Here is a 139,935-nt window from a genome sequence, read left to right as displayed (position 1 = left end):
CAACACAGGGACCCTTATAATAGGGGAACCTCCCTCAGGATCCCCTGTAATAGAGGGATCCCCACAGGGACCCCTGTAATGGGGGGACCTCTGTAAGAGGGAGAACATTTGTAATAGGGAGACCTGCCACAAGGACCCCTGTAATTGGGAGACCCCCACAGTGTCCCCTGTAATAGGGGTACCCTTGTAAGAGGGGGGCCGCTGTAATAGGGGAACCCCCCCACAAGGACCTCTGTAATAGTGGGACTGCCCACAGCGGCCCTCTGCCTAAAGGAACCCTCCCCCCCACAAACCTCCTCCCCCAGAAAAGAGACCCATTTCTGGAAGCTACAGTGCAGTCCTGACAGGTGCAGTGAGAAGAATTCCAGCTGTAACACTTACCCACATGTCCATTCCTCGAAAGAGAGCAGTGTCACCTGCATCTGATTCCCACAGATCCATTAGCATAAAGCCATTCATAGCTTTCTAGTAGTGGTCTGTAATTGACAGCTTCTACAAACCATCAGCAGCTTTGATTCATTCATCTCCCTTCACGGTTTAGTGGCCTAGGTGGTGAAACCCCAAGGTTTGTAATCATTGATCACAGCAAAGTGAGGTAAGTGCAGTGAAATCACATGCTAGAGTGATTGAATGCACTTAGTGCTTGGAATGCACTTACCGCTCTTTGATGTGGGAACCAGAGAATTACAGGAGGCCAGAGCATCGGGTGTCAGGTCTGCTAAATAGATGCAAATCGGTCATTATGATCTATTTGCATTTATTTACATCCTCCCGGCAGCACACATTGTGGGGGGGGGGGGGGGGGGGGGGGTGCATCGTGTTCAGATTGGCGCTTTCCCCCCCGAAGTCCAATTCTCCGTCTAATCGAGGAACGCATTCCAGGCATCCCAGGATGTAGAATCCCGCCCCATAAATTTTATTGTTTGTTTAGAGATGTGGATGAAGAAAGTCAAAGGACTGCTAATAAAACTTTTAACAAAAGAATAAATCTTTATTAAGCCAGAAGATAAGATTCCTTTTCCTTCTTTTTCTACTTGGGCATTCCCTCAGCCTCATTGATGAGGATGATTTGCTTACACTCCGGGGAGGTGGGTTCTGCGGTGGCTGAATAGTCCAATCCTGAATCTACAGACTGCCACAGGATTGGCACAGGTGATGCTTGGTGAGGTGGGCGGGTGGGAAGCTCTGGATTCTGCACTCTCCTTCCGCTGTTTACGCGTCGTCTCTGTGCCCCACCTTACGATGCCCGAGGTGATTGGCACCAGCACGGATGCTTTTTCTCCAGCTTGTGTGTTCTAAGGCAAGCGATTCCCACGTGTCGATGGGGATGTTGCATTTATTTAGGGAGGCTATCAGAGTGTCCTTGTAGCTTTTCCTATGCCCTCCTAGTGATTGTTGGCCATTCCGGAGCTCAGAGTAGAGAGCTTGTTTTGGGAGTCTTGTGTCGGGCATGCACATGCAGGTAATGTTGCCCACCCATTGCAGCTGGTCGAGTGTGACCAGTACCTCGATACTGGGGATATTGGCCTGGAAGAGAACATTCACATTGGTACGGCCTATCCTGCCAGTTGATTTGCAGGATTTTGAGGAGGCAGCATTGGTGAAACCTCTCCAAGGATTTGAGGTGTCTGTTGTATATTGTCCATGTTTCTGATGCATACAGGAGGGCGGGGACTACTGTTGCCCTGTTAGATTAACTATAATACAATACTCCTACAACCCAGCTGTACTTTTTACACATGTACACAGATTGGTGGCACGCTGGCACAGTGGTTAGCACTGCTGTCTCACAGTGCCAGGGACCTGGGTTCAATTCCGGCCTTGGGTGACTGTGTGGAGTTTGCAAATTCTCCCGTGTCTATGTGGATTTCCTCCAGGTGCTCCAGTTTCCTCCCATTGTCCAAAGATATGCAGGTTAGATGGATTGGCCATGCCAAAGTGCCTCTTAGTGTCCAGGGATGTACAGGTCAGGTTACTGGGATAGGGCAGGGGATTGGGCCTAGGTAGGGTGCTCTTTAAGAAGGTCGGTGCAGACTCAATGAGCCAAATGGCATCCTTCTGCACTGTAGGAATTCTATAGATCGATGGTTCTATTTATAACGTCGGCCAGCGTTGTCTACCTCATACGCTGCAGGAAAGGATGTCCCGAAGCATGGTACATTGGCGAGACCATGAATGCGACAACGAATGAACGGACATTGTGCGACAATCACCAGGCAGGAATGTTCCCTTCCAGTCGGGGAACACTTCAGTAGTCAAGGGCGTTCAGCCTCTGATCTCCGGGTAAGCGTTCTCCAAGGCGGCCTTCAGGACGCGCAACAACGCAGAATCACTGAGCAGAAGCTTATAGCCAAGTTCCGCACACATGAGTGCGGCCCCAACCGGGACCTGGGATTCATGTCGCATTACATTCATCCCCCACCATCTGGCCTGCAAAATCCTACCAACTGTCCTGGCTTGACACAATTCACACCTCTTTAACCTGGGGTTATCCCATCTCTGGATCTGTAAAGATTTAATCACCTGCTAATGCTCGCATTCCAAGCATTGTCTGGCATCTTTGAATCTGTCTATATATATGTTTCTGGAACATACCTCTTCAGTGCCTGGGCACTGTGCAGCCTGGAGTCAAACAGCTAAGACCATCTTTTTGTGTTCTGTGCCGGTATACATACCAGTCTTTGATTTTGATTAATAAACCCTTTGTTATTACTGGAAGCTTCCAGAGTGTTGCTCAAGCCACCACATTGGCAACATTGGTTCAATCTCAGCCTGCAGTACTTTGTGATTCGAGGGGGGAAGGAAGAAGCAATTAAAAAAAAGGTGAACAATAGTCAGGAATCAAATGTGACATCCAAATTTGAGTGAAAATGTGAATTATTCGTAAACCAGACCCGTTTGACCAATGGGCTGAAGACTGGAGTCAGTACATCGAAATGCTCCACTATTTCTTCACCGCGAATGAGATCACGGGGAAAACAAGCAGAAGGTGATACTTCAAACGTATCCCAACCGTATAATTTGATAAGGAACCTCGTGTCCCTGGACTCAAAGACCTTTGACCAGTTTGTCAAGTTGGTCAAGGACTATTGTTAACCCTGGCCCTCGATCATCCGCCAGCGATATTAATTCCTGAAGAGTCTGTCTCAGCCTTCATAGCAAGGCTTCGTCAGATCGCTGAGCACTGCAAGCTTGGGACCACGCTTAATGACATGCTGCGCAACTGTTTAGTTTGTGGAATCCATAACCTCAAGATCCAAAAGAAACTCTTGGCTGAGAATACAATTACGTTTCAAAAAGCAATTGAGATAGCTTTTACCATAAGACGTCGGAACAGAGGTAGGCCACTCGACCCATTGCATCTGCTCCGCCATTCAATGAGATCATGGCTGATCTGATATAATCTTCAACTCCACTTTCCACCTTACCCCATAACCTTTAATTCCCTTACTGATTAAAAATCTGTGTATCTCAGCCTTGAACATTCTTTTTTTTTTAATAAATATTTTATTGAAAATTTTTGGTCAACCAACACAGTACATTGTGCATCCTTTACACAACATTATAACAATACATATAACAATGACCTATTTTATATACACAAAAAACAAAAAATAAATAAATATTAAATAACAAAAATGAAAACTAGCCCTAATTGGCAACTGCCTTGTCACAAGCTACACCCCCCCCGCCCACCCCCCCCCCATCCCTCCCTCCCCCCCCCCCCAAAATCCTGGGCTGCTGCTGCTGCCTTCTTTTTTCCCCCCATCTATCTATCCGCAAGATATTCGACGAACGGTTGCCACCGCCTGGTGAACCCTTGAGCCGACCCCCTTAGGACGAACTTAATCCGCTCTAGCTTTATGAACCCCGCCATGTCATTTATCCAGGTCTCCACCCCCGGGGGCTTGGCTTCTTTCCACATTAACAATATCCTGCACCGGGCTACTAGGGACGCAAAGGCCAAAACATCGGCCTCTCTCGCCTCCTGCACTCCCGGCTCTTGTGCAATCCCAAATATAGCCAGCCCCCAGCTTGGTTCGACCCGGACTCCTACTACTTTTGAAAGCGCCTTTGTCACCCCCATCCAAAACCCCTGTAGTGCCGGGCATGACCAAAACATATGGGTATGATTCGCTGGGCTTCTCGAGCACCTCGCACACCTATCCTCCACCCCAAAAAATTTACTGATCCGTGTTCCAGTCATATGTGCCCTGTGTAATACCTTAAACTGAATCAGGCTTATCCTGGCACATGAGGGCGACGAGTTTACCCTGCTTAGGGCATCTGCCCACAGCACCTCCTCGATCCCCTCCCCTAGCTCTTCTTCCCATTTCCCTTTTGGTTCATCCACCATATTCTCCCCTTCGTCCCTCATTTCCCTATATATATCTGACACCTTACCATCCCCCACCCATTTCTTTGAGATCACTCTGTCCTGCACCTCTTGTGTCGGGAGCTGCGGAAATTCCCTCACCTGTTGCCTCGCAAAAGCCCTCAATTGCATATACCTGAATGCATTCCCTTGGGGCAACCCGTATTTCTCGGTCAGCGCTCCCAGACTCGCGAACTTCCCATCCACAAATAGATCTTTCAGATGCGTTATTCCTGCTCTTTGCCACATTCCATATCCTTCATCCATTCCCCCCGGGGCAAACCTATGGTTGTTTCTTATCGGGGACCCCCCCAATGCTCCAGTCTTTCCCCTATGTCGTCTCCACTGTCCCCAAATCTTCAGTGTAGCTACCACCACCGGGCTTGTGGTGTAGTTCCTCGGTGAGAACGGCAATGGGGCTGTCACCATAGCCTGCAGGCTAGTCCCCCTACAGGACGCCCTCTCTAATCTCTTCCACGCCGCTCCCTCCTCCTCTCCCATCCACTTACTCACCATTGAAATATTAGCGGCCCAATAGTACTCACTTAGGCTCGGTAGTGCCAGCCCCCCCTATCCCTACTGCGCTGTAAGAATCCCTTCCTCACTCTCGGAGTCTTCCCGGCCCAAACAAAACCCATGATGCTCTTTTCTATCCTTTTAAAAAAAGCCTTCGTGATCACCACCAGGAGGCACTGAAACACAAAGAGGAATCTCGGGAGGACCACCATCTTAACCGCCTGCACCCTCCCTGCCATTGACAGGGCTACCATGTCCCATCTCTTGAAATCATCCTCCATCTGTTCCACCAACCGCGTTAAATTTAGCCTGTGCAATGTGCCCCAATTCTTAGCTATCTGGATCCCCAGGTAACGAAAGTCTCTTGTTACCTTCCTCAACGGTAGGTCCTCTATTTCTCTACTCTGCTCCCCTGGATGCACCACAAACAGCTCACTCTTCCCCATGTTCAATTTATACCCTGAGAAATCCCCAAACTCCCCAAGTATCCGCATTATTTCTGGCATCCCCTCCGCCGGATCCGCCACATATAGTAGCAAATCATCCGCATACAAAGATACCCGGTGTTCTTCTCCTCCCCTAAGTATTCCCCTCCATCTCTTGGAACCCCTCAGCGCTATCGCCAGGGGCTCAATTGCCAGTGCAAACAGTAATGGGGACAGAGGACATCCCTGCCTTGTCCCTCTATGGAGCCGAAAATATGCCGATCCCCGTCCATTCGTGACCACACTCGCCACTGGGGCCCTGTACAATAGCTGCACCCATCTAACATACCCCTCTCCAAAACCAAATCTCCTCAACACCTCCCACAAATAATCCCATTCGACTCTATCGAATGCTTTCTCGGCATCCATCGCCACTACTATCTCCGTTTCACCCTCTGGTGGGGCCATCATCATTACCCCTAATAGCCTCCGTATATTCGTGTTCAGCTGTCTCCCCTTCACAAACCCAGTTTGGTCCTCGTGAACCATCCCCGGGACACATTCCTCTATTCTCATTGCCATTACCTTGGCCAGGACCTTGGCATCCACATTTAGGAGGGAAATTGGTCTGTAGGACCCGCATTGTAGCGGGTCCTTTTCCTTCTTTAAGAGAAGCGATATCGTTGCTTCAGACATAGTCGGGGGCAATTGTCCCCTTTCCTTTGCCTCATTAAAGGTCCTCGTCAGTACCGGGGCGAGCAAGTCCAAATATTTTCTGTAGAATTCAACTGGGAATCCGTCCGGTCCCGGGGCCTTTCCCGTCTGCATATTCCTAATTCCTTTCACCACTTCTTCTACCTCGATCTGTGCTCCCAGTCCCACCCTTTCCTGCTCTTTCACCTTGGGAATTTCCAGCCGATCCAAAAAGTCCATCCTTCTCTCCCTCCCATCCGGGGGTTGAGCTTCATATAATTTTTTATAAAATGTCTTGAACACTTCATTCACTCTCTCCGCTCCCCGCTCCATCTCTCCTTCCTCGTCCCTCACTCCCCCTATTTCCCTCGCTGCTCCCCTTTTCCTCAATTGGTGTGCCAGCAATCTGCTCGCCTTCTCCCCATATTCATACTGTACACCCTGCGCCTTCCTCCATTGTGCTTCTGCAGTGCCTGTAGTCAGCAAGTCAAATTCCACATGCAGCCTTTGCCTTTCCCTGTACAATCCCTCCTCCGGTGCTTCCGCATATTGTCTGTCCACCCTCAAAAGTTCTTGCAGCAACCGCTCCCGTTCCTTACTCTCCTGCTTCCCTTTATGTGCCCTTATTGATATCAGCTCCCCCCTAACCACCGCCTTCAACGCCTCCCAGACCACTCCCACCTGGACCTCCCCATTGTCATTGAGTTCCAAGTACTTTTCAATACATCCCCTCACCCTTAGACACACCCCCTCATCCGCCATTAGTCCCATGTCCATTCTCCAGGGTGGGCGCCCTCCTGCTTCCTCCCCTATCTCCAAGTCCACCCAGTGTGGGGCATGATCCGAAATGGCTATAGCCGTATATTCCGTTCCCCTCACCTTCGGGATCAGTGCCCTACCCAGCACAAAAAAGTCTATGCACGAATAGACTTTATGGACATAGGAGAAAAACGAGAACTCCTTACTCCTAGGTCTACTGAATCTCCACGAGTCCACACCTCCCATCTGCTCCATAAAATCTTTAAGCACCTTGGCTGCTGCCGGCCTCCTACCAGTCCTGGACTTCGACCTATCCAGCCCTGGTTCCAACACCGTGTTAAAGTCTCCCCCCATTATCAGCTTTCCCGTCTCTAGGTCCGGAATGCGTCCTAGCATTCGCCTCATAAAATTGGCATCATCCCAGTTCGGGGCATACACGTTTACCAAAACCACCATCTCTCCCTGTAGTTTACCACTCACCATCACGTATCTGCCCCCGTTATCCGCCACTATAGTCTTTGCCTCGAACATTACCCGCTTCCCCACTAATATAGCCACCCCCCTGTTTTTCGCATCCAGCCCCGAATGGAACACCTGCCCCACCCATCCTTTGCGCAGCCTAACCTGGTCTATCAGTTTCAGGTGCGTTTCCTGTAACATAACCACATCTGCTTTAAGTTTCTTAAGGTGTGCGAGTACCCGTGTCCTCTTTATCGGCCCGTTGAGCCCTCTCACGTTCCACGTGATCAGCCGAGTTGGGGGGCTTCCCACCCCCCCCCCCTTGCCGATTAGCCATCATCTTTTTCCAGCTTCTCACCCAGTTCCCACGCAGCTGTATCTCCCCCAGGCGGTGCCCCCCCGCCCATCCTCTCCCGTACCCACTCCCCCCTTTCCCCAGCAGCAGCAACCCAATAATTCCCCCCTCCCACCCCCCCCGCTAGACCCCCTGCTAGCGTAATTACTCCCCCCATGTTGCTCCCAGAAGTCAGCAAACTCTGGCTGACCTCGGCTTCCCCCCGTGACCACGGCTCGCACCGTGCGACGCCCCCTCCTTCCTGCTTCTCTATTCCCGCCATAATTATCATAGCGCGGGAACCAAGCCCGCGCTTCTCCCTTGGCCCCGCCCCCCATGACCAACGCCCCATCTCCTCTCCCTCCCCACCGCCCCCCATCACCACCTGTGGGAGAGAGAAAAGTTACCATACCGCAGGATTAGAACATAAAACCCCTCTTCGCCCCCCACATTCGCCCCACCACTTTGTCCAAACGTTCTTTTTAATAATCCACTCATTCCAGTTTTTCTTCTGCAATAAAAGTCCACGCTTCATCCACCGTCTCAAAGTAGTGGTGCCTCCCTTGATATGTGACCCACAGTCTTGCCGGTTGCAGCATTCCAAATTTTATCTTCCTTTTATGAAGCACCGCCTTGGCCCGATTAAAGCTCGCCCTCCTTCTCGCCACCTCCGCACTCCAGTCTTGATAAACGCGGATCACCGCGTTCTCCCATTTACTGCACGGAGTTCTCTTCGCCCATTTAAGGACCATTTCTCTATCTTTGAAACGGAAGAATCTCACCACTATGGCTCTGGGAGTTTCTCCTGCTCTCGATCCTCGCGCCATAACTCGGTACGCTCCCTCCACCTCCAACGGACCCGCCGGGGCCTCCGCTCCCATTAACGAGTGCAGCATCGTGCTCACATATGCCCCGACGTCCGCCCCCTCCACACCTTCAGGAAGACCAAGAATCCTCAGGTTGTTCCTCCTTGCGTTGTTTTCCAGTGCCTCCAACCTCTCCACACATCGTTTCTGATGTGCCTCCTGTATCTCCGTCTTCACCACCAGGCCCTGTATATCGTCCTCATTCTCGGCTGCCTTCGCCTTCACGACCCGAAGCTCCTGCTCCTGGGTCTTTTGTTCCTCCTTTAGCCCTTCGATCGCCTGTAGTATCGGGGCCAACAGTTCTTTCTTCATTTCCTTTTTTATCTCCTCCACGCAGCATTTCAAGAACTCTTGTTGTTCAGGGCCCCATATGAAACTGCCACCTTCCGACGCCATCTTGGTTTTAGCTTGCCTTCCTTGCCGCTGTTCCAAAGGATCCGCTGCAATCCGGCCACTTTCCTCTCCTTTTTCCATCCGTGTCCAGGGGGAATTCCCTTCTGGTTTACCGCACGGTGTTTTTTGCCGTTAAAATTGCCGTTGGGGCTCCTGTCAAGAGCCCAAAAGTCCGTTCCACCGGGAGCTGCCGAAACGTGCGACTTAGCTGGTCATCGCCGCACCCGGAAGTCGCCTTGAACATTCTTAACAACTGAACCTCTACAGCTCTCTGCAGTAAAGAATTCCATAGATTTGCTACCCTGTGAGAGAAGATCCTCTTCATCTTTGTCTTAAATGGTCGAGCTCTTACTCATTGATTATGCCCACTGGTCCCAGACTCACCTACAAGAAGAAACATCCTCTCAGCATCTATTATGTCAAGCCCCCTTAAAATTCTATATGTCTCAATTTTAAAAGAAATTTTGAGTACCCAATTATTTTTTTCTAATTTAGCTGCACATTTTAAGGTTGTGGGGGCGAGACTCACGCAGACATGGGGAGAATTTACAAATTCCACACGGACAGTGACCCGGGACCGGGATCGAACCTGGGACCTCGACGCCATGAGGCAGCAGTGCTAACCACTGCTTCTCCGTGCTGCTTTCTCCTATATGTCTCACTAAAGTCACTTCTCATTCTTCTAAACTCCAATGAGGACAGCCCCAGTCAACGTAACCTCTCCTCATCAGAAAATCCCTCCATTCTTGAGATCAATCTCATGAACCTTCTCTGGACTGCCTCCAATGCCAGTATCTTTCTAAGATAAGGGGACTAAAACTGGTCACAGTATTCCAGGTGTGGTCTAATTAGTGCCTTGTATAGTTTTAGCAAGATGTCCCTATTTTTATACTCCATTCCCTTTGAAATAAAGGCCACATTCCATTTGACTTCCCAATTACCTGCTGAACTTGCATAACATTTTGTGATTTATGCAAGAAGACCCCCAAATCCCACTGTGCTGCAGCTTTCTGAAGCCTTTCTCCACTTAAATAATATTCAACTCCTTTTTTATTCCCACTGAAGTGCATAACTTCACATTTTCACACATTATATTCCATCTGCCAAGTTTTTGCCCAGTCAGTTAACCTATATCCCTCTGTGGTCTCTCTATATCATCCTCACCATTTGCCTTCCCACCTATTTTTGTGTCAAGTGCAAACTTGGCAATAGTGCATTCATTTCTCTCGTCCAAGTCATGATTATATAATGTAAATAATTGTGGTCCCAGCACGGATCCTTGTGGCACTCTACTAGTTGCAGGTTGCCATCCTGAAAATGTGCCTGTGATCTAACTCTCTGTGTTCTATCAGTTAGCCAATCAGTTAGCGATGGAGTGCATCGGAAAAGGCACCACTGAGCTCCAAAGCACGGCCGAAGGGGAAGTCAATCAAGTATGGGGCGGTATTGCCGCGAGGTGCGTGACAGCATCAACAGGTGCAACAGAGGACCAGACGTGGTCCTTGGGACTGAACCAAAGAACAAGTCATTAATCTAGACAGAGGTGGACTTCTATTGATGTGAAGGGGGCCATCCGCAAGAGACCTATGTTTCTGCTGTAATCATAGAGGCCATATTCAAACAAGGCAGAGTGCGGCAATGCAAAGAAAACAGCAGCAGCCCACAATGCCACTGAACAAAGTGAAGTGGAACTCTGAGGGGGAGCATGCAATGTACCGCCTGAACATAGACCAGCTAAACATGACAGCCCCCATTGAAATTTTCCTACATGTGAATGCTAACCCGTGTGACGAATGGAGGATTTTAGGAAAATTGGATTATAAATGTATCGGGCAATTTAAGGGTTAAAAGCCTAGGGTTAGAATGTGTTTGACTGCAGTGGTTATGTTTTTTAAAAAAAGGATTCTGTTCTGCAGGTCCTGGGTGCTTTTAGGAGCCAGAAGGTGAAATTGACAGAGGAATGTGTTTTTCAATCTGGACTAATGCACTATGGTTTGACTGGAGACTGGGAGTTTATGTGTTTTCAGTCCCTGGAAAGTTAATTTGTTTTTCAGCTTGGGGAGATGATGTCAGAGCTGGGTGGAACTAAAGAGCGAGAGACATTTTGAAAAAGTTTTTGGAGAGAAGAGTTGCAGTCCGATCTGGCTACCACAGAGTCCACAAGTAAAGGGCGATTTTATTTCCCAGTGGGATCATTTAAAAAATATATGTATATTTAAAAGCCAAAGAGTCTTATATCAAGACAAGCTGAAACAACCCAGTTGAAGCATCAATTTGAAGATATTCAGCCAGAGTCTGCAGGGGTTCTAACTGGGGGCCAAATCTGTTCTGCACTATACCCTACTGGTCTACTCTATACCCTGCATATTTTAAATTGTACTTAGAACTGTTTGTTTATTTACTTGTTGTTTAACGGGGAATTGAGTACTAGTGATAATCTGTTCGTTTTGGGTGTGAAATTAAATAATTTAATATTGTATTCATAATAACGTTTTGTTTTAAAATACCAAAGCCCTATTTTTTTCATGCAATCAATATTGGCGTTTCAATCCAGTATCCCAGCCATTGTTGCGGTCTGGTTTGGGATTGTAATAACCTTTGAAAATGGAAGTGGACACTGGGGCCTCAGTAACAGTTGTGGGGGAGCAGATCTTCAAGTATATTTGTGACGGAGCCCAAACTTTAAATTTGGGCAGCACCACAGCCAAACTTTCCACTTACTCTGGGGAAATCTTGAAAATCCTTGGGACAATCAACACACCCGTGGCTTATAAAGAGCACGAGGCCCATCTTCCCCTGGTTGTTGTGGAAGGGCACAGAGCCAGCTGAATGGGGAGGTATTGGTTACAGAAAATCAAACTCAATTGACTGGAATTTTTTTAAATTTCCAAGTGTCCTTCAAGACGTTCTGTGAAGATACAAGCACGTATTCCACTGTGAGCTGGACTGGACCTGTAATGTTCTTGTCGGATGGCCTGATTTATATTACAAGAACACTTGCCTCTAAAGCTAGAAATGATTTCTTAACATTTACTGTTGGTCAAATATATACAAAACAACAGATGAATAACAGTATGAACATGCACAAGGAACCTCTCTCCTAGCTCCCCAGTCAGTCTGAGGTCACCTGACTCCAATATTCACTTATATACTAATGAGACTCCTAGTGGTCAGTCAGTGAATTACAACACAACCATGATATCATTACAGGACCAAAGGCGTGAAAGCCAAAATTTGTATCAACCAGATTCACCAACCCTGTTTTTTGAACCAGACCCGTCCCCTATGCCCTGCATGAAAATGTCAAAGCTGAGCTTTTGCGATTAGTTTTCGAAGTGGGTAGTCCCCCTAATACCGTCCTCAAGCCGGATCTATCCATGAGAATCTGTGGGGATTACAAATTAACCATAAATGCCTGGTGGATTGGTACCCTATCCCCAGGATCGAGGATATCTACACCAAGCTAGCGGGAGGCCTCACTTACTCTGAATTAGACCTCAGCCACACATTTGTATAATTGGAATTGGCCGAAGAGTCCCAGTTTTCCACGATAAATACCCACAAGGCCCTATTTCTGTACACGAGGCTCCCATTTGGCATAAAGTCAGCCTGTGCTATTTTCCAGCGTACGATGCAAACCTCCTTCAAGATATCCCCAAAGTAATGGTCTACCGCGACGATGCTTCAGTCACTGGGATTATTCCTGAAGAGCACGCCTGGAGGAGACGCCAAAAAGGTTTTGGGATGCGGGTGTCCGCCTCAAACATTAAAAATGAACATTCCAGGCCACGGAAGTGACGTATTTAGGATTCTATGGAAATGCAAGATCTACAGCCCCTTGAGGAGAAAGGCAAGGCTATCCCTGAGGTTCCAGCACCCAAGAATGAGCTCAAATCCTTCCTCGGCATGGCATATTATGGCAGGTTCATTCCGATTTTGCCAAACATTGGCACCATTACATGAGCTACTAAAGGAACATCAATAATGTCAAGGAGGGAGCCACAAGAAAAATGTTTCACTTGGTGAAGCAAATCTTACAATCCTCAAACCATTTTGTTCACTTCGACCCTGGAAAACTGTTCTCACATGTGATGTGTCTCTTGATGGGATTGGGGCAGCACTATCCCACAAGAAGGGGTAATAGTTCCGAGTGACCCATTGCCTTTGACTCATGGACCCTTTCAGAAACAAAGCAGAACTTTGCTCAAATCAAGAAAGAGGGTTTAGCGGTCATATACGGTGTACAGAAATTCCACCAATATGTGTACGGACAGCGATTCTTTATAATCACCAACCATAAGCCACTATTGGGCCTCTTGAGAGAGGACAAACCAATACCAGGGGTGAAACATTGGGTCTTGCTGCTTGCAGCCTACAACTACGTCTTCCAGCACAGACCTGGCATGCAGATTGCCAATGGGGATGCATTGAGTTCACTTCCCCTACCGAAAAGTGTGCCACCTCCACAATATCCCAGGAGATCATGTTGGTGTTGAACGTCTTGGACACCTGGCCACATTTGTAATTGGGCCCTGTGGGATCCGATATTGTCTCAAGTAAAACGGATGATGCAGACCGGGTGGCATCATGAGAAATGCGAGCATTTGAGGCCCTATTTAATCCGCCAAGATGAACTGACCTGTGAGGATGGTGTGATCCTGTGGGCCTATGAGCTGTTGTTTCACCACCAGCCACAGGACCTCTCTTTTAAAAAAAAAAAATTTAGAGTACCCCAAATTATTTTTTTTTCCAATTAAGGGGCAATTTAGCGTGGCCAATCCACCTAACCTGCACATCTTTGGATTGTGGGGGTGAAACGCACACAGACACGGGGAGAATGTGCAAATTCCACATGGACAGTGACCCGAGGCCTGGATTCGAACCCAGGTCCTCAGCACCGCAGTCCCAGTGCTAACCACTGCACCACATGCCACCCTAGAGGGGACCTCTCTTACAGGAGCTGCATAGTGCCACCCAGGCCAAACAAAGATAAAGATGCTGGCACACAGTTATATATGGTGACCAGGCATTGATAAAGCCATCGGAGAACTGCTACAGCAATGTCACCCCTGTCAGACTCAACAATCACTGCCTCCATCGGCCAGCCTCCACCCCTGGGAGTGGCTGGGTTGCCCATGGACCAGGGTCCAGGTTGACTACCTGGGCCTTTTCTTGGGCAGGATGTTTTTAGTTTTGGTGGATGCCCATGCCAAGTGGCCGCCTATGCAGGAGATGAGGACCACGACCCTGGCATCTGCGGTGGATGCCTTACAATGAATGTTCGCTATACACAGACTGCCAGAATCCATTTTATCCAATAACAAGATGACTTCCAAAATTTCATTCAAGCAGACGGCATTCGCCACACCAGGTCGACCCTGTACCACCCTCTGTCCGATGGGTTGGCCAAGAGAGCCATACAGACTTTTAAAAACGCCATGAGGAAACAATCAGACAGAATGCTGCGCCCTCGATGTGCTAATTTTCTGTTATCACACAACACAGCCCGCCACACCGGCATGCGGATCACGCCTGCCGAGTTGCTGATGAGCCGTCGCCTCAGAACTTGTTTGGATTTGATATTTCCTAACTTGGTGGAGAGGATGGAGGCACATCAGGCCTCCCTGAGAAGTCAGTGGGCTACACAAAGGGGTGACAGAGCATTCCAGGTGGGGGATCTGGTCTTAGTTTGAAACTTCGTCTCGGGCCCACTATGGTTAGACGGGCAGATTGTGTCCCAATCTGGGGCAGTGTCATAGGTGGTGAATGTAAATGGCAAAGCTTTCAAAAACCACAGACCATTTGAGGAGCCAGGGGCCAAGACTCCCCTTTCAGAGCAGATGAGTCCCACCTGTGTTCTTGACACTCCTGTGAATGCTCCTGAGCAGAAGGAGCTGAGAACTCCTGGGTTAACCCAGCCAGCTGTGCCATTGGGAGCCGGTGAGACCAGTTCCCATACCAAGTAGATGCTTTACCACTCATCTTAGTGTCGTCTGCAAACTTGGACACGTTGCCCTTGGTCCCCAACTCCAAATCATCTATGTAAATTGCAAACAATTGTGGGCCCAACACTGATCCCTGAGGGACACCACTAACTACTGATTGCCAACCAAGTCATTAACCCTTTCAAATCCAGAAACAGAAAATTAAACTTACTTAAAGCTATACCCTATTTCTAATACCCACAATTCAACTCCTGTGAATTTCTCAAAAACTTCCCCCAAATGCTTGTCAGACTGTGAACTACCTGGTCTCACTGGAACTCTGATATCCACATGAGGATTTCCAAACTCCACTCTCCAAAAATGAACTTGGATTCTTCCCCCAAACAAAACTTTCTTTCAGATGCCTTCACCAAGGATCCACCTCCAGGATTTCAATCTTTCCTTTTGCTATTCCTCTGCCTTGGATTCCGACTTGTATTCAAACGTCCACACGATCTCTCAGGTACTCAGCCACGCCAACAACACCAGTGCTTCACAGGCTGTACTAAGATATCACCAGGCTATTGATTTACCTCAGATGTCTGGCTTCTCACTTAGAATCCCTACAGTGCAGAATAAGGCCATTTAGCACATTGAGTCTGCACTGACCCTCCGAAGGAATTCTATACCCAGACCCTCTCCTCCACCCGATCACTGTGTCCCCGAGCATTAATCATGGCCAATCCACCTAACCTGCACATCTTTGGACTGTGGGAAGAAATCGGAGTACCTGGTGGAAACACTTGCAGACACATGGAGAACCTAGCTGACTTTAAATCTGGTTTTTCCATCTCTCTCTTTTACTTAGAACACTTTCTCCACTTCTTACTTGAATTCTCCCGAACTGGACATTGTTCAACTTCTGGGGCGAAATTCTCCCCCAACGGCGGGATGTCCGCCGACTGGCGCCAAAGCCGGCGCCAATCAGACGGGCATCGCGCCGGCCCAAAGGTGCGGAAGGCTCAGCATCTTTGGCGGCCTAGCCCCAACATTGAGGGGCTAGGCCGACGCCAGAGGGATTTACGCCCCGCCAGCTGGCGGAAATGGCGTTTGTTTCCCCGCCAGCTGGCGCGGAAATGCGGCGCATGCGCGGGAGCGTCAGCGGCCGCTGTCAGTTTCCCAGCGCATGCGCGGGAGCGCCAGCGGCCGCTGTCAGTTTCCCGCGCATGCGCAGTGGGGAGAGTCTCTTCCGCCTCCGCCATGGTGGAGGCCGTAGCGGAGGCGGAAGGGAAAGAGTGCCCCCACGGCACAGGCCCGCCTGCGGATCGGTGGGCCCCGATCGTGGGCCAGGCCACTGTGGGGGCACCCCCCGGGGTCAGATCGCCCCGCGCCCCCCCCAGGACCCCGGAGCCCGCCCACGCCGCCTGGTCCCGCCGGTAAATACCAGGTTTGATTTACGTCGGCGGGACAGGCAATTCCTGGGCGGGAGTTCGGCCCATCCGGGCCGGAGAATCCAGCGGGGGGTCCCGCCAGCCGGCGCGGCCGGATTCCCGCCCCGCCCAATCTCCGGGAGCGGAGACTTCGGCGGGGGCGGGGGCGGGATTCACGGCGGCCAACATCCATTCTCTGACCCGGCGGGGGGTCGGAGAATGGCGCCCCTTGTTCTTTATCCCTATAACTTTTTTTTTCTTTATAAATTTAGAGTACCCAATTTATTTTTCCAATTAAGGGGCAATTTAGCATGGCCAATCCACCTACCCTGCACATCTTTTGGGTTGCGGGAGTGAAACCCACGCAAACACGGGGAGAATATGCAAACTCCACATGGACAGTGACAGAATGAGCAAACTCCACACGGCCAGTGACCCAGAGCCAGGATCGAACCTGGGACCTCGGCACCGTGAGGCAGCAGTGCTAACCATTGCACCACCATGCTGCCCTTTATTCCTTTAACTTAACTGTCTTCCTGAGACATTCTTTTTGTCCCCACTCCCTGATTTTGGGGAATTTCTTTTATTCTTTTGGAAAGTCTGCTTTCTGCAGCTCCTTGCCCTGTCCAGCTTGTCCTGGCTCTCTTTTACAACTAACTCAAAATTCCTGTTCGAGGGTGGTCCCTGGTTTCTAAGCAATAGCTTAGTTTTAAACCCTGTTTGCTCTCACATTGGAAACATTCATTTCCATGCAGCTAAATCAAACATAAGAACTAGGAGCAGGAGTAGGCCATCTGGCCCCTCGAGCCTGCTCCGCCATTCAATGAGATCATGGCTGATCTTTTGTGGACTCAGCTCCACTTTCCGGACCGAACACCATAACCCTTAATCCCTTTATTCTTAAAAAAAACTATCTATCTTTATCTTAAAAACATTTACGGAAGGAGCCTCTACTGCTTCACTGGGCAAGGAATTCCATAGATTCACAACCCTTTGGGTGAAGAAGTTCCTCCTAAACTCAGTCCTAAATCTACTTCCCCTTATTTTGAGGCTACGCCCCCTAGTTCTGCTTTCACCCGCCAGTGGAAATAACCTGCCCGCATCTATCCTATCTATTCCCTTCATAATTTTATATGTTTCTATAAGATACCCCCTCATCCTTCTAAATTCCAACTAGTACAGTCCCAGTTTACTCAACCTCTCCTCGTAATCCAACCCCTTCAGCTCTGGGATTAACCTAGTGAATCTCCTCTGCACACCCTCCAGTGCCAGTACGTCCTTTCTCAACTAAGGAGTCCAAAACTGAACACAATACTCCAGGTGTGGCCTCACTAACACCTTATACAATTGCAGCATAACCTCTCTAGTCTTAAACTCCATCCCTCTAGCAATGAAGGACAAAATTCCATTTGCCTTCTTAATCACCTGTTGCACCTGTAAACCAACTTTTTGCGATTCATGCACTAGCACACCCAGGTCTCTGCACAGCAGCATGTTTTAATATTTTATCATTTAAATAACAATCCCTATTGCTGTTATTCCTACCAAAATGGATAACCTCACATTTGTCAACATTGTATTCCATCTGCCAGACTCTAGCCCATTCACTTAACCTATCCAAATCCCTCTGCAGACTTCCAGTATCCTCTGCACTTTTTGCTTTACCACTCATCTTAGTGTCGTCTGCAAACTTGGACACATTGCCTTGGTCCCCAACTCCAAATCATCTATGTAAATTGCAAACAATTGTGGGCCCAACACTGATCCCTGAGGGACACCACTAGCTACTGATTGCCAACCAAGTCATTAACCCTTTCAAATCCAGAAACAGAAAATTAAACTTACTTAAAGCTATACCCTATTTCTGATACCCACAAATACAAATATAGATTAGTTAAAACTATCTGTTTCCTGACTTTTTCTCTCAAAAAGTAAGATTAGAGGCAGCCTTGTTCTGTCCACCAGCCAGTCTGGTTAGGGGGTAACCAGTCATTGGAAACATTGACACCTGCTTGGTTAAACTGTCCTGAATGGAGATCCAAAAATCTGAAGATTACCCATTGTTCCATATGAATGTTACTGTTCTTTAAAGCATGAAACTAGCTAGCTCAGAAAGTTAATTTCTTGATAGCATTAACAATTGGGTTGTGCTCGGATGAGATAGCTTTTCTATGGTGCTCGCACTTGGTAGATGGACTGGACTGAAATAAGCCAAGCCAAAAAGAAGTACAACAAGACACCACTTGGAAGGACAACGGCTGCAGGTGCAGGGGAACATTATCGGCTCCAAATTCCCCTCCTGATCACACACCATTCTGACTTGGCCATATAACACAATGGGCGGAATTTTCTGATTTTCTTTCCCAAAAGGTTCACTGAGACAACTGGAGAGAATCCTGCCTTGGCAAGAAAAATCACCTTATATTCAACGACTTTCGTCGCCTGGAATTACTTCATCTCGACAATCCGGGGTGGAGCTCTTTTTAAAAGCCACCCTAGAATTTGTTCTAAATCCAATCGGGGAGGGGGAGGGAGGGGGCAGAGACAGTGGGGGAGATGGCAGCCTGTAAGACAGACTCACATTTCTAAAAGGGAGCCCTGACTAAGATGCTGGATGGGGTTGAGGTGGAGCAGAGGCACAACATCCTCCGACCTCATATGGCAGACTGCCAGCCAGCAAGGTCACCAATTCCGTCTGGGTGATAGTGGCAGCGATTGTGAGTGCCAGCTCACTGCATAAGAGGGTGGGGATCCAGTGCAGGAGGAAGATGAATGACCTTCTTTTTGCAGCCATGGTAAGCCACCCTTCTCATGTGTCCAACTGCACCCATTAACACATCCATCACACATGGTGATTCACTTCTAGCTACTTCAAGGGGTCCCAACACTCGTCCTGCCATACTCTTCCCCCGGCACCCTCCATTATTCCCTCCCCCCCCCCCCCCCCCCCCCCCCCCGCTCCTCCGGGAGGATCATCTCCTCCTCACATATCTGCTCCCACTCACCTATCATGCCAGACTTCATTGCCATTGAACCAGCACAAGTCCTGCCTACATTCTCCCCATCTGTCTCATTGCAGGACAAACTCGAGCACAATTGATGTGAATGGGCACAGTCGGCCTGTGTTATGCACGAGCTGAGGATCCTCACCTTGTTTGAGGAAAGAGCCATTGTGCTGCCAATGGAGGAGCAGGTGCTGAGGACGAGGTGGAGGCAAGAAGAGACGAAGTGACACCCCTCAACACATTCAGCCATGGCACCATCTTCATGTCAGGTCAGTTTCTTCAATCTTTATGTCCCTGCCGTGCACTAATACCATCTCGCTTCCGTTGCAGATCAATCAATGAACTAGCCTGGGCCATCCTCTAGCCCTCTCAAAACATAGACCTGAGCAGCTCCGAGGGAAACATCTCAGAGACGAGCCTTAAAGGGGTGTCACAGTTGTCTCCCACACCCTCCACCAGCACAAATACTTGCACCTTAGTGGGAATAACTAGTAGGCAGGCTGTTGAGGCACTCACTGGTGGCACCTCACAGCTGAAGGTCTACAGAAGGCAGAAGCAGGAACATCCCAAGGATGCGGCACTCAGAGGTATGCCAGAGACCAGGACTCTGCTAAGCCCCGGTTAGATGATATGCTCCTGGGTTCAATTGTCCCACAGCTGCTGGAACTGCAACAATAGGGGCAGGAATATCAGGAAGGGATGTCAGCATCCCTATTGGACTGGTAGGCCGACTGGAGGAATCCCATCGTCTTCTGTCCGAGGATATGGTGCCGTCACTCCAAGGCAATAAGGTCAACACTGCGAGAGTGGCTCCCACAGAGGCAACCTTGGCGCAGAACATGCACTCCATGTCAGGGAATGTCCACTCCATGGCTCAGGTCATGCACGCCATTGCCGAGGTTGCATGCTGCATGGTGTAGCCACTTGTGGGAATCCATGAGTGTCACCGCCAGAGGATAGCAGGGCTTCGCGATCTCACTCCAGCTATTCTTTATCCCATGGAGAAGCATATAGGGGAGAGGATTGTCACGTGCACAGCCCAGGGTCTTTCATCCAGGACACTTTGGAGTGTTCAAGCCACCTGACTCTCCCCTTCCTTGACACACCTCCAGCCCACACACTGAGGAGGGTAACACAACAGCACCCGTGCTGCCCGAAAGCAGGCTCGGACCCTCGCCAAGGGGGGATTCTTACCAAGGTCAACTCAGGCAACAGGGCGTGGTAGTCAGCAGGCCGCCTCATCCTCAGCTGTGGATCCTGAGGAGATGTTTAGATGTAGCAGCAGGGTGAGGAAGTCAAAGGAAGGTACAAAATCTAATAAGAAAGGCAAATACACCGTGGCTGCGTGGGTCTCACCCCCACAAGCCAAAATGATGTGCAGGGTAGGTGAATTGGCCACGCTAAATTTCCCCTTAATTGGAAAAAAAAATTGGATACTCTATAATTTTTTTAAAAAAATGTAGACCAAATGTTCTCCCTTGTGGGACAAACTAGAACAAGAGGTCACAGATATAGGTTGAGAGGTAGTAGATTTAAAATTGCGATGAGCCGACACTACTTCTCGCAGAGGGTGGTGAATTTGTGGAACTCACTTCCCATAGTGCGGTCGAGTCCGAATCGTTAAATGGTTTCAAGAGGGAGATAGCTATATTTCAACTAAAAAATGGGTTAAAGGGATATGGGGAACAGGTAGGGAGGTGGCTTCGAGACCAGGAAGAGATCAGTCATGATCTAGTTGAATGGTGGAGCAGGCTGGAAGGGCTGAATTGCCGACTTCTGCTCCTAATTCCTTTGTTCATATAGTCACAGCGTGGACACGGGTGAATTGAAGCACGAGTAGAGATTACTCACCAGTGTTAACACTATTTTATGTATTAAGTCACCTTGAAGTGCCTCCCTGCTCTAATTTCATTACGACATGCTCAGCCAACTCCCAGGCAATGCTGGCGCATCCTCCATCAGCTTTGGCAGGATGGCAGCTCAAAGGTTTCCCTCCCTTCCTCCCACTGTGACCATGCAGTCATACTGATGTGATCGTGATGATGCCCACCGCGCCCCACACCCACCACCATCGGCTGAAAGCTGATGAGAGTCGGTCCACCTGCTGAATAGGTGCTGTCGCACACCTGTGCCCCAAGCCTCAGAGGTGGCACTAGCAACTGGGATGTGTCTTTCAGTGGAGGTCATGTTGGAGTTATACAGAACATTGGTGAGGTCACAGCTGGAGTACAGTGTGCAGTTCTGGCCGCCGCATTATAGGAAGGATGTGATTGCACTGGAGGGGGTGGAGAGGCGTTTCACCAGGATGTTGCCTGGGATGGAATATTTAAATTATGAAGAGAGGTTGGATAGGCTTAGGTTGTTTTCGCTGGAGCAGAGAAGATTGAGGGGTGACCTGATCGAGGTGTACAAGATTATGAGGGGCGTGGACAGGGTGGATAGGGAGCAGCTGTTCCCCTTAGTTGAAGATTTGGTTCCGAGGGGACACAAGTTCAAGATGAGGTGGTGACGGTGTGGAATGCACTGCCTGGGAGGATGGTAGAGGCGAGTTGCCTCACGTCCTTTAAAAAGTACCTGGATGAGCACCTGGCATGTCTTAACATTCGAGGCTATGGGCCAAGTGCTGGCAAATGGGATTAGGATTGGCAGATCAGGTGCCTTTCATGCAGACTAGATGGGCCAAAGGGTCTTTTCTGAAGTGTATTTTTCTGTGAATCTGTCTCATTGCCAACAGATCACCTTGTTCAGTGGCAGGTCGTGCTCAGGTTTTTGTCTGGCAGGAGTCAGACATTTGCAGGAGATATGAGGGCATTGCTCTGTCCTCACTGCAATTCATCATCATTCTCCTGGATCCTTCGCGCCCCGCCCATTAAAGGAGCGAACATCACTGTGTCCTCCAGGCGGCAGGTTACAAGTGAGATTGTCCACACCCCACAGGGGGAACATATCTGGCAACACGTTCTGCAACTGATACCTTTTGTGCATGCTCCAAAAGGAGGAGAGGGCTTGTGCGCAGGCGCGGAGGGATCCGACATGCGCCTGCGCATTCGGTCCTGGTCGCCCACAACGCTGCGCAGGCGCAGTGAGCTGGAGCGGCGGTTAAGATGGCGGGCCCGCTGGCTGTGGCTGGTGATGTGGTGGTTGATGCGCTGCCCTATTTCGACCAAGGCTACGATGCTCCGGGTGTCCGAGAGGCGGTGAGTGCCGGAGCGGGACTGTAAACTGGCTCAACTCTTTAACTGGAGCTTGGGGACTGAGCAGAGCACTGGGGCAATTAGTTTAATGGAAGGTGCAAATCGGAATCAAGCCTTGGCCTTTACCCCAAGACTACATTCTCCAATATCCTTCCTTTACTAACTCATTTTTCCGAGGGACCATTGAGGACTGGAACATTCATCTACAAGAATCGCCATACCTCCCAAAGGATTCACTTGAGGGAAAATTTGTTGAACTTTAAAAGAAAAATGATTGACTGCACTCGATTGTGCAGCTCGTGTGAAACTTCCCCAGTGGAAGATTGGAGTTTAGTGTATGGATGTGTCTAATCCCGAGCAGACCCCATTCCTGCCCCCCCCCCCCCCCCCCCACAAACAGTTAAATCTTAAATGCAGGATAAACGCGGGTCTGGTAGCGTCTGTGGAGGGAGAAGCAAAACCTAAAACCATTATGGCACCGGTTCAGCCACTTAGCCCTGACTAGCTTCTGGAACAAATTGACAGTCTTGTGTGAAGTTTGCACTTTCTCATCGTGTCTGCGTGGGTTTCCTCCAGGTGCTCCGGTTTCCTCTCATGGTCCAAAGATGTGCAGGTTAGGTGGATTGACCGTGATAAAATTGTCCCCTTGGTGTCCAGGGATATGGTGGGATTAGGCAGGGAGTGGGCCATGGTAGGGTGCTCTTTCAGAAGGTTGGCTTGATGGGCCAAATGCCCTCCTGTGCTGTAAGAATTGACAGAATTCCATGGTCAGTCAGCATCTGTGGGGGTGGGGGAAAGTTGATGTTTTGCGTCGATGACCCTCCAACCTGGAACATTAACTTATTATTAACTCTTGTTTCACCCTATGTAGGTGACCTGGTGCTGAGTATTCCTCGTATTTACATAATGACTGCTGAAAGAAGTGTCAATGGTTTCTAAGCAGCAGGGATGAAATAGACATCCTGAATATGCAGTTGTAACATAGAATCAAACTTTATATCAATTGTTCCCAGTGTAAGAACTCCTTTTAACTTTGAGAAACTTGATTATGATGCTCTCTCAAATTGAATTTCACACTTTGAGAAATTCATCTTCCAGTTAATCTGACAGTACCATGAGTCTTTTCAAATGAAAATATCCATAGATCCAGTATCATGCTTTGTAAACTTCTTGCATCATGTGCATTTTTCCCCCACCAAAACTCTGATTGTGGCTATCCGTATTCACTAATCCATCTACAGTTGACAGTTCCACCTATCTGTTTATCCAGAAATGTTCTGATTTCTTTGAACTCTTTTTTTCTGTGAAGCTCCTTCTTCTGTGACATTGCTCACCATCTGGCTTTTGTTGATCATGCTGCTTTTTTTTTTTTTTTGCCCATACACTTCCCTCGGGATACAGGGCATCAGTTTTATTCTCTCGCAGTGTAATGATTCAATCATAATGCAACATAGGAAAATACCATATTGCCCCTTGAGCCTGCTTGATTTCCCTTTCGTGAAACCATGTGAACTTCGAAAATCATCATACAGTCAGACATTGTTTTTTTTTTTTTAAATTTAGAACACCCAATTATTTTTTCCAATTAAGGGGCAATTTGGCATGTCCTATCCACCTACCTTGCACATCTTTGGGTTTTGGGGGTGAAACCCACGCAGACACTAGGAAAATGTGCAAACTCCACACGGACAGTGACTCAGGGCTGTAGGCAGCAATGCTAACCACTGTTCCACCGTGCTGCCCCCAGTCAGACATTGTTAAGACTTAAGTAGATTCCAAAACTTTTCCTGGCTCTCTGGCTATTAGCCTGTAGCTTCTTGTTTTTTGTCTCCTCTCTTGAATAATTGTGTTACATTTGGTACTTTCAATCCCCTAGACTGAAAACAGGGAATTTTGGAAAATTGTAACCAGTCCATATACTGCCTCTGCAGCTACCTCTTTTAGTACTTTAGGATGGAGGCCATCAGGTCCCGGTGTTTTGTCAAATTTTATCTCTAGTTTCTCAATACCGTTTCCCTGATATTAATTACTTTAATTTCCTGGTTCTTATTAGCCCCTGATTTATTTCTGCGATGTAATTTTCACCTACTACTGTGAAAATAGACACACTATTTGTTCCATGTCTTTGCCATTTCCTCAATTCTCTATAATCTTTCCGGTGTTTGGCTCTGAGAGACCAATGCTTACTTTAGCTACATTTTAAAAAATACTTGTAAAAGGTCTTACAATCTGTCATTTATTTGTATCTTCCTTGTTTACTCTGGTGTTCTATTTTCTTCCTTTTGACCACTATTTGCTGTTTTCTAAGCCACTTCCAATTTTTACTTGCTACTATTCTTGGTATGATTATAAAGCTTCTCTTTTTAAAAAAAAAATATAAATTATTCAAATTTTTTTTCGGCCAAACAAAACAGTACAAAAATGTTTCCCTTTTACAACAATAAAACAATATAAATAATAGTGACCGTTTTTAACAAATAAATAAATAATATATAAACTAAATGGCAACTGCCATAACAAAATATTAACTCTCCCAAATAATAAAGTCAAACAAGCCAATATACATATCCAAGTAAAATATCCATACAAAAACACCCCTGAGGACCCCCCCTTCCCCCCCCCCCCCCCCTCCCCCCCTGGGTTGCTGCTGCTACTTTCCCAGTTCCTTTATCGTTCTGTGAGATAGTCAATGAACAGTTGCCACCGCCTGGTGAACCCTTGAGCCGAACCTCTTAGTGCGAACTTTATCTGTTCCAGTTTTATAAACCCTGCCATGTCGTTTATCCAGGCCTCCATGCCCGGGGGTTTATCTTCCTTCCACATTAACAATATCCTTCACCGGGCTACTAGGGACGCAAAGGCCAAAACATCAGCCTCTCTCGCCTCCTGCACTCCCGGCTCTTCTGCAACCCCGAATATAGCCAACCCCCAGCTTGGCTCGACCCGGACCCCCACCACCTTTTGAAAGCACATTTGCCACCCCCACCCAGAACCCCTGCAGTGCCGAGCATGACCAAAACATGTGGGTGTGGTTCGCTGGGCTTCTCGCACATCTCCCGCACCTATCCTCTACCCTGAAAAATTTACTGAGCCTTGCTCCGGTCATGTGCGCCCTGTGCAAGACCTTGAATTGTATCAGGCTAAGCCTGGCACACGAGGACGAAGAGTTTACCCTGCGTAGGGCATCTACCCACAGCCCCTCTTCGATCTCTTCCCCCAGCTCTTCCCATTTTCCCTTCAGCTCATCCACCATGATCTCCCCCTCGTCTCTCATTTCCCTGTATATATCTGACACCCTACCATCCCCCACCCATGTCCCCGAAATCACTCTATCCTGAATCTCCTGCGTCGGGAGCTGCGGAAATTCCCTCACCTGTTGCCTCACAAAAGCCCTCAATTGCATATACCGAAATGCATTCCCCTGGGGCAACCCGTATTTTTCCGTCAGCGCTCCCAGACTCTCAAACGTCCCGTCTAGGAACAGATCCCTCAGTTGCACAATCCCTGCTCTCTGCCATGTTCTAAATCCCCCATCTATTCTCCCCAGGACAAACCTATGATTATTCCTTATCGGGGACCGCACCGAGGCACCCGTCATTCCCTTATACCGTCTCCACTGCCCCAAATTTTCAGCGTTGCCACCACCACTGGACTTGTGTTGTATTTCTTCGGGGAGAACAGCAACGGCGCCGTCGCCAATGCTTGTAGGCTGGTTCCTTTACAGGACGCCATTTCCAGTCTCTTCCACGCCACTCGCTCCCCTTCTCCCATCCACTTACACACGATTGAGATATTGGCGGCCCAATAATAATCACTTAAGCTCGACAGTGCCTGTCCCCCCCACTATCCCTACTACGCTGCAAAAAACCCCTCCTCACTCTCGGGGTCTTCCCAGCTCACACAAAGCTCATAACACTCTTCTCAATTTTTTTGTAAAAAGCCCTCGTAACCATCACCGGGAGGCACTGGAACACAAAAAGAAATTGCGGACTACCATTTTGACCGCCTGCACCCTGCCCACCAGTGACAGGGATACCATGTCCCATCTCTTAAAATCCTTCTCCATCTGTTCCACCAATCGTGTTAAATTAAGCCAATGTAGGATTCCCCAGTTCCTGGCTATCTGGATCCCTAAGTACCGGAAATCTCTTGTTACCCTCCTCAGCGGTAAATCATCTATTCCCCTGCTCTGCTCCCCCGGTTGCACCACAAACAACTCACTCTCCCCCATATTCAATTTGTACCCCGAAAATTCCCCAAACTCCCTGAGTGTCCACATTATCTCAGGCATCCCCTCCACTGGGTCCGCAACATACAGCAATAGATCATCTGCATACAATGATACCCAGTGTTCTTCTCCTCCCCTGAGTACTCCCCTCCACTTCCTAGAGCCCCTCAGTGCTATGGCCAGCGGCTCAATTGCCAATGCAAACAGTAACGGAGACAGGGGACACCCCTGTCTTGTCCCTCTATAAAGACGGAAGTAGTCGGACCTCTGCCTGTTCGTGATCACACTTGCCACCTGGGCCCTATATAGCAGCTGTACCCATCCAATAAACCCCTCTCCAAAACCAAATCTCTTCAACATTTCCCATAGGTAGTCCCACTCCACTCTGTCAAATGCTTTCTCAGTGTCCATTGCCACCACTATCTCCGCCTCCCCCTCCGGCGGGGGCATCATCATCACCCCTAGCAGCCTCCGTATATTCGTGTTCAGCTGTCTCCCCTTAACGAACCCAGTTTGATCCTCGTGGACCACCCCCGGGACACAATCCTCTATCCTTGTCGCCATCACCTTGGCCAGGAGCTTAGCATCCACGTTCAGGAGGGAAATAGGCCTGTAAGACCCGCACTGCAGCGGGTCTTTGTCCTTCTTTAAGAGTAACGATATCGTCGCCCCCGACATAGTCGGGGGCAACTTCCCCCTTTCCCTGGCCTCATTAAAGGTTCTTGTCAAAAGCGGGGCCAGTAGGTCCATGTATCTCCTATAAAATTCCACCGGGAACCCATCCGGTCCCGGGGCCTTCCCCGCCTGCATGCTCCCAATCCCCTTTACCACCTTCTCCACCTAAATCCGTGCTCCCAGTCCCGCCCTCTCCTGCTCCTCCGCCTTCGGGAATTCCAGCCGATCTAGGAAATGCATCATTCCCTCCTTCCCTTCCGGGGGCTGAGCCTTATACAGCCTCTCGTAGAATGCCTTAAACACCCCGTTCACCCTCTCCGCTCCCCGTTCCATCTCACCTTCCTCATCCCTCACCCCACCTATCTCCCTCGCCGCTCCCCTCTTCCTCAGTTGTTGGGCCAGTAACCGGCTCGCCTTCTCTCCATACTCATACTGTACTCCCTGTGCCCTCCTCCACTGTGCTTCTGCCTTGCCCGTGGTCAGCAGGTCAAATTCCATATGTAGCCTTTGTCTTTCCTTGTACAGTCCCTCCTCCGGAGCCTCTGCATATTGCCTGTCTACCCTCAGAAGTTCTCTCAACGGTCGCTCCCTTTCTTTGCTCTCTTGCTTCCCTTTATGGGCCCTTATGGATATCAGTTCCCCTCTGACCACCGCCTTCAGCGCCTCCCAGACCACTCCCACCTGGACCTCTCCGTTATCATTAAGCTCCAGGTACCTTTTGATACACCCCCTCACCCTTAGACATACCCCCTCATCCGCCAACAACCCCATATCCAATCTCCAGAGTGGGTGCTGCTCCTTTTCCTCTCCTACCTCCAGATCTACCCAATGTGGAGCGTGGTCCGAAATGGCAATGGCCATGTACTCCGTCCCTGTCACCTTCAGAATCAGTGCCCTTCCCAGGACAAAAAAGTCTATCCGTGAATACACCTTGTGAACATGGGAGAAAAATTAAAACTCGTTACTCCTAGGCCTAATAAAGCTCCAGGGGTCTACTCCTGCCATCTGCTCCATGAAGTCCTTAAGCACTTTGGCCGCTGCCAGCCTCCTCCCGGTCTTAGACCTAGACCGCTCCAGCCCTGGATCAAGCACCGTATTGAAGTCTCCCCCCATTACCAGCTTTCCCGCCTCCAGGTCCGGGATACGCCCCAGCATACGCTTCATGAAGTTTACATCATCCCAGTTCGGGGTGTATACGTTCACCAGAACCACCGACTCCCCTTGCAATCTGCCACTCACCGTCACATATCTACCCCCACTGTCCGCCACTATGGTCTTTGCTTCAAACAGTACCCGTTTCCCCACTAAAATAGCCACCCCCCCTATTCTTTGCATCTAAGCCCGAATGGAACACCTGCCCCACCCATCCTTTACGGAGCCTAACCTGATCTGCCAGTTTCAGGTGTGTCTCCTGCAACATGACCACATCTGCCTTTAAGTTCTTTAGGTGTGCGAGTACCCGTGCCCTTTTAATCGGCCCATTCAGCCCTCTCACATTCCACGTGATCAACCGGGTTGGGGGGGCTCTTTACCCCCCCCCCCCCCCCCCCCCCCCCCCCATGTCGACTAACCATCCCCTTTTCTAACCCAGCTCCTCACCCGGTTCCCACGTACCCGTATATCCCACCGACTGCTCTCCCGTCCCGACCACCCCGCCCCATAACAGCTCCCCCTTCCCCTTAGCAGCAGCAACCCAGTTAACTCCCCACCCCCCTCCGCTAGATCCCTTTCTAGCATAGTTGCACCCCCCATGTTGCTCCCAGAAGTCCGCAAACTCTGGCTGACCTCAGCTTCCCCCGTTTGTCCTCGGCCCCTCATTGTGCGAAGCCCCCTCCTTCCTGCGTCCCCGTTCCCGCCACAATTACCATAGCGCGGGAGCAAAGCCTGCGTTTCCCACTCGGCCCCGCCCCTGATGGCGCAGTTCCCTTCTCCTTCCCCTTTCCTTCCCACCGACGCCCACAGTTCCCCATACTCCTTCCCCCCCCCCCGCCCCCCACGAGGGGAAAAGAGAAAAGTTACAAAATTGAAAAAATCCCCCCCCCCCCCCCCTTCCCCTTCCTCGTCCCACATAATCACCCCACCACTTTATTACAGAAGCTTTTTCTCTCGCCAGACTATTCCAGCTTCTCGTCCACAATGAATGTCCACGCCTCTTCTGCCGTCTCAAAGTAGTGGTGCTTCCCTTGGTATGTGACCCACAGTCTTGCCGGCTGCAACATTCCAAATTTAACTTTTTTGTGGAGCACCGCCTTGGCCCGGTTGAAACTTGCCCTCCCTCTCGCCACCTCCGCACTCCAATCCTGGTACACGCTGATCACCGCGTTCTCCCACCTGCAGCTCCGCGTTTTCTTCGCCCATCTTAGAACCATCTCTCTGTCATTGTAGCGGTGAAACCTCACCACTATGGCTCGAGGTATTTCTCCTGCCTTTGGTCTTCGCGCCAGAACTCGATAAGCTCCCTCCACCTCCAAAGGGCCCGTCGGGGTCTCCGATCCCATTAGCGAGTGAAGCATCGTGCTCACATATGCCCTGACGTCCGCCCCCTCTGTGCCTTCGGGAAGACCCAAGACTCTTAAATTCTTCCTCCTCGAGTTATTCTCCAGGGCTTCCAACCTCTCCACACACTTTGTGCTGTGCCTCGTGCGTCTCTGTCCTTCCCACCAGGCCCTGTATTTCATCCTCATTCTCCGCAGCCTTTGCCTTCACGACCCGAAGCTCCAACTCCTGGGTCCTCTGCGCCTCCTTTAGCCCTCTAATCGCCTGTAGCATCGGGGCCAACACCTCCTTCTTCAGCTCTTCCACACAGCGCCGCAGGAACTCTTTTGCTCCGGGCCCCATACCAAACAGCCACCTTCCAACGCCATCTTGCTTCGAGCTTCCCTTCCTTGCCGCTGCTCCAGTGGATCCACTGCAATCCGGCCGCTATCTCCTTTATCCATATTTATCCGGGGGGATTCCCTCCTATTTCACCGCACAATGATTTTGGCCGTTAAAAATTGCCGTTGGGGCTCCTAATAAGAGCCCAAAAGTCTGTTTCAACGGGAGGTGCCGAAACGTGCGAGTTAGCTGGTCATCGCCGCACCCGGAAGTCCCATTTATAAAGCTTCTTTAATCTAAAATTATCCTTAGCTGATCTAGTACACCAGGAATATGGATCTTTCTTGCTGAGTTTGTTTTTTCATGGAATGTATTCTTGTTGAACACTTTGAATTATTTCTTTAAATGTTTCCCTTTTGAATATTTCCTACTATGTATTTACCAACAAACCTTTCTGTCTAATCTGCTGATCAACTGAATTAATTTTTTTCTCCAGTCCTTTCAAATTTGTCTTTTAAAATATTTTCCAATTAAGGGGCAGTTTAGCGTGGCCATTCCACTTACCCTGCACACCTTTTAGGTTGTGGGGGTGAGACCCACGCAGACATGGGGAGAATGTGCAAACTCCACACAAACAGTGGGCTGGTATCGAACCTGGGTCCTCGGCACTAAGGCAGCAGGGCTAACCACTGCGATACATTCTGCTGATCAACCGTAACCAGCTCTCCCCTGATAACTGCAATTCGTGGTGTGTTTCAGTATGTCGCTTTTAAATTGAAAAAACAAATTTAGTGTCCAAATTATTTTTTTTCCAAATAAGTGGAAATTTAGCATGGCGAATTCACCTACCCTGCAATGTTGCTTTTAAACGTAATATCAGATTCAATGGTACTATGATCATTGTTTCCTAGTGTGGTTTCCTAGTGTGGTACTACAATCACTGTTTCCTAGTGTATTTTTTGCTCCGAGATTACTAATTAACCCTACGTCATTGCACGATATTAGATATAAAATAATTTTATTTTAGTTTGTTTCACAATGTATTGTTCCAGCAAATTGCCATGAAAACGTTCTATAAACTCAGCTTCCACACCAGCTTTACCAATTTAATTGTTCCTGTCTAATGAAAATTAAAGACTCTCAATTATTATATTGCCTTTGTCATGAGCTCCAGTAATTTCTTGTCCATGGTATAAATATTGTTGGGGACCTTGTTGTTTCTAATCCCTACCCATATTCATTTTGGTTCCTGATCTTTTGAGTCAAGATTCTTTTTCATGAATATCCTTATTTCATCCACTAAATCTTGCCTTCTCAATTTATGCTGCATTTAAACCTAATTCTTAGCTTGTCAAGTTTGGTCATTGCCATCTTAATTGCTTTTGTATCTCCCTCCTTTTGTCCTTTTAACAGTTGACATGGTTGGGCTCGATATTGCCTTTAGTTTTTAACTTTCCATAGAATCCCTACAGTGCAGAACTTGTCCAGCTCCTTCTTTCTATTTTAAAATCTTTCTCCAAGGTGCTTGGATTTTTCCTCCTGTGTATAGTGCTTCTTTGCACCTCTAGCTTTCAATGTTGCTCTCATTTCAATGGTGGTTTGTTATGTTGAACGTGAACGTTTGCTAATATACTAGTGTTTGTATTTCTCCACCTTCTCTGACCATCATTGGTCCTTTGTACAATCCTGTATTGTTCTTAAACTTCAAATGCTCTGCCCTGCCCCGCATTTGCCTCCTTCTCCCAGCATCTTTGCTGTGTAGAAATTAAACCTCATTTGTAGGTTTTGAGGTTTAGCCAGAGATATTCTGCGCTCCATTGACTCGTGTTGGATAAATTGAGTTTGAAAACTGGGACATCTTTGATGCCATGATCTGCCTTTCTAAAAATTGACATAATTGGATCAAAATGTCTTGATTTTTGTGGTCTTCTCTTCAGGAAACACAAAGTACAAGATAAAGGATGTGTTTTAAGTTTGTGTGATGTGAGAGTGGTATGTTGTAGGGATTTGTGCTGGGATTTCTTTTCAACTTGTATAAATGATTTATGCATCAGTCCAAAAGTTCCACCAAGGCTCGTCTCTCTTCCAACCTCTCTCATCGGGCAGTAGATACAAACCTCTGAGAACACACACCGATTCAAAAAGACTTCTTCCCTGCTGTTACTAGACTCTTGAATGACCCTCTTATGGACTGAACTAATCTCTCCACGCATCTTCTCTACTGAGTAACACTACACTCCATATGCTTCACCTGCTGTCTATGTTTACATTGTGTATCTCTCATACGTCCTATGTTTTTCAAGTGTGGAACGATCTGCCTGGACAGTGCGCAGAACAATATTTTACCTTGGTCCTCGGTACACGTGACAATAAATCTAAATCTATTCTACTAAATCCAAATTATGGAAATTCGGCGGATTACCATTCTAAATTGCTCCTCAGTGTCCGAAGATAGGTGAGGGTATGGGGTTATGGTGGTGGAGTGGGCCTAGGTAGAGTGCTCTTTCTGAGGGCCAGTGCAGACTTGATGGGACGAATGACCTCCTTCTGCATGTAGGATATGGATTCTATGAAAGTTCGCTATCAATACCAAATCGGGTGGTTTGGCAAGCAGACAGAATTTAGCAGAACACTGGGGGTCAGAAGCAGGTTAGTGGAATATTTATCCAACACGAGTCAATGGAGCGCAGAATATCTCTGGCTAAACCTCAACCTACAAAAGGGCAAACCAGCTAATAAGAAATTTGAAGTGCAAATAGGACCAAGTTGCATATACTGAATGGAACAGGCTTGTCATTCAAACACAAGTGGATTAACCATGTTTTGACAGCAGTATTAAATTTGGTTTTGACAGCGGTATTAAATTTATCTTTGAAATTTTAGAAACCAGAGAATGGGAAAAGTGACCTCCACAAAAGCAGTGTTCCCAATATTCACAATGTCTTTAACAATTTATTGATTTTTGTAGCATTGTTTTAATGTGAAATTCACTGGGATTGTTCTTTCTTTCGCACACCTAGTGCTGCACAAAGCAGGCTTTAATCAGTTCCCACAGCGCAATTTATTTTTCCTGGAAGAGGTGGTTAGCCTATCGGCAGAGTTTGCATCACTCCTCATCAAACATGGCTGACCAGGAGTTTCTTTACCGTCAGCCATTTTGCAGCATGACTCAATCTGTTTGACCGCGTTATGAATACTCATTCCTTGGCCATCAAGTCCTGGGGTGGGACTCAAACCCGAAGTTTCTGGCTCAGAGGCAGGAATGCTGCCCCATGCGCTACAATACCTCCATTCACAGTTTTTAAAAAAAAAGAGAAAACAATTCCGATACATATTACAAAAATCAATAAATCTTTAACAAAATTATGCCAATGCTGCCATATATATACAACTTTTTATATGCATTTATTTTTTAAAAAACCTTTGTTGCCACTTCACTTTAGTCATGTGTGTTAGTGTTTTACAGTTGAGGGAATCACTTCCTAGTTTAGTTGTGGCCACGTTTTTAAGATTAATTCAGTCTGACCCCAGTGCATTCAGGCCTCTTAAGATTGAGTTAGAAATTGAATGCACAGCAATTGAAAAAGAAACCAATTCAAATTTGAAATATAATTTCATGCAAATGTTGTAATGCTCAGAATCATAAATGGAATGATGTCTGATTACATTCTACATAAACTAAACCCAAATTGAATCATGTCCCCCTGTTTTTTTTACCTTTCCCAGATCTTGAATTTAGTATGGTGACAAATGTTTGTTTTCCAGAAGGTCTGGGGGTTCCTGAATGTTCTTAGCAGCTGCCATTGGGTAGAATATTTTTGACTCCCAGTTGCCTGCAATCCCATTCTGATCTGATGGTTTAAAATGCATTTGAGCAAGGATTAATTGAAGGCCGCTTAGTATTTGGGTTTTACTCACGTTTGTTCTTTTTCAGGCAGCTGCTCTGGTGGAGGAGGAGACCAGACGTTATCGACCCACAAAAAATTACCTGAGCTATTTGCCTACACCTGACTATTCAGCATTTGAAGTGAGTCTGTGAGACCTCTTTTAACTTTGATGTTTGTGACTCTAAATTGCCCTTTTAAAAAAAAAAAAATGTTTTTATTCAAGGTTTTTCAACAATTTTTACAAAACACTCCAAAAAGGAAAATAATACAAAGAAAACAGGACAATATGCCAACAAAACAACTTAATCCTCTAAACGATTAACAATTTAACACCCATCTCAAAGCAAAATGAGGCATGCGCCCCTAAGAACAAGAAAGCCCGTACAAAATTCCGGAAGCGCCGGGCATGCCCAAAACATCTGGGTGTGGTTTACTGGGCTCCTCGAACACCTCACACACCTGTCCTCTACCCCAAAAAACTTACTCATCCTCGCCCCTGTCATATGCGCCCTGTGCACCACTTTAAACTGGATCAGGCTGAGCCTGGTGCAAGATGAGGAGGAATTGACCCTGCCCAGGCCGTCAGCCCACAAGCCCTCATCCTACTCCTCCCACTTGCCCTTCAGCTCCTCCACCGAGGCCTCCTGCAGCTCCTGGTATATCTCCGATATCTTACCCTCCCCGACCCACACGCCCAAAACCACCCTGTCCTGTATCCTTCAGGCAGGCAGCAGCGGGAATTCCCCTACCTGCTTTCTCATGAATGCCCGAACCTGCATATACCTGAATGCATTTCCCGGAGGTAACCCAAATTTCTCCTCCAGCGCCCTCAGATTGGCAAAAGTCCCATCGATGAATAAATCCCCCATCCTTTTAATTTCCACCCGGTGCCAGCTTAGGAACCCACCATCTATCCTACCTGGAACAAACCTATGGTTGCCTCTCTTTTCCCCCCCCGACTGCGCTCCAAGAACAGCCTCGTAACCCTCGGGGTCTTATTTGCCCACACAAATCCCATAATCCAGTCGATACACTCGCCACCGGGGCCTGGTACAGCAATTTAACCCACCCTATGAACTCCTCCCCGAACCCAAATCTGCCTAACACCTCCCACAGGTACTCCCACTCCACCCGGTCAAAGGTCTTCGCCGCGCCGATTGCCGCTACCACTTCTGCTGCCCCCCCCCCGGAGGGCATCCTAATCACAATCAGGAGCCTCCGCACATTCGCAAACTCCGTCTGGTCCCCCGGAACACAATCCTCAATCCTGGTGGCCAAAATTGTTGCCAACAGCTTGGCATCCACATTGAGGAGCAAAATTGGCCTATTAAGAGCCACACTGCAGTGGGTCCTTATCCCGCTTGAGGATAAGTGAGATCAAAGCCTGCGACATCGTCGGGGGAAGGATTCCTTTTTCCTTCGCCTCATTAAAGGTTCTCAGCAACAATGGGCCCAACAGCTCCGAGAACTTCTTGTACAACTCAACTGGGAACCCATCCGGCCCCGGGGCCTTGCCCGCCTGCATACTCCCCAACCCCTTAACTAGCTCCTCCATCTCAATCGGGGCCCCCAAACCCTCTGCCTGCCCTTCCTCCACCCTTGGGAACCTCAGTTGGTCCAGGAATTGCCGCATCTCCCCCCCCCCCCCCCCCACCACCCCACACACACACACACACCCTCCGGGGGTTTTGACTTATACAACTTACCATAAAGGTCCCTAAAGACCCTGTTTATTTTAGCTGAACTCCGCACCGTGTTCCCCCCTCTATCTCTGACTCCCCCAATCTCCCTAGCCGCCTCCCTCCTCTGCAGCTGGTGCGCCAACATCTGACTCACCTTCTACCCATACTCATACACTGCTCCCTGTACCCTCCTCCACTGGGCCTCAGCTTTCCCTGTGGTCAGCAAGTCAAACTCTGGAGGCTCCGGCACTCCCTCATCAGCCCCTCTTCGGGGGATTCCGCGTATCTCCTATCCACCCTCAGTATCTCCCCCACCAATCTCTCCCTCTCCATCCTCTCCCTCTTCGCCCTGTGAGCCCTGATTGAAATGAGCTCTCCCCTGACCACTGCCTTCAGCGCTTCCCAGACCACACTCACCGACACCTCCCCATTATCATTGGCCTCCACATATCTTTGGGTGCACCCCCGAACCCGCCCACAAACCTCCTCGTCCACCAGCAGCCCCACATCCATTCGCCACAACGGGGGCTGGCCCCTCTCCTCCCCCAACTCGAGCTCCACCCAGTGCGGGGCCTGATCCGAAATCGTAATGGCCGAATACTCCACCCCCTCCACTTTCGGGATCAGTGCTCTGCTTACCACAAAAATTTTTATTCGCGAGTAGTTGTGCACATGAGCGAAGAAGGAAAACTCCATTGGCCTGGCATCCATAAACCCCCTCAGGACCTTGGCCGCTGCCGGCCTCTTACCCGACCTAGACCGATCTAGTGCCGGGTCCAGTAGTGTTGAAGTCCCTCCCCCCATTATCAGATTACCTGCCTCCAGATCCGGGATCTGACTCAACATCCGCTTCATGAATCCTGCACGTCCAAGTTTGGGGCATACACATTCACCAGCACCACCCGGGCCCCCTGCAACCTGCCACTCGCCATCACATATCGACCCCCTTTATCCATCACAATACCCACCGCCTCAAATGCCACCCGCTTACTCACCAGGATTGCGACCCCCCCTGTTATTCGCATCCAGCCCAGAGCGAAAAACCTGCCCCATCCATCCCTTCCTCAGCCTGGTCTGATCCGCGATCTTCAGGTGTGTCTCCTGTAACATGGCTACGTCTGCCTTTAGCCCCTTTTAAGTGTTCCACGTGATCAGCTGGATCGGGGGACTCTCTCTCTCTCTCTTTCCCCCCCCCCCCCGCCGCCGCCGCCGACTAGCCATCTCCTTTTTTAGGCCAGCCACGAGCCTGCGCCTCCAGCCCCCCAGGCAGAGGCTCCCCGCTGCGACTCTCCCTCTTACCTTCAACTCCCCCTCAGTCAGCACAGCAGCAACCCAGTTCTCTTTCTTTCCCCCCCCCCCCCCCCCCAAATCCCCCGGCCAAGCAACTGCTTAACCACCCTGCTCTCCCCATTGCACTCCCGTAAGTCAGCTGACTCCTGCTGACCCCAGCCGCTCCCGCCTCTGCCTCCGATCCCCCTATTGGATTCCCTCTCAAAGTCTCCAGCCCTCCCCCCACTAATGTGGGGGGCCAATGTCCCCCCCCCCCCATACACCAATGTGGACACCAAGCCAGTACTGACCCCCCCCCCCCCCCCCCCCCCCCCCCCCCCCCCATTTTCGTGGGGGAAAAGCCCGCGCTCCCTGCCTATTGTCCAAAAACACCTTGGTAAATGCTGCCCTCCCAAGTCAGTTATGATCCAGAATGGATCTTTTTGGTCAGAATGGATCGGGATTGGACTGGATGGTGCTTCTGCCAGTTGATGCATATGTTCCTTACTCCCCTGGACGATGGAGGATCGGAGCAAACAGGATTACAAGGCATGGTGGTTTGGGAGAATGACTAATAATCTCCCATGGTGCTGCTCTTCACTGTGATGTTGGTACTCCTGGGGATATAGGCAACATCTTTGGTCAGTACATAGATGAAATTGTCCAATAGTTGGCTTTAAGGTCTAAAACAAGCTACAATCTTTTGTTTTTTTTAGACAGGTGAAAAAAATATTATTTTTCTTTTGTGTCAAAGGAAATAAACATTATGATGCTCCCTGGTCAATGTTTACTCTACCTGTTATATTTTTCATGTTTGCAAAGGCACGCACTGGCCCAGGGGTGAGCTGACTGGTTTGACCCAGGTACCTATTGATCAAAGTTTCAGTTTCCTAGCATGAGGTTGGAGGTCTCCAACCTGTCTTTCACCAAACTACTTTGAGCCAACATGGCTTCCTGGAGTAATGCACCATCCGGAAGGAGAAGGCCATCAGCCATATTTGCCTGAAGGTGCAAGGCAAACTGCCGATGGCCAGCACTTAATGCAGGTCTCCCAGCAAGTTGAGACGCAGTTGGGAGGAAGCCATCAACAAAATAAAATTTAGATTGTGCTGAAGTGTAGCAGTCTTTTTCTAAAATGTAAAATTTTGCTCCTGGGTTGAACCAAAGCAGAGTTCAGTCAAGTGAACATTCGAAAAAGTCAGCTCGTTGCAACCAAGCAACTTAATTTCCATGCTCCCCATCTCCCAACAACCATGCGATGAACTGCAGGAGGCTGAAGAGCAGACTTTAAACAATAAATCCTAGTCAAACTCAAAGTAATTCTGAGAAGTTCTTGTCTGACATTGCAACTACCTTTGTATGCATTAATAGCAATGACCTTTTCAGAACTCGGCCAGCTCCCTTTTGAATATTTACAGTGAATCTCCCCTCACTGCGTGACCTGCCAACTTCTTCCAAATATCAGTGACTTTCAGGAAATGAAAAACCACCTGACATCTTATCTGCTTCTGTGCTTGCATAATTTATGTGCATGTCCCTTTGTTCTTAACTAATTCAAACAATCTCTCCACGTGACGGGGTTCATTATAATCTGGTCTCTCCTGAAGTCTACATTTCTGGACCAAAATGATGCAGTTCCCTGAGCTCATCATGTGTCAGTTTAATAAAAAAAAAAACTTCTGTTATTCTAATGGCCTTTCTCTGAATGTTTCCCATGTCTCCCACCATGTACTGAAATCATAACTAGAAACTGTTTTCTACATGGGGCATAACTTGTTCTTGTACAAGAATACTGTACCTTTCTTTATATTGGCTAAAATATTTGCCTCCTGTAGCATTGATTTTGGACCTTTTAGAAACTTGTGCCTTTTAAATAAAGATTTGCATTTATACAATGTCTTTCATAACTGTGTGGCATCCCAAAGAGCTTTAATGCTAATGAAGCACTTTTGAAATGTCACCGTTAGGAAATGTGGCAACAATTTTGCACACAGCAAACTCCAACAAACAGAAAATACTTGTTTATTTACAATACAAGTGGGTTGGATCAGATTTCAGCTTAATTTGATCCTGCCCCTGCTGTGAAGTAATTCCGTTCTCCACAATGGGTAATTTTTGTTAAGTAGGTTGCCAGGCAGTGAGTGATGCTGTGATTACACCGTATGGCTGAAGAAGGTACAAATCCTATGACTTGTGCTATGATGCAACAAAAGGGTGGTGAAGTTGACTTGAAGAACCTCAAACTAGTGTCCAGCAATTATAATTATAGTTGTCCTTGGTTTGTAAATTAAAAGAATTAGACACTAATCAGTGGATTAGTGACTGCTTTGGAATTTTATGCTGGTTTTTCCCTTTTTGGAAGAGATTTTTTTCATCGTTGCTGTGGTTGTGCTGGACTCTGCTGTTACTGATTGATTAAAGCCAGCAATCTACAGTACTGCATATTTGAATACAAAGGCACAGGTAGCGAGAACCAAGCAGCAAGCAACTTCAAAGGCCAGCACACCACAGCAATTTAACCAGCGGTTCCATAAGTTTCAAACACCACCTGACTCCCAAACCCTGTCCATCATCTAAAAGGCACGAGTCAAAAATGTGATGGAATAATCTCCACTTGCCTGGCTCAACATCCAGGGCAAAACAGCCCTCTTGATTGGCACCCCATCCTCAAACATGCACTGCCTATATCATTGGTGCATAGTGGCAGCATGTACAGCAGGAACTCACCAAAATGCCTTCTAAACCAGCCTCTACCACCTCAAAGGGCAAGGGCAGCAAACACATGTGACCACCACCACTTGCAAATTCCCTTCCAAGCTATCCTGACTTGGAACTATATCACTTCCTTTACTGTTGCTGGGTCAAAACCCTGGAACTCCTTCCCTAACAGCAATTTAAGTGTACCTACAACACTGGGCCTGCAACAGTTCAGTGGCTCACCACCACCTCAGGCGGTTAGGGATGGACGATAAATGCTTGTCTAGTCGGTGATGTCCACATGAAATGATTTTAAAAAAAGACTTGGTCATGAAGCACATTCCATTTTGGTTTACTCTTTAGTCGCCCCTCTGCTGTATAAGTGCATGTGCAATGTCAGAATGGTCTTCAGGCTCTCCCATAAGAGTGCAGGTATGCTGAACAACTGCTAATGCCTTGTGAACAATAACTTTTGGTGATATTGATTTGCAGGATAAATATTGGCCAGGACACTGCGGGTAGCTCCTACCTCTTTAAAATTACACCATGTGATCTTTTATGCTCCCCTGCGAGGAGGCACCCTTGATTTTAACAGCGGTTATTCTGATCATGCCACACTCCTTTGTTCCTGCATTGGAGTGTGAGTCTACATTTTCGTGCTCCAGTCTCTGGAGTAGCACTGTGCCACTTGGATCTCTTTCTGTCTCAACAGATATTAATTCAGAGCCCAGCGTACATGCACTTTTCTGGTACCAGCCCAACATTTAATGCCAAGTGTGGGGCCTTGTAATTGTTTTTTCTTCTTCTTGAGGGTTCTGACATCTTCTACATCTTTCTTCATCGGTAACTATAGAGTTAAAGATCAGTGCAGATGATGATGCAGTAATGCTATGATTAATTATCGTTATTCATGAAGGCCCCGCCTTCTCAACCTTGCTCCTCACCTGAGGTATGGTGATCCTCAGGTTAAATTACCACCAGTCAGCTCTTCTCCTCAAAGGAGAAAGCAGCCTATGGTCATCTGGGACTAGGGGACTTTAGCTAACTATCATTGCACAGTGTGGTGTGACCTGATTGCAGTGAGGAATTGTATTGACGCTGTCCACCAATGCTAATGTTGAAGCACACAGTATTACAATGGTATTTGACCCCAGCTCCGCCGAGACCCAAAGACCAGTTGAGGAAGGCGGCCATTTAAATTGGACATTTGCTTCAATTGTTGAGAATGTTGAGGCCACGGGGCTTCCTGTGACTGGGATGTGCTGAGCGACCATGTTCTCCTAGGCACTTTTAGTCCAAAAATAGACAGCTTACCCCCCCCCTTTCCTCCAACACCTCCATAAGAACGAGGCATGCCAGGCAAAAATCCTGAGGAGCTGAAAGGACAGCAGAACCAACAAAAGTCTGGGGAGGAAGATTGAAGTGACGTCGAACACGTGGGGCACCGAGAAATCTGTCGCATCCGAACAGGGTCTGCTGCCAGGACATATGCCGCCCTCCCCCATTAAACAAATGGATGGACCTCCTAACACAGGAACTCCATTGCACAGAGATGCCATCAAATTAGAAATGAAGGTGGTGGATGCGAGGCTCGGTCCCCTTTCAAGCAGTGCTGGAAAAGGCGGAGCGGCATCTGGAGACACAGAAGGTGACAATCAGGGAGCTGGAGAAGGCGGCAACCAACTGGATTGCCTCACTGGAGAAGCAGATGGCAAGGTTGGTGGTGATACCAGGAACGTCGAGGCGGAATTGAAGGCCAAGAGAACGGGTCGCGTGTGAAATCCTGTACATTGTGGGCCTACCGGAGGGCACCGAGGGCAGGCACCCCACAGAGTACATGGCCCAGATGCTGCGCAAGCTTGTTGGAAGGGACAGCTTTCCCCCACAGTGGACAGAGCCCACAGGTCACTCCGGCCAAAGCTGGGGAGCAGGCCTGGTCCGTCATTGTGAAATTGCACCTGTACCAAGACCGGGAAAAGATCCTGAATTTGGCAAGGCACATGGTCCTGTAAGTGGGAGGAAAACTCAATCCATACGTACCAGGACATTGGGGCAGACCTGGCCAAGGGTCGGGCGGAATTCAAGGTGGCCCTATATAAAAGCCTGGTGCAGTTTGGGATGCTGTACCCCGCCTCTGGGTGACTTTCAAGGGTATGGCACCGGCAGAAGCAGCCAAATTCATGCATAAACGTGGGCTGGGAAGGCAGTGAACCAGAACTCTTCGAAAAGAAGAAAGCAGTTTTAAACATCAGCTTTAGATCCGGCTGCACAGAGGCACAAGGCAGGGTTGCCCACTATTCCCACTGCTGTTTGCTCTGGCAAATGAGCCACTAGCAATCAACCTTGGTGCGCTGCTGGAGAGGCTTCCAAAGTGGGGGGGAGAGAGATCATGAGTTTCACTCTATGCGGATGAACTGCTCTTCTACATCTCTAACCCCTGGGCCAGCATGTAAGGGATAATGGAACACCTAAAGGAGTTTGGAGCCTTTTCCAGTTACAAACTTAACCTGAGCAAGGTCTACTCTGTAAACCCGCAGGGGAGGACAGAGCTGGAGGGACTGCTGTTTAAGCAAGCCCAGACCAAATCCCCCCCCCCCCCCCCCCCCCCCCCCCCCCGCCCCGCGTGACCAGATACTCAAGAGTCTAGTGGTACTAACCGCGCTCAGGACATGGTACCAGTTGTCAAGAGGAAGCAACCTGAGACACATTCAGGTCAAAAGTCTCCTCCGCAAGGAAGCAGCGATGTACCCCGAGACACCAGGATACTCGTTGGTAGAAGAACATCCGGACACGGGCGACCTCAGGAAGGGTATTAGTGCAGACTTGTACGAGCGACCGGTGGACGCGGTACGCTCCGTATTTGACGAGACGAGGAAAATGATGGGGGAGGAGGAACTAGGCATAGAGATAGGGGGTGGACTTTGGATCGTATCGTAGCACTGCACAGGATGAACTTCACCTCCACATGTGCCGGGCTGAGCCTAAAGCAGCTAAAGGTGGTGCACAGAGCGCACCTAACCAGAACTTGAACGAGTGGGTTCTTTCCGCAGGTGGAGGACAAATGCGGATGGTGCCAGGGAGACTCAGCCAACCACACTCGCATGTCCCAGACCTGTCGGGTACTGGACGACCTTCTTGGGGCCATGACCAGGGTTGTTGGAGTGAGGGTGGAGCCATGCCCAAAAGTGGTGGGGTATCAGATCAGCCAGAGGTCTTCATGGGGAGGAGGGCCGCCGTTCCTAGCCTTTGCCTCCCTGATCGCCCGCCGGAGAATCCTGCTCAGCTGGCGATCAGCAGCATCACCCAAAGCTGCAGACTGGCTGTCCAACCTGGCGGAATTTCTCAGTCTGGATAAAATATATTTTGCCATCCGCGAGTCAGAAGAAGGCTTCCACAGAATGTAGAAGCCATTCACCAACTTGTTTCAATACCTGTTCATAGCCAGCAATCAGTGGAGTAAGGGGAAGGGAAAGAGCGAGGGGAGGGGGGGGAGAGCGAAGGCAAACAAGAGAACGCAAGGGACTAAGCTGCAGGGGACTGGACAAAGGGCAAGCTGAAGCCCAAATTGAACTGTAAATAGACACTTGCAAATACGTGCTCTGGCCGTATTGGGGATTGTAACTTGTATGCCGACTAAAGGGGGCTCACGGCCCCATTTGGAGGGAAGACAGTTGCTTGTAAATAGATGCTGGTTTCGATTTCTCTTTCTAATTTTCCTTTTTGCCACGGTTTAGGACGCGGTTTTGTAATTCTAACTTCTAAATTGATATATATGAAAATCCAATAAAAACATTTCAAAAAACGTGAGGCCACATGACCTTAATGGCTTAGATACCTGTGATAACCAGGCTTGGAGTGATAAATGAAAGTCTCAGTACCCACCAGTATCCACAGTCTGTCCGATGCAAGTGAGGATATATAACGGTGGCAGAATCACTTGGTTGCTGAAAGGAGTTCATTTTGTGTGAAGAATTAGATTTCTGATAATTGCGTTTTTAGCAGTTGATAAAATTGGGCCAGTCCAGACACTAATGTGTTTCTTTTCACGGGATGTCATTTTCCCATGCCCCGCAGATGTAGAAAATGAGTAATTCTTCTATAGATTGTTCTTTGGTATTTTGCAAGGAACTCTATGACTTTCCAGATCTCCCATTTTTGGAATCTGATCTCTAGTAAAGTCAAGCATTCATTCCGCATGTCTTTTATACAAAATACATCATGCATTTTGATTTATAGCGCTGCAGTTATTGAATCTTGCTGCTGCCTAATGTCGGTAAAAATTGCAGCAAAGCCTTTGTCAGATTCAAAGAACCACCTATTCTCTACGTGGTTGATACCAGCAAGGTGCAGTTTATTGTCCATTTCCCAGTTGCTTTGAGAAAATAATGGTGGTTCTAAAATTCTCTGCAATTCTTTAATTTTCCAAGGTTATTAAACCATAATCAAACTATGATCCTAGCATCTTATAGTAGAGCTGGAGGTCATTCACTCCATTCTGCCTGCGCAGCAACTTTGAAAGAGTTATCTAATTTGTCCCACTCCTCCTTTTTCCCCCATAGCCCTGCAATCCCCCATAGCCTTTTCAAGTATATCTCATTTCCCCTTTGAAAGCACTTATGAATCTACTTCCATCACCCATTCAGGCCATGCAATCCAGACCCAGAAACCAGTGAGGGTAAAAGAAGTCTTGATTTCCCCCTAGTTACTGTCAAATGTTTTAATTCTGTGCATTAATGAAGCTAGCAAAACCCTGTGAGATTTAACTGTTGTGTTGCTATTTTATGGAGTTCAGTCTTCACAAAGGATATGTACAGCAGTGTAGCACAGTAACAGCTCTACGGGAAGTGTGTAACAGCTTCATTTAACCTTTTTAATCATGTATGATTCATTGATGCTGCACCACCGAAAAATGCAGTGCTTTAAAACGTTTGCCTTGGTTATAAACGTTTTAAAGGCTAATGGGTTTTTATTTAACTTATTTTATAGACCGAGATTATGAGGAATGAGTTTGAGCGACTGGCAGCTCGCCAACCAATGGAACTGCTCAGTATGAAAAGGTGAGGCTGCAGGTTTGCTCGGAAAATGTAAACTGGAAAATGACTGGTGGGTGAGCAACAGGCTTAAAAAAACAAGCAGCTTTTGTAATGAATGGCAAGGCTAACATTTACGAATAGTTTGTTGAAATTCATTCCCTTGGGATTGGAATTAATTGGAAGACTGTATACTTTATCTTACCCAGTCACACTGATGTGAATAGTTGGATGGAAGGGCACGTTGGAAGTTGGAGTGGAAGGAACCTTTTTGGCCCTGTGCCAGCACTGGCTCATTGAAAGAGCTATCGAATTAGGACCAAGTTACTATTGAATTGACTCTTTAAAAAAATTCTTTCCTGGGATGTAGGCATCACTGGCTAGGCCAACATTTATTACCCATCTCTAAGAAGGATAGTGGTGAGCCAATTCCTTGAACTGTTGAAGCCCATCTGGTGCACTCTGTGTTGGGAGTTACAAATTTTTGATCAGGCAACAGTGACGTAACGATCATCTCATTCCAGCTCATCTGTGTATGCCTTGGAGGAGAAACCTGCAGGTGGTGGTGGTCCCATGCATTTGCTGCCCTTAACCTAGGTGGTAGAGGCTGTGTTTTTGTAAGGTGCTGTGGAAGGCGGCTTCAGTTAACTTCAGTGCATCTCGTACGTGAGCGTACACAATTGCAGCTCTGCGCCAGTGTGGAAGGAATCAAGCCGGCTGCTTTGTCTGGTATGATGTCAAGCTTTCTAAGTGGTTTCGCACTCATCCAGGCAAGTAGAGCGTATTTCATCACATTCCTGACTTGTGCCTGTGAGATGGGGTAGAGGATTTGGAAAGTCAGACAGTGAGTTACTGACTGCAAAATTTCCCGACCTCACCTGCCTTTGGAGCCATAGTATTTACATGGCTGGTTCAATTAAGACTCCACCTTGGGGCGGCATGGTGGTGCAGTGATTAGCACTGCTGCCTCATGGCACTGAGGACCTGGGTTCGAATTTGCACATTCCTCCTGTGTCTGCTTGGGTCTCTCTCTCTCTCTCTCCCTCTCTCACTCACAAACCAACCCAAAGTTGGGCAGGTGGATTGGCCACATTAATTTGTCCCTTAATTGGGAACAAAAATGAATTAGTTACTTTGAATTTAAAAAAAGATTCAAGCACCCTTTCAGCCAGTGCCTGTCTTCATCCAGAGCATTAAAATAATCTAATTTCATCTGACTCTTACCAATTATTATGTGCCCACTGGTTACTGACCATTCTGTCAATGAAAGCTGTTTCTTTTTCTTTTTTTACATTTTCTTTTTTTAAAATATATTATTAAGAATTTTTAAACACAATTTTCAACCTTACAAACAACCCCCCCCCCCCCCCCCCCCCGTAACACAAAAGAAAGAAAGTTTGCGTAGCAAGACATGAACTTGGCAAGTCAATATGATACAGAACTTTGTACATTGGATTCCTCCCGTACATTTCAGTTTTCCGGATTCATGTATTTTCTTGCTCAAATGCCCCCCCAGAAAAACCCCCCTTCCCCCTCCTCCCCCCTGGGTTGCTGCTGCTGCTGTCCGACCTTCATCTAACGCTCCGCGAGATAGTCTAGGAACGGTTGCCCACAAGATAGTCCAGGAACGGGCAGCTGTCCCACATCCAACCGCCACAACGGGCGTTGGTCCCTCTCCTCCCCCGGCTCTAGCTCCACCCAATTCAGGGCGTGGTCTGAAATGGCTATGGCCGAATACTCCGTTCCCTCCACTTTCGGGATCACTGCCCTGCCCAGAACACACAAATCTATCCAGGAGTAGGCCTTATGTACGTGGGAGAAAAAAGAAAATTCTCTGGCCAAAGGCCTGGCAAATCTCCACAGATCTACTCTCCCCATCTGATCCATAAACCCCCTGGGCACCTTGGCCGCAGCCGGCCTCTTCACCGTCCTAGAGCTGGAACGATCTAATGCTGGGTGCAACACCGTGTTGAAATCCCCACCCATTATCAAGCTCCCTACCTCCAAGTCCGGAATACGCCCCAGCATCCGTTTCATGAATCCAGTGTCGTCCCAGTTCGGGGCGTATACATTTACCAATACTACCCCGTCACCTGCAACCTATCGCTCACCATCACGTATCGGCCTCCATTGTCCGCTACTATGTTCTTGGCCTCAAACGACACCCGCTTCCCCACCAGTGTTGCCACCCCTCTATTCTTCGCATCCAGCCCCGAATGGAACACCTGTCCTACCCATCCCTTCCTTAACCTGACCTGATCTGCCACCTTCAGATGCGTCTCCTGAAGCATGACCCGCTGCCTTCAGTCCCTTTAAGTGCGCGAACACTCGGGCCCTCTTATTCGGCCCATTTAGGCCTCTCACATTCCACGTGATCAGCCGGATTGGGGGGCTACCCACCCCTGCCGACTAGCCATCTCCTATCTTAGGCCAGTCCCGTGCCCGTGTCTCCCACACCCTCCAGTCCCCCAGACGGGGAACCCCCGCCCGGACCACCTCTTCCATTTTCAGTTCCCCCTCGGCCAGTGCAGCAGCAACCCTATTATCCCCCTCCCCGCTAGATCCGCATCTAGCTCTTTTGCTCCCCCCATACTACTTCCGTGAGTCAGCTGACTTCTGACCCCGGCTTCCCCCGGCTTCCCGTTGATCTCCCCCGTGTGGGAATCTCTCCTCCTCCTTACGCTCCTCCATCCCCACCTCCCTAGCGCGGGAAAAGGGAAAAGGCCCGTGATTTCCTGAGCCAACCCGACCCCCTGTGGCGCAGCTCCTGTTGCGGCCTTATCTCAGTTTCCCCCATCCCCGAGTCTTACCTCCCTCCAGCACCGACGCCCACATTCCCCACTATCTCATCAAAAGAAAAAAGAACTCTTTCCCCCATCCCCATCCATCATCCCACTCGCGAAACATTCTTTACCCATACTTACAACCCTATATACAGTCAACATCTCCCCCACAGCCCCTCAGTTCGAGTCCAATTTTTTGATTTGGATAAAGGTCCAAGCCTCTTCTGGCGTTTCGAAATAGTGGTGTCGGTCCTGATAAGTGACCCACAGTCGTGCAGGCTGCAGCATTCCGAATGTCACTCTTTTTTTTAATGCAGCACCGCCTTGGCCCGGTTGAAGCCCGCTCTCCTCTTTGCCTCCTCCGCACTCCAGTCCTTGTAGACTCTGATCACCGCATTCTCCCATCTACTGCTCCGCACTTTCTTGGCCCATCTCAGGACGAAGCGATAGAACCTTGCCACTATTGCCCTTGGCGGTTCGCCAGCCTTGGGTCTCCTCGCCAGGACCCGGTGAGCCCCTTCTAGCTCCAGGGGGCTCGGAGAGACCTCCGCACCCATCAGCGAATGGAGCATCGTGCTCACATACGCCCCAGCATCAGCCCCCTCCACTCCTTCAGGGAGACCCAGAATCCAGAGATTCTTCCTCCTCGATCTGTTCTCCAGGACCTCGAGTCTCTCGGCCCACCTCTTGTGCACCGCCACGTGCACCTCCATCTTTACCGCCAGGCCCAGGATCTCGTCCTCGTTCTCATTAGTTTTATCCCTCACCTCACTGAGCTCCACCGCCTGGGCCTTCTGGGTCTCCTTCAGCCCCTCGATCGCCAACAGTATTGGCGCCAGCCCCTCCTTTTTAAGCTCCTCCACGCAGCGCCTGAGGAACTCCTGCTGGTCCGGCCCCCATGCTGCTCGATCTCCGTCCTCCGCCATCTTGGTTTTTCCCCCACGTTTTTGACGCTACTCCAAAACCTCTTTCTCCGTCGCTCCAACGCTAATTCCCGCCATACGACGTAAGGGGGGACCTTACTTCACCTTCCCACGCGGGATTCAATCAAAAAATTTCCGTTGGGGCTTCTCCGGAGAGCACAAAAGTCCGTTAAAGCGGGAGCTGCCGAAATGTGTGGCTTAGCTCCGCATCGCCACAACCGGAAGTGCAATGAAAGCTGTTTCTATTATCTATTCTTGGTTTTAAATATCTAGTCTCCCTAAACTGCTTTTGTTTTAAGGAGAACAATCCTACCTTCTCTGGTCTCTTCACATAAAATCCTTCATCACTGGTACCAATTTGAGGAAGTCTTTCACTGCACCCTGTCCAGGGTCTTGTGGGTTGTAGTATCTTCCGTCCAATGCAACTTGCTTTCGCTGGATATTGAATTGTGCTGAAAATCCCAAGGATCAACCTTGGCCCTCATTCCTAATCGTTATACATGGCCTTTTGTTTTTTGTTTGGCAATTTGAGAACAGTATCCTGGTCAACTTTCATATCCTCTGCTGTTAAGTAACCAAGCTTGAACTTTCTTTTTAAGAATATATTTACGACTTCCAGGGATAGGGATGTGCTGTGTGGACACACAAATTTAACCCAAAATAGCCTGCTCAACCCAGGGAAAAAAAGCCCACCCTCCTCCAACATCACAACGAAAGAAACATGTAAAGCAACAGCAACCCGAGGAGAACGTAGAGGCAGTATAAGCCGGGAGAGAAAGACTGAGGCGATGGCAAACACGCGAGGCAACAAAGATCTGGCCACAACCAAATGGGATGGACCGCCAGAACATATGCCGGCTACCGTGGGATGAACCGAGGGAATTCTTTTTTTTTTTAAATGTTTTTAATTTGGAAGTACCCAATTCATTTTTTTTTCCCAATTAAGGGGCAATTTAGTATGGCCAATCCACCTACCCTGCACATCTTCGGGTTGTGGGGTGAGACCCACGCAGACATGGGGAAAATGTGAAAACTCCACATGGACATTGACCTGGGCTGGGATTGAATCAGGTACTCGGCGCCGAGCATCACTGCACCACCGTGCTGCTCTTGAAGGGAATTCCTAACACAAGATCTTCAGGACGCCATCAAACTTGAAATGATGGTGATGGTGAAAGTGCCAATAGTGGAGGTGCTGGTCACCTTTCAAGTAGCGATGGAAAAGATGGAGCAGCGTCTAGAGATGCAGGTGGGGGCGATCAGGGAACTGGAGAAAGTCGCGACCAACCAGCGTGATCGGATCGCCTCACTGGATACAGACATGGCAAGGTGACGACGCATGGGACACTAAGGGGATAGGTCGAGGACTAAGAAAATCGTTGCTCTGGCAAAACCTCTGCATTGTGGGCCTACTGGGGCACGTAGGCAGGATCTGTACAGCGTACGTGACCCAGTTTCTGGGCAAACTGGTTGGAGGGGAAAACTTCCCCAAACCCCCAGAAGTGGTCAGAGCCCACAGGTCACTCCGACCGGCCCAAGCCCGGGAGCAGTTGCGGGCCATCATTGTGAAACTGCACCGGTACCAAGACGGGACGAGATCCTGAACTGGGCAAGACATACAATGTCCTGTAAATGAGAGGGTCACTCCATCTGGGTGTACCAGGACATTGGGGCAGACCTGTCCCAGCACGAGGTGGAATTTAACAAAGCCAAGGCAGTCCTTTACAAAAACATAAGATCGATGTGCGGTTCGGAATGCTGTACACCGCCAAGCTCTGGGTGACTTTCCAGGGCAGGGAATAGTGTTTCACCGCACCGGCGGAAGCAGATGAATTTGTGCACCAGCATGGGCTGAGAAGTCAATAAAACCAGCAGTGAACCAGACATTTAATCACATCGCTCAACAAAAAAAAATGCAGAGACCATTTATGCAGGCTGAACCGCCTTGTCTTCAAATCTAACGTCTCAAAAAGGAGGGGGTGAGAGTAGTAGGACGCAGAAGGGGTGAGGAGGAGGAAAGGGAATTTAAGAGATCCACATCTGTTGGGGAGGTGTAGTCCCCACCCCTGGGTGGGACCTCACTGGAGGGTGAGCCAGCACAAGGAAGTACTAACGACGGGAGGGCCATGGCACAGCTCCCAGTGGGGGAAGAGAGTACTCTAGATGGAGGGAAAATAAGGGATGTAAACGAGGGAAAGGCTGGGGAGGGGGTAACTCATAGGGATGGTGAGAGGGAGGGGGGGGGGTGGAAACAGACCCAGGGGGAAAGCCAGTGGTGGGGGAAGGGGAGGGAAACTATGCTAGCTACGACAGATTGCACATGGCGGCAAGGAAGACCAAGGCACCGCAGGTGGCCACTTCCCTTTGTGCTCTCAAACAAAGGGAAACCCCAGTGTGTGGGGGCATATCCACATGGTGAGTACAGTGGCCACGGCCATCTTGGAAGACCCCTTAACAAAGGGAAACCCCGGAGTGCAGGGGCGCATCCACAAGGTAAGTATGGTGGATCCCGCAGCAAGGGTGGGGGCGGGGACCGGGTCAGGATACTCACCTGGAATGCCAGGGAACCTACCAGCCCAGTAAAAAGATGGGAGTGCCTTCGTCCATCTGGAATGTATGAAAGCTGACACCGTCTTCCTCCAGGAGACCCACCTGAGGGAGAAGGACCAACGTGGATGGGACAACGTACCATTCATGCTAGCTGGGGGTGGCCATACTGCTCAATAAGAGGACAACATTTATAATGACCAGAACGGTTACGGACCAAGGGGGACAGCACACCATGGTTAGTGCTTTTGTAGAAGGGGCACCAGTGGTCCTAATAAACGTGTGCGCTCCCAACTGGGACAATGCGGAATTCATGAAGGAAACCATGGCCAAAATCCACGACTGGGGTGGGGGGGACTTTAACTCTGTACAGGACCTACAGACAGGTCAAACCCGAAATCGGTAAAAAGGCAAACATGGCGAAGGAACTAGGCGTGTTCATGGAACAGATTGGGGCAGTGGAACCATGGAGGTTCACACACCCAGGAGAGAAGGAGTTCTCCTTCTCAGGGTACACAGGATATATACCAGGATGAAATGAAACAAAGCAGCTGGTGAGCTGCGAGCCAGAGGTAGTCCGGAGGACCAGGCGGGCTTTGTCATGGGTAGGCAGCTAACATCGAGCATGTTGGGTGCCTGCTGAACGTGATAATGACTCCACCTGGGGAGAGAACACCAGAAGTGATCATCTCCCTGGATGCAGAAAGGGCTTTCGACAGAGTTGAGTAAAGGGCCTTCGACAGAGTTGAGTAGAAGTACCTCCTAGAGGTACTGGAACAGTTTGGGTTGGGACCAGGGTTCATCTCCTGGGTGAAACTGCTGTACAGTGCCACACGGCTAGCGTATGGACAAACACCAGCTCTGAATACTTCCAGCTGCTCAGGCACGAGGCAGGTTTGCCCATTATCCCCACTGCTGTTTGCTCTGGCAATCGAGCCACTGGCAATCACCCTCCGAACGGCAATAGGGTGGAGAGTTATCCAATGGGGGGGGGGGGGGTCAGTGTATAGAGTTTCACTCTACAGAGATGATCTGCTCCTCTACATCTCAAACCCTGGGCCAGCATGGAAGGGATAATTAAACTCCTAAAGGAGTTAGGCGCCTTCTCAGATTACAAACTTAACCTAAGCAAAAGTGAGATCTTCCCTGTGAACCCGCAGGGGGGAGGGACAGAGCTGTCGGGACTGCCATTCAAACAAGCCCAGACCAAATTTGCTATCTGGAGATCCAAATAGCCCACGCCTGGACACCGGATCTACAAATGGAACCTGGCTGGTCTGGTGGAGGAAGTCAACAGGGACATGCAGAGGTGGGGCCAACTCTCACTCACCCCGTCAGAGAGAGTGCAGATGATCAAAATGAGCGTACTGCGCAGGTTCCTGTTCCTGCTGATCTACATACTCGAGGTCTTTTTCAACACGGTTGAAGAACTCGAGGATCCAAAAGAAGGTCCAACAAAGGAAAAGAAACGTGGGTGGCCTGGCCGTCCCAAACAGCCGCTTCAGCCATGGCACGAAAAGTGAGGCGATGGGTGAAGGAACCGGGAACAGAATGGTTGAAGATGGGGGAGAGTTCCTGCTTGGGGGAATATCCCTCCGAGCACTAGTCACAACTGAACTCTCATACCCCCAACCAGGTTCAATTCCTGGCTTGGGTCACTGTGCAGAGTCTGCACGTACTCCAGTCCCTGCCTGTGTGCATGTCTTTCGGTGCTGCGGTTTCCTCCCACAAGTCCCAAAAGACTTGCTTGTTGAGGTGAATTCAACATTCTGAATTCTCCCTCAGTGTACCTGAACAGTGCTGGAGTGTGGCGACTAGGGGATTTTCACAGTAACTTCATTGCGGATTTTCACAGTAACTTCATTGCAGTGTTAATGTAAGCCTACCTGTGACACTAATAAAGACACCAGTGGGTGTCTTCGGCCTAACCAAAATGTTCACCATAGCCCCCATCTGCAACAGCCACTGCTTTACTCCCTTCAAAAAGTGGAGATAGGAGGAGCGGACATTGACGGTTAGGGACATCTACACTGATAACCGAGTAGCTACCCTAGGGGAACTCCGAGGTTCCAATTGCCAAAAGGAAACTAGCTGTGACACCTGTCAAAAACTTCCTCTGTAAGGAAACAACAATGAACCCCCAGATGCCAGGACTGCTGGATGTGAGCAACTTGGGGAAGGCAAGCTATATGGGCTTCCCTACGAAGCTATACTCTGCACAACTGTTGGGAGAAGGTACTCTTCTCTCTCTCTCCTCCCCTCCCGACGAGACGGGGGAAAATGGGAGGAGGAACGAGTCATAGAAATAGGGGAAGGACTCTGGATCGAAGCACTACAGAGGGCAAACTCCACTTCCACATGCGCAGGGCTGAGCCTAACGTAGCTAAGGTGGTGCACAGAGCGGATCTGACCAGAACCCGAATAAGCAGGTTCTCTCCAGAGGTGGAGGACAAATGTGACCAGTGCCAGGGATGCGGGTACTGGATGAACTCAAATGTCCAGGAGGAATGAGGGTGGAGTCAAGTCCAAAAGTAGTGGTCTTCAGGATCTCCAACCAGCCAAAACTCTTCATGGGGCGGGCAACAAACGACCTAGCCGTTGCCTCCCTGATCACCCACCGGAAATCCTGCTCGGCTGATAATTGGCAGCACCACCCAAGGCTGCAGCCAAAGAGAAATGCTGGAAATTCTCAGCAGCTTTGGCAGCATCTGCAGGGAAAGAAAACGGCTAACGTTTCGAGTCCAGATGACTCTTTGTCAAAGTTAAGGCTGCAGATTGGCTGTCTGACCTGGCAGCATTTCTCAAACTAGAGAAAATAAAATGTGCCATCGAGGGTCGGAAGAGAACATCCACAGGACGTGGAAGGCGATCCACAGCAACAGCAGGAGGGAAAGTAATTGTACGTAAATATCTGCACTGATTTTAGCCTGGTTTTTGTTTTAAACCTCCTTTTACTTCTTGCTCATTTTGTTTTTTTCCCTCTGGTAGCATATGAGTTGTGAAATACAAAATGTGTGAACCCAATAAAAACACTTTAAAAATATGTATAATTTACATTGCTGCTGCTTCCCTGCAACACTGGTTGTGTAATTGTAGCCTGGAATCAGGAGTCCGTGGACTGAAGCAGAGTGAGTCTTCCTGAAGGAGGGAGTCTCACTCTGGAGTCAGATGAGACCTTCATAGCTGCTTTACGTTGTGCACCTCTACAAAATTGTTTTGGACTACCATCAAAACCTGGGGTGTGAATGCATCCTAGGAAGAGGAGCTACTTGGGTGAGAGAACACACATCAGTAAAACTAGCTCCCTGTGTCTTCAGGAAATGAGGGGGAAAATAAAAGACTGCTCTTCTGTTTAATTCATCTGCGTTTTGCTGTTTTCCAGGTATGAACTGCCTGCCCCATCCTCAGGACAGAAGAATGATATCACTGCATGGCAGGAATCTGTGAACAACTCCATGGCACAGCTAGAACATCAAGCAGTGAGAATTGAAAACCTGGAGCTGATGTCACAGCATGGTTCGAATGCATGGAAAGTCTATAATGAGTATGTGAGTTTGTTGGTTGTAAATAGCTTTTGCTCAAAGTTGTAGTACAATGACACGTCCTGTAGAAGGAGGGCCATTTGACTTCTGAAAGAACGTTCTAATTTGGCCAACTCCCTTAGCCATGCAGATTTTTCAGTATCTATCTGCTTCCCTCTTGATAACAATATTATTTGTTTCTTCCTTTCCACTCCAATTCAGAGAACACTGAACTAGTTCCATTAGTTCCCTCCTGTCTCTTTGAAATGGTCACTCTTGTCTGCTTGAGCCTGCACATGAGGAGTGCCAGCACTCCATATGATAGTGGGGGGCATGGCAACCATATCCTGCCCTTTCCTTGCCCAATAACTTTTATTTTATGTGAAGAGCACTGTGATCAAAAATAGAAGCTTGTTTTGCTTTTCTTTGCCCGCCCCCTACTCAATCTTGAGTATTATATTCTTGTAGTCCTGAATCTTGGCTAGCATCAGCTAAATTAACATAGATCAGGATGTCAACCTGACATTTTCTGGTCTGTGCTGCTTGGGGGATTCACAAGATGGTACATTTCACTTACTGTCTCTAAGCATTTTTTAAATGTAGTTCATAGCAGCTCAAATTAGACCAATTTTTAAAAACCAGTTTCAAGATTTAGGCATTGATGCCAAACCTGATATTTATTGTGGATGTTTGGTTGCCCTCGAAGCTGACCATAAAACCTAGGAGAGGAAGTAGGCTACTTGGCCCATCGAGTCTGCTCCACCATTCCATGAGATCATGGCTGGTCTGATTTAATCGTCAACTCCACTTTCCCGCCTTGATTCCCTTACTGATTTAAATGTCTGTTTTATCTCCGCCTTGAGTATAATGACTCAACCTCTACAGCTCTCCGCAGTAAAGAATTCCACAGATTCCGTACCCTCCTTTGAGAGAGAAAAAAAGTCGTCCTCATCTGTCTTAAATGGACGACCCCCAACTCTTTGATTATGCCCACTGGTCCTACAAGCCTCTCCTACAAGAGGAAACATCCTCTCAGCATCTTCCCTGTCAAACCCCCTGAGAGTCCTGTATTTCTTCATAAGATCACCTCTCATTCCTCTGAACACAAATGAGTACTGGTGCAATCTACTCAACCTCATAAGAAAATCCCTCTATTTCCAGGATCAACCTAGTGGTCTAATTAGTGCCTTGTATAGTTTTAGCAAGATGTCCCTATTTTTATACTCCATTCCATTTGAAATAAAGGCCAACATTCCACTCCATGCTGAACATGCATGCTCAGTTTCAACCAGGACTCCCAAATCCCTCTGTGCTGCAGTTTTCTGCAGCCTCTCACCTATATAAATAATATTCAACTCCTTTATTCTTCCTACCAAACTTCACATTTTCCTACGTTATATCCCATTTATCAAGTTTTTGCCCACTAACCTGTTTATAACCCTCTGTAGACTCTGTATCATCATCACCACTTGCCTTCCTACTATTTTTGTGTCATCTGCAAACTTGGCAATAGTGCATTCACTTCCTTGTCCAAGCCATTAATATATATTGTGAATAAACCAATCCCTGTGACACTCTAAGTTACAGGTTGCTATCCTGAAAATGCCCCTCTTATCCCAACTCTGACTTCTATCAGTTAGCCAATCTTCTATCCATGCTATTACACTGCCTCCCAACACCGTGATCTCTTATCTTGTTAAGTAGCCTTTTGTGTGGTATCTTGTACTTGGATTTCCAAAAAGTGTTTTGATACCACATGTACTGGTTCCCCTTCAGCTATCCTCCTTGTTACCTCAAAATAATTCTATAAATTTGTCAGATATGATTTCCCTTCATGAAGCAATGTTGACTCTGCTTGATTATATTATGCATTTCTAAATGCTCTGCTATTATATCCTTAAAAATTTACTCGTAACGATTTCCCAATGACAGCAGTTACGCTAACTGGCCTATAGTGATTTTTTAAAATCTCTTTTTAGAATAATGGTAAGAAGTCTTACAACACCAGGTTAAAGTCCAAAAGGTTTGTTTCGATGTCACTAGCTTTCGGAGGGCTGCTCCTTCCTCAGGTGAATGAAGGGGTATGTTCCAGAAACATATATATAGACAGATTCAAAGATGCCAGACAATTCTTGGAATATGAGCATTAGCAGGTGATTAAATCTTTACAGATCCAGAGATGGGTGATCCAGAGATCGCGCGACAATCACCAGGCAGGCATGTTCCCTTCCAGTCGGGGAGCACTTCAGCAGTCAAGGGCATTCAGCCTCTGATCTCTGGGTAAGCGTTCTCCAAGGCGGCCTTCAGGACGCGCGACAACGCAGAATCGCCGAGCAGAAACTTATAGCCAAGTTCTGCACACACGAGTGCGGCCTCAACCGGGACCTGGGATTCATGTCGCACTACATTCATCCCCACCATCTGGCCTGCAAAATCCTACCAACTGTCCTGGCTTGACACAATTCACACCTCTTTAACCTGGGGTTACCCCATCTCTGGATCTGTAAAGATTTAATCACCTGCTAATGCTCATATTCCAAGCATTGTCTGGCATCTTTGAATCTGTCTCTGTATATGTTTCTGGAACATACCTCTTCATTCACCTGAGGAAGGAGCAGCGCTCCGAAAGCTAGTGACATCGAAACATACCTGTTGAACTTTAACCTGGTGTTGTAAGACTTCTCAGTCCAACGCCGGCATCTCCACGTCTTGAATAATGGTTTTCCAATCATCTGGGACTTTTCCAGAATTAAAGGATTCTTGGAAGCTTACTACCAATGCATCCACTATCTCTCTAGCTACTTCCTGGGATGTAACCAATCACGTCCAGGGGACTTGTCGGCCTTTAGGTGGTTTTGAATCCTGCCTTGTGCCAAAGCATTCCATGTTGTGAAGGTACTCCACTGTGCTGTTGGGTAGGGAACTTCAAGTTTTTGATCCAGTAACTTCGAAGGAATGGCAATATAATTCCACGTCAGGATGGGATGTGAATTGGAGGGGAACTTGGAGGTGATGGTGTTCTCAGATACCTGCTGCTGCTGTCCCCACCGGTTGTAGCGGTTGCAGTATTGGAAGGTGATGTTGAGGAATCTTGTTGATCTTGCACACTGCTGCCACTGTACGCAGTGATGGAGAGGCCAAATGTTAACTGCGGCGGGTCGAGTGCCAGTTCAGCAGAATGCCTTGTCTTAGACAATGTTACTGGAACTGCAAGCAAGTGGAGAGTATTCCATCACACTCCTGACTTGTGCCTTGTAGGTGGTGGAAGAGATCTAGGGAGTCAGGAGATGAAATGAAATGAAATGAAAATCGCTTATTGTCACAAGTAGGCTTCAATGAAGTTACTGTGAAAAGCCCCTAGTCGCCACATTCCGGCGCCTGTTCGGGGAGGCTGGTACGGGAATTGAACCGTGCTGCTGGCCTGCTTGGTCTGCTTTAAAAGCCAACGATTTAGCCCTGTGCTAAATGAGCCAATTGCCACAGAATAGCCAACCTCTGACCTACTCTTTTGTAGTCACTGTATTGTGTATCTGATTTAGTTTGAATTTCTGGTAAAAAATGAACCCCAGAGGGGCAGCACGTGGCACAGTGGCTAGCACTGCTGCCCTACGGTGCTGAGGACCTGGGTTCAAATCCCGGCCCTGGGTCACTGTCCGTGTGGAGTTTGCACGTTCTTCCCATGGCTGCGTGGGTTTCACCCCCACAACCCAAAGATGTGCAAGTTAGGTGGATTGGCCACGCTAAAATTGCCCCTTAATTGGGAAAAAATAATGGACCCTGAATGTTGCTACAGCATTCAACAATTGTCGTGGAGAGATGATTCGACTCACTAAAGATGGTTATTAAGGGGAGGCAGTGGCTAGTGGTATTATCACTGGACTAATAATCCAGGGACCCAGGGAAACACTCTGGGGACCTGGGTTTGAATCCACCATGGCAGATGGTGAAATTTGAATTCAATAAAAGTCTGGAATTAAAAAGGTAAATTATAATCGTTCAACCAATCGTTCAACCATTGTCGATAGTTGCAAAATCCCATCTGGTTCACTAATGTCCTTTTAAGGAAGGAAATCTGTCATCCTTACCTGGCCTGGTCTACATGTGACTCCAGATCCACAGCAATGTGGTTGACTCTTAAATGTCCTCGAGGATGGGCAATAAATGCTGGCTCAGCGATGCCCACATCCCATGAATGAATTTTTAAAATCTGTACTTACATGGTGAGAATTTATCTTTGCAGTTATCATCCCAGACCAAGTCTTTCTGTATGTGGGCATAGAAAGTTTCATTATGGGCAATTACATTTCTGTATTACTTTGCAATCATCAGCAAGCATCCCCAATCTGGCCTTTATGCTGGGGGAATGGCAACTGATGCCACTGAAGATGGTTGGGCCGAGAATACTGTTCTGCAACTGAATTCTCACATACAATTCCAGTACCTCTGAATAAAATCATAATTGAATTCAAACATACAATTCCAGTATCTCTGAATAAAATCATAATTGAATTCAAAATGAATGTTGTTCCCACTTGTTAAAGTTGTTGCCATATGCAAAGTTTTTGATTTCCTTTGCATACTGATATGGTTGATGTCGTCTGAGAGCAGCAGTTTCATTACATTTGGTGGCACCAGTACCATGATTTCACACTTTAATTTTGATGGCATTGACTTTTGTGAAGGTTTTGCAATCTTGGTTATGAATGGTAATGCATTATATAATGTTGGATAGTGTGTTCAGCTATTCACATATCATTGGTACTAGATCACATTCAGCTATTTTTTTTTTTTTTTTTGTTTGCTGTTTGTTTCCAGGTCAGCTAAATCAGAAGTGTAACATTCCAAAAGCAAAGTACAATTTCAATTTTGCCTTATTAAGGATTAAAAATCCTCGGAACAGCATTGTAGAAATTGTGTAAATGTAGCGTTGAAAAGTGCGACAAGAGCTTCCATCTATAGAATTCCTACAGTGTGGAAGGAGAATTCAGAATGTCCAATTCACCTAACAAGCACGTCTTTCAGGACTTGTGGGGTATTACAATTGGTGTTCCCTCTGAGCTATGCGATCTCACCGCATTAATAACAACGGCTGTGCACAACCAAAGAGGTCCCTGCACTTAAAAGAAATCACCCACACATTTGGGTGAAATAATTACATGCAGCAAAGAGATGAATTTGTGGCTGGGGAATTGTCTTTGTCGTGGGGCCAAAGACTGGCTTGAGACCTAATATTTTGAGGCAATTACTTTTCACCCATTACAGGACAAATTAGTTGATCAAACAATTTTTCCCGAAGGATTTACATTTCTTTTCCCCTTTCCCTTCCTCCCTCAATATTAGCAATCTGGTACAGATGATTGAAAATGCTCAGAAGGAACTTCAGAGACTGAGGTGAGAATTCTGTGGGTTTTTTTTGTGTGGCTGGTTGTCGCTTGTGCGCACCTCCGGAGCTGCTGGCTTTCGCATGGGCATTGAAGGGCATGACGGGTGCGACATGTGTCTCTCAAATGCAAACACGTTCAACAGTTCAGAAACTTTTAATGCAAAATTTAAAACCTTCGGCCCCAAGTATGGATTTCTCACTTTTTAAACACCATTCCAATTTTTAATCACTACTTGTAATAAAGCTAAGGTAAAATGCTGAGGCTCACTGAGACTAAGTTGCATTTCTATACCTCCTTTCATGACCTCCAGATGTCCCGTAGAATTCTAGAGTGGTTCTAGCACAGAAGAAGGCATTCCACTGTCTATCCTAGCTCTCCAGAACAATTCAGTCTTATCCACATCCTTGTCTTTTTCTGCGTAGCCCAGTAAATCTTTCCTCGTCATCTGATTATTCAGTACCATTTTCCCTACAATTGAATCTGTTTCCAGCATACTCTTGTAGTGCATTCCAAATCCTAACCACTTGCTGTGTTTTTTTTTAAAAATGTTTCCTCGTGTCTCATATTCTATTTAGCTTAAGTCAATATCTTCTTGGTTCTTGACCCTTGTGCCATGGGAACAGTTTCTCTAGTCTATTTATAACCCTCCTGATTTTGAACAGGTCTCTCAAATCTATCCTCAGGAGCTTCTCTGCAAAGAAAACAGCCCCAGCTTCTCCATTCTACTCTCTTAGCACAATTCCTTATTCCCTCAAATCAATCTTTAAAATCTTTTCTGCACTCTCTCTCAAGCCTTCATATCCTTCCAAAAGTATTGGGGCTCTAATCTAATAAAGGCTGTTGCACCTCAAACTTGGTCAACTAGAATTAAAAACTCTCAAATTAGTGTACAACAATCTCCCAAAGTTACCCCAAAAGTATTAAAACACCACCATTAAGGGAACCGGAAGTAGAGAGTGCCAAAACTCTTGTTCCACAAAAGATATCAAAACTCAGCTTGGACCTAAATACCAACTATTAAGAGGTGAGGTGATCATACTCTCTCTTTAAGGATCGCGATATCCTCTCTGGGTCCCGGACCCAGGGCACGCCTTCTTAAGATGGTTATTCCTGCAGGTTGTCGCTTCTGAAGTCTTTGTCTCTCCTTTTGTACAGATCTTGCTCGTGCTTCCAGTCATGCACTCGCACTCACAGGACAGCATTAATCAATCAATGTCCTGGGTCACGAATGCTCGAAGAGTCATGATTCTATCGGGTCGTAATTCTCTTCGGAGCACGACACATGGGCCTCTTTAATTACTGTCTGCCCGCAGCATAGCAACACCCATTGTCCAACCAGCTCCTGTGCTCACTGTTGCTTATGCTGATACAGATTTAGCATTTATAACCATCAAGCTCTGCTGGTGTCTTTACGAATACCCATCAGACTACAAAGCAAAACCAGTGTTTTATAAAGGCTCACTGTAATTTACCTGTTTTTGCATTTTATGCCTCTAATGATAAAGGCCAGGATCCTGTATTAACCACATTCTCAACCAGCCTTGTCACATCCAACAATTTTGCACATGTACTCCCAGGTCTCTATCTCCTGCACGCTCTTTAGAATTGTTGCTTTCTTTATTTTGTTGCACCTCATCATTCTTCCTATAAAAATGAGTCACTTCATACTTCTTTTGCATTAAATTTCAAGTCACATATATATCCAGTCATTCCACCAGCCTATGTTCTTTTAAAATCTTTCAATATCCCCTTTTCAGTCCCTAATCAGCCCATTCCTCCTGTCTATAGAAGCCTTTTGGTTTTCCTCTTGTCAGCTGCCTGTCTCATACTCTTGATTTTCGCATTTCTCTTTCATTTTCTCCTGAATTTTTTATATTCAGCCTGGTTTTGACTTGTATTATCAATCTGGCATCTGTCGTATACACCCCCTTTCTCCTTCATCTTACACTTTTTGTTGAAGGAGCTTTTTTTTTTGTAATGTAGGAAATGAGCAGCGAGTTTTCACACTGCACTTCCAAATGGCAATGTGATAATGACCCAATAATCTGTTTCTGCAAAGTTCTTTTTTTTGTAAATTTAAAGTACCCAATTATTTTTTTTTCCAATTAATGGGCAATTTAGCATCGCCAATCCACCTAACCTGCACATCTTTGGGTTGTGAGGGTGAAACCCACGCAGACATGGGGAGAATGTGCAAACTCCACACGGACGGACAGTGACCCAGGGCCGGGATTCGAACCCGGGTCCTCAGCGCTGTAGTTCCAGTGCTAACCACTGCGCCACATGCCGCCCTGTTTCTGCAAAGTTGACAGGGATAAATATTGGCCAGGTAGTGAGGATAGCACCCCTGCTGCTCTTCAAAATAGTGCAATAGGATCTCTTCCATCCACCCGAATGGCCAGATAGGACTTTGATTTAATGTCTCATCCAGAAGACAGCATCTCCAACATTGCAGCCCTCCCGCAGTGGTGCACTGGAGTGTCCCCCTTGAGTGTTATGCTCAAATCCTGGAGTGGGTCTTGAATTCACAACCTTCTGACTAGGAAGTGTGAATACTGCTGAGTTGTGGCTGACCCTTTCACATTTTGATGGGATGAGAGTTTCCAGAAATCTGTCTGATTCTCAATATCCACGCATTCTGTGAAATTTTACCACCTGTTCCTTGATAAATGGTTGTGAAAATGCATAACCTTCAGGGTATTCAGCATACTGCTGTGCTCAATCTGCACTTAAGTCTTAGTCTCTGACATTGCTTGTAAGCATGGAATTGTGTTCATCTTTCTGTAGTGACAGAATAACCCAAACAAAAGTGGCAAAGATATCACAGATAATTGAGCTGAGCTGTGGAAGATGGCACCAAAAAGTTTATTTAAAACATTTTCAAAAACTCCTCATTCCTGAGTTTCATTTAGGTTTTGAATTTGAGCTTGGAAATGCATTGTGGTACTGTTTTCCCCCACGCATGCATGAAAGAAATGCAATGGAAAATATGTCTTTAAGTTTGGAGCAGCACAGTGGGTAGCACTGTGGCTTCACTGCGCCAGGGACCCAGGTTTGATTCCCAGTTTGGGTCACTGCCTGTGCAGAGTTTGCACGTTCTCCCTGTGTCTGTGTGGGTTTCCTCCGGGTGCTCTGGTTTCCTCCCACAAGTCCCGAAAGACGTACTATTAGGTAATTTGGACATTCTGAATTCTCCCTCAGTGTACCTGAACAGGTGCCGGAATGTGGCGACTAGGGGCTTTCCACAGTAACTCCATTGCAGTGTTAATGTATGCCTACTTGTGACAATAAAGATTATTATTATTAACCCATTTCTTGGTGTTGCTGATGTGACCCAAATTGAAATGTTTTTCCTTCCTAAAATCTATGATTACCAGTTATAGTGTGAATTTGAAGCACAGCCTGGTATTCCCCTATAGCTATTTGGCGATCAAATTGATTGAACTCTTTTTGACTTGCATCGCGTCACAGTGGAGAAGCCAAGTAAAAGACCAATTGTCCCTTCCCTCCAGATCAATTAACCTGTCTGTAAACCTCACAACCATGCTGACAGTCCTTTTGAAATTTTGTGGTATCTGGACAGATGTTGAGGAAAAGCTCTTCTATCTGCATGGTCATAGATCTTGAAAATAATGGCCAAGAAAAAAAATCACTAAAACCTTATCATTCCTTCATCTTTGCACATGATTTTTCTTCCAGGACTGAAGGTAATGAACATACTTGGGTACAATGTTGTATGTGACCTCCAGTATGTCACCCACGTGGCCATTGTTCACATTCAAGCACAGTTGCTGGGACCAGCAGACTGCTCACCATTGAGAATTCTCACAGGCCAGCCCCAGCTTGTCCTCTCCCTATGTTCATCCATGAATTTCCTGAGAGTCATTGAATCGTGTTACAATCCTGCTAGAGATCATTAATGTTTAAAGAAGAAATCTGAACACCCATCAATTAACTGACAAAACTACACCACAAGATTTTGTGAAACAAAGCAACCTTTTATTGAGTATCAATAATAATTAAAAGTAAGCACTATTAACTTAATGCTGTAGCTTTTAAAGACTTGCTATAAACTCAGTTTTACTTTTTACTTCGTTTCTTCCCCCCTGCCACAAGAATTCCTTTATCTTATGAAATCTTGGAGGTCATTCACTTTCCCTGGGATCAGCCCAAAAGGTATATCGCAGTTCTCCAGAGTTCACTGATTTCTCTTGAGCGTTCCAGCTATTCTCCAGGTCCATGGGTCCTTTCATTAGATTCTGGCAAAGAAACCCTCAATTTCCTTTTAAAACATTGATTCTGGATTCCACAGCTCCAGCACAGACCTCCCTGTGACGTCTGGGCTGTTTTAATATCAGAAAACATCTGTGATTTTGAGAGGTCCATTGCTATGGTTTCGAACTGCAACCAAGCTGATTACTTCCAGAATTACAACTGTAATATGGTTCACTGGCTTTCAGAGTACTGCTGTAGATTTCCTACTTTGGCTTCCAACTATACAGATCTATTAGGATACTGGTCCAGACCCCAACTTGTGTTAGGACACCGGACGAGAGCTCCAAACTAATTTTTATATGTGTAAAACTGAGGAAATGATACTTCACCCCAGGAGTAATGACTCTGGCCAATATGTATCTTTTATGCTAAAACAGACTTTAATTTAAATGCATAATTAACCACATTAACATCAAAGAAATAGCTTTACAATAAACGGTTTAATGAAAGCAAAAACCTGAACTTGCTATCTACCCCTGTCACTGATTCCAATTAAGCAATCCAATTCAGCTCAAATGTCACTTAGTTAACAAAACAGGTCACTTGCTTAGCTGTGTAGAGACTTTTGGAGAACAATCCTTTCAAGAGCAGATCAATACACTTCTGCTCAACCTAACTGCATTTGGCAAAACTGGTGTTCAATTTAAAACCCAGTAACCAACTGCAAAACTACAGAGAGACCTGTCTCCTCTCATTACTTTCATCTGTATCCCACCAATGACCTGCTTAGCTAGGACTAAATACAATCCCTCATTAAATTTATCTACTCCTCAGGGAATCTCCAGCAATATTACAATATCCCATTAACCCTTTATCTGTAATCAAGCAAATGGTTGGAATGAATGATTACCTCACCTTTTACAACTTAATTACAGCTTTAGTAGACAGACTGCCTGTATGTATTTTAAACAGCGTTTCTAATATTTACTACCACAAATATGAAATATAATATGACAGTTTCTACATTAATCACAAATTTATAATTTTTCCCCATGTCAACTTGTCTTTTATTGCATACCTGCTCCCATTCGCTGGTGGCGTCATTGGTAATCGATCTAGCATTTACCTTATTTCAGGCTAACTTTATCTCTTAACTTCTGCTACAAGCTAAATAAGACCAAAGCTGACAATTTTTTCGCTGCTTTCCAAACATAGTCTTGCCCACTGACTATACCCCAACTGAATTCCGAGAGAAGCTCCACAAAGAATCTCACTAAGATCCACCCTTCTCCATGAAGATATGACACACACCATCTGTTCCCAGGTAGAATGCAAATTGACTACTTCTTTTAAATTCCCGAGCTTTACTTCTGGGAAACTACATGAATAACTTGTATCTTTTACCGGAATAACTGCAGACATCATGTCTCCAGTTCTTTAGCTAAGCCTTTTATGACTCTCATCCTTTTATCTTGACTTTATTCAGTAAACACAAGTTACCTTTTTGAATTGTAATTATCCTAAGTCTGTGTTGTTTGTCAGCCTCTAGAAGTTTCCAGAGTATTTTTCCCACAATCTATATTTAAAATTCAATTTCTAAAACTTCCACCTTTCAAACAAATGAACCATGACTGGTATATGTAACGGTAGTGGTCAAGCATGAAAACTCTTTGATTCTTCCTTCATTCTCTGAGGAACATGATGTTTGTTTTATTTATGTTGTAAACCACCTGATTGTGTATACATCTGACATTCTGTTTGATGATTCAGGAAACAGATTCAAGACCTGAACTGGCTGAGGAAAAATGACCAGCTCGCTGCTGGCAGTAAACTACGAGAAATGGAATCCAAGTGAGTGAATTAACATCAAACTACGGAATTTGCTATATTGGTTGATTGGGCAATGAGGAGTGGATATTACATATTTGTTTTTCAGTTCAGAAGGTGTTAGCCAGCCAATAACCACATCAATCTGATTCCCTTTCAGATCTCTAGATGACTAACCTAATTTCACAACAAAAGGTTACAAGTGTGTGTACATCCTATTTTCAAATAGCAAATGGATATTTTGGCATTGACCGAGGCGATATACAATCTTTTAAAATCTGAAATTAAAAGAAGTATTGTTTTGGACTCCACGTTCTCTCCTCAGACATTTCCAAACCTGCTGAGTTTTCCCAGCACTTGATTTTTATTTGAGATCTCCAGCATGTGCAGTATTTTGCTTTTTATGCAAATCTGAAAATTGACCTGAAGAGACAGGGAGGTGGTGGGGTAGTGGTATTGTCACAGGTAGTAATCCAGAGACCGGATAGTGCCCTGGGGACCTGGGTTCAAATCCCACCATGGCACATGGGAAATTTTAATTCACTAAAAGAAAATCTAGAATTAAGTGTTATGATGACCATGAAAACATTGTCAATTGTCCCAAAAACCCATCTGGTTCTCGAGTGTCCTTTTTTTTGTTTTTTTTGTTGAGGAAATAAATCTGCCATTCTTTCCTGGTCTGGCCTATAATATGACTCCAGGTCCCCAGCATCGCCCTCTGAAATGGCCTAGCAAGCCACTCCGTTCAAAGCCAATTAGGGGTGGACAATGAAATGCTGGCCCAGCCAGCCACCCCTGAATGGATAAAAAGAAAAAGACATTACATCAAATTTTTGCAATGGGGTTTGCCATTTCTGTGGAATCAATCCTAAGAGCACAATTTTTTAAAAATCACTGCAAGGTTTGGTCTCCCAATCAGGGGCCTTTGTGTTCTTGGTTTCTGCACTGTATGCTGTTCGTCACTCAGAAGCCGGCAGCCCAGAATCCGGGGCTGGCCACCTGATGAGGATTGGTTTCTTGGTTTTCGAAAAGTAACATTTTGAGTGTTTGTGGAGAGTTTTTCTGCAGTATTCGTTAGCTTTCAGGGATAGAACAGTTCCAATGATACTCAAATAGGTTTTAAAATTTCACATCAGGGCACCAGTCCTTTTTTAGCTGGAGTCCGATAGACCAAGACCTTAAACGTGTAGATGGATATAAAATGTTAAATGTCACGAGTAAATTGCCAGGAAGCTAGAGCATCGGCCACGGTTGCTATTGGGAAGGTTCAGCATCGATTCCAAAAATGTTTCATCCATCCTAGAGTCTGATCATGTTGTCCAACCTCTAACCCTAGGCCATATATTCCCATGGACTAACAATCTGTTTCTTACTGCCCAGACTCCTCTGGTCTATTTGTGTTTATATTCCTCATTTGCTGAATTGTGTTGATCTGGAGGTTAGAAAAGACTAGATTTAGTACTGATTTTCTTGTTGGATAGAGAAACGGAGGTTTAGAGCAGTGAAGGTTAATGGGGAGACTAAGAGGGATGTTCAGCATTGAGGGGTTTGAAAGGAGTAAGGAGAAACAGTTTTACAGTGGAAGGAGGCTCAATCGCCAGATTTGACTGGATTTGTTTATTGTCACGTGTACCGAGCTACAGTGAAAAATATTTTTCTGCGAGCAGCTCAAACAGATCATTTAGTACATGAAGGGAAAAGAAAATACATAATAGGGCAACACTAGGTACACAATGTAAATACATAGACACCGAGCAAATTTGATTCCGAGGTGGATGAGTTTTTAAATGCAGCGAGTTATGATCTTAGACCATTAGACAGAGGAGCAGAATTAGGCCACTCGGCCCATCAAGTGTGCTCCGCTATTCAATCATGGCTGATATTTTTCTCTTCTCCCATTCTCCTTGCCTTCTCCCCATAACCCCTGATCCCCTTCTTAATCAAGAACCTATCTATCATTTTCTCAAAGACACTCTGACTTAGCCTCCACAGCCTTATGCGGCAATGCGTTCCATAGATTCACCACCCTCTGGCTGAAGAAATTCCTCCGCATCTCTGTTTTAAAGTACCGTTCCTTCAGTCTGAGGCTGTGCTCCCTGGGTCTAGTTTTTCCTACTCGTGGAAACATCCTCTCCACATCCACTCTATCTAGGCCTCTCCGTATCCTGTAAGTTTCCTCATCCTTCTAAACTCCAACGAATACAGACCCAGAGTCCTCAACCGTTCCTCATAGGCAGCGTGGTAGTGCTAGGCAGTGCGGCTAGCACAGTTGCTTCACAGCTCCAGAGTCCCTGGTTCGATTCCAGGCTTGGGTCACTGTGCGGAGTCTGCACGTTCTCACCGTGTCTGCGTGGGTTTCCTCCAGGTGCTCAAGTTTCCTCCCACAGTCCAAAGATGTGCAGGTTAGGTGGATTGGCCATGCTAAATTGCCCTTGATGTCCAGAAAAGGGTAAGTGGGTTACGGGGATAGGATGGAGGTATTGGCTTGGGTAGGGTGCTCTTTCCAAGAGCTGGTGCAGACTCGATGGGTCAAATGGCCTCCTTCTGCACTTTAAATTCTATGATTCTTAATGGAGACATTTTAAAGCAAGTCCAGCATTCATAACAGAACCTTTGGATATGGGAATTGGTCAGTGAGTTGAGGTAGAAGATCAGCTCTGATATTGAACATCAGCTCTGATACTGAACAATCGAGGGTCTGTATGTTCTACTCCTATTTCTATTTAATTTCTTTAAGTGTCAAAATCCTGTTTTTATTAACACTGGAAAATTAATGCAGAATTATAACCAGTGGCACTCGGGTGAAAAAGCTGAATCTTTAAGGCTAACCCTTTACTGACACATCAATCAGATGGTTCACAGCCAGTATCACAGTAACTGGGATAGTAACACTAATTAACTGTACAAGGTGCGAATGAACAGCGCGGGGTCCATCTGCATTTTGAGCAGGGACTCGCACAGCTGCTGTAAATTGACACACCATTGCACAGTGGATTAATTAAAAGTCAAGAGACATTAAATGCTTCCAGGCTCAATGGAAAAGGGAATGGAAGGGTAGGGTAGCTAGATCAAAATGAACTTGGAGGAGGAAAGAGCACAGTTAGGTTAAAAGAACGAGGGAGAGGAGAGTTAGATTAAACAACTGGGAGAATGGAGACGGCAAATATATAACCCGAGGGAGGGAAGAGAATATATAACCAGGGTACAGGAACATGTTTCTGGTTGTTTTAAAATACTAAGAAAACATTGGTGATGTTGTTCCTCATGTATGGACATTGTGTATCCGACTGCGACTTGGTACTGGATCTTCCTAACCATATAATCGCCCAATTTCAGCAATGAGCTGTGCAAGAGCCGAACATCAGAAGCTGGTGCCAGTAGTGTAGTTTTCATGAATATATAAGTGGTTTTAACTGTTCTCCAGATGCTTCTGGATTTACTGCCCATGTGATAAATATTCAAACCATCTCTGAACTGTGTGCTGAATATCAGCAGTTTTATAGACTTCAACAGGCGCTATCGGCCATCAGCAATATTTTAATTCTAGGAGTATATAACACATCGAATTTTAAATGACTCCAAAGGCCTGATTTTCATACTGGATCCAGATGTCTAGCCAACTTCAACTTTGTAGTGGTAATTCAATGTTTTATTTTTCTATACCCCTCCACTACATAGCCTTTATGATATGCTTATTATCCTTCATGGGTACAAATGCATTGCATGTTGCTTGAAAAAACAATAAAGTACTATATTCCAATGGAGAAGCAGAGAACTCTATGTTTTTCAACCAACACAGTACATTGTGCATCCTTTACACAATATTATAACAACACAAATAACAATGACCTATTTTATAAACAAAAAAAAAAATGAATAAATAATAAATAACAAAAATGAAAACTAGCCCTAATTGGCAACTGCCTTGTCACAAGTAACACTCTCCAAAGATATCATTTAACAGTCCAATATATAATTATCTGTAGCAACGACCTATACATACTATACAGTATATATTAACAACCCTGAGAGTCCTTCTGGTTCCTCCCCCCCCCCCCCCCCCCCCCCGGATCCTGGGCTGCTGCTGCTGCCTTCTTTTTCCCATTCCGTCTATCTTTCTGTGAGGTATTCGACGAACGGTTGCCACCGCCTGGTGAACCCTTGAGCCGACCCCCTTAGGACGAACTTAATCCGCTCTAGCTTTATAAACCCCGCCATGTCATTTATCCAGGTCTCCACCCCCGGGGGCTTGGCTTCTTTCCACATTAGCAATATCCTGCGCCGGGCTACTAGGGACGCAAAGGCCAAAACATCGGCCTCTCTCGCCTCCTGCACTCCCGGCTCTTGTGCAACCCCAAATATAGCCAACCCCCAGCTTGGTTCGACCCGGACTCCTACTACTTTTGAAAGCACCTTTGTCACCCCCATCCAAAACCTCTCTAGTGCCGGGCATGACCAAAACATAGGGGTATGATTCGCTGGGCTTCTCGAGCACCTCGCACACCTATCCTCCACCTCAAAAAATTTACTGAGCCGTGCTCCAGTCATATGTGCCCTGTGTAATACCTTAAACTGAATCAGGCTTAGCCTGGCACACGAGGACGACTAGTTTACCCTGCTTAGGGCATCTGCCCACAGCCCCTCCTCGATCTCCTCCCCCAGCTCTTCTTCCCATTTCCCTTTTTGTTCATCTACCATAGTCTCCCCTTCGTCCCTCATTTCCCTATATATATCTGACACCTTACCATCCCCCACCCATGTCTTTGAGATCACTCTGTCCTGCACCTCTTGTGTCGGGAGCTGCGGGAATTCCCTCACCTGTTGCCTCGCAAAAGCCCTCAGTTGCATATACCTGAATGCATTCCCTTGGGGCAACCCATATTTCTCGGTCAGCGCTCCCAGACTCGCGAACTTCCCATCTACAAACAGATCTTTCAGTTGCGTTATTCCTGCTCTTTGCCACATTCCATATCCCCCATCCATTCCCCCCGGGGCAAACCTGTGGTTGTTTCTTATCGGGGACCCCCCCAAGGCTCCAGTCTTTCCCCTATGCCGTCTCCACTGTCCCCAAATCTTCAGTGTAGCCACCACCACCGGGCTTGTGGTGTAGTTCCTCGGTGAGAACGGCAATGGGGCTGTCACCATAGCCTGTAGGCTAGTCCCCCTACAGGACGCCCTCTCTAATCTCTTCCACGCCGCTCCCTCCTCCTCTCCCATCCACTTACTCACCATTGAAATATTAGCGGCCCAATAATACTCACTTAGGCTCGGTAGTGCCAGCCCCCCCCTATCCCTGCTACGCTGTAAGAATCCCTTCCTCACTCTCGGGGTCTTCCCGGCCCACACAAAACCCATGATGCTCTTTTCAATCCTTTTAAAAAAAGCCTTCGTGATCACCACCGGGAGGCACTGAAACACAAAGAGGAATCTCGGGAGGACCACCACCTTAACCGCCTGCACCCTCCCTGCCATTGACAGGGATACCATATCCCATCTCTTGAAATCCTCCTCCATCTGTTCCACCAACCGCGTTAAAATTAACCTATGCAATGTGCCCCAATTCTTAGCTATCTGGATCCCCAGGTAACGAAAGTCCCTTGTTACCTTCCTCAACGGTAGGTCCTCTATTTCTCTACTCTGCTCCCCTGGATGCACCACAAACAACTCACTTTTCCCCATGTTCAATTTATACCCTGAAAAATCCCCAAACTCCCCAAGTATCCGCATTATTTCTGGCATCCCCTCCGCCGGGTCCGCCACGTATAGTAGCAAATCGTCCGCATACAAAGATACCCGGTGCTCTTCTCCTCCCCTAAGTACTCCCCTCCACTTCTTGGAACCCCTCAACGCTATCGCCAGGGGCTCAATCGCCAGTGCAAACAATAATGGGGACAGAGGGCATCCCTGCCTTGTCCCTCTATGGAGCCGAAAATATGCAGATCCCCGTCCATTCGTGACCACGCTCGCCACTGGGGCCCTATACAACAGCTGCACCCATCTAACATACCCCTCTCCAAAGCCAAATCTCCTCAACACCTCCCACAAATAATCCCACTCCACTCTATCAAATGCTTTCTCGGCATCCATCGCCACTACTATCTCCGTTTCTCCCTCTGGTGGGGCCATCATCATTACCCCTAACAACCTCCGTATATTCGTGTTCAGCTGTCTCCCCTTCACAAACCCAGTTTGGTCCTCGTGGACCACCCCCGGGACACATTCCTCTATTCTCATTGCCATTACCTTGGCCAGGACCTTGGCATCTACATTTAGGAGGGAAATAGGTCTATAGGACCCGCATTGTAGCGGGTCCTTTTCCTTCTTTAAGAGAAGCGATATCGTTGCTTCAGACATAGTCGGGGGCAGTTGTCCCCTTTCCTTTGCCTCATTAAAGGTCCTCGTCAGTACCGGGGCGAGCAAGTCCACATATTTTCTATAGAATTCGACTGGGAATCCATCCGGTCCCGGGGCCTTTCCCTCCTGCATGCTCCTAATTCCTTTCACCACTTCTTCTACCTCGATCTGTGCTCCCAGTCCCACTCTTTCCTGCTCTTCCACCTTGGGAAATTCCAGCCGATCCAAGAAGCCCATCATTCTCTCCCTCCCATCCGGGGGTTGAGCTTCATATAATTTTTTATAAAATGTCTTGAACACTCCATTCACTCTCTCCGCTCCCCGCTCCATCTCTCCTTCCTCATCCCTCACTCCCCCTATTTCCCTCGCTGCTCCCCTTTTCCTCAATTGGTGTGCCAGCAACCTGCTCGCCTTCTCCCCATATTCGTACTGTACACCCTGTGCCTTCCTCCATTGTGCCTCTGCAGTGCCTGTAGTCAGCAAGTCAAATTCTACATGTAGCCTTTGCCTTTCCCTGTACAGTCCCTCCTCCGGTGCTTCCGCATATTGTCTGTCCACCCTCAAAAGTTCTTGCAGCAACCGCTCCCGTTCCTTACTCTCCTGCTTCCCTTTATGTGCCCTTATTGATATCAGCTCCCCTCTAACCACCGCCTTCAATGCCTCCCAGACCACTCCCACCTGGACCTCCCCATTATCATTGAGTTCCAAGTACTTTTCAATGCACCCCCTCACCCTTAGACACACCCCCTCATCTGCCATTAGTCCCATGTCCATTCTCCAGGGTGGGCGCCCTCCTGTTTCCTCCCCTATCTCCAAGTCCACCCAGTGTGGAGCGTGATCCGAAATGGCTATAGCTGTATACTCCGTTCCCCTCACCTTCGGGATCAATGCCCTACCCAGCACAAAAAAGTCTATTCGCGAGTAGACTTTATGGACATAGGAGAAAAACGAGAACTCCTTACTCCTAGGTCTGCTAAATCTCCACGGGTCTACACCTCCCATCTGCTCCATAAAATCTTTAAGTACCTTGGCTGCTGCCGGCCTCCTTCCGGTCCTGGACTTCGACCTATCCAGCCCTGGTTCCAACGCCGTATTAAAATCTCCCCCCATTATCAGCTTTCCCATCTCTCGGTCCGGAATGCGTCCGAGCATCCGCCTCATAAAATTGGCATCATCCCAGTTCGGGGCATATACGTTTACCAAAACCACCGTCTCCCCCTGTAGTTTGCCACTCACCATCACGTATCTGCCCCCGTTATCCGCCACTATAGTCTTTGCCTCGAACATTACCCGCTTCCCCACTAATATAGCCACCCCCCCTGTTTTTCGCATCTAGCCCCGAATGGAACACCTGCCCCACCCATCCTTTGCGTAGCCTAACCTGGTCTATCAGTTTCAGGTGCGTTTCCTGTAACATAACCACATCTGCCTTAAGTTTCTTAAGGTGTGCGAGTACCCGTGCCCTCTATCGGCCCGTTCAGCCCTCTCACGTTCCACGTGATCAGCCGAGTTGGGGGGCTTCCTACCCCCACCCCACCCCTTGTCGATTAGCCATCACCTTTTTCCAGCTCCTCACCCGGTTCCCACGCAGCTGTATCTCCCCCAGGCGGTGCCCCCCCCGCCCATCCTCTCCCATACCAGCTCCCCCCTCTCCCCAGCAGCAGCAACCCAGTAATTCCCCCCCCCCCCCCCCCCCCCCCCGCTAGATCCCCCACTAGCGTAATTACTCCCCCCATGTTGCTCCCAGAAGTCAGCAAACTCTGGCTGACCTCGGCTTCCCCCCGTGACCTCGGCTCGCACCGTGCGACGCCCCCTCCTTCCTGCTTCTCTATTCCCGCCATGATTATCATAGCGCGGGAACCAAGCCCGTGCTTCTCCCTTGGCCCCGCCCCCAATGGCCAACGCCCCATCTCCTCCACCTCCCCTCCTCCCCCATCACCACCTGTGGGAGAGAGAAAAGTTACCACATCGCAGGATTAGTACATAAAACCCCTCTTTGCCCCCCACATTCGCCCCACCACTTTGTTCGAACGTTCTTTTTAATAACCCGCTCATTCCAGTTTTTCTTCCACAATAAAAGTCCACGCTTCATCCGCCGTCTCAAAGTAGTGGTGCCTCCCTCGATTATGTGACCCACAGTCTTGCCGGTTGCAGCATTCCAAATTTTATCTTTTTATAAAGCACCGCCTTGGCCCGATTAAAGCTCGCCCTCCTTCTCGCCACCTCCGCACTCCAGTCTTGATTAACGCGGATCACCGCGTTCTCCCATTTACTGCTCCGAGTTTTCTTCGCCCATCTAAGGACCATTTCTCTATCCTTAAAACGGAGGAATCTCACCACTATGGCTCTGGGAATTTCTCCTGCTCTCGGTCCTCGCGCCATCACTCGGTATGCTCCCTCCACCTCCAACGGACCCGCCGGGGCCTCCGCTCCCATTAACGAGTGCAGCATCGTGCTCACATATGCCCCGACGTCCGCTCCCTCCACACCTTCAGGAAGACCAAGAATCCTCAGGTTGTTCCTCCTTGCGTTGTTTTCCAGTGCCTCCAACCTTTCCACACATCGTTTCTGATGTGCCTCCTGCGTCTCCGTCTTCACCCTGTATATCGTCCTCATTCTCGGCTGCCTTTGCCTTCACGACCCGAAGCTCCTGCTCCTGGGCCTTTTGTTCCTCCTTTAGCCCTTCGATCGCCTGTAGTATCGGGGCCAACAGCTCTTTCTTCATTTCCTTTTTGAGCTCTTCCACACAGCATTTCAAGAACTCTTGTTGTTCAGGGCCCCATGTTAAACTGCCACCTTCCGACGCCATCTTGGTTTTTGCTTGCCTTCCTTGCCGCTTTTCTAAAGGATCCACTGCAATCTGGCCACTCTCTCCTCCTTTTTCCATCCGTATCCAGGGTGGATTCCCTTCTGGTTTACCGCACAGTGTTTTTAGCCGTCAAAATTGCCGTTGGGGCTCCTATCAAGAGCCCAAAAGTCCGTTTCACAGGGAGCTGCCGAAACGTGCGACTTAGCTGGTCATCGCCGCACCCGGAAGTTCCAGAGAACTCTATGTTAAGCAATACTTTGACAGAATCCTCCTGGACCTATGTAGACAAGTTTAAAGGCAGGGCAGGGAGTAAACATGGACATTAAGGCTCTGATAAGCTTTCAGCTCTGGCGACCTTTTAACTATTTCTCTCTCCACAGATGCTGCCAGACTGCTGAACTTTTCAGCATTTTCTAGTTTTATTATAGGTTGAGGTGTTGAGTTAGCATGCCAATGGGTTCCCACTTCCGAGTGATCTTGCAGGAGGCTGGTGATCAATGGCAGAGACTACCCACCTGGTAGTGATGGATAGCCATTGTTGGTCAATTAAGGGCCTAATGGGTGGAAGGCGGAGGGTTCTGCCAGGATCTTCCAAGCAAATTGTGGCTGAGTGTCGACCCTGGCAGCTCCATGGAAGCGACCTCTCCCAGCAGAAGTTACAAGTACATAACATAGGAGCAGGAGTAGATCATTCGGCTTGTTGAGCTTGCTGCGGCATTCAAGACGCCTTTCATTCCCACTCTCCATATCCATTGATCCGCCTAAGACAACAAGAATCTGCCTTAAATATATTCAACGATGGAGCATCCACAACTGTACTGCAACACGGGTGGCATGGCGGTGCAGTGGTTAGCACTGTTGCCTCTGGGCACTGAACCCAAGTTCGATCCTGGCCCCGGGTCACTGCCCATGTGGAGTTTGCACATTCGCGTGGGTCTCACCCTCTCAACCCAGAAATTTCTTCACTCGGCGGATTGAGAGAATTTGCTTCTCTACCCCAGAGTTTTTCCGATGTTCAGTCATTGCATATATTAATTCAAGACTAAGACGATCGAGTTTTGTACTCTAAATTAGAGTACCCAATTCATTTTTTCCAATTAAGGGACAATATAACGGGACAATTTAACGTGACCAATCACCTACTCTGCACATCTTTTGGTTGTGAGGGCGGAACCCACGCAAACACAGGGAGAATGTACAAACTCCACACGGACAGTGACACATAGCTAGGGTCGAACCTGAGACATTGGTGCTGTGAAAGTGTTAACCACTGCGCCACCATGCTGCCCAGACTCTAATATTATGATGACCGTAGAGACCAAACTATTTCAGAGAGGAATTTCTGACAGATGGGAGTAACAGAAGGGCTTGATTTCACACAAACTTTTACTACAACAAGCAAACTAAAATAAACATAATTTAAAACATTACTTAACAGGCAACTGATGAATTAAACTAAAGAAAAGATTCTTTTGCATTAACTAATTAACACAATTAAGATGCTGTGCACTACACGTCTAGTAGATGTGTAGCATTACAAAAATAAGTCTCAGTCACTCCCAGCTCACCAACAGGCTCACTTCTCCTTGCTGCTCCAGGTCAAACCTTCCAGTGTCCATTGCAAGTCCTACTCAGCTTGCCTCTTCCAGGTCCATCTTTCATCCGTAAAGCCTACCTTGGCGAGTCCTTGTTCCTTACATCTCCCAAATTAGTTTGTTCTGTTCCCTGCCTTACAACCAGAAAACAAATCCTCTCTAACATCTTGCTTGTTAGCTAACACAAAATGGCAGTTAGCTGCTTGCTTCTCCACACAACAGTCATTGTTCTTTCTCTCTCCAGGAGTCTCAAAGCAGCTGCTCACATCAATGTGTGGAAATTGACTTCAATAGGTTTCTTGCTTGAGTTTCTTTCCCATGGAATCCAAACTACAAAGGCACTTCTCCGAGCTGGGCTGCTTCCCGATTTCTCAGTTTTACTTTTGTGGGTGGCACGGTGGTTGGCACTGTTGCCTCACAGCTCCAGGGTCCTGGGTTCAATTCCGGCTTGGGGTAATTTACCCCTGTGTGGAGTTTGCACTTTCTCCCTGTGTCTGCATGGGTTTCCTCCGGGTGCTCTGGTTTCCTACCACAGTCCAAAGATGTGCAGGTTAGGTGGATTAGAACATAGAACGATACAGCGCAGTACAGGCCCTTCGGCCCACGATGTTGCACCGACATGGGAAGTCAAAAAACAAAAGCCATCTAACCTACACTATGCCATTATCATCCATATGTTTATCCAATAAACTTTTAAATGCCCTCAATGTTGGCGAGTTCACTACTGTTGCAGGTAGGGCATTCCACGGCCTCACCACTCTTTGTGTAAAGAACCTACCTCTGACCTCTGTCCTATATCTATTACCCCTCAGTTTAAGGCTATGTCCCCTCGTGCCAGCCATTTCCATCCGTGGGAGAAGGCTCTCGCTGTCCACCCTATCTAACCCCCTGATCATTTTGTATGCCTCTACTAAGTCTCCTCTTAACCTTCTTCTCTCTAACGAAAACAACCTCCAGTCCATCAGCCTTTCCTCATAAGATTTTCCCTCCATACCAGGCAACATCCTGGTAAATCTCCTCTGCACCCGTTCCAAAGCTTCCACGTCCTTCCTATAGTGAGGTGACCAGAACTGTACGCAATACTCCAAATGCGGCCGTACCAGAGTTTTGTACAGCTGCAACATGACCTCATGACTCCGGAACTTAATCCCTCTACCAATAAAGGCCAACACTCTATAGGCCTTCTTCACAACCCTATCAACCTGGGTGGCAACTTTCAGGGATCTATGTACATGGACACCGAGATCCCTCTGCTCATCCACACTTCCAAGAATTTTACCATTAGCCAAATATTCCGCATTCCTGTTATTCCTTCCAAAGTGAATCACCTCACACTTCTCTACATTAAACTCCATTTGCCCACCTCTCAGCCCAGCTCTGCAGCTTATCTATGTCCCTCTGTAACCTGCAACATCCTTCCGCATTGTCGACAACACCACCGACTTTAGTGTCGTCTGCAAATTTACTCACCCGCCCTTCTGCGCCCTCCTCTAGGGCGTTTATAAAAATGACAAACAGCATCGGCCCCAGAACAGATCCTTGTGGTACGCCACTTGTAACTGAACTCCATTCTGAACATTTCCCATCAACCACCACCCTCTGTCTTCTTTCAGCTAGCCAATTTCTGATCCACATCTCTAAATCACCCTCCATCCCCAGCCCCCGTATTTTCTGCAATAGCCTACCGTGGGGAACCTTATCAAACGCTTTGCTGAAATCCATATACACCACATCAACTGCTCTACCCTCATCTACCTGTTCAGTCACCTTCTCAAAGAACTCGATAAGGTTTGTGAGGCATGACCTACCCTTCACAAAGCCATGCTGACTATCCTTAATCATATTATTCCTATCTAGATGATTATAAATCTTGTCTCTTATAATCCCCTCCAAGACTTTACCCACAACAGATGTGAGGCTCACCGGTCTATAGTTGCCGGGGTTGTCTCTACTCCCATTCTTGAACAAAGGAACCACATTTGCTATCCTCCAGTCCTCTGGCACTATTCCTGTAACCAATGATGACATAAAAATCAAAGCCAAAGGCTCAGCAATCTCTTCCCTGGCTTCCCAGAGAATCCTAGGATAAATCCCATCAGGCCCCGGGGACTTATCTATTTTCAGCCTGTCCAGAATTGCCAACACCTCTTCCCTACGTACCTCAATGCCATCTATTCTAATAGCCTGGGTCTCAGCATTCTCCTCCACAACATTCTCTTTTTCCTGAGTGAATACTGACAAAATATTCATTTAGTATCTCGCCTATCTCTTTAGACTCCACACACAACTTCCCATCCCTGTCCTTGACTGGCCCTACTCTTACCCTAGTCATTCTTTTATTCCTGACGTACCTATAGAAAGCTTTTGGGTTTTCCTTGATCCTACCTGCCAAATACTTCTCATGTCCCCTCCTTGCTCGTCTTAGCTCTCTCTTTAGATCCTTCCTCGCTACCTTGTAACTATCAAGCGCCCCAACTGAAACTTCACACCTCATCTTCACATAGGCCTCCTTCTTCCTCTTAACAAGAGATTCCACTTCTTTGGTAAACCACGGTTCCCTCACTTGATGCCTTCCTCCCTGCCTGACCGGTACGTACTTATCAAGAACACGCAGTAGCTGTTCCTTGAACAAGCTCCACATATCCAGTGTGCCCAACACTTGCAGCCTACTTCTCCAACCTACCCCTCCCAAGTCATGTCTAATGGCATTATAATTGCCCTTCCCCCAGCTATAACTCTTGCCCTGCGGGGTATACTTATCCCTTTCTATCACTAACGTAAACGTCACCGAATTGTGGTCACTGTCCCCAAAGTGCTCTCCTACCTCCAAATCCAACACCTGGCCTGGTTCATTACCCAAAACCAAATCCAATGTGGCCTCGCCTCTTGTTGGCCTGCCAACATATTGTGGCAGGAAACCCTCCTGCACACATTGTACAAAAAAACGACCCATCTAATGTACTCGAACTATATCTTTTCCAGTCAATATTTGGAAAGTTAAAGTCTCCCATAATAACTACCCTGTTACTTTCGCTCTTATCCAGAATCATCTTCGCCATCCTTTCCTCTACATCCCTAGAACTATTTGGAGGCCTATAGAAAACTCCGAACAGGGTGACCTCTCCTTTCCTGTTTCTAACTTCAGCCCATACTACCTCGGAAGAAGAGTCCCCATCTAGCATCCTCTCCGCCACCGTAATACTGTTCTTGACTAGCAGCGCCACACCTCCCCCTCTTTTGCCTCCTTCTCTGAGCTTACTAAAACACCTAAACCCCGGAACCTGCAACAACCATTTCTGTCCCTGCTCTATCCATGTCTCCGAAATGGCCACAACATCGAAGTCCCAGGTACCAACCCATGCTGCCAGTTCCCCTACCTTATTTCGTATACTCCTGGCATTGAAGTAGACACACTTCAAACCACCTACCTGAACACTGGCCCCCTCCTGCGAAGTCAAATCTGTGCTCCTGACCTCTATACTCTCAATCTCCCGTACCCTAAAACTACAATCCAGGTTCCCATGCCCCTGCTGCATTAGTTTAGATTGGCCATTAGATTGGCCACATTAAATTGCCCATGGATTCAGATAATGGGTGTCATCAGGGGACAAATGTACTAGGTTTGAGCTTTCTGTAAATAAATGTAATTTAAAGCCAGTCTTAAATCTAGTTGGGTTGGTTACTGGGTTACAGGGATAGGATGGAGGCATGGGCTTAAGTAGGGTGCTCTTTCCAAGAGCTGGGTGCCGACTCGATGGATCGAATGGCCTCCTTCTGCACTGAAAATTCTATGATTCTTCATGGGGACATTTTAAAACAAGTCCAGCATTCATAACCGAACCTTGGGATATGGGGATCAGTCAGTGAGTTGAGGTAGAAGATCAGCTTTGATATTGAACATCAGCTCTGATATTGAACAATGGAGCAGGCTCGAGGGGCTATATGCCCTCCTTCTATTTCTATTTAATTTCTTGTCAAAAATCCTAATCCTGAAAATGATATGAAATTGGTTCATTTGGTTTTGCACATGCTGAAGAATGGATTCGGATAATGGGCGTCATCAGGTGACAAATGTACTAGGTTTGAGCTTTCTGTAAATAAATGTAATTTAAAGCCAGTCTTAAATCTAGTGCTAACAATAAATGTTCTCATTTTGGCCATTTGAGCAATTAACAGTGCTCTTCACTTTGCTGTTTCAGCTGGGTCGCGTTGGTCAGCAAGAACTATGAGATTGAGAGAGCAATTGTCCAGCTCGAAAGTGAAATAAACAAAATGAAACAAGCACAAGGGGATGAGAACAAAGAAAACATTCGGCAAGACTTCTGAGGATGCAAAAGAAATTACATACCCCGCCCTTTTGTTCCGAGAACATTGTCTCCATAAGTGGACTGCACTCCTGTTTGTATACTAGTTGCAATAATGCAGGCAGGCTTTTCTGTTTAAGAAAATGTCAGTGTTGTATTTATAGTTGCATATTTACAAATAAAATGGTTAAAGTTAAGTGTGCATATTATTTGTTTCTCCTTTGGGTTAAGTTTCTGGATGTTCAGTGGAGTTGGGATTTTCTTTGATCAACAAGGATCATCATCCTCTCACCCTGCATACATAAACCCCTCGACGAAGCATGATCAGCAATCTCTGTATAGCTTGTCCTCTTCCCCATAAGTACATCGAGCAACCCCAACACTTGCTGAGACATGAAGATCATTGATAACCAAGGGTCAGGGGACATTAGGACTAATAAGGTCCAGTGAGCTGTCCAGCGAGCCAATCATTCTGACAGATTAAAAGTATGCTCTATATACTTGTGAAGTCTATTCCCTATTGATAAACCCATCACCAATACAGTGGAGTTAGCTCAGTAAACTGCTGGGCATTTAGTGCCTCAAACTGCTGCTCGACACTTGTCACTTGACCAAATTGGAACTGCACCATGGACTCCTGTTCCTGCGGTGAGCTGTGATAAGCTTTCTGCACTGCATACAGATTCCTGACAAGCTAGATCTCTTGGGACCATCTGAGCCATTGCCTTCTTGAAGTTGAAGTCTTAGATCAACACTCTCTGCGTGGCAGGCTTTTAACCGGAGTATTGACGTTGGGAACGGTTTTTCTCTATGGAGTAATTGTTTATTGTCTCAGCTAAATCAACAGTTTGTTCCAGCCCAATTGCATGCCCTATTCAATCAAGGCCACTTGCAAGCTTTATTTTTATGAATTTAAGATCCTGCCTAAGCAAATTGTTTGTTTTCAGGTAATTTGATTGTCAATTATCTGGTGCACGTTGTAGAATGTTTCCTATCCTTACTGGCACTTTTACTGTGAGTTGGAGAACACTGCAGCTCATTGCTTAAAGCTTGTGACAGCATCAATCTGGCAATACATTCTAAATTGAAACACCAAGGAAAGAAGGGCCACAAAATGCAAAGCAGCACCAGTCGAAAAGAAGAAAAACTTGCCCTTTTTCTGACCCCAAAGACTCAAATCTCTTGAATTTTGTGCAGCTCTGATTTTATTTGCTCCATCGCTGGTGGCTATTTTGTCAGCTGTCTTGGTCCCAGCTTTTGTGTTTTATCCATAAACGTCTCTGCCTCGCCCTCCTTTTAAGATGATTTTTACAAACCTACCCTTCTGATGTTTTTCTGTCCTTTTTTTAAAAAAAAAAATGTTTATTAAGAATTTTTAAACAAAATTTTCAACCATACAAACAAACCCCCCCCCCCCCCCCCCCCGTAACAAAAAGAGAAGAAAAACTCGCATAGCAAGACATAAACATGGCAAATCAATATGATAACAGAACTTTGTACATTGGATTCCTCCCGTACATATCAGTTTTCCGGATCATTTATGCATCTTCTTGTTCAGATGACCCCCGGGAAAAAAAACCTTCCCTGTCCCTCCCTCTTCCCCCCCAGAAAGAGATGTCCCCACCCTGGGTTGCTGCTGCTGTCGACCGAACCCCATCTAACGCTCCGCGAGATAGTCTAAGAATGGTTGCCACCGCCTGGAGAACCCCTGCACAGACCCCCTCAGGGCAAACTTTATCCTCTCCAACTTGAGAAACCCTGCCATATCATTTATCCAGGCTTCCACACTGGGGGGCTTCGCATCTTTCCACACTAACAAGATCCTTTGCCGGGCTACCAGGGACGCAAAGGCCAGAATGCCGGCCTCTTTTGCCTCCTGCACTCCCGGCTCGTCCGCTACTCCAAATAGTGCTAGCCCCCAACTTGGCTTGACCTGGACTTTCAGCACCTTGGATATTGTTCTCGCAACTCCCCTCCAGAACCCATCCAGTGCCGGGCATAACCAAAACATATAGACGTGGTTCGCCGGGCTTCCTGAGCACCTCCCGCATCTGTCCTCCACCCCAAAGAAGCCTTGCCCCCGTCATATGCGCTCTGTGAACAACCTTAAATTGTATCAGGCTAAGCCTGGCACACGAGGAAGAGGAATTAATCCTACTTGGGGCATCAGCCCACAGACCCTCCTCAATCTCCTCCCCCAGCTTCTCTTCCCATTTACCCTTCAGCTCCTCTACCAAAGCTTCCCCCTCTTCTTTCATCTCCTGGTATATCGCTGACACCTTGCCCTCTCCGATCCATATGCCCGAAATCACCCTGTCTTGAATCCCCTGTGCCGAGAGCAGTGGGAATTCCCTCACCTGCCGCCTCACAAACGCCCTCACTTGCATGTACCTGAAGGCGTTTCCTGGGGGTAGTCCAAATTTCTCCTCCAGCGCCCCTAAGCTCGCAAACGTCCCATCGATGAACAGGTCCCCCATTCTTCTAATCCCTGCCCGATGCCAGCTCTGAAATCCCCCGTCCATCCTTCCTGGGACAAACCGATGGTTATCCCTGATCGGGGACCACATCGATGCTCCCATCACACCCCTGTGTCGGCTCCACTGGCCGCAGATCTTTAGCGTTGCCGCCACCACTGGACTCGTGGTGTACCTTGTCCGCGAGAGCGGCAGCGGTGCCGTCACCAGCGCCCCCAGGCTCGTTCCTTTGCAGGACGCCATCTCCAACCTCTTCCATGCCGCCCCCTCTCCCTCCATCACCCACTTACGGATCATCGTCACATTGGCTGCCCAGTAGTAGCCACCGAGATTCGGCAACGCCAGCCCTCCTCGATCTCTACTACGCTCTAGGAACCCCCTCCTTACCCTCGGAATCTTACTCGCCCACACAAAACCCATAATGCTCCTGCCTACCTTCTTAAAAAAGGCCTTGGTGATCACAATTGGAAGGCATTGGAATACAAAAAGAAACCTCGGGAGGACCACCATTTTAATTGACTGTACCCTGCCCGCTAACGAGAGTGGCAACCTGTCCCACCTTTTAAAGTCCTCCTCCATCTGCTCCACCAGCCGTGTCAAATTAAGTTTGTGCAGGACCCCCCAGCTCCTAGCTACCTGGATCCCCAAGTATTAGCAGCTCCTTTCCGCCCTCAACGGTAGGTCGTCTATCCCTCTTCGCTGATCCCCCGGATGCACCACAAAGAGCTCACTCTTCCCCACATTGAGCTTGTAGCCCAAGAAGTCCCCAAACTCCCTTAGGATCTGCATGACCGCCACCATCCCCTCCACTGGGTCCGCCACATACAGCAACAGGTCATCTGCATACAGCGACACTCAATGCTCCTCTCCCCCTCGGACCAGCCCCCTCCATTTCCTGCACTCCCTCAGTGCCATGGCCAAAGGTTCAATTGCTAATGCAGACGACAGGGGGCACCCCTGACTCATCCCTCGATACAGCCGGAAGTACTCCGACCTCTGCTGATTCGTAACTACACTTGCCACCGGGGCTCTATATAGGAGCTTGACCCAGCTAATGAACCCTCCCCCGAACCCAAACCTCCGCAACACTTCCCAGAGACACTCCCACTCTACTCGGTCAAAGGCCTTCTCCGCGTCCATGGCTGCCACTATCTCCGCTTCTCCCTCCACCGATGGCATCATAATCCCATTTAGGAGCCTCCGCACATTGGTATTTAGCTGCCTGCCCTTTACAAATCCCGCCTGGTCTTCGTGAATCACCCCCGGGACACAGTCCTCAATCCTCGTAGCCAACACCTTTGCCAGCAATTTAGCATCTACATTGAGGAGCGAGATCGGCCTATACGACCCGCATTGCAGTGGGTCCTTATCCCGCTTCAGGATCAAAGAGATTGTCGCCTCCGACATTGTCGGGGGCAGGGTCACCCCCCCCCTTGCCTCATTAAAAGTCCTTACCAGCAACGGGGTTAATAGGTCTACATACTTCCTATAGAACTCCACTGGGAACCCATCCGGTCCCGGGGCCTTCCCTGCCTGCATGCTCCCCAGTCCTTTAACCAGCTCCTCCTTGATGTTTTTCTGTCCTGATAACTGCAGCTCAGGGTCAATCCCCCTCTCCAACCGGCTCTGGGAAGCTGATGAATACATGACTGGAGAGTGATTATTCAGGAGGGAGGGACCACTTCGACGGGGGAAAGAGGGGAGCCAGATGAGTTGCATCTTGACCGGGGTGAGATCAGTATCTTCACAGCAACCCCCAACTAACTGGGGGAGAATAGGAAACTGAGACTAGCTTCCAGTCTGGAGAGAAGAGAAGGGAGAAGATTAGTATGGGGTTGGAAGACACAGGAAACAAAGGTTAGAAAATAGACAAAAAGGGAGTTTGGTGGTGCTAAATGTTGCAATGTAAGAAATCTAGGCGATAAGAAATGAGCTGAGATCACTGAGTATGATATAGCTATGGCCCTTCAAGTCTGCTCTGCCACTCGATAAGCTCACGGCTGACATGATCATGGCCCTAACTCCATTTCCCAGCTAGCCCCCTATAACTTGTAGATCAAAAATCTGTCTCACTCAGCCCTGAACATAGAGCCAGTGTTGACTCCTATTTTGGGAAGAAAAACCCAGAGATTAATGACCAGTTGTGAAGAAATTCCTCCTCGTCTTCTTTAAATAGAAATCCCTCAGTTTTGAACTGTGCTCCTGAGTGCTAGATTCCTCCAGGAAGGGAAACATCCTCTCACCATCTATCCCTGAGACATGGCTGAAAAAAGGGCAGGAATGGCAGCCCAACATTCATGGGTACAGGGTTTTTGGGTGAGATCGGGGAGGAGCATATTTGCAATATTGATTAAAGAAACAATTAATTATAGCTGTGAGGAGGGATCATATGGTAGGAGGATCATTAAATGAGACCACATCAGTTGAACTGCAGAACACAAAAGGGGCGGCATTGTAGCACAGTGGTTAGCATTGTTGCTTCACAGCTCCAGGGTCCCAGGTTTGATTCCCGGCTTGCGTCACTGTCTGCAGAGTCTGCATGTTCTTCCTGTGTCTGCGTGGGATTCCTCTGGGTGTCCAGTTTCCTCCCACAGTCCAAAGATGTGCAGGTTAGATGGATTTGCCATGCTTAATTGCCCTTAGTGTCCAAAACAAAGGTCAGGTGGGGTTACTGGGTTAGGGCATAGGGTGGAGGTATGGGCTTTCCAACGGCCGGTGCAGACTCGATGGGACGAATGGCCTGCACTGTAAATTTTATGATCACACTGCAAGTGTACACTAATCCCCTAAAGAGTCAGATGAACAAAAAAGACGAAGATATGTAGGCAAATCATTAAAGTGAAAAAACAATACAGCAGTAATGGTGGTGTATTTCAACCACGTTAATTCTATCCCAGTTAGCATTTGAGTGAAAGCTAGAGAGAGAGCAGAATTGTTAAAACTGGAGAAAAATTATGCGATATGTAGCAAAAGTTAGGGCATGTTCTGGACTCAGTTTTAAGGGAGTAAAGCTGGGCAGGGGGAATGGGTATCGGTTGGAGAGCATGTTAGTGGAAGTGATCTTAATTCGGTTAGATTTAACGTAGTTATGAAAAAGCACAAAAATAGTTCAGGGATATAACTTGTTAATTGGGAAAAAAGTTGGTTTTACTAAGCTGAAATGTGGACTGAAAACAACTACTTGAAGGTAAATCAGTGCCAGATCAGTGGGAGGCATTCAAGGAAGAGATAGTAAAGTTTCAGAACAAGATGTTCCCTGAAAGATAAAGGGTGGGGCTAACAAATCCAGAGTCCCTGTATGAAAGGACGAAAGGAACCGATAAAGAAAGGGACATGGATGACAGATGTCATGATGGGCGAGCAAAGCCCTGAATTTGTACAGACAAAATGAACTTTTAAATAAGACATGTTTTTAAAGTTCGATGTACAAGTTAAAGATGGTTGAGGATGTAAATTCTGCCGATGTAAATTCAGTGACTGCGTGGGTGCTACCAGGTCCTGAGAGAGATACAATGGGATGTCACACCCTTTCTCAGACCCGTTTCAAAGGAAGAAGCCATGCAAACGTAAACTGTCATCTCCTGTGGAGATAATGGAAGATGAATTACATCCTTTCTTTAAGTTAAAAATTTTAAGTAACCAATTCTTTTCCTCCAATTAAGAGGCAATTTAGCGTGGCCAATCAACCTATGCTGCACATCTTTGGGTTTAGTGGGGTGGCACAGTGGTTAGCACTGTTGCCTCATGGCGCCAAGGACCGGGTTCGATCCCGGCCCCGGGTCACTGTCCGAGTGGAGTTTGCACATTCTCCCTGTGTCTGCGTGGATCTCCCCCCCCCCCCACAACCCAAAGATGTGCAGGGTATGTGGATTGGCCAGGCTTTTTGCCCGTTAATTGGAAAAAAAATAATTTGGTACTTAAAAATAATGTTTATGTTTTGTGGGGGTGAGACCCACGCTGCCATGGGGAGAATGTCCAGCCCCTTAGTTTCAATGACCTACAGTTTGGTCAAAGAGGTAGGTTTTAGAAGTGTCTTAAAGCAGGATGGTAAGATAGCAAGGCGGAGAAGATGTGCAGGGAGAGAATTCCAGAACAAGGCACCTGAAGGCGCAGCCACCAATATTGTGGATTAATCTTGGACAAAGGTTCGGCACAACATCGTGGGCCGAAGGGCCTGTTCTGTGCTGTATGTTCTATGTTCTATATTCTATGTAATTGTAATTGGGAATGTACAAGAGGCCAGGATTAGAGGAGCGCAGATATCTCGCAGGTTTGTGAGTGATGTGTTGGGTGTTCTGGATCACAAAGAAGTTACCAACACTGGAAGTGGTACAACTCTATTTTATTATAAGGTTAACTATATTAACATACTTGAACTGTGGGTAAATGCAATACCAGCTTTAACTGTTGACTCTTGCCTAGTCCTAACCAGGTGATGCACTCAGCACATGGTGAATGTCTGTGTTGCAGGCTGTGAGCTCTGTGCTCCGAGCTGGTTGCTACTAGAATGAGCGGGAACTCTCCTGTCCCCTGTCTTTATAGTGTGTGTGCTCTCACTGGTGATTGGCTGCAGTGTTGTGTATGCTGATTGGTTCCACTACATGTCCATCAGTGTGTGTGTGTGTCTGCACCATGATATACTGGTGTATATTATGACAGTGGGGTTGGAGGTGATTACAAGGATAGGGAGGGGATAAGATTTTAAAAGCAAATGTTGCTTGACTGGCAGTCAATGTGGGTCAACCAGCACAGGGTGATTGTGGAGCAGGATTTGCAGTGAGTGGGCTGTATTGTTTAGGATAACCTTAGTTCATGGAGGGTAGAATGTGGGAGACAAGCCAGGAGTGCATTGGAATAGTCGAGTTTAGAAGCACTGAAGGCATGGACAAGGGTCCGGATTGAGCTGAGAGGGGAGCAGAGTTAAACAATGGTGTAAACAGACAATCTTACCTGATGACACGAATATAAATCCGGAAGCATACCTCAGGGTCAAATGTGACATTAAGTTTGTTCGACAGAGTAGATGCAGGAAGGGTGTTTCCTTTGGCTGGGGGCTATAGAACCAGGGTACACAGTCTCAGAAGAAGGAGTGGGCCAATTAAGACTGAGACGAGGAGGAACTTCCTCACTGAGAGTGTGGTGAATCTTTGGAATTCTGAGAGCTGTGGAGGCTCAGTCATTGAGCATGTCCACAACTGGGATCTACAGATTTCTACATATTAAAAACATCAAGGGATACCAGGGTAGCGCAGGAAAATGGTGCTGAAGTAAGAGATCAACCAGGATCTCATTGAATGGTGGAGTGGTCTTGAAAGGCTGAATGAGTGAATGCAGTTCCAATTTTTATGCTCTTACATTCTATGTTCTTCTGAACAGACAGGCTTATTAAACTCAGACTGTTGCCCAGGGGATAATGGAGTCAGTGGCTATGGAATGGAGTTTGGAGTGATTACTGCAAATCATGGCTTCAGTCTTCCCAAAATTTAATTGGAAGACATTTCTACTCATCAACAAATGGATGTCAAAAACCAGTATGATAATAAAATAAATCTGCTTCTTGTTCTGCCATTTTCTTTTTTGTAAGCAAGTAAATAAGTGCTACGCAAAACAAAACTGTTTGTCTTACTTAGCTTGTCTTTTTAAAGACCGCAGAATGTACCTTTGAAAGTTTACAAACGTTTATTAAACTGTGTCAAAATTTGCTAGTTTTTAAATGTTTAGAAACATTTTTAGAAGTATTTAAAAGTTTATAAAACCGAAAATGTAAAAATGTAATTAGAAGTATTTAAATATTTGTAGATGTTTACAAAAGGCTTTTTAAATTTAAATTTAAAAATTTATAAAAACTTTTGGTCATCTATCCTAATATCTCCATCTGCGACTGACTGTCAGGATTTCATTAATAAGGCTCAACTGGAGTACCTTGGACATTTATTAAGCTAAAGGCCCTGTATAAATATGTGTTGTGTGAGAAAAGATTTTTTTGAAAATATTTCAGGGCAATATTTTATCTTTCTGTGTAGATGTGCGTGTATGTTGTATACACATTTAATTAAGGCGGGGAAAGGGTACTAGACACAGCTTCTCTGGGAGGTTTAAGACATGAAAATGAGTGAAGGTGTTAAATGTATGCATTTGTCATAAAACTGCTTGACCATGGTTTCATAAGTAAATAGGCAAGGTTTAGAAATTTACATTAAGAGATACACAGGGACCTGTTTCTTTCAGCTGGTACATTTCAAAGGAGAGTAAGGAACTTTTACAACTTGCAAATGTTCCATAACTAAACAAGTGATGATTTTTACATTTTATTTGACCCGAAAGTGGGAGCCACAGGAAAGTCATGAAAGATTTTTATATTTTTGAAAGATCTTTATATTTTGGAAAAGTCAAGTTGAAAAGATGTTTTGAGGACAATGGAAGCACAGCTGAAATAGAGAAAGGATATTTAAGGAGAGATGCTGAGTTGATTAGCTGTGAGGAAGATCTCTTAGAAACAGCTCTGGGCTGAGAGAAGATGCAGTTTGAATCAGCCATCCAGTCAAGTCAGAAAAGTCTAGGGCTGTGAAAAGAAGTCTTATTCTGAAGATCTTGAATTTCCACAGCAGAGTAGAAGTGGGGTTGAGAGATTATGTGATATACCTTATTAACATAATAGCAGTTTGCCTCAAGCAATATTACTGGACTTTTTGCTCATGTATTTGCTTTGTTTGGCCCCTTGTTCTGCACTGTAACCAATCACTGTTTGTCGATGTACCATTTGTCAATGTTCTCCTGTTGATTATTCTTTTTGTCTACTATGTACATACTGTTTACCTTCCCTCATCCGCAGAAAAATACTTTTCACTGTACGTCGGTACATGTGACAATAAATCAATTCAAAAAAAATATATTGGAGAGTATTGTTTGGAAGGTGTTTAATTGCGGGTCTGACTAAATGTGGAGTATTTTGTGGGGGGGGGGGGGGGCGGGGGATATATTCTAGGACTATTTTTAAACTTGTGTGCTTAAACTTGCTTTTCTTCATGTTAATAAATCTTTTACTTTCAACTTTAAAAATTCCAAAAGTGTTAATCTTGCTGCTGGGATAAGTGTGTTTTCTTATTTTTAGAATATAAAAAAGGTATAGCCTGTAAGACAAGTTTCCCTCTGGGATTGTGGTTGCTCAGCAATTAACATTTGCTGTGCTCGTAACAATTGTCATTATATTCAAGGCAACGAATGTCTTGAAGGATAAACATACTTAAGGGTACTGGAATGCAGTTTGAGGTTAAATTTTGATAGCTGCATGGATGGACATGCAGGCTTTCCTGTCAATTGCCACAGGAGAACATTTTTAATCTTCATGTGGAAAGCTAAAAGAATGTGCAACATACATGGCAAACCCCAACCCCCCCCCCCGAAATGAATTTTCTGTATTTGTTGGAGCAATTGTATTCCATTAGTATCTCTATGTTTGTTGTCTGTTTATTTGAATAATTTTAACCAACGCTGACAATGTGGGAATTTGCACTTTGTAAGACTGTTGATGAAAAGCTAAACTTGATTTAAATCACAAGAACCTGTGTTATGGGCCAGGGTTTAAAGAGCCCCAAAGTGTATCATGGAGTTCACCTGCCCCACAACTTTTAATAGATTGTGGTATGGGGAACACAGAGCCCACTCTACAGGTGTGGTACAGCAGAAATGGAAAAGTATATTTTTAAGCAAAACAATGTTTATTCTATGAACTCAAGTTAACCTTTTAAAAACATACAGTGACATCTTAGCAACCATTAATTCAAATACACCCCTCAAAGAATACAACACTAAGTAATCCTTACTTTCCTTTTAACATCCATAAGACTTAAAGAAAACTTTTAACAGAAGCACATCAGGTGTAAATTCACTACTGAGAACAGTTATCCCTCTGGATTCATAAATGATCAAGAGATAGTCTTGTTATGGGTCAGGAATTAGAGAACCCCAGAGTGTATCATGAAGTTCACCTGACCCACAACTTTTAATAGATTGTGGTATGGGGAGCACACGGCCCACTCTACAAGGGTGGTACTTCAGAAAGGGAAACATTTTTTTTTAAAGCAAAACAATGTTTATTCTCTGAACTCAAGTTAACCTTTTTAAAACAAACAGTGAATATCTTAGCAACCAGTAAATCAAATACACCCCCAAAGAATACAACACTAAGTAATCTGTATGCTGTTCTTTTAACACGCAGAAGTCTTAACAAACCTTTAAACATAAGCACATTAGAGTTTACAGTCACGACTAAAAACATTTATAATTCTTCTGAATTCACCAAAGGATTAAGAGATAGTCCTTCATGGCAGAGAGCTCAACAATACAGCTGCTTTGGCTGACTTCAGCTGCAACACACACTGAAAAAACGAAACCAAAAAGACAGCACACCCAAGCTTTTCTCAAAGTGAAACTAAAAAGCAGAACCAGAGTTCAGCTTCACCCACACTCTGAAATCACTGCAGTAACATGAGCAGCCAAACATTGCTTAAAGCGACATTCTCATGACACCTCCCACCAAGAAAAAAAAAAACCATCAACTTCAAGATGGTTTCATTTTTCACCTTTTCGCCATCCTTTAAGAAATGCACACAGTAAATATACTTAATCATTTCAGAAAAACAACACACGCAAACAGATATAATAATATAATCGATTTTTTTTCTCGTTCTTCTTCCTCCAACTGAAATCCTTCTCGATTGACAGTCTCTTTGAACAAGAAGGTCTCTGCACGATCCGTCCATTTCTCTATGCCTCGGCATTTCTCTTTAAACTCAGATACTTTAGTTCAATCTGGTCACAGAGTCCCTTGCAATTCTCCAACACAGGGCATTGGTTATCACAGCTTTCAGGCAGTCAAATGCGTGTTGAAACTCCACTTTCCATTGAAATTTTTGACGTTTCTTCAGCAAGTCCATCAGTGGAGCAATAACGCGACAAAACGTTTGCACAAATGATCGATCAAATCCACTCATGCCAAGAAATCGAATTATTTCCCGTCGTGTCGAGGGTATCGGAAACTCCTCAAGGAAAGTGACTTGGGCTTTTCCAAATTCACTTTTGGCTAGGTTTATCACCAAACCCGCCTCCTGAAGTCGATCGAATAACTCCATCAGATGTTTCAAATGTTCTGTCCATGTCTGGCTGAAAATGACCAGATCGTCGATGTATAGCGCACAATTGGGTAATCCTGAAACAACTTTGTTAGCTAACCGTTGAAATGTGGTTGGGGCATTTTTCATGCCAAATGGCATAACTTTGAATTGGTATATACCATCTGGAGTCACAAAAGCTGAAATCTCCTACGCCCTGTTGGAAAAAAGTACCTGCCAGTAAACTTTAAGTAAATCCAATTTGGAAATAAAAGCGGACTGTTCCACTTTCTCAATGCAATCCTCCAAACATGGGATAGGATAAGAGTCCGTTCTTGTAACTGCATTAACCTCTCTATAGTCCACACACAACCGTTGGGTACCGTCTGGTTTAGGTACCATCACTATGATCCAGCAGTGGACAGTAGAGCAGAGCTGCTGTTTGGCTGTTGCAGGAGAAATTTGCATCAGTGCATTGCGGTCACTACATCCAGAAAGAGTACCTGAGCAAGACACCCTAGGTGTTCAAGTCAAGGCAAGCATCCAGCAGAGGGCAGTAGAGCGGAGCTGCTGATGGGCTGTTGCAGGGGAAATTTGCATCAGTGCATTGCGGTCACCGTATCTTGAAGGTGGTTTGTGGAGGAGCTATTGTGAAGTGACAGTTAAACCCGAAACACTTCTTCAGTGTTTCCCTCCCTACCTCCTCCTCTAACCAAAAAAAAGACAATCACTGTAAGGATCCCAGCCGAGTAAAGATCAAGAGGGAGACTCGAGGGCAGGTAGAAGTGGAAAGAAGTTGAACTGTGATGTCACAGCCTGCAGTGAAAGAGCGCGAGGAGAGCGAAGGGGACTCAGTGAAAGAGCGCGAGGAGAGCGGCAGAGACTCAGTGAAAGAGAGCGAGGAGAGCGGCGGAGACTCAGAGAAAGAGCACGAGGAGAACGGCGGGGACACAGGATAAAACAACGCAAGGAGAGCGGTGGGGACACAGGATAAAAGAGAGCGAGGCGAATGGCGGGGATACAGTGAAAGAGCGCGAGGAGAGCGGCGGGGACACAGGATAAAAGAGCCCGAGGGGAGCTGCGGAGACACAGGATAAAAGAGCCCGAGGAGAGCGGCAGGGACACGAGATAAAAGAGCACGAGTAGGGCGGCGGGGACACAGCTGCCGGAGAAGCGGCCTTCAGATCTTCGGCGGGAGCAGGGGCCAGGTGTCTGTCGGGAAGGTAAGTTTTCCTCTTTAAAAACTAACCTTGAAGAGTGACATCACAGCAAAGCAGTGACCTGATTGGCTGGTAAGGAAAGTGCTCCAATTAGCAGTAGCTGGGTAAAATTTAACTGTTCGTGTGTTGGTAAGTATTGTGATGGTAAGTAAAATCTTTATTCCTTTCACTTATTCATTATTTGATATTATATTTGTAATCAGTTTAGGTGAAGTGTAAAAATGCCAGGAGATCTCAGACCCGTGTTATGCTCCTCGTGCTCAATGTGGGAGTTCAGGGACGCGGCCGATGCCCCTGACTCCTTCATGTGCGGGACGTGTGTCCAGCTGCAGCTCCTCTTAAACCGCATGACGGCTCTGGAGCTGCGGATGGACTCACTTTGGCGCATCCACGATGCTGAGGAGCTCGTGGACAGCACGTTCAGCGAGATGGTCTGACTGCAGATTAGGATTGGTGAGGGAGACAGGGAATGGGTGACCAAAAGGCAGAGAAAGAGCAGGAAGGCATTGCAGGTGCCCCCTGCGGTTATCTCCCTCCAAAACAGGTATACTGTTTTGGATACTGTTGGGGGAGACGACTCACCAGGGGAAGGCAGTAGTAGCCAGGCTCATGGCACCATAGCTGGCTCTGCTGCACAGAAGGGTGGGAAAAAGACTGGAATGGCTATAGTCATAGGGGATTCAATCGTAAGGGAGTAGACAGGCGTTTCTATGGTTGAAAACGAGACTCCCGAATGGTATGTTGCCTCCCGGGTGCACGGGTCAGGGATGTCTCAGATCGGCCGCAGGACATACTGAAGGGGAGGGTGAACAGCCAGTTGCCATGGTGCATATAGGCACCAACAATATAGGTAAGAAACGGGATGAGGTCCTACAATCCGAATTTAGGGAGTTAGGAGATAAGTTAAAAAGTAGGACCTCAAAGGTAGTAATCTCAGGATTGCTACCAGTGCCACGAGACAGTCAGAGTAGAAATTCAAGAATATTTAGAATGAATACGTGGCTTGAGAGATGGTGCAGGAGGGAAGAGTTCAGATTTTTGGGACATTGGAACCGGTTCTGGGAGTGGTGGGACCATTACAATTCAGATGGTCTACACCTGGGCAGGACTGGAACCAATGTCCTAGGGGGTGCTTTTGCTAACACTGTTGGGGAGGTTTTAAACTAATTTGGCAGGGGGATAGGAACCAGATTAGGAAGTTAGAGGTCAGTAAAGAGCCAGCAGCTAAAGCCAGTAAGGCACTAGATAATAAACTAATTGTGACTAAGGGGAAGAGTAGACAGGGAAGAGATGATGAACGCAAAGGGACAGGTGGTGTGTTGTGCATTTGTTTCAATGCGAGAAGTGTAGCAGGTAAGGCAGATGAATTTAGGGTTTGGATTAGGATGTTAATATGATGGGAATATGATGTTATTGATATTACTGAGACTTGGTTGAGGGAAGGGCAAGACTGGCAACTAACTATCCCAGTGTATAGATGCTTCAGGAGGGATAGAGAGGGAGGTAAAAGGGGTGGAGGAGTTGGATTACTGGTCAGAGATGATATTCCAACTGTGATTAAGGAGGGCACGATGGAGGATTCGAGCACTGAGGCAATATGGGTAGAGCTAAGAAATAGGAAGGATGCAGTAACATTGTTGGGACTTAACTACAGGCCTCCCAAAAGCGAGCGTGAAGTAGAGGTACAAATATGTAGACAGATTATGGAAAAATGTAGGAGCAATAGGGTGGTCGTGATGGGAGATTTTAACTTCCCCAACATTGAATGGGACTCATGTAGTGTTGGAGGCGTAGATGGAGCAGAATTTGTACGGAGCATCCAGGAGTGTTTTTTTTAGAGCAGTATGTAAATAGTCCAACTCGGGAAGGGGCCATACTGCACCTGGTATTGGGGAATGATCCCAGCCAGGTGGTTGAAGTTTCAGTCGGTGATTACTTTGGGAATAGCAATCATAATTCCGTAAGTTTTAGAATACTCATGGACAAAGACGAGAGTGGTCCTAAAGGAAGAGTGCTAAATTGGGGAAAGGCTCAGTATAACAACATTCGGCAGGAGCTGGGGAATGTGGATTGGGAGCAGCTGTTTCAGGGCAAATCTACATTTGACATATGGGCGTCTTTTAAGGAAAGGTTGATTAGAGTGCAGGACAGACATGTCCCTGTGAAAATGAGGGATAGAAATGGCAAGATTAGGGAACCATGGATGACGGGTGGAATTGTGAGACTAGCTAAAATGAAAAAGAAAGCATACATAAGATCTAGGCGACTTAAAACTGATGAAGCTTTGGAGGAATATCGAGAAAGTAGGACGAATCTCAAATGCGCAATAAAGAGGGCTAAAAGGGGTCATGAAATATCTTTGGCTAACAGGGTTAAGGAAAATCCCAAAGCCTTTTATTCGTATATAAGGAGCAAGAGGGTAACTAGAGAAAGGATTGGCCCACTCAAAGACAAAAGAGGGAATTTATGCGTGAAGTCAGAGGAAATGGGTGAGATTCTTAATGAGTACTTTGCATCGGTATTCACCAAGGAGAGGGACATGACGGATGTTGAGGCTAGAGATGGATATTTAAATACTCTAGGTCAAGTCGGCATAAGGAAGGGGGAAGTTTTGGGTATTCTAAAAGGCATTAAGGTGGACAAGTCCCCAGGTCCGGATGGGATCTATCCCAGGTTACTGAGGGAAGCGAGGGACGAAATAGCTGGGGCCTTAACAGATATCTTTGCAGCATCCTTGAGCACGGCTGAGGACCCGGAGGACTGGAGAATTACTAATGCTGTCCCTTTGATTAAGAAGGGTAGCAGGGATAATCCAGGGAATTATAGACCTGTGAGCTTGACGTCAGTGGTAGGCCAACTGTTGGAGAAAATACTGAGGGATAGGATCTATTCACATTTGGAAGAACATAGACTTATCGGTGATAGGCAGCATGGTTTTGCGCAGGGAAGGCCATGTCTTACAAACCTAATAGAATTCTTTGAGGAAGTGACAAAGTTAATTGGTGAGGGAAGGACTGTAGATGTCATATACATGGACTTCAGTAAGGCGTTTGATAATGTTTCCCATGGCAGGTTGATGGAAAAAGTGAAGTCGTATGGGGTTCAGGATGTACTAGCTAGATGGATAAAGAACTGGCTGGGCAACAGGAGACAGAGTGTAGTGGTGGAAGGGAGTGTCTCAAAATGGAGAAAGGTGACTAGTGGTGTTCCACAGGGATCCGTGCTCGGACCACTGTTATTTGTGATATATATAAATGATCTGGACGAAGGTATAGATGGTCTGATTAGCAAGTTTGCAGATGATACTAAGATTGGTGGAGTTGCAGATAGCGAGGGGGGCTGTAAAAGAATACAGTAAAATATAGATAGATTGGAGAGTTGGGCAGAGAAATGGCAGATGGAGTTCAATCCAGGCAAATGCGAGGTGATGCATTTTGGAAGATCTAATTCAAGAGCGGACTATACGGTCAATGGAAGAGTCTTGGGGAAAATTGATGTACAGAGAGATCTGGGAGTTCGGGTCCATTGTACCCTGAAGGTGGCAACGCAGGTCAATAGAGTGGTCAAGAAGGCATACAACATGCTTGCCTTCATCGGACGGGGTATTGATTACGAGAGTCGGCAGGTCATGTTACAGTTGTATAGGACTTTGGTTAGGCCACATTTGGAATACTGCATGCAGTTCTGGTAGCCACATTACTAGAAGGATGTGGATGCTTTAGAGAGGATGCAGAGGAGGTTCACCAGGATGTTGCCTGGTATGGAGGGTGCTAGCTATGAAGAAAGGTTAAGTAGATTAGGATTGTTTTCGTTGGAAAGACGGAGGTTGAGGGCGGACCTGATTGACATATGGACAGGGTGGATAGCAACAAGCTTTTTCCAAGAATGGGGGTGTCAATTACAAGGGGTCACGATTTCAAGGTGAGACGGGGAAAGTTTAAGGGAGATGTGCGTGGAAAGTTCTTTACGCAGAGCGTGGTGGGTGCCTGGAACGCTTTGCCAGCGGAGGTGGTAGAGGGGGGCACGATAGTATCATTTAAGATGCATCTAGACAGATGTATGAACGGGCGGGGAACAGAGGGAAGTAGATCCTTGGAAAATAGAAGATAGGTTTAGATAAAGGATCTGGATCGGCGCAGGCTGGGAGGGCCGAAGGGCCTGTTCCTGTGCTGTAATTTTCTTTGTTCTTTGTACTATGGGTGAGCTCCATTGGCTGCAACCCATTTCAATTATGCCATTTTACAGCATACTCTCAATCTCTTTGTTCACCTGTGCCAATTTTGAAGGGTTAAGTCTGTATGGATGTTGTTTGATTGGAACAGCATTTCCCACATCTACATCATGTATAGCCATTTTAGTATTTCCCAATTTATCTCCACAAACTTGCCCACATGATATCAATAACTCTTTCAGGTCAGTTTGTTTTTCCTCTGGAAGATAACTCAACAATTTATCCCTATTTTTAAGAATATCCTCGTTTTCCAAATTAATTTGAGGTATGTCAAACTCACAGTCATCTGGATTTGGTTTGTCACTTTGAGTTAGAATCACTAAAACCTCCTCCTTTTTCTCTCCTTCCCTTTCAAAGTAACTTTTAAGCATATTCACATGCATATTCCTTCTATCTGGTGTTTTTACCACATAATTCACCTCACTTAATTTCCTTTCAATCTGTTAAGGTCCACAAAACCTTGCTTTTAAAGGCTCACCTACCACTGGTAACAATGCTAAAACTTCATCTCCACTGGCAAAACTACGAACTGTGGATTTCTTGTCCGCCACCCGTTTCATCACATATTGTGCAACTTTTAAATGTTGTCTAGCCAATTCACCTGCTCTATTTAATCGTTCCCTAAAATTTGACACGTAATCTAATAATGTAATTTCCAATTTCTCACTCACCAATTTTTCCTTAATCAATTTAAGTGTTCCTCTTACCTCATGACCAAAAATTAGTTCAAAAGGACTAAATTTGGTTGACTCATTAGGTGCATCCCTAATTACAAACTGTACGAATGGAATTCCTTTATCCCAATCCTCTGGATAATCTTGACAACAAGCCCTCAACATTGTCTTTAATGACTGGTGCCACCTTTCTAACGCTCCCTGTTATTCTGGATGGTACGCAGTTGATTTAAATTGTTTAATTCCTAAGCTATCCATTACTTCTTTGAATAACTTTGAGATAAAATTTGATCCTTGATCCGATTATATTTCTGTGGGTAGTCCATATCTAGTAAAGAATTTAAGTAACTCCTCCACAATCTTTTTGGCTGTAATAATTTCATACTGGAATGGCCTCTGGAAACCTCGTAGACACATCCATTATAGTTAAAAGATATTGATTCCCACTTTTTATTTTCGGAAGTGGTACTACGTAAGCAATTAGGTCTCTTGTAAAAGGTTCTTCAAATGCTGGAATGGGTATTAAGGGCACTGGTTTTATCACTGCTTGAGGTTTCCCTATCACTTGACATGTGTGACATGATTGACAAAATTTAACCACATCTTTATGTAGTCCAGGCCAATAAAAATGTTTCTGGATTTTAGCTTGAGTTTTCCTTATCCCCAAATGACCTCCCATTGGTACCTCATGTGCAACTCGCAACACCTCCTTTCTATACCCTACCGGCAATACTACTGTCTTAACCTGTGACCTTACGACCTTGGTACTACACAATCCGGAAAAATCCCAGGATATTCGTCCTTCAACACTTCAGTTGTCTGATTTTCCACTGGCTTATCAACCACAGTAGGCATCACTCCCACCTGCAATCCAGCTGTATCATTACCCAAGATAAACTGTATTCCTGGACAAGATAGTTTCTCTATTACTCCCACTACCACTTCACCACTCTTCACTGGACTTTCCAACCTTATCTTATATAATGGAACGCTACTCCTCTCACCCTGAATTCCACATATTACCACCTTTTCTGGCAATATTCTTCCCAAACTACATAACTCCTCATCTCTTACCATTAAAGATTGACTAGATCCCGTATCTCTTAAAATTGTGACTTCTTTACCTGTTCCTCCTGATACACATGAGTAAACTTTACCCACACAAGTAAATTCTTTAAAGACATCTGGCACTTCTTATTAATCACCTCTTGATCAGGCTGTACAATCTTTCACACCTCCTTTGCTTCACTTGGGCTTTCCTTTACCACTTTAACAAACCCCACTGTCTTATCCTGTTTTACCACATCAGCCTTCCCAGTGCTTTTCTTCAACCACCAACACTGTGACTTTACATGGCCTAGTTTATTATAGTGAAAACATTTAAAACTTTTCATGTCTCTTCCACCCTCCTGGATTTAAAAAAAAATCTGAGGTACACTCTCCTCATTATCTCCCATTAGATGACCTTTGCTTTTACAACTTGAGTATTTCTCATGCCCCCAGTTTCTATCCCTTACAGGCTGAAACTGATGTCTGAAATCAAACTTTTATTTATGAACTAATTGATAATCATCTGCCATTTCTGCTGCTAATCTCGCAGTTTTAACCCTCTGTTCTTCCACATGAGTTCTCACTACATCAGGAATTGAATTTTTAAACTCCTCCAAAAGTATAATTTCTCTGAGAGCTTCATACGTTTGGTCTATTTTCAAAGCCCTTATCCACCCATCAAAATTACTCTGTTTGATCCTTTCAAACTCCATGTATGTTTGACCAAATTCTTTCCTGAAATTTCTAAACCTTTGTCTGTAAGCTTCAGGCACTAGTTCATATGCACCTAAGATGGATTTTTCACCTCCTCATACGTCCCAGATACCTCCTCCGGTAGTGATGCAAACATTTCACTAGCCCTACCTATCAGCTTTGTTTGAGTCAGTAATACCCACATGTCCTGTGGCCATTTCATTTGTTTAGCCATCTTCTCAAATTAAACTTTTAATAGATTGTGGTATGGGGAGCACACGGCCCACTCTACAAGTGTGGTACTTCAGAAAGAGAAAAGTTCTTCTTTAAAGCAAAACAATGTTTATTCTGTGAACTCAAGTTAACCTTTTTAAAACAAACAGTGAATATCTTAGCAACCAGTAAATCAAATACACCCCCCAAAGAATACAACACTAAGTAATCTGTATGTTGTTCTTTTAATACCCAGAAGACTTAACAAACATTTAAACATAAGCACATCAGAGTTTACAGTCACTACTGAAAGGATTTATAATTCCTCTGAATTCACCAAATGATCAAGAGATAGTCCTTCATGGCAGAGAGCTCAACAATACAGCTGCTTTGGCTGACTTCAGCTGCAACACACACTGAAAAAACGAAACCAAAAAGACAGGCACACTCAAGCTTTTCTCAAAGTGAAACTAAACGCAGAGCCAGAGCTCAGCTCCACCCACACTCTGACATCACTGCAGTAACATGAGCAGCCAAACATTTCTTAAAGCGACATTCTCCTGACAGCCTTTACATGGCAGAGAGAGCAACATTACATCTCCTGCGGCTGACTGCAACTCCAACACTGAAACAAAACCAAAAAAACACAGACACACGCAAGCTTTCCTCGAAGTGAAACTAAAAGCTAACAGACAGCCCAGCTCCACCCACACTCTGACATCACTGCAGTAATAAACACCCATTTCTTAAAGGTACACCCACTACAGTTATTCTATAAAAACACCCATTTCTTAAAGGTACTGTCACATGACACCTGTAATGAAGTGGAAACAACCTTTTAAGACATGGTAGCACATAAGTGTAGTTTTTGATTTCGCTTATAAGTCAAACTATTAATAAGTTTTCTGTGAGAAACAATCCTTCTTGTTTGAGAATTTTTAGTGAGTTATTGGTATGGATGTTACTAAAATGCTACTTTTAAGTTCAAGTTTATGCTCAAGGTTCAATTCACCGGACAGCCATGTATTGTCAATGCCGACAGGAATTCAAATGAGATATCTATCCAGATTGCTTGAGGCAATGAACATTTGTTAACAGCACATTAGGGTCTGGCATATTCTCAGTTTACAAGCAGCAGGAGACAGTTTCCAGAGTCCCACCTGGTGGAGTGGGAGATGGGATTGATCGGAGGCAGTATGGGGGAGGGGGGGGGGGGGGAGCAGGCAATGGGTGCTAATCAGATTAATTAGCTGCTTTACTGGGCAGCCCCTTGCCAAGGATGAGGGCAAACTACGGGTGGGGAACAGAACAAGGCAACAAGTTATTCTGATCTATGAAGTCTGGGAAAGATACTGGACAACCAGCAAGGAAAAGCATTCTCATCTTAAAGTGGAGCTGCCCAGGTGCATACAAACATGTGAATTAGAAGCAGGGGTAGGCCTTGGGCACTAACAGGAGAGTCTGGTGTTTTGCATTATTTCCTTTGTTATAAGAATGATGACAATATGGTGAGATTTCCTACAAATATTGCTCCTGCTCATTCTATAGAACCACTGAATCCTTACAGTGCAGAAGGAGGTCACTGGGCCATTGAGTCTGCACCAACCCTCGAAGAGAGTCCTCGGTCCACTTCCCCGCCCTATCCCCTTAACCCCACCTAACTTGCACTACTTTGGACTGTGGGAGGAAACCGGAGCACTTGGAGGAAACCCATGCTGACAGACAGCCGGAATTGAACCCAGTCCCTAGTGCTAAGGCAGCAGTGGTAACCACTGTGTATCATGGCGCCCACTCATTTGACAATAGTAAGCCAAACTGGTTTGCTGAATTATATTCAGTTTCATGTCACTTAAATGTGTTATTCAATCCGTCTTTCAAAATATTGGAGCGGCCCACTAGAGCATCCAGCTCCCATAACAAGAGGTTTCCATCGTTACAGCCCGTGGGTCACATTATCACACAATTAGATATTGAAACCTAAGGTAAACTCCCAGTCATAATGGTTGTAGGATCCACTTTTGTGTGAGAGACCAGTGTGGCTGAACTCCTAAGGAATCTACAGTGGAAACCTGAAATGTGCATGAAATTGTTTTAAATAGCACCAAGCCATGCCTCCAGGACGTGTGCATGACAGGTACAATGGTGAGCACTCCCAATGTCTTCTCCGTAATCAGTGATGCCACTATCCCAATTTCTGTGCTCAAATTTAGTCAGTATTTGAGTATTTGAGGTAGTAAGTGCTGGCAATCTATTAGAGGAGACCAACCGTGCACTTGCTACAGTACAAGGATCTGTCACATAAAGGGTTGCTGTGGGACTGAGTACAGCACCACCCACACAGAGCACCTTTGACTCACACCCAGAGTATTAGACAGAGCAGTGTGATGGAGAGGTAGTGGTATAGTGGTATTGTCACTGGATCAGTAATCTAGAGGCCCAGATTCATTTTCTAGGGACCTGGGTTCGAAACCTTCAATGGCAGATAGTGAAATTTGAATTCATTTTTAAAAAAAATCTTGAATTAAAAGTTTAAAGATGACCATGAAAACAGGGTAGCATAATGGTTAGCACTATGGCTTCACAGCGCCAGGGCCCCAGGTTCGATTCCCACTTGGGTCACTGTCTGTGCGGAGTCAGCATGTTCTCCCAGTGTCTGCGTGGGTTTCCTCCGGGTGCTCTGGTTTCCTCCCACAGTTCCCGAAAGACGTGCTGATCGGCAATTTGGACATTCTGAATTCTCCCTCTGTGTACCCGAACTGGCGCCGGAATGTGGCGACTAGGGGCTTTTCACAGTAACTTCATTGCAGTGTTAATGTGAGCCTGCTTGTGACAATAAATATGATTATTATTATTGTTGATTGTTGTAAAAACCCATCTGGTTGACTCCAGATCCACAGCAATGTTGTTGAATCTTAAATGCCTTCAGGGATGGGCAATAAACGTTGGCCCAGCCAGTGACACCCACATCCCATGAACGAATAAAAAGGATAGAGTCGTGTGTACCACGAAGATTTCTTCAGACCTACCGAACTTTAACCAACACCAACACTAACCTTGATAACTAAATCTACAGTTTGTATTTCCCGCCTGGTACTAGGGTCAATTGGGGTCAATGTCGGTTGAAATAATCTAGTTTAACACAAATGAGAGGTCCCACCTGAGGCCTGCTGATCTTTGCAGCTAGACAGCACGATGATGATGAATTTAGCCGCTAAAAAAACCATAGAAGGGACCTCACAAAGTGAGCTAACGTACAGCAGGTTTACTCCACCTTCGTGTCACTCCAGTTTGGGAGATCTGCTGCACCTGGCAACCAACTTTTTGTGATTCATGCACAAGGACACATAGGTCCCTCTGCACAGCAGCATGCCGCAATTTTTTACCATTTAAATAATAGTCCATTGAAAAAAATATTTAGAGTACCCAATTTTTTTTTTCCAATTAAGGGGCAATTTAGTGTGGCCAATTCACCTACCCTGTACATCTTTTGGGTAGTGCGGGTGAGACCCACACCAACACGGGGAGAATGTGCAAACTCCACACGGACAGTGACCCGGAATAATATTCCATTTTGCTGTTATTCCTACCAAAATGGCTGACCTAACATTGCCAACATTGTACTCCATCTGCCAGACCATTGCCCACTCACTTATACTATCTATAGCCCTGCGCAGACTTTCAGTGACCTCTGCACACTTTACTCCACCATTCATCTTCGTGTAATCTACAAACTTTGACAAATTACACCTGGTCCCCAACTCCAAATCATCTATGCACGTTGTAAATAATTGCGATCCCAAAATTGATCCCTGAGGCACACCATTAGCCACTGATCGCCAACCAGAAAAACATCCATTTATCCCCACTCTTTGCTTTCTCTTAATTAAGCAATTCCCTATCCATGTTAATACATTACCCGTAACACCATGCACCCTTATCTTATGCAACAGCCTTTTGTGCGGCACCTTGTCAAATGCCTTCTGGAAATCCAGATATACCACATCCACTGGTTCCTCGTTGCCCACCATACCCATAATATCCTCAGAGAATTCCAATAAATTAGTTAAACATGACCTGCCTTTTATGAACCCATGATGTGTCTGCGCAATGGGTCAATTTCTATCCAGATGACTCGCTATTTCTTCCTTGATGATAAGCATTTTCCCCACTACAGAAGTTAACCAGCCTATAGTTACCAGCCTTTTGTCTACCTTCTTTTTTAAACAGTGGCGTCAAATTTGCTGGTTTCCAATCTACCGGAACAGCTTCTTTTAGTACGCTGGGATGCATTCCATCAGGGCCAGGAGACATGTCTACCTTTAGCCCTATTAGCTTGCCAACAATACCTCCTTAGTGATAATGATTGTTTTTAGATCCTCACCTGCTGTAGCCTCCTTGCCATCAATTATTGGCATGTTATTTGTGACTTCCACTGTGAAGGCTGACACAAAATACCTGTTCAATGCCTTGGCCATTTCCTCATTTCCCATTATTAAATTCCCCTTCTCATCCAAGGACCCTGTTTTTCTATCTGTTTTTATATTCTGAGCTAGTTTACTCATAATCTATCTTACTTTTCTTTATACCTTTTATCATGGTTTTCTGTTGACCTTTAAAGATTTCCCAATCCTTTAGGTTCCCACTAATCTTTGTCACTTTGTATGCTTTTTCTTTCGATTTGATACCTTCCTTTATTTCCCTAGATATCCTTTTCCTACAGTCCTTCCTTTTCACTGGTATATACTTTTGCTGAGCACTGTGAAAAATCGCTTTGAAAGTCCCTCAACGTTCCTCAATTGTCCCACCACAAAGTCTTTGCTCCCAGTCTACCCTAGCCAACTCCTCCCTCATCCCATTGTAGTCTCCTTTGTTTAAGCACACGACAATGGTATTCGATATTACCTTCTCAAAGGCTGTCTTGACTGACCTGGTTTGATCAATCGACATGTAGATTAAAATCTCCCATAACAACTGCCGTACTATTTTTACATGCAACAGTTATTTATTTGTTTATTGCCCGTCCCATCATGATGTTATTATTTGGTGGCCTATAGACTGCCTATCAGTGACATTTTATCCTTACTATTTCTAATTTCCACCCAAATGGATTCAGCCTTTTTCTCCATAGAACTTATATTGTCTCTCACTACCACCCTAAATATCAGAGCTACACCCCTTACCTTCCTTTCTGTCCGTCCGAATAGTCTGATACCCTGGATATTTAACTCCCAGTCATGACCACCCTGCAACCATTTCTCTGTAATGGCCATAAATCATACTCATTCGCCGTGATTTGTGCCGTCAACTCATTTACCTTGTTTCGAATGCTACGAGCGTTCAAGTAAAGTGCCCTTATGCTGGATTTTTGTACCTTCTTTTTGAATCCTAATACTTCCATTAATAACATCTGATTTCTTCTTCCCTTTAACTTTTTTCATAATATCCCCTGTAGTTGAACCCTCCTCCCCTCGTGCTAACCTGCTGCTTTGCTTCTCATTGACCATTATTCCTCCCGTAGTTTCACCCATCCCCCCCCCCCCCCCCCCCCCCCCCTCCACTTGCTAGTTCGGCCCCGGGACATGGACACATACACACATTCGTTGGCGGCAGGATTCTCTGGTTCCGCCAACAGTGCATCCCCACCTGCGGGTTTCGTGATGCCAAGGGATTGTTTCAATGCAAATTCCCATTGACAGCAGCAGGGACAGAGAATCATGCCACCAACGAACGGCGGGCTGTCTCCCGCAACCAAGAAACACGCAGCTAGGGGATCGGAGAATCCAGCCCTATATTTGATAAAAAGGGAAAAGATGTGTGGTAGTCACCACTGTTTGTATAATACTTGTATTAGAGGTAATACGGTAAGGCTCCTGTACTACAGGTACGGGGGTAGATCCCTGCCTGCTGGTATCGCCCAGTAGGCTGAGTATAAATGTGTGTGCACGCCAAGCTGCTCCCATTTCTGGTAGCAGCTGCAGGAGGCAACACATCTCTGCTTAATAAAGCCTCGATTACTCTCTACTCTCGTCTCGCCGTAATTGACAGTGCATCAAGATGAAATCTGGGACATTTGAACTATTTTTAGGAAATTGTGGGGACATGGGGGCATTTAATGAAAAAACGGGACTGTTACGACAAAACTGGGGTGTCTGGTCACCTTATGACATTTACAGCCAGATTCAGAATCAGCTTTTAGCAGTTACGCCCACACTGACATTTCACAGCGACAAACCTGTAACAAATAACCATCATGAAAAAGTTGAACCACAGTGTTAACACACTAACAGCAGGGGAAACATTTTTAATTAGCGCTCTCAATACATGCAGATGGCCAACAACTAGCTTTGTCCTTTGTATGGCGTATGTGTAGTACCACTTGGACTGGAGCGGTTCAAGAAGGCAGCTCAGCACTACCTTCTCAAGGGCAATTAGGGATGGCCGACCTAGCCAGCAAAGCCCACAGCCTGCAAAAAAAACTGGATGAGAATGCGCCAACCAGCGAGTTTATTAAATAATGACATATACTATTTTTCAATGGGGAGCAAGCAAGAGAACTCTATGTAGAATTCAGGAATTGAAAAAAATCCACGACTGGAAGGGGCATACCTGATTGCCACCCACTAACCTTCTCCTGCTGGAGTACAAACACTTAAGAGTGAGGACAAGATTGAAGCAGGGTGGGAGGAGCTCAACTGTGATGCCCATGTAGGTGAACAGCCTGTCAACGCTCCCTCTATGTTTCACCCGTGGCCGCTTGGGTGCGGGAGTAGAGTGTGGCTGACAGCTGTGTGAACCCGAGCTCCAAAAGTCCAGTACCTGCAAGAGAGGAAGGTAAAAGAGTGGCCAAGAGGAAATTCAAATCCTGGACTGGATGAGTCGGTGTACGGCTGTAGTCTCTTGAATCCGTTTCTTTTTGTTGCCTGTGTCTAGATGACTATGGAACCTGCAGAGTCCCCATAGCAACCTTATTCAGTGTGACTGGACAGTCCTGCTGTTAATAGCGACAGGCCATTAAATTGCCTGAATCAACTCCCTTCAGTGATCAAGGGCTAATTTGGAAAATAGCGCCATTAGTGCCAAGGCTGGCTGAAAGATGTCCCGGTCACACAGCATGCCCCCAGTGAAGAAACAGCAGGAAATATAAAGCAAGCCACAGTTTGAATACAGTACAAGCATGGGCCCTTATTAAAAACCCAGCTCTCAAAAAGCTCACAATGCTAAGCATGCACCTTAAGTGCTCTTCAAATAATAGTTGCCATTCCCTCAGTCCAATCGCCATTGAATGAGGAGAATGATTTAAGATGAGAGATGTCATAACACCAATTTCGTAACTTAATTGCAGGAAACTATTAAATACTCTGACATTGCAAGTGGCGTATTGTATTCAGAATTTTTAAAGATTATGGCTTTGGCGAGTGATTATACGTACTTTGTTCAGTGTTTCATTTGGTCTTGCAGCCAATTTGTTTTTTGTATCTTGGGCTATGGAACTCCGAAGAAATATGCTTACCAAAGAACAACAAGAACAAACAAGATTAAGCAGAAAAAGATATCCCACAACTGTCTGAAGCTCCACACCAAATCGTTTGAAGATTAATGAGCTGGCAATGTTCTGTTACTGGTTAGAAACCAACCAATTAAGCTTCTCAGTAGTTGTAGGCCCCGGGCCACGGTCCGTGTGGAGTTTGCACATTCTCTCCAAGACTGTATGGGCCTCACCCCCAAAACTAGAAGATGTGCAGGGTAGATGGATTGGCCACATTAAATTGCCCCTTAATTGGAAAATATATATATTTTTAAAAAAGCTTCTCAGTAGTTAAGTGCGGTGCCTCCTGTGGAACTATTCCTAATAAACCAGCTTCAATCCACAGTCTGCGATAAATTATTTGCTCTTCGCCAGAAATAGGTCAGTTCACCTCCATGCACCAGAGCTTAAAGGGACTATGGCAGCCAGCCTACTGCTCATAGAACATACAGTGCAGAAAGAGGCCATTTGGTCCATCGAGTCTGCACTGACCCACTTAAGCCCTCACTTCCACCCTATGCCCGTAACCCAATAACCCCTCCCAACCTTTTTTGGTCACTAAGGGCAATTAATTATGGCCAATCCACCTAACCCGCACGTTTTTGGACTGATCTCATGATCATGATCTCAACCCATTGCCAGAAAATGCTTCTGTGGAAACACTAATAAGCAGCATTGGCCATTTCTTAGATATCGAAACAATCCGTATCCACGTGCATCAAGACCTGGATACTGTTCAGGCATGAGCTGGTAAGTGGCAAATTACATTTGCACCATTGAAGTGCCTGGCAATGGTCATCCCAATAAGAGAGAATCCACCCATTACCTTGACATTCAATGTCATTACCATCGTTGAATATCGTGGGGGTTACCATTCACCAGAAACTGAACCAGTTACGTAAATACTGTAGCTATGAGAGCAGGTCAGGGGCCAAGATTTCTGTGGCGAATAACAAACCTCTTGACTCGTAAAGCCTGTCTATCATCTACAAGGCACAAGTCAGGAGTGTGATGAAATACTCTCAACTTGCCTGAACTAGAGCAGCTCCAATAACACTTAAGAAACTCAACATGTCCAGGACAAAGCAGCTCTATCCATCACAAGAAACATTCACTCCACCACAGCAACAGCAGTGTGTACCATCCACAAGATGCTCTGCAGCAACTGATCAAGGCTTCTTATACAGCACCTTCCAAACCCTTGACCTTTACCACCTAGAAGGACATGGGCAGCAAATGCAAGGGAACATCATTACCTGCAAGTTCCCCTCCAAGACACACATTCCATATTGCCGTTCCTTCATTGACCCTGGGCTAAACTCCTGGTTTAGCTGCTCCTTTAACGGGCAGCACGGTAGCACAAGTGGATAGCACTGCGGTTTGATTCCCCGCTGGGCCACTGTCTGTGCGGAGTCTGCACGTTCTCCCCGTGTCCGCGTGGGTTTCCTCCGGCTGCTCCGGTTTCCTCCCACAGTCCAAAGACGTGCAGGTTAGATAGATTGGCCATGCTAAATTGCCTTTAGTGTCCAAAAAGGTTAGGAGAGGTTATTGGGTTCCGGGGATAGGGTGGAAGTGAGGGCTTAAGTAGGTTGGTGCAGACCCGATGGGCCGAATATCCTCCTTCTGCACTGTATGTTCTATGTTCTATGTATTCCTATCCTAACAGCACTGTGGGTGTACCTACAACAGATGGACTGCAGCAATTCAAGAAGGTGGTGGCTCACTTCTCAAGGGCAATTAGGGATGGGCAATAATAGCCAGCAATGCCCGCCTACATCCTGTGAAAGAATAAAAATATTGCAAGGATCGAATCAGAATCTTGGTGATAATTCAATGAAATTACATAGAATATACAGCTCAGAAACAGGGCTCAACTAGCCAAATGTGCTACCCACTGTGCTACCGTGCCGCCCTTATGCCCTTAATGGATTAGCAGCCATTACGGGATGAGAAGGTATGAGGGTTATGGAGAAGACTACAAAGGCTTATAGAAGAGCTGTCCCTTAATTCTATTCACTCTGTTCTCTCTATTCAGACATACAAACAAGGAGCAGAAATAGGCTGATCGGCCTGTCGAGCCAACTTCGCCATTCAATAAGACCATGGTTGATTCCACCCTGGCCTCAAATCGGCACGGTAGCACAGTGGTTAGCACAGTTGCTTCACAGCGCCAGGGTCCCAGGTTCGATTCCCGGCTTGGGTCACTGTCTGTGCGGAGTCTGCACGTTCTCCCCCTGTCTGCGTGGGTTTCCTCCGGGTGCTCCGGTTTCCTCCCACAAGTCCCAAAAGACATGCTGTTAGGTAATTTGGACATTCTGAATTCTCCCTCAGTGTACCCTAAAAGGTGCCGGACTTGGAGCTTTTCACAGAAACTTCATTGCAGTGTTAATGTAAGCCTACTTGTGACAATGAAGATTATTATTATTATTATCCAAACTCTCAAGGAGCATCTTCGTTTCCCGTATTCTCCATTATAAATTCTCCCGTCTTTCCCTGTAATGGACCCACATTTGTTTTTGCTAATCTTTTCCTTTTTACATAGCTATAGAAGCTTTTACTATTCGTTTTCATGTTTAGAACATAGAACATAGAACAATACAGCGCAGTACAGGCCCTTCGGCCCACGATGTTGCACCGAAACAAAAGCCATCCAACCTACACTATGCCATTATCATCCATATGCTTATCCAATAAACTTTTAAATGCCCTCAATGTTGGCGAGTTCACCACTGTAGCAGGTAGGGCATTCCACGGCCTCACTACTCTTTGCGTAAAGAACCTACCTCTGACCTCTGTCCTATATCTAGTACCCCTCAGTTTAAAGTTATGTCCCCTCGTGCCAGCCATATCCATCCGCGGGAGAAGGCTCTCACTGTCCACCCTATCCAACCCCCTGATCATTTTGTATGCCTCTATTAAGTCTCCTCTTAACCTTCTTCTCTCCAACGAAAACAACCTCAAGTCCATCAGCCTTTCCTCATAAGATTTTCCCTCCATACCAGGCAACATCCTGGTAAATCTCCTCTGCACCCGCTCCAAAGCCTCCACGTCCTTCCTATAATGCGGTGACCAGAACTGTACGCAATACTCCAAATGCGGCCGTACCAGAGTTCTGTACAGCTGCAACATGACCTCCCGACTCAGGAATTTAATCCCTCTACCAATAAAGGCCAACACTCCATAGGCCTTCTTCACAACCCTATCAACCTGGGTGGCAACTTTCAGGGATCTATGTACATGGACACCTAGATCCCTCTGCTCATCCACACTTTCAAGAACTTTACCATTAGCCAAATATTCCGCATTCCTGTTATTCCTTCCAAAGTGAATCACCTCACACTTCTCTACATTAAACTCCATTTGCCACCTCTCGGCCCAGCTCTGCAGCTTATCTATATCCCTCTGTAATCTGCTACATCCTTCCACACTATCGACAACACCACCGACTTTAGTATCGTCTGCAAATTTACTCACCCACCCTTCTGCGCCTTCCTCTAGGTCATTGATAAAAATGACAAACAGCAACGGCCCCAGAACAGATCCTTGTGGTACTCCACTTGTGACTGTACTCCATTCTGAACATTTCCCATCAACCACCACCCTCTGTCTTCTTTCAGCTAGCCAATTTCTGATCCACATCTCTAAATCACCCTCAATCCCCAGCCTCCGTATTTTTTGCAATAGCCTACCGTGGGGAACCTTATCAAACGCTTTGCTGAAATCCATATACACCACATCAACTGCTCTACCCTCGTCTACCTGTTCAGTCACCTTCTCAAAGAACTCAATAAGGTTTGTGAGGCATGACCTCCCCTTCACAAAGCCATGCTGACTATCCCTGATCATATTATTCCTATCTAGATGATTATAAATCTTGTCTCTTATAATCCCCTCCAAGACTTTACCCACTACAGACGTGAGGCTCACCGGCCTATAGTTGCCGGGGTTGTCTCTGCTCCCCTTTTTGAACAAAACATTCACATTCTATTCTCCCTTTCTTATCTGTTTCTTGGATCCTCCTTTGCTGAATTCTAAAATGCTATCTTCAGGTTTATGTTTTTTGGGGGGCAAATTTAAAAGCATTCTCATTTGATCTAATACAATCTTTAACTTCCTTTATTAGCTATGGTTAATTCATCTTTCCTGTTGGGTTTTGTGCCTTCAATAAATGTACATTTGTTGTAAACCATGTATTATTCCTTTAAATGCTAGCCATTGCCTCTCTACTGTCATACCTTTTAATCCATCTTCCCAATCCATCATAATCGAAGTATCCCTCATGTTGTGCTCTTTTAATGATATAATACCTTGGGCTTTTTTACTGTACAAGACACAAGGCACCAATCACTCCTAGGGGACTGGGTAAACACATTGTTGATTCATTCAAGACTAGGCATATGAGAAGTTATACATAGGCGCAAAGCTTGAAGACATCTGAGCTGTGTGTCTGCTCTGCTCAAAACTAAAGTGAAAGTAAGACTGGATTACTTGACACATTTCCCTTCTAGCAACATTATGCTGACATCCCCTAAAGGGATATTACACCTTATACCTTCCTTTATTTGGAATTAAGATCCTAGTTGCAGGTTGAACAACATCATTTTCAAGCTTCATGTAAAATTGCTGTCTTTATGGTCACACTTTTCTAAAGGTTCTTTTACAGAAAAAATTAATTAGTCCTTTCTCATTGCAGAATATCAGATCGGAAAGAGCCAGTTCCCTAGTTGGTTCCCCAACATACTGTTCTAGAAAACCATCGCGTACGTAGTCCAGGAATTTGTTCTTCACAGCAATAGTGCTCATTATAGTCTATATGTGGGTTGAAGTTACACGTGATTATTATATTACCTTTGTTTAGCACAGTGGGCTAAACAGCTGGCTTGTAATGCAGAACAAGGCCAGCAGCGCGGGTTCAATGCCCGTACCAGCCTCCCCAAACAGGCGCCGGAATGTGGCTGAACACCCAGGACCCTCCGATCGCCTGCCCCCTTCAAGTGCCGTTTCGCCCAGTCCCCGTTTGTGAAGACCAGTGCTAAACGGCTCTTGGCTGGGTCTCTTCGGTGAGGCCATTAGATCTGGCGTCAGCTAAGTGGGTTTCTAAACTCATTTAACTCTGCGAGACTGGGTTCCTCCCATTGTGGTTAGATCTTGCTGAGGCATAATGACCGTCGGGAATCCCGGGAGAGGCATCTCCCATGACCTACGGGCCGTGTCCCATACCAATTCCGGCGGGACACGGCGGGTAAACCGTACCCCAAGTGTGAGTGAATACCCTGCCAAACCCACCCAAAATGACACTTAGCAATATTTTGGCTGAATCGTGCCCTTAGTGAGTCATTTACAATTAAAATCATGGCCGAAAGTCAGAAAACCTGAAATGTTAAAAAGGGGCACCGAACGATGCACAGGTGGAAATTGATGACAATGAAATGGATAGCACAGTGGCAGAGAGAATAAAACTGGAGCAGCAGAAATTTGAATTTCAAAGAGAGAAAGGGAATTTCAACTAAAACAGCTCGATCGATGGAGCAGGAATCTCGCAGTGTCCCTTGAAGATACCATTAGCTCAGATTTAAGGTTTGAGGCAATCCGGTTCACTCATTTAATCCCTAAGTTTGATGACGCCGAGGTGGAAGCCTTCTTTATCTCTTTTGCGTCGTTAGCATAGCACTTAAAGCAGCCAACCCAATAGTGGTCCTCATGGCTGCAGAATTAATTTTCAGGGAAAGCTCTCAAGATTTACTCCCTCCTGCCTGTATATTTATGTGTTTTAACAGTTTCTTGCCTTTAGTAGTTAATAAACTCACTCTTATCTTTAACAAAAGAAATCCTGGTTGAATTGACTCCTTTTTGGCTTCAGGGAGCCAGTAGATCTCTCCTCTCGAAGGGGACAGTAAAAACATTAAGGAATCTTGCCTGCGTTAACAAATTTGGGGAAACTCACCTGGAGACTGGTCATAACACTTACATCACCATTATTGTTCGGCAGCCTTTAGACAACTTTTATCAACATTAGCTGCCTTTTGCTGTCTCTTACTTTCACCCAAACTGATTCCAAGGGTGAGGTTTTCCAGCCCCTCCTGCTTGCAGAAACCTCTGGTCCTGCTCAAGTCAATGGACATTTGAATGGTTCACCCCATCTGCTGTGGGGGAACTCGCTGTTGCAGGGCCAGGCGTCCTGTCCTACATCATGGGGCGAGATTCTCTGACCCCCCGCCGGGTCGGAGAATCGCCGGGGCTGGCGTGAATCCCGCCCCCGCCGGTTGCCGAATTCTCCACCACCGGATATTCGGCGGGGGCGGGAATCGCACCGCGCCGGTTGGCGGGCCCCCCGCCCCCCCCCCCCCCCGCGATTCTCCGGCCCGGATGGGCCGAAGTCCCGCTGCTAAAATGCCTGTCCCGCCGGCGTAGATTAAACCACCTACCTTACTGGCGGGACAAGGCAGCGCGGGCGGGCTCCGGGGTCCTGGGGGGGGCGAGGGGCGATCTGGCCCCGGGGGGTGCCCCCACGGTGGCCTGGCCCGCGATCGGGGCCCACCGATCTGCGGGCAGGCCTGTGCCGTGGGGGCACTCTTTCCCTTCCGCCTTCGCCACGGTCTCCACCATGGCTGAGGCGGAAGAGACTCCCTCCACTGCGCATGCGCGGGAATGCCGTCAAGGGCCGCTGACGCTCCCGCGCATGCGCCGCCCGGATATGTCATTTCTGCGCCAGCTGGCAGGGCACCAAAGGCCTTTTCCGCCAGCTGTCGGGGCGGAAATTCGTCCGGCGCCGGCCTAGCCCCTTAAGGTTGGGGCTCGGTCCCCCAAGATGCGGGGCATTCCGCACCTTTGGGGCGGCGCGATGCCCGACTGATTTGCGCCGTTTTGGGCGCCAGTCGGCAGACATCGCGCCGTTTCCGGAGAATTTCGCCCCATGATTTTCTGATCCAAGATCCTTGCTCACTAATGTACTGACCTTATCCCTTAATTTCAGCGTGTCCCAACTTCCTTTTCCTTTTCACCCATCCTTTCTAAATGTTGAATATCTTTGAATATTCAGCTTCTTGGCCTTTTGACTAAGATCAAGTGTAGTATCTGCTCGGCTATTTGGCTCAAATCTGGTAAACTCTTGTGGGGACCATAAATTGGATTCAATTTGAATTTGAATTGTTTTTGGGAGCAGGCAAGGAGCTGGATTAGGGATTTGCCCCTGTCCACACTCTGAGCCCTGGCTTTGTAACTCTGATAAAGTAATACCCCCCCCAAAAAAAATCTTGAATATTCAATTGCCAGCTGAATTTTCCCGGCAAATCGGCAAGAAAAGTGGTCTTGAAGACACCAACAGCAACTGCGGCATTCTCTGCCATATAGTAACACACTCAGAAATAAGTCCAGGGAGCAGTGGCCAGGCATGATCCTCTCCCCACTGAGCTATGTACTTACCTGAGCTCCCTGGGAGATCTGCTACACACCTGGTGCACGTCTTGGGAGACTAGTCGGAATTTTGGTCATTCTGCCCTCATGCCGACGTGGATGGTGTTTTTGACAGTGGGGATGATTCAGGAGTAGAGGCCTGATAATGATATGCTAATTAATTCAAATGCTGTTCCTGATGTTGAATGTCAGGGAGGGGGGTGGGGGGGGGGGGGGGGGGGGGGAGGGCGGCAATTGCGTCACACCTTCACATTGAAGAGAAATGCGATTTGGCTGTACTCGTGAGATTTTCTGCTCCTTTTGTCAAACCCGCCTGGGAATGGAAAATCCCAGCTTTTGTCTTTTTGACATTGATGCTTGTCTTTGACTCTTCTGCCTTCCAATTTTGTTCACTATTTTTCTGCTTCCCATTCGCAGCTTTGTTTTTCCCCTATCTGAATTCCCTCTTGGGTTCCCAACCCCATGTCAAGATAATTTAAACTCTCCCCAACTGCATTAGTAAATCTTCCCATGAGGATATTAGTCCTGGTCCTGTTAAATTGTAATCCATCTTCCTTTTCAGATCCCACCTGCCCCAGAACCAGTCCCAATGCCCTTGATATCTAAAGCCTTCCCTCCGGCTGCATGTACACTTGCTCATTCCATTTCTATACGCACGATGTAGTACTGGGAGTAATTCTTTACAATCTCCTTCCTAGCTCCCTAAAATCTGTATTCAGGACCATCTCCCTCTTTCTACCAAAGTGGGTCATGACCTCTGGCTGCTCACCCTCGCCCAATAGAATGTCCTGCAGCTTTTCAGTGACATCCTTGACCTTGGCTCCAGGGAGGCAACATACCATCCTGGAGTGACGTCTATGGCCAGAGAGATGCCGGTCTGTTTCTCTAACTGCCAAATTTCCTACCAGTATTGCTCTCCTACTCTTCTTCCTCCGCATTTGTGCAATCAAAGAACTGCCTTCCATCATAAGATCAGGGGCGAAATTCTCCTACCCGCCCCGCCACATTTCTGCCCCGACCGGCCGGCGGGAGTCCCCGTAACACCGGCCGGTCAATGGGGTTTCCCATTGTGGGGCAGCCCCACGCCGTCGGGAAACCCCCGGGCGCCGGCAAAACGGAGACTCCTGCCGGCGGAGAATGACGCCCCAGAAGTGGGGATGTTTGCGGATGACTGCACAATGCTCAGCACCATTCTTGACTCCTCAGATAATGAAACAGTCCATGTCCAAAAGCAGCAAGACCTAGACAATATCCAGGCTTGGGCTGACAAGTGGCAAGTTACATTTGCGCCACACAAGTGCCAGGCAATGACCATCTACTACAAGAGGCTAGGAATCCTATGGCGAGTAACTCACCCCCCCCCCCCCCCCCACCCCCCCAAAAGCCTGTCCACCATCTACAAGGCACAAGTCAGGAGTGTAATGGGATACCCTCCACTTACCTGGATGAGTGAAGCTCCAACAACACTCTAGAAGCTTGACGCCATCCAGGGCAAAGCAGCCCGCTTGATTGCTCCTCCTTCCACATTCACTCCCTCCACCACCGATGAACAGTGGCAGCCGTGTGTACCATCTACACTGATACACTGCAGAAACCTACCAAGGTTCCTTCGACAGCACCTTCCAAACCCACAACCACTACCATCTAGAAGGACAAGAGCAGCAGATACATGGGAACCCCAGCACCTGGAGGTTCCCCTCCAAGTCACCAGCCCGACTTGGAAATATATCGCCGTTCCTTCACTGTCGCTGGCCAACATCCTGGAACTCCCTCCCTAACAGCATAATGGGTCTAACTACACCTGCAGGATTGCAGCAGTTTAAGAAGGCAACTCATCATCACCTTCTGAAGGGTAACTAGGGATGGGCAAAAAATGCATAAAATGCTGGCGAACCACCGATGCCCGCATCCCATCATGATTTTTTTCTAAAATTGAGCCACCTGCAGTGCCACAAACCTGACTCTTGCTACACTCCTCTGAGTAACCATTGCCCTCAACAGTATACAAAACGGAAAACGGGCTAGTGACTGAGATAGACTCAGGGGATTCCTGCATTATCTTCCTGGGACTCTTGGACTATCACCCGTTCACTTTGCCTGTATGCCTGCGGTATGACCAACTCCTTAAGCATGCTACCATGCAGTTCTCAGCTTTGCAGATGCACAGCAGTGACTCAAATTCATCACTTGAGGTTCGAAAACTGGAGCTCACATTTCTGCACTTCATGCACATGTGTTCGTCGAGGTTACATGAACTGTCTATGACTCCTCACGTGTCGCAGGATGTACATTTCACATGGCTGAGTTCCTCCTTCTCCTGTACCTATAAGGTAGATACTTATGGGTTATGTAAGACTTAATCCAGATATTTACAGAGCTTTTCTAAAAGTAGTGAATTAATCTAGTTCTTTGCACACTGACCCTGACAGTAGATACTCACCAACCAATCAACTTACGACTTTGCTTTGTTCTTTTCACTGTTCCTTCAACCTCAGCAAACCTTGACCAAGCAGCTGACTGGTGCGGCCTGACTGACTCCCGGCTAAATATAAGCCTCGAGCTTCAGTCACGGTTTATATACTCCCGCTCTAGAGTGGTTTCTCACAGGTCTGGCACCTCTTCAACGTCCAGGTTTTCTGTTTTGCAGCTATTTTGTTATCCATTCTGATACTTGTCCCCTGATTCCACATGCTCTGACTTCAGGTTTAATTAGTTTATTAATCATCACCACCTTTGTATCCTAAATGTCTTTGCATTTATATCTTTCTCAATCTCTTCTTCTAATGTCATGTCCATCCTGCTAAATACTGTAACTATTCAATATTTCTGCCATTTCGCTGTTGTTATTTCAGAGTTATATGTGTGTATTCAAAAGTGGCTCTATCCCTAGCTTTATTTTGCTTTAATTATTTATGTATCTGTAGAATACTTTATTATTTCTATTTGTAATTCTTGAGGCTTCCCAATTGCTTTTGACTTCTTTACAGACCTCTTTCTATTTCCTTTTGTTACCCTCTCCTTCGTTGTGTATGTACTTGGATCTTTTGTTTCAATTTTGCCCTTATTTCCTTCAAAAGGAGGATTACTGAGGGCAGCACAGTGTAGCAGTGGTTAGCACAGCTGGCTCACAGCACCGAGGTCCCAGATTCGATCCTTGGTCTGGGTCATTGTCTGTGTGGAGTTTGCACATTCTCCCCATGTTTGCCTGGGTTTCACCCCCACAACCCAAAGATGTGCAGGGTAGGTGGATTGGCCATGCTAAATTGCCCCTTAATTGGAAAAAATGAATTGGTGTTGCCAATCGGCACAGGAGTAATGTTGCCAATTAATAATGATGCTCTTTAGAGTCGCCAGGTATCAAATGATACCACCACAAGGCTTTACCGGATATCGGTCAAAGGACCACACAACCAGTTAGTCAGTTCAAGTTCAAAGATGGTTTATTTACACACAAGGATTACTTTGACATGCAACGCAAAACACTACAAGTTAAACCACACCTAACATCTACAGTAACCTATACTTAATTTCAGGGCAACCGGCTCTATGCAGATGGACAAGGCCTTTGTCCGGATCTTGCGTGGCTGGTTGGAAGAAGTGGCTCTGTTTCTGCTGGGCACATCCATCTGGTAGCGATCGTTGGTCTTGAACTTGTCTGTCTGGTCGTTATGCTGCACTTGGATTGGCATAGGCTGGATCCAAGAGAGACTGAGCACATGGCTGTGTCTCTTCTTATCCCTCTGGGATTTCATGCTCTTTGGGGCGGTCCTTAACTTGGACCCAATAATTCAACAGGCTTTGATCACTGCCTTCGATTTTGGCCAATAAAGGGGCAGGTGCCTTGATGGCTGGGCGTGTCCTTAGCGGTCATTGACCTTGGCTGCTTGGGCTCCCTGAGTAAAGGGAGTGGCGCCGATTAGTCTGTATCTGTATCGGTTACCTGAGTACAGTTCTTTAGTTCTGGGGAAATGGATCATTAGAATGCAAACTAGCGGGGGGGTTTGATCGCGTCTAGCTATCTGGGTTGCAAATACACACACAAGCTCTGAGTCTGTCTGAGTCCTGGGTTGTCCATAATTCCCATGGCCCTTTGCAGGTGGCCACCTGAGATGGCTACATCCCGTCCTCTTGATCCTGAACACGAAGCATGGTGGATCACACTGTTGATCCCTTATCCACCCCTGGTGTGTCGGTTACCCTTGGTCAAGGACAGCTTCTACACTACTCTGTCATATGTTTTTGGAGCACTTACCTAACATTTTTATTAACACATCATACATTCATAATTTCTAACGGGTCACTACAAAACATTTCACAGTTCCGCACAATTGAATATCTAACTAACACTATCTAAACTACTCTCATGCTGCTGGCAAATATCAAAAAGAACTTATGTACAATACAAGATATCAAAACAGCAGCATCACATTCCTACTTAATCCATCAAAGTTAGAGAGGTATACGGTCTTTATTTATATCAGTGATTACAGTGTTTGTTGAGTTGGATGAATTCCAAAGAAGGGGGTTCGGAGTGTATATATCGGGGAGCCGGAGGCTCTTTTTCGCCATTTGCGGAGTCTAAGGGTCTGGATGACACTGCAGATTATTGCAATTACCAGAAGGGCCTCTACTGTGTATGAAAGGGGGTACCATTTGGCACTATTTTCGCACCAAGTGGGGGTTTCAGTGTCTATCTCTATGTGTGGTGTGGTGTCCGGGCTAGGGGTGTCATGTTGTGTGGTGGTGTTCGGGGCTGGTGTGATATGGGGTACAGAGGCTTCTAACGCGCGCAGTTGTAGGAGTCCAGCAATGATCACAATGTAGGTCATCAGTCCTCTCTTCACCTTGTCTTCTGTCTTCTGTTTTCCGTATATTCCTGGGAGTGCAAGCATAATATCTGTTATTATCTTCGGTTAATATCTCGTTTATTTGTCTTTCTCTTCTTAACTTCAATTACCCATTAGAATCGTCACCATGTGTGACTCCCTCACTTTTTAAAAAAAATAACATTTTGAGAGACAAGACATCGCCAGAAAAGAATTTCTTTGTAAGAGCAGAGATTCTCACAGCTGGTGGTCGATGCGGGGAGTGGGCGGACACTTTCTCCGCCCAGTCTTTTCTTTACTGCAACCAGTGATGGCTGAGGCTCATCTTACTAGCTGAATTTTAGGGCGGCCAGTTTTATAGTGTCATCATCCCAGGGTCCAGCGGTAATTCGCGTGTAGCAGCATATGTGGCAACTAAGTGTGTCAAACGTGTAAATAGCAGGTGGGGAACGACCAGAGGGTTTGCGGAAGGTAAAGGAATGAGTGTACAGACTGTGGCAAAGGACATTCTTTAAACCACAATGAAAAGCAGAGAAGGGAAAACTAGGACCTGCCAAAGACAGTGCAAAATGTAAAGAACCATTCCAGAGTACTCGAAGTGACGGGAACATGAGGTGCGTGTGGGCCGCGGCAGGACAGGAATGGGTGGAAGCCCCGGGTAGGGCGGTGATCAGTGCCGTTGCTCCACTACCCGAGCTTAACTGACTGGATGCATTTGGGGTCCTCAGGCAGGGCGGGGTTTAGTGCTTTTATTCCCTACCTAGGTGACCTAAATGAACGGAAAGAATTTGTAACGCATGTGAGATCCAACAATTGTTCCATTAATGGCCATTGGTCAGCAAATGGCGTTGGAAGAGTAACTATGACTGTATCAAGTAATTGGGCGTCAGGCTGACATTAATTTAAACCATGTAACAAGAAGAAAGAAAGAAGGAAAAAAATAAAAAGGCGGGCAGGCTCCATCAGGAAGTAGGACACCATAATTCTTATGCGGCTCCTTTTTCTCATCAGCTGCACACCTCAAGGTTCTGTACCAAAGAGCGTCGTAAAAGGATTTCCGTAACGGGAGTCAGAATCTGAATCATCACCATCGCCCGGTTGCCAGACTCGTGTCTGCCATTTTTATCCCGTGGCCGCGTAGGTTGTCGTGGGATCCGAATCGTCATGTCTAACCAGTCAACAAGAGGTGTCACGGTGCCAAAAAGGGGTTAATTTGTCATGAGGCGTAGGGGCGGTGGCAGTGAAGGGCACGTTACTGTTGTCGGGCGGCGGTGGCGGCTCTGTCTGTGGCTGTGGAAGGGGGCATAGGGGGCCAAACATATCTTGGTCATGGTGCTGGGGGCTGGAGTGACTGGGGCCGGGGAGGTTGTACCAGTGGTCAGTGATCGTGGTCAATTCAGGGGGGCTAGCGCTGTCGTCAGAGTCAAGCTCAAGGTGGAAGGTCGTACCTGTGGGCGGAGACAAGGTCGGGTCTGTGAGCGTGGATGTGCTGTCAGGGCTGGGGGAGGGTTGGACTAGGTTGTCGAAGGGCGGGGCGGAATCATCTCCTAATGCCAGAGAGATGTGGTGGGAGAGGCTACATTGGGTTCCACAGACTTTGGGCAGGATTCTCCGACCCCCCACCAGGTCGGAGAATCGCCGGGTGGGGGGGGGGAGGGCGTGAATCCTGCCCCCGCCGGCTGCCGAATTCTCCAGCACCGGGGTTTTGGCGGGGGCGGGAATCGCGGCGCGCCATTTGGCGGCCGCTGGCAGCGGCCCCCCCCGCCGATTCTCCGGCCTGCCATGGGCCGAATGGCCGCCTGTATTCGGTGGGCCCTGCCGGCGTAAATCACTACAGGTCCTTACCGGCGGGACCTGGTTCCACGGGCAGTCTGCAGAGTCCTCAGAGGGGCGCGGGAGGATCTGGCCCTGGGGGTGCCCCCATGGCCCGCGATCAAGGCCCACCGATCTGCAGGCGGGCTTGTGCCGTGGGGGCACTCTTTCCCTCTGCACCGACCGCTGTCAACCTCCGCCATGGCCATTGCGGAGAAGAAGCCCCCTGCGCATGCGCTGGGATGACACCAGAACACGCTGGCGCACCCGCACATGTGCCAAGTCGCGCAGGCCGGCGGAGGCCCTTCCACGCCAAACACTCCGCCGCCGGCCTAGCCCCTGAAGGTGCGGAGGATTTCGCACCTTCGGGGCAGCCCAACGCCGGAGTCGTTCACGCCACTCCTCAGCGCCGGAGTGGCCCGCCCCGCCGGTTCGCAGAGAATCCTGCCCTTTGGGTTGGTTGATGTGGAACCAACCAGTTTTACCATTGAGGTACGTTATCTTGTACACAGAGGGGATTACTTTATCCGAAATGGAGTAGGGTCCTGCAAATTTGGGGGAAAGGAAAGAACGGGATTGTAAAGCGTATACGAATCCTCGAGATTCCCGCAGGGGCAAGAATTCTGTCAAGCTATTGCACACATATAAACTATCCGAATGTATGTCTGCGGGGGTTGGAAAGGAATCGGAGCGGTGCACTACATATGCTATGGCTGCTTGTGATCCTAGGTGGCCGGGCAATTTTAAAGATATTTCTTTTAATGTGCGTCCTGTGCGTCTTCTACATAAAGTCCACAACCAGTTATTCTCTTTCCATTTTCTATCGTGGAGGAACCGTCTACATAAATGTTTAAAGCGTTATCTGTGGTGTGTGGATTTTACTGCGTTTTACTGCCTGTTCATGTGTGCAGTGACTTCGGAATAAAGGGTCCTGTGTGGTGTTGGGCTGCTATGATCTGACACTCATGTGGGGTCCCTGCTTACTGAAGGTTATCTGCTAGAAATGTGTGGGTCTTTGTACGTTTAACTGTAATGTCCCTTCCTTGTAACAACAGTGTCCAGCGAGCTGCTCTGATCTGGCCGACTGAACCGTCATTTCACCTACCATCTAACAATAGCTGCATTGGGGTGTGCTCGGTTAGAATCATTACTGGGTTAAGGCCTGTGATATATGCAAAATACTGTACTGCCCAAAAGGCTGCAAGCAAATGCCGTTCGCAGGCTGTAAATCCTTGCTCTACGGGATCCACAATTCGTGAGGCATAGGCTACGGGTCCTAAGCGGTCATGTATTTCCTGTAGGAGTACTGCTGATAGGGTTCGGTCGGTCGCCGCTGCTTCCATGGTGTAGGAAGTGTGTGGGTCTGGAACTTGCAAAGCGGGGGCTGTGCCTAGGGCGCGTGTTAATTCATCGCTGGGGTCCGTGTGCTGAGGAAGCCATTCCCATGGGGCGTTCTTTTTAAGGAGCTCTGAGAGTGGGGCTGTTTTTGTGGCAAAACCATCTATATGGTTCCTACAATATCCAGCTAATCCTGAGAATTACCGGAGTGCAATGACACTGTGGGGCAGGCGCAATTTAACTATTCGCTTCTGTTCGATCGCTCTCTTCCCGTGGGTGATAATGGTGCCTAAATAAAGGACCTTTTCTTTTAAGATCTGGGCTTTTTTGGGGTTGACCTTGCATCCAATGGATTGCAACAGACCTAGTAATTCTGAAAGAAGCTTTACATGCTCTTCCTTTGTGTCCATCTGTAGGAGTAAGTCGTTCACATACTGTATAAGGCATTCGGGGCGGGAAAATTTGGAAAGTCCGTTGGCCAATTGTCGGCGGAAAATAGAGGAGGAGTTGTGGAATCCTTGCGGGAGGCATGTCCACGTATACTGCTGCCCTTGAAATGTGAACGCGAACTTATAGCGCCAGGTCTTGTCTAGCGGGATGGACCAAAAGCCATTGCTGATGTCCAGCACTGTGGAGTACTTTGCCTGTACTCCCTGCTCGAGCATGGTCTCGGGACTCGGGGCTGCTAAAGGGGTGACCTTGTTAAGTTCTCGGTAGTCGATTGTCAGTCGCCAATGTTGCATTTTTTACCTGCTATAAATAAGGCCGTCAGTAAGGTTACCCTTCTTTCTTTTGATATCGATATTATATTGCTCAGAGTTGCCAGGTATCAAATGATACCACCACAAGATTCAACCGGATATTGATCAAAGAGCCAAACACCAGTTAGTTAGTTCAAGATCAAGGGTACTTTCTTTACACATACAATTAATCATGCAACATCGATACTACTGGTTAAACTAGACCTATGAACTATAACAACCTGTACTTAACTTCAGTCACCTGGCTTAGGTCAGAGGAACAGTGGCCGTTGTTCGAATCTGGGTCTATCGGGTCTGTAGAAGTAACTGCTACTCAGCTGGGCTCATCCAGCGGGCGTTGAACTTGAACTTGCTTCTGGTGGTGCTGCAATTGGAAGTAGACATCGCCGGAGCGCCAGGTCCAAGAGAGGCTGAACACATGGTGGTCTCTCTCTTTATCCTTGGGGAGTTTCGTGCTCTTTTGGGCGGTCCTTCAGTTTGGACCCCATTAATTGGGTAATTCTTGATCACTGTGATCGATTTGAACCAATAAAGGGGCGGGTGCCTTGATGGCTGGGCGTGTCTTAAGCGGTCATTGACCCTGTTGTTTACGCTTCCTGAGTACAGGGAGTGGCACCAAAATGTCTGGGATTGTATCGGTTGCTCAAGTATCAGTCCTTTGTCTGGCGGAGATGGGCCATCAAAATGCTAATCGATTGGGGGTTTCGACACAGTCTGGATTCTTCGCTCACAAATATACATGAAAATGAAAATTGTTTATTGTCACGAGTAGGCTTCAAATGAAGTTACTGTGAAAAGCCCCTAGTCGCCACATTCCGGCGCCTGTTCGGGGAGGCTGCTACGGGAATTGAACCGTGCTGCTGGGCCTGCCTGAACCTTGCATTGTCCATTTTTCCCTTTATGCTTTGCGACCGTCCATGTTTCTTATTGTAAGTGGCCATCCCAGATGGCTACAGGCCGTCTTCTTGATCCTCGACGCGAAGCGTGAAGGATCACACTACTGGATCTTCTCCTGTTCTCTGACATGCCCAGTACCCTCAATCAAGGACAGGTTCTACCCTACTCTGTCCTATGGGTCAAAACATTCACCTAAGTTATCCCTAGTACAACACATATCTCTAAAAATTCTAAGAGGGCACTATAACATTCAAACATACATTTCAGTCTCTCTACACGAAAAGGGCAACCTCTAACTGTCCTTAACTAAACTACACTCATGCTGCTATCAAATTACCAAAGAACTTATATTACAGTACAAGATAAACAATAGCAGCATCACATTCCTACTTAACACTAATGTCAATTTACAGAGAAAGTAACTTTATTAAAAAAACAAACCGCGGAATTTATCAGGGAGGAAAAGTTCAGAAAGAACGTGGAGTTTGCTGAAGTCTGAGAAATGAGGGCTCTGAGTGTGTATACTGGAGGGCGGGAGACTCTCCTTCGCCATTTCCGAAGTCTGATCGTCTGGATGACACTGCAAAGTATAACTATAATCAATAGGGCTTCTACTGTGCACGAAAGGGAATACCACTTTATGATATTATCACACCATGTGGGGGTATGTGTGGTGTCTATGTGTGGTGTAGTGTCCGGGCTAGGGGTGTCGTGTTGGGTGGTCATGTTTAGGGCCTGTGTGGTGATGGGGTGTAGGGGCGGGTAACGCGCGCAACTGTATTGATCCAACGATGATCATGATGCAGATCATCAGGTTCGTCTTCACCTTGTCTGTATCTTCCTCTGTCTTCTGGTATATCCGTATCTTCCTGGGGGTACAAGCATAATATCTGTTATTATCTTTTTTTGTTTAATATCTCGTTTGTCTATCTGTTTCTCCTTAACGTCAATTTCCCATTTAGAATCGTCACCATGCGTGACTCCCTCATTTTTTTTTAAACAACCATTTGGGAGACAAAACATCCGAAAAAAGAATTCTGTCACAGTGCGAGCACTCTCGCAGCCTGTGTTTGATGGGCTGAGTGGGCGGACAATTTCTCCGTCCAGTGCAAACTTGTTTCAACCAAGTGTTTTAACATGTAAATAGCAGGTGGGGGATAGCAACAGAAGGGTCACCGGAAAGGAAACAAAAGTTGTGGCAAAGTGCATTCTTTAAACCAAATGTTTCTAAAAGAATAGCAAAAGTGTTTCGAAAAGAATTTTCTGAATTGGGTGCGTAAGAGCCGCAGCAGGGCAAGAATGGGTGGAATCCCCGGGTAGGGCGGTGATCAGTGCCGTTGCTCCACTACCCGAGCTTGGCTGACCAAATACATAGGGGGCCCTCAGGCAGGGCGGGGATAAGTGCCTGAGTGACCTTCCAAGAACGGTAAGAATTTGAGCATATATGGACTTTCAGCAAACTTGTGCCTTTAACTACCATGTGGCGTCAGAGGAGTAGTCACATAGCGAGGCTAGGAATAGGGAGAGAGTGCAGTTGAACACGTGGCTGCAGGAATGGTGTAGGAGGGAGGGCTTCAGGTATTTGGATAATTGGAGCGCATTCTGGGGAAGGTGGGACCTGTACAAGCAGGACGGGTTGCATCTGAACCAGAGAGGTACCAATATCCTGGGAGGGAGGTTTTCTAGTACTCTTCGGGAGGGTTTAAACTAATTTGGCAGGGGAATGGGAACCGGATTTGTAGTCCAGCAACTAAGGTAGCCGATATTCAGGACGCCAAAGCATGTAATGAGGCAGTGGGGAAGGGAACACTGACAAAGGAGAGTACTTGCAGGCACGGAGATGGGTTGAAGTGTGTATACTTCAACGCAAGAAGCATCAGGAATAAGGTGGGTGAACTTAAGGCATGGATCGGTACTTGGGACTACGATGTGGTGGCCATCACGGTAACTTGGGTAGAAGAGGGGCAGAAATGGTTGTTGGAGGTCCCTGGTTATAGATGTTTCAATAAGATTAGGGAGGGTGGTAAAAGAGGTGGGGGTGTGGCATTATTAATTAGAGATAGTATTACAGCTGCAGAAAGGCAGTTCGAGGAGTATCACCCTATTGAGGTAGTATGGGTTGAAGTCAGAAATAGGAAAGGAGCAGTCACCTTGTTAGGAGTTTTCTATAGGCCCCCCAATAGTAACAGAGATGTGGAGGAACAGATTGGGAAACAGATTTTGGAAAGGTGCAGAAGTCATAGGGTAGTAGTCATGGGCGACTTTAACTTCCTAAATATTGAGTGGAAACTCTTTAGATAAAATAGTTTGGATGGGGTGGTGTTTGTGCAGTGTGTCCAGGAAGCTTTTCTAACACAGTATGTAGATTGTCCGACCAGAGGAGTGGCAATATTGGATTTAGTACTTGGTAATGAACCAGGGCAAGTGATAGATTTGTTAGTGGGGGAGCATTTTGGAGATAGTGACCACAATTCTGTGACTTTCACTTTAGTAATGGAGAGGGATAGGTACGTGCAACAGGGCAAGGTTTACAATTGGGGGAAGGGTAAATACGATGTTGTCAGACAAGAATTGAAGTGCATAAGTTGGGAACATAGGCTGGCAGGGAAGGACACAAGTGAAATGTGGAACTTGTTCAAGGAACAGGTGCTACGTGTCCTTGATATGTATGTCCCTGTCAGGCAGGGAAGAGATGGTCGAGTGAGGGAACCATGGTTGACAAGAGAGATTGAATGTCTTGTTAAGAGGAAAAAGGTGACTTATGTAAGGCTGAGGAAACAAGGTTCAGACAGGGCATTGGAGGGATACAAGATAGCCAGGAAGGAACTGAAGAAAGGGATTAGGAGAGCTAAGAGAGGGCATGAACAATCTTTGGCGGGTAGGATCAAGGAAAACCCCAAGGCCTTTTACACATATGTGAGAAATATGAGAATGACTAGAGTGAGGGTAGGTCCGATCAAGGACAGTAGCGGGAGATTGTGTATTGAGTCTGAAGAGATAGGAGAGGTCTTGAACGAGTACTTTTCTTCTGTATTTACAAATGAGAGGGGCGATATTGTTGGAGAGGACAGTGTGAAACAGATTGGTAAGCTCGAGGAAATACTTGTTAGGAAGGAAGATGTGTTGGGCATTTTGAAAAACTTGAGGATAGACAAGTCCCCCGGGCCTGACGGGATATATCCAAGGATTCTATGGGAAGCAAGATATGAAATTGCAGAGCCGTTGGCAATGATCTTTTCATCCTCACTGTCAACATCAACAGGGGTGGTACCAGGGGATTGGAGAGTGGCGAATGTCGTGCCCCTGTTCAAAAAAGGAACTAGGGATAACCCTGGGAATTACAGACCAGTTAGTCTTACTTCGGTGGTAGGCAAAGTAATGGAAAGGGTACTGAAGGATAGGATTTCTGAGCATCTGGAAAGACACTGCTTGATTAGGGATAGTCAGCACGGATTTGTGAGGGGTAGGTCTTGCCTTACAAATCTTATTGAATTCTTTGAGGAGGTGACCAAGCATGTGGATGAAGGTAAAGCAGTGGATGTAGTGTACATGGATTTTAGTAAGGCATTTGATAAAGTTCCCCATGGTAGGCTTATGCAGAAAGTAAGGAGGCATGGGATAGTGGGAAATTTGGCCAGTTGGATAACGAACTGGCTAACCGATAGAAGTCAGAGAGTGGTGGTGGATGGCAAATATTCAGCCTGGATGCCAGTTACCAGTGGCGTACTGCAGGGATCAGTTCTGGGTCCTCTGCTGTTTGTGATTTTCATTAATGACTTGGATGAGGGAGTTGAAGGGTGGGTCAGTAAATTTGCAGACGATACGAAGATTGGTGGAGTTGTGGATAGTGAGGAGGGCTGTTGTCGGCTGCAAAGAGACATAGATAGGATGCAGAGCTGGGCTGAGAAGTGGCAGATGGAGTTTAACCCTGAAAAGTGTGAGGTTGTCCATTTTAGAAGGACAAATATGAATGCGGAATACAGGGTTAACGGTAGAGTTCTTGGCAATGTGGAGGAGCAGAGAGATCTTGGGGTCTATGTTCATACATCTTTGAAAGTTGCCACTCAAGTGGATAGAGCTGTGAAGAAGGCCTATGGTGTGCTCGCGTTCATTAACAGAGGGATTGAATTTAAGAGCCGTGAGGTGATGATGCAGCTGTACAAAACTTTGGTAAGGCCACATTTGGAGTACTGTGTACAGTTCTGGTCGCCTCATTTTAGGAAGGATGTGGAAGCTCTGGAAAAGGTGCAAAGAAGATTTACCAGGATGTTGCCTGGAATGGAGAGTAGGTCTTACGAGGAAAGTTTGAGGGTGCTAGGCCTTTTCTCATTAGAGCGGAGAAGGATGAGGGGCAACTTGATAGAGGTTGATAAGATGATCAGGGGAATAGATAGAGTAGACAGTCAGAGACTTTTTCCCCGGGTGGAACAAACCATTACAAGGGGACATAAATTTAAGGTGAAAGGTGGAAGATATAGGAGGGATATCAGAGGTAGGTTCTTTACCCAGAGAGTAGTGGGGGCATGGAATGCACTGCCTGTGGAAGTAGTTGAGTCGGAAACATTAGGGACCTTCAAGCAGCTATTGGATAGATACATGGATTACGGTAAAATGATATAGTGTAGATTTATTTGTTCTTAAGGGCAGCACGGTAGCATTGTGGATAGCACAATTGCTTCACAGCTCCATGGTCCCAGGTTCGATTCCGGCTTGGGTCATTGTCTGTGCGGAGTCTGCACGTCCTCCCCGTGTCTGCGTGGGTTTCCTCCGGGTGCTCCGGTTTCCTCCCACAGTCCAAAGATGTGCGGGTTAGGTGAATTGGCCAGTGATAAATTGCCTTTAATGTCCAAATTGCCCTTGGTGTTGGGTGGAGGTGTTGAGTTTGGGTAGGGTGCTCTTTCCAAGAGCCGGTGCAGACTCAAAGGGCCGAATGGCCTCCTTCTGCACTGTAAATTCAATGATAATCTATGATTAATCTAGGACAAAGGTTCGGCACAACATCGTGGGCCGAAGGGCCTGTTCTGTGCTGTATTTTCTATGTTCTATGTTCTAGTCAGAACTGTATCAAGAAACGTGACGTGACTGAGATCGACACACAAAGTCGTACAAGAGAGAGAACATTCAACATTTTTTAAAAAGCTAAAGAAGAAAGCGGGCAGGTTCCATCAGGGAATAGGACACCGTAAATCTCAATCGGTTCCTTTCTCTCATCATCTGGACACCTCAAGGTTCCATTCCAAAAGGGTCTCAAAGGGGTTAGCATGGTGGGAGTCAGACTCGGAGTCATCAACATCTCCCGGGTGCCAAACTCGTGCCTGGCGTTTCAGTGCCAATGCGATGTGGGCTGATGTGGGGTCCATCTCATCGTTCCTTGTCAGATGATAAGAATTGTCACGGTGCCATTGTTTCGTATTCTGTAGGACGGTAGGGGCAAGGGGGGTGTCGCTATCATCGGGTGGTGGGTCAGGTTCTGGTAACGGCAAATAAATTGTGTCTGAGGGGTCTAACATATCGTGGTCGATCACTGGGGCTGTAGTGACTGGGGCCTGGTCTGTGTTTCCATTGTTCAGGTCTATCAAGGGCATCAGTTGTGCTGTCGCTATCGCTATCGCTAGCAGCCGAATCCAGTGTTAGGGTGGAATTCGACCCTGGAGGTGGGGTTAAGGTTGTGTCTGTGGACGTGCTGTCCTGGCTGGGGGATGGCTGGATTGGGTTGTCTGCCATTGCCAGTGAGAGGTGGTGTGAGTGGCTGCACTGCGTTCCATAAACCTTAAGCTGGTTTATATGAAACCATCCTGATTTTCCATTAGGATATGTGATCTTGTAAACTGAGTCGCTTACTTTATCGGAAATTGAGTAGGGTCCTGCAAATTTAGGGGAGAGGAATGAACTAGGATTGTATAGGGAGATCATGACTTGCTGTCCCACTGTATACTCTATCGGGTGTACTGTCTTATCAAAGCAGGCCTTACTCTGCTTTCCTCTAGCGCCTAGTTGAACAGCTGCAGCGAGCTGTGCTGCTTTAATATTCTCCATTATGTTTTGGACCGCTTTTTCATGGGTAAAGGCGTTGACTGCGGGGCTGGCCAAATCAAGTCCAAATAAATACTCAGTACCCTTCATGGGTCGTCCAGTCATGAGGGTATGGGGGTTGTAACCTGTCGAACTCGACACTGTGTTTCTAATAAACATCAGTGCGAATGGGAGCACTGTGTCCCATGTCGTGTTATGCTGCTGTACCATCTTCCTAAGTGATGCTTTTAGGGTCCGATTCATGCGTTCCACAATGCCACTGGACTGCGGGTGATAGGCAATGTGAAACTTCTGTTTTACGCCAAAAATCGTCAGGCCATTTTTCATGACTCTGCCTGTGAAGTACGAACCTTGGTCCGACTCAATACTACGGGGGAGTCCCCATCTAGTGAAAATGTGCTCTGTTAGAATTTTTGCCGTGGCTTTGGCTGTGTTTGTTCTTGAAGGGAATGCTTCTACCCAGTTTGTGAATGTGTCGATGACGACCAACACATATTTGTATCCATTTCTGCAGGGGGGGAGGGGACCAATATAGTCTTTTTTTAAAAAAATTGTTTTTATTTAAGTTTTTCTTAAACAAAATTTGACATAACCAATAACAAAAAGGAGAAAATGTAACAAACAGGTGGTTATAGTCCATTTACAAAAGAAGAGTATACATTCCATACACAGTTCCCCACCTATTCCCCCGCCCCCGGATTGCTGCTGCTGTTGACCTTTCAACGTTCTGCCAGAAAAGTCAAGGAACAGCTGCCACCGCCTGGAGAACCCCAGCAAGGACCCCCTCAAGACAAGCTTTATCCTCTCAAGACTGAGAAACCCAGCCATGTCACTAATTCAGGTCTCTACACTCAGGGGCTTCGAGTCCTTCCACATTAACAAGATCTGTCTCCAGGCTACCAGGGAGGCAAAGGCCAGGACGTTGGCCTCCTTCGCTTCCTGCACTCCCGGATCTTCCGACATCCCAAATATCACTATCTCCGGACTCGGCTTTACCCGAGCGTCCAAGACCTTGGACATAGCCTTTGTAAAGCCCTGCCAGAATTCCTTAAGCACCGGGCATGCCCAGAACATATGGACATGGTTTGCTGGGCTCCCTGAGCATCTCACACACCTGTCCTCCACCCCAAAGAAATTGCTCATTCTCGCTGTCGTCATGTGTGCCCGGTGGACCACCTTAAACTGAATTAGGCTAAGCCTGGCACAAGATGAGGAGGAATTAACTCTGCCTAGGGCATCAGCCCACAGGCCCGCATCCAGCTCCTCGCGGGACCAATATAGTCTAACTGCAAGTTCGTCCATGGGCCATTAACAGGGCGGGTGTGTCTTAGCTGACCTTTCTTTGCATATCTGTCCGGGTTGTTCTGGGCACAAATCAAACAATTCTCAATGTAATGGGTTACGTCGGTTTTTAAATCGGGCCACCAGCAGAAAGGTCTGAGATGGGCAAGGGTGGATTCTATCCCTTGGTGTCCATGTCCGTCGTGGAATTGGCAAATAATCTGATTCCTATCCTGGGTGGGGACTGATGTGTTATATATGTTGGATTAACACGGACTGCAACTCAATGCAGTATCACTTGAAAACAGGCTTCCAACACTGTAGATGGTTCAACACTGCTTTATTGAAGTTGCCGAGTAATGTACATAGTTTGCTGTAGGTCGACACTCTATTGATCTAAACTTGCTAACCTTGGTCGGGCTTGCTCAGACTTGCTCTGTGCCATGTGTAGTAGGTGCTGACTGTACATTGCACCCTGACTGTTGCTACAGCTATCACCAGTACGAAGAGGCCGAGCCTTCCTGCCTTGTGTGTTTAATACTGGTAATGTACCCTGTAGTGTCCTGCCTGGTGATTGGTTGTTCTGTATTCTGTGTGGTGATTGGTTCCTGTGTGTCTCCATCACTGTCTGTCTGTATCTGATTATGAACATGAGTGCATATTATGACATCTCCCCTTTTTAAATAAATTTTGGATGCTTGTGGCTGTGTGCTTGTATTTACATGTGTGACTATGTGCAAAATGGTGAGTGAGTGAACATATATACATGGAAAGGTGTCTATCATGCATATACAGAACAAGGTGAACAAAATTTACACAGTTAAAGTCTATAAGTCCAGTCTTTGTGGTGGGCAACGGATTCTTGTCGACCACCTCAGAGGTGGCGGGGGGGACGCTGGCGTCTCGACAGGCGGGATTGCTGCCAGATTGGCGGGCTCGTGATTTGAAATGTCCGGAGGAGGCGTCTCGACATACGGAGGGGTGTGGTCAGGTGGTGGTGGGCAGGCAACTTTGCGCAGTGCCCTTCTGTTGCACCTGAGAATGGAGCCATCAGCCATGCAAACAGCGAAAGACCTGGGGGCCGCCTGTCGTACAACAACAGCTGGGGCTGACCAACCTCTCTCAGGCAGATACAACATCTTCTGGAGCCAGCACAGGCCAATCAGTGGCATGAGCATCATACGTGATCTTCTGCTGGTCCCTGAGTCGCTGCACTTTTCTTAGCACCGTGAGGTGATCAAGGTCTTGGAACGTGGATGGCTGGAACAGTTGTCCGCAGGTTGCGATTCATGAGTAGTTGGGCCGGAGACAGACCAGTCGACAGAGGGGCTGCCCTGTATGCCAACAGTGCAAGGTTAAAATCAGATGCAGAGTCTGCAGCCTTGCGGAGCAGCTGCTTGACAGTGTGGACCCCTTATTCCACCTTCTCGTTTGACTGCGGGTAATGGGGACTGGATGTGACATGTTTGAAGTGGTAGGATTGTGCAAAGTCGGACCACTCTTGGCTGTGGAAACATGGACCGTTGTCGCTCATCACTGTGTGTGGTACACCGTGCCTGGCAAATGTCTCCTTGCAGGCCTTGATGACTGATTTTGACGTGAGGTCCGACAGCCTCATAACTTCTGGGTAGTTCGAAAAGTAATCAAACAGAAGTACATAGTCATGCCCATTTGCATGAAAGAGGTCTATTCCCACCTTGGACCACGGAGAGGTCACAAGCTCATAGTTGTTGGAGCATCTCCTTGGGCTGAGCTGGTTGGAATCTCTGGCATGTGGTGCAATAGAGGACCATGTTGGAGATGTCCTGGCTGATCCCAGGCCAGTAAACTGCCTGTCGAGCTCTGCGTCGGCATTTCTCGACTCCAAGGTGACCCTCATGGATCTGCTTGAGCACCATGGCCTGCATGCTGTGGGGGATAACAATTCGATCCAGTTTCAGAATGATCCCTTCAACAACTGTCAAATCATCCTTGACATTATAAAACTGGGGGCATTGCCCCTTGCGCCACCCATTTGCGAGGTGGTGCATTACCCTTTTCAGCAGAGGGTCTTTGGCAGTTTCTGCTCGTATCTGGATGACACGTTTATCAGTGGCCGGGAGGTTGCTGGCGCACATCTGCACCCGTGCCTCAATTTGGCGAATGAAGGCTACATGTTCGCAGGGTGTGGTGATGGATCTGGATAGGGCATCCACGATTATCAGCTCCTTGCCCGGTGTGTAGACGAGGTCAAAACCATATCGGCGGAGTCGCAGGAGAAAGCGCTGTAGCCGGGGCGTCCTGTCATTTAAATCCTTCTGGATGATGTGGGCTGAGGGTCTGTGGTCTGTTTCCATCGTGAACTTTGGCAGACTGTATACGTAATCGTGGAATTTGACGATTCCTGTTAGGAGACCCAGGCACTCCTTTTCAATATGTGCGTACCTTTGCTCGGTCGGAGTCATGGCCCTGGATGCCACTGGAGCCCAGGACGAGGAACCATCTTTCTGGCGGAGCACTGCACCAATGCCGTCCCGGCTTGCGTCCGTGGATATTTTTGTTTTCTTGGTCGGGTCAAAGAACGTCAGGACTGGGGCCGTGGTGAGCTTTGCCTTGAGCTCCATCCAGTCCCCTTGATGTGTTGGTGTTCACTGGAATACTGTGGTCTTTTTTACTGGATGCCGGAGGGCTGTGGTGTGGAATGCCATGTTAGGAATAAATTTTCCCAGAAAATTCACTATCCCCAGGAAGCGTAGTACTGCCTTTTTGTCCTCTGGGGTCTTCATGGCATTGATTGCCATTACTTTGTTGGAATCAGGTTGCTCACTCTGCTGGGATATTTGCTCACCCAGAAATTTGATTGATGACAGACCAAAGGAGCATTTGGCCCTGTTTAACTTGAGGACATTCTCGTGGACCCTTTTAAAGACCTGTTGGAGCTGATCTATGTGCTCCTCGCGGGCCGTGGATCAGATTATCACGTCATCCACATAGACTCGCACACCCTTGATGCCCCCCATCATTTGCTCCATTATGCGGTGAAAGACTTCGGAGGCTGAAATGATACTGAAAAGCAGCGGTTACAACAGTACCTGCCGAACGGAGTGTTAAACGTGCAGAGCTTCCTGCTGAAGTCATCCAGGTGTATCTGCCAGAAACCACGTGAGGCGTCCAGCTTGGTAAAGAATTTGGCAGATGCCATCTCAGAGGTTAATTCTTCCCGCTTCGAGGTCGGGTGGTGCTCCCTCATGATGCTGCGATTGAGGTCTTTGGGATCGATACTGATTCATATTTCGCCACCATGGAGCTGACCCAGTCTGTTGGTTCCGTGACCCTTGAGATGATGCCCTGGCTTTGGATCTCTTGCAGCTGCGCTTTTAAACGATCCTTTAGTGGAGCCGGCACCCGGCGTGGTGCATGAATGACTGGGGTAGCATCCGGCTTGAGTGGTATTTTGTAGCGATACGGGAGCATGCCCATCCCATCTAACACATCGGGATATTGCGTGAGGAGGTCGTCTATGTGAGTCTGTAGATTCACATGAGATGAGGCAGTCGGAGGTGCAGAGGACATGGCATGGATTCGCTGTACCAGATTAAGGAGTTTACATGCACGGGCACCGAGCAGGGATGTCTTGTCAGGCCTGACAATCTTGAATCTTAATGTCGCCGTGATTGCCTTGTGGGATACAACTAGATGACACGATCCACGAGCAGCTATGGCATTGCCATTGTAATCAAGGAACTGGCAGGCTGGTGGAAGAATTTTGGGTTGCTCTCGGATGCTGTCGAGGTCTGCCCGGGATATGAGGTTTGCAGATGCACCAGTGTCCAGTTTGAATTGGATTCTGCACTGATTCACTTTAACGACAGCCATTCGTCACCAGAATCCACACTTAGGATTGCGAGGCGCTTTGCATGAGTGGAGGAGACCGTCTCACGTGTGGTGATAATGCCCACCTGATATGGAGGCTCGAGGCAGTCATCATTTGGGTCCGTTGGGCTTTCGGGATCGGAATCCTGCATGCCTTGCTGTATGCAGTGGACAGGTCTGCGTTGCAGCTGGGATCACTGGCTTTTGACCGGTGGAGCGGACCTGCATAAGGCCGCATAATGCCCAGGCTTTCCACATTGTAGACATCGCCTTCCTTTGGCTGGGCATTGCCGCTTTAAATGGTCGGAGCCACAATTTTGGCACGTCATGACGCTGACGTCAGTGCGTTCTGTGCGCCTTCGCACCTGCGCAGTGCGGTCGGCCGACGTTCGCACATGCGCAGGGGGTTTTCGGCCGCATTGTCCTCCCAGTCGCGGTGCGCCTGCGCAGGGCCCTGTGGAAAGCCCGCGAAACGGTGTCTGAAACCCGCAAAATGGCCACTCTCCTCAGTGCTCAGGCCCTGCAGCCTAGCGATGGCCTGTGCACTTTCTGCCTCGTGGGTGGCTAGTTTTTGCCGTTTCTGCCGCCTTCATGTGGGAGTAGCGATTTCTGGCATGTTCATGGATAACGCACGTTTCGACGGCGATTGGGAGGGCCATACGATTGATTTTAAGGAGCTGCTCCCGCAGGGAGTCGGAATGGATCCCGAAAACAGTCTGATCCCGGATCATGGAATCAGCAGTCGAGTCATAGTTACATGACTGCGCTAAGATGCGGAGATGGGTCAAAAAGGAGTGAAAAGGTTCGTCCTTACCCTGAAGCCTCTGTTGCAAGATGTACCGTCCAAAGCTCTCATTTAGCTCTACTTCACAGTGGCTGTCGAATTTTTGCAGAATGGTCTGGAACTTTGCTTTATCTTCTCCTTGGGCAAACGTGAGCGAGTTAAAGATGTGGATGGCATGATCCCCCGCCGTCGACAGGAGCAGCGCGATTTTCCTGGCATCTGATGCTTCCTCAAGGTCGGATGCCCCGAGGAGTAGGAGGAACTTCTGTCTGAAGACCCTCCAGTTGGCGCCGAGGTTGCCGGAGATCCGGAGCTGCGGAGGGGCCTGGATCTTTTCCATACCGCTGGCTATTTGCGACTTGCTTTCCAGTCGTTTCAGATTTACTCGAGGTAGGTCCGTTAGAGTTAATAGTTTCCTGGTACCATGATGTGTTATATATGTTGGACTACTCGATGCAGTATCACTTGAAAACAGGCTTCCAACGCTGTCAATGGTTCAACACTGCTTTATTGAACTTGCCGAGTAATGTACACATTTCGCTGTGGGTCGACACTCTATTAATCTAAGCTTGCTAACCTTGGTCTGGCTTGCCCAGACTTGCTCTGTGCCATGTGTAGTAGGTGCTGACTGTACATTGCACCCTGACTGTTGCTACAGCTATCACCAGTGCGAAGAGGCCGAGCCTTCCTGCCTCGTGTGTTTTATACTGGTAATGTACCCTGTAGTGTCCTGCCTGGTGATTGGTTGTTCTGTATTCTGTGTGGTGATTGGTTCCTCTGTGTGTCCATCACTGCCTGTCTGTAATCTCATTATGAACATGAGTGCATATTATGACAGGGACCACATAAATACCATCCTTTAAAACGATTCCCCCATGGATCATTAACGCGTCTTTAAACTTATCATAGGGAGCTGGGAAGTCTCCTTTTTAAATTTCCTTCAGCGCATCATCTTCTTTTTGTGCCTGGGCTAAATCTTGAATGTTGAGACCTGGACCGCATGTACTGGGGCACTCTCTGGGGGGTTGCCAAAAGTGGCCATGATGTGAGCCTGCTTTCGCTAGGGCGCCTGCTTTCACGTTACCGGGTGGGAGGAATGGTGGTGGCTTCTAACTTTTTTGATTCCATATTTTCTACCTTTCGCTGTCTGGAGAATGTGTTTGAGTAATATCACTAAGGGTAGGGGTTTTCTGTCAGCAGATATAAATCCTCTAGATTCCCACAGGGGCAGGAATTCTGTCAAGTTGTTGCAGACATACAAACTGTCTGAATATATGTCTGCAGGGGTCGGGAACGAATCGGGGTGCTGCACAATGTAAGCGATGGTTGCTAACTCAGCTGCCTGCGAACCTAAATGTCCAGGCAACTTTAATGAGATTTCCTCTAAAGCCCCTGCACATCCTCTGCATAAATTCCACATCCTGTGATTCTTTTTCCATCCAGAACTGTGGAGGAGCCATCTACATAAATTTTTAGAGCTTTGTCCGTGGCTGGGTCGTCTGTGGTCGGATGCCTGTCTTTTTCGGCACCGATTTGAGAACAAAGGGGCCTGTGCTGGGCTTATTTGCAATGATAATCTATGATTAATCTAGGACAAAGGTTCGGCACAACATCGTGGGCCGAAGGGCCTGTTCTGTGCTGTATTTTCTATGTTCTATGTTCATGTGGGGTTCCTGCATAGTGTAAATTGTCGGCCAGAAACGTGTGTGTCTTTGTCCGTTTTACTGTAATGTCGCGTCCTTGTAGGAGTAGGGTCCAGCGCGTTGCTCGAATTTGGCTTACTGTGCCGTCTTTTAATCTACCATCTAATAATAGCTGTGACGGGGTGTGCTCGGTCAAAATGGTTACGGGGTTGAGTCCTGTTATGTATGAGAAGTATTGTACAGCCCACAAAACTGCAAGCAGGTGCCTTTCGCAGGCTGAAAATCCCAGCTCTACCGGATCTAAAATTCATGAGGCATAGGCTACGGGTCCTAAACGATCGTGCCCTTCCTATAGGAGTATGGCTGAAAGGGTTCGGTCGGTGGTCGCTACCTCTATCGCGTATGGGGAGTGTGGGTCTGGTGCCTGCAAAGCAGGAGCTGTGCTGAGGGCTAGTTTCAATGTATCTACGGCATCCGTGTGCTGTAGAAGCCATTTCCATGGGGCCTGTTTCTTAAGGAGCTCGGAAAGTGGGGCTGCTTTTGTGGCGAAACCGTCTATATGGTTCCTGCAGTAACCGACCAGTCCTAAAAATTACCGGAGTGCTGTAACATTTTGGGGCAAGGGCAATTTTACAATTGAATCGATCCGTTTCTATTCTATCTCACACTTACCAGGCGTAATGACTGTACCTGAATAAGTGACCTTTTCCTGGAGAATTTGGGCTTTTTGGGGGTTAATTTTGCATCCAAGTTCTTTGAGGAGTCCCAATAGTTCCAAAAGAAGCGAAATGTGCTCTTCCTTGGTGTCAGTCTGTAGGAGCAAGTCGTCCACATACTGAACGAGGCATTCAGGGCGGTAAAATTTTGCTAATTCGTTCGCCAATTGTCTGTGAAAAATGGAGGGGTGTTGTGGAAGGCACGTCCATGTGTACTGCTGTCCCTGGAAAGTGAACGCAAATTTGTACTGGCACGTTTTGTCCAATGGAATGGACCAAAAGCCATTGCTAATGTCCAAAACCGTGAAAAGCTTTGATTGAAGTCCCTGTTTTAACACGGTCTCGGGACTCGTGGCAATGGTGGGGGCTGCTAACGGAGTTACTTTGTTTAATTCCCTATAATCGATGGTCAGTCGCCATGACCATCTGGTTTTCTTACGGGCCAAATCGGGGCATTGTTCATTGAGGC

The 139,935-nt window shown here is 47.0% G+C and overlaps 1 protein-coding gene across 2 annotated transcripts; it reads left to right on the top strand.

Annotated features, from left to right (window-relative positions):
• Window positions 1-22,245: 22,245 nt before the first annotated feature.
• Window positions 22,246-81,117, top strand: bcas2 (BCAS2 pre-mRNA processing factor). Of its 2 annotated transcripts, XM_072480567.1 has the most exons (7): window positions 22,246-22,376; window positions 34,028-34,120; window positions 44,615-44,685; window positions 54,294-54,455; window positions 59,773-59,823; window positions 65,802-65,882; window positions 80,816-81,117. In XM_072480567.1, exons 1-7 carry the CDS (start codon window positions 22,284-22,286, stop codon window positions 80,940-80,942), a joined length of 678 nt encoding a protein of 225 aa, XP_072336668.1. In that variant the 5' UTR covers window positions 22,246-22,283; the 3' UTR covers window positions 80,943-81,117. The 2 variants fall into 2 exon arrangements, with proteins under 2 accessions (XP_072336668.1, XP_072336669.1); XM_072480568.1 differs by lacking the exon at window positions 59,773-59,823.
• The last annotated feature ends 58,818 nt before the right edge of the window (window positions 81,118-139,935 follow it).

This window comes from Scyliorhinus torazame, chromosome 17, assembly GCF_047496885.1.
Source record: "Scyliorhinus torazame isolate Kashiwa2021f chromosome 17, sScyTor2.1, whole genome shotgun sequence".
Taxonomy (NCBI): Eukaryota; Metazoa; Chordata; class Chondrichthyes; order Carcharhiniformes; family Scyliorhinidae; genus Scyliorhinus; species Scyliorhinus torazame.
This window is presented reverse-complemented; position numbering and strand designations above follow the sequence as displayed.

Coding starts and splice junctions, on each gene's coding strand:
- bcas2 (XM_072480567.1), top strand. CDS start 22,284: ATGGCGGGCCCGCTGGCTGTGGCTGGTGATGTGGTGGTTGATGCGCTG. Junction 44,686..54,293: donor GAACTGCTCAGTATGAAAAG/GTGAGGCTGCAG, acceptor GCTGTTTTCCAG/GTATGAACTGCCTGCCCCAT. Junction 54,456..59,772: donor GCATGGAAAGTCTATAATGA/GTATGTGAGTTT, acceptor CCTCAATATTAG/CAATCTGGTACAGATGATTG.